General features: G+C 40.6%; 1 protein-coding gene across 2 annotated transcripts; it reads left to right on the top strand.

The window, feature by feature from the left end:
• Nucleotides 1-59,187: 59,187 nt before the first annotated feature.
• On the top strand, nt 59,188-140,629 carry pemt (phosphatidylethanolamine N-methyltransferase). Of its 2 annotated transcripts, XM_052020948.1 has the most exons (8): nt 59,188-59,388; nt 62,213-62,426; nt 66,343-66,450; nt 89,049-89,164; nt 112,418-112,563; nt 128,193-128,304; nt 137,221-137,295; nt 138,594-140,629. In XM_052020948.1, exons 3-8 carry the CDS (start codon nt 66,358-66,360, stop codon nt 138,646-138,648), a joined length of 597 nt encoding a protein of 198 aa, XP_051876908.1. In that variant the 5' UTR covers nt 59,188-59,388; nt 62,213-62,426; nt 66,343-66,357; the 3' UTR covers nt 138,649-140,629. The 2 variants fall into 2 exon arrangements, with proteins under 2 accessions (XP_051876908.1, XP_051876907.1); XM_052020947.1 differs by lacking the exon at nt 62,213-62,426 and having other exon boundaries at nt 59,198-59,388.
• Nucleotides 140,630-144,179: the final 3,550 nt, after the last annotated feature.

The raw sequence follows: 144,179 nt of genomic DNA, 5'->3' as shown, positions 1-144,179 counted from the left end.
GGAGTTAATGACAATACTCCAGCAGAATGCTGCTTATTAAATCTGTGTCCTTGGTGCCCTCTGGTAGTATTCTGTGACTAATATCCTCTTTATCTGAGGGTCAGAATGGTATTAACTGTACTGAAAATTTCATTGGGGGGAGAAATTTATCAGAAGGATTGTTTAGAAAAAACAGGTAGTTACCTGAAATGACAGGCTCTGTTGTGCTGGATTAAAACCAAGGTTTTAAGTGAACAGGCTTTTGAAAACAAGCTTCACCTTGGTTCCCTCTAAACAATCTCCTTAATGAAAATTCTGCATAGTTGAAACCTTACTGTAAGCAGGGTGACTTTGAAGAATCTAGGTACAGAAGATATCTTAACATTATATAAGTAGTGTGCATCAGAGAATGAAAGATTAACCAGTGGTAATTTTCCTTACTTTATATTCACTGGTTATGCATTCCATAAGTTTGGGTGAGCACTGAACACAATTTTCCATTTGTGTGTATCTTTACTATTTAGAAATTTATAAACATTGCATGACCAATACTACAAATGCAAAATACTGGAGAGGCTCAAATCTGAAGTAAAAACAGAAAATGCTGGAAAAACTTAAAAGGTCAGGCAGCACCTTAAGGAAAAGAAAAACAGAGGCTAACATATCTGATTGATGCTGCTTCATCAATACCAGGGAATAATGAAAGAAAACAAGTTTTAGAACATGGAAAATGGTGAACAGAATAAAAGGGGAGATCTGTGATTGTGTGAAAGGCAGGAGGGATTCAATAAACTAAGATAAAAGAAGGTTGTAGAGAAACTAAAATTCATTGTGAAGGAGGATTGAAGTAGTGTCTCAAACTGCAGGTTCCTCACCATATCACACACTACCTTGTCTTGAAAAATATGTCCCAATTCCTTCTCACCACTTGTTCTAAATTCTGGTACACCATATCGAACAACATTGCAGGAGTAATCTCCACCTGATGGAACATACCAATTCCGAAAGATGCTGTCCGCTACCTTCTCAAGAACAATTAAAGATGAACAATAAGAACTGGCCCTGCTGGTGGGGTTCACATCCTGTAAATGAATAATAACACTGTAGAGTAATTGTCTGAGGTTATCAGAAAGTAGTGAAGTGAAATCCGAAATAAAAATGCCATAAATGCTGATTTTCTGAAATTGTGGAAATTGTAGAACTCACAATGATCACATTATTGTCTTGTTGTTCCCAGACCTCTTTCTTAACTACACTTTAAAAATCAGTTTCTCTGACTTGCATCAGACTACATGCTGCTAAAGAATACCATGTATGTATTGTATGTATGTGTAAACGTACCTTTAAGATTTGGAGAGAGCATCAGGTATGGCCTTCAATACACTGTTATACCAGACACTGCTGTTGGTTGAGATTGACTGCCTCCACCGAAGGATGTTCCGATTTCAGCTCTACCTCTGTTTATTTGCTCATGCAAAGCAGCAACACAGAGGACCCCACAGATACTACTATGACATTGAACTTGGGAAGTTACTGTGTGAGGGAATAGCAGGACTGTGATCCAGTCTGAGGATTCTTTATGTAGAGAAATGACAGTGACAGGCAATGGATGTGTCGGATACATTGGTGAGTTCAAGAGTACAGTAGGTTCAGCCATTTCCTCTACATAGGGAACATGTGAAAAAGTTTCTCAAGGCAACTGACATTTTAAGATGCTGGGACAGGACACAGAACAGGGAAACATAGGCAGATATGAGAAAAGGAAGGCAATGTTGTTGCTGGTAATAGAGATAGAGATATGAGGTATTGATGGGTGTATTCGTTCTGTAGCCTCATATGAGGTTTCGTATGAGGACATGCTACAAATCTGAAAGGACAGTTTAATCCAGTACCATTGGAGATTTTGAGAGCTACAATTAAAATTGAAAATGCTGGAAACACTTAGCAGGACAGGTAACATCTGGAGAGAGAGAAAGAGTTGACATTTTAGATCAAAAAACCTTAAATAGAACTGAGAAAGAGAAAAAAAGACGAAGGGGAGAGACAGGTGGGACAAAGGGAATATCTCTGATAGGGTGAGGCCAAGCTTGGTTTACTGATAAGCTGTTGATGAAGCCAGCTGGTTGATAGATTAATACGACAAGTGAGAGAGAGAGAAATAAACAAAAGGGCATGTAAAAACTATATAGGTCCAAGCTGTAGGAAATGCCTAATAGGTCAGGCAGTGACAGTGGAGAGAGAAAAACTGAGTAAACATTACAGATGGCTGAGGTACAGCAGAACTGACCAGCTGAGCTGACAGGTTATCTGAAATTATTGAATTTGATATTGAAGCTCAAAGTCTGCAACATGCCCACGTTCTCGTACGTAAAGAGCAGAAGGATGGCTTGGGTAAAGGTAGGTCCGATTAAAGACAAAGGTGGGAGGATGTGCCTGGAAGCTGTGAAGTGGGTGAGGTTCTCAATGAATACTTCTCTTCAGTATTCACCAAGGAGAGGGGTCTTGATGATGCTGAGAACAGTGTAGGTAAGGGTAATGTTCTGGAGTATGTAGATATTAAGAGAGAGGATGTGATGGAGTTGTTAGAAAATATTAGGACAGATAAGTCCCCGGGGCCTGACAGAATATTCCCCAGGCTGCTTCGTGAGGCGAGGGAGGAGATTGCTGAACCGTTGGTTAGGATCTTTGAGTCCTCGTTGTCAAAGGGGATGGTACCGGAGGATTGGAGGGTGGTGAATGTTGACCCCTTATTCAAAAAAAGTAGTAAGGATAGTCCAGGGAATTACAGACTGGTGAGCCTTACGTCTATGGTGGGTAAGCTGTTGGAAAGAATTCTAAGAGATAGGGTCTATAAGCACTTGGAGAAACATGGACTGATTAGGGACAGCCAGCATGGTTTTGTGAAGGGAAGATCTTGCCTCACAAGCCTGATAGGGTTCTTTGAGGAGGTGACCAGGAAGATTGATGAGGGTAGTGCAGTGGATGTGCTCTGCATGGATTTTAGTAAGGCGTTTGACAAGGTTTCGCATGGTAGGCTTATACAGAAGGTCAGAGGCCAAGGGATCCGGGAGAGCTTGGCCATGTGGATTCAAAATTGGCTAACCTGTAGAAAGCAGAGGGTTGTGGTAGAGGGAATGCATTCAGATTGGAGGGCTGTGACTAGTGGTGTCCCGGAGGGATTGGTTCTGGGACCTCTGCTTTTTGTGATATTTATTAACGACTTAGATGAGGGGGTGGAAGGGTGGGTTAGCAAGTTTGCAGATGACACAAAGATCGGTGGTGTTGTGGATAGTGTGGAGGGCTGTAGAAGCTCGCAGAGGGATATTGATAGGATGCAGAGCTGGGCTGACAAGTGGCAGATGGAGTTCAATCCAGAGAAGTGTGATGTGGTACACGTTGGAAGGACAAACTCCAAGGCAGAGTACAAGGTTAATGGCAGGATTCTGGGTAGTGTAGAGGAGCAGGGGGATCTGGGGGTTCATATCCACAGATCACTGAAAGTTGCCTCACAGGTGGATAGGGTAGTTAAGAAAGCTTATGGGATGTTAGCTTTCATAAATCGTGGGATCGAGTTTAAGAGCCATGAAGTAATGATGCAACTTTACAAAACTCTGGTTAGACCACACTTGGAGTACTGTGTCCAATTCTGGTCGCCTCATTATAGGAAGGATGTGGAGGTGTTGGAAAGGGTGCAGAGGAGATTTACCAGGATGCTGTCTGGATTAGAGAGTATGGATTATGAGGAGAGACTAAAGGAGCTAGGGCTTTACTCATTAGAGAGAAGGAGGATGAGAGGAGACATGATAGAGGTATACAAAATATTATGAGGAATAGATAGAGTGGACAGCCAGCACCTCTTTCCCAGGGCACCAGTGCTCAATACAAGAGGCCATGGCTTTAAGGTAATGGGTGGGAAGTTCAAGGGAGATGTCAGAGGGGAGGTTTTTCACCCAGAGAGTGGTTGGTGCATGGAATGCGCTGCCTGGGGTGGTGGTGGAGGCTGATACATTGGACAAGTTTCAAGAGATTGTTAGATAAGCATATGGAGGAATTTAAGTTAGAGGGATATGTGGGAGGAAGGGGGTTAGATAGTCATAGGTGCGGTTTTGAAGGGCAGCACAACATGATGGGCCAAAGGGCCTGTATTGTGCCGTATTGTTCTATGGTTCTACATGGAGGATGAACTGTGGTCTCTTCAAGTTCATGTTGACCCATCACTGGAGTTGTTCAGGGGGCCACAAGCAGATAAATTCAAGTGATAGTGGAATAAAGAATTAATGTTTGAGAGCTGCAAATAAAAGAATTCAGACAAGTCTATTCATTACAGGGGCAGTCCTAATGTCTGCAGAATGAGATGATGCTTATAAACATGATGCTATTACACTTGGACTGCAATTCCAAAAAAATGAACATCAAGCTGGCAAAAAAGGAAGATAATGATGGCATCTCACTTTGTCTACAACATCGTCAAGTAATTAATGAAAGAAATTTAATCGGGAAAATATAGGGTCACAAGGACCCAAAAGAAGGTATAGATCAGTTTGGCCATAGTGGAAAGTGGCCACAGAAGGGCAATCCACATAATGGGGTGCTAGTAGTCCCAAGAATTAATCTCATAGTTTGTGGCTAATTTTGGATCAAAGTTGGTCAGTATAGTGAGTGAATGGGAGATGCTGAGAGTTGGGAAGTGGTCAGCAGAGTTTTGGTTCAGCTCAAGTTTACGGATGTTGCCAAGAGAACATTAGAACAGTGGAATTTTATACAAACAACACACAAGTGAAGTTTTCAGTTTCAAGAATGAAGACAGGCCTGAGTTTTACCAAGATGGAAGTGATGAATAGGATGTGGGCCAGAAGTTCAGCTCACGGTCAAGCAGGACACCAAAGTTATGAACAGTCTGATTCACCTTCAGCACAATCCCACCATGCTATACTTTGTCCTAGCTGTTGTGAGATTTAGCACAGAGTTGAGTCCAACCACAGTCTATAACCTTATGACCTGGTACATCCCTCACTCTTCCATTACTACCAAGTCAGGGGACTAACCATGATTTTATTGAATACAGGAGCAGGATCAAGGAACCATAGGGGCCTATTTTCTCACATTCTTTGTTTTCATAAGGGTATGCTGGTAGCAGGTGTCCCTAAAATTGAGGTTGTCAACCAGTAAGCTGTAGCATAGGATGTCATGTCTTATTTGGTCATGAATGGTGGTGGTCAATTAAACAGATATTAGGAGGAGGAAGAGGAAGTTCAACAATATTCCCTTAGTAACCATGGTGGAAACTAAAGGTTAGGTGCCAAAGATCAGATTGAAGTATTTTCAACCATTGTCAGGCTGAAGTGCAAGGTGGAGGATGCCAAGCTTCAGCCACTTTATTCACTCAACATGATAAACCAAAAAATGACAAAGGGCTGAGGACAATGATGGGTAAAGGCAGATCAGATAGCAACTGCTACACTTCTAACCAAGCTGTTCTAGTACTGTAACAATTCTAAAAATGTGTCTGACAATGTGGAAAATTGGCCAGGTGTGTCCTGCACACAAGGAGCAAGTCAAATCCAATCTGGTCCATCTACTCTCAATCACCAACAAAGTAATGGTTAGATGTTTTTGAGAATGATATTAAGTGACACTGCCTTACCAACAGCTTACTAATATCTGCTAGGTTTGAGTTCCACTAAGATCACCCAGCTCCAGATCTTCTATCAACCTTCATCCAGACGCTGACAAAAGACCTGATTTCAAAGGTGATGGAAGAGTGACTGCCATTGATATCAAGGTAGGATTTGACCAAGTGTGACATCAAGGGGTTCTGGTCAAACTGAAGTCAACGGGTATCAAGGCAAAAACTCTCCACTAGCTAAAGTCATACCTCATACGTAGAAAGGTGGTTGTGCTTGTTGGAGGTCAATCAGTCCTGCCCCAGGAGTAGCTAAGAGCTGAGTCCTACGTCCATCCATATTCAACTCCTCATTAATGATCTTTCTTCCTTTGTAATGTCAGAAATGTGGATTTTGATGATGATTCAATGTTCAATTCCATTTGCAAATCCTCAGAAAATGAGGCATGCAGCAAAGTCTAGACAACATTCAGACATGGACTGATAAGTGGCAAGTAATATTTGTGACTCACTAGTGCCAGACAAAGACCATCTAACAAAATAAAGCAAGAAAGAGTCCAACCATTTACACTTGGCATTCAATGACATTACCATTTGCCAAATGCCTCTCTATCAGCATTACATTATCCTCCTTCACATTGGCTGAATCGTGCTCACCTGCAGCTAGCAGTTCCATAAGGAACACCAGCTTTCAGTTGTTCCATGTCCAGTGTCACAGATCTCTGCATATGTCCATTGATAGCAGCCCAGTTTGCTATTCAAGCCTTCATTTTTTTTATTTCTGTCTTGTTTGTCCTTTTGCTTTAAAGGAATATGTTCCACAAATATCGGTTAGCCTCTGCTATTTCCAACTCTTACCTATAAATTATTTTTGTGGTATAATTTTCTCTTCTGTATTATTTGCACAGGACAGATCTCCTTGACCTTTTTATAATACAGATTACATGATGTTATTCTTGTATTTCAGGTAACAGCTCAAACAACATATTTAGCACTATCAAACAGTTTAATTCTACCTGGTAAATGGCAGTGACTAAAACCAGGAATGAAGCTTCACAGCTCATTTCACAGCTCATGTGCATTCATACTGGCGTAGGCGAGTTTAGCCAGTTCTGGAAACTGCAGCTTCATCATTCCAGCATCAGTATTGAACAACTAGTCAATTACAATTGTAAGTGATATTATATCACAAGACTATAAAAGTCAAGTTAATTAGCTCAAAGTAGATTGATGCAGATTTACAGCTAGCGGGCTACCAAATTTAGCACTTGATTGTCACATTGACACTTACATATCCTCTTTGATTGATTCTGAGGTGCTGAATTTCTGTGTGAGAAAATTAGTACAGCTCTTTTAGTTATTATTGAATATATTAGCTTAGGTTATCAGTTTGTTGTCTGTGCGGACTGTAACACCTTGTTCTATTTTAGTTGTTCTTTTTTCATTTCAAATTCACCAGATAACAATTTTGATTATATGAGTGGGATATACTCTAAGTTTCACTATTGTGCTTGAGTTAATTCCATCCATCAGTTGTGGCAATTGTTCACATCCTTTACTCAATGCCACTCTGAACTGTATATTAAATGTGTATGCAGTCAAATATTTACTGGGATTTACAAGGTTAATAAATGAATATAGGTCCATTAAGCAAAATGTCAAATGGACATCTGGTTCCATTTTTGTACAAGCATTGCATGTTTAATTACTTGACCATTCACTTCCATGGACAAAGCCCCAGCACATTTAAAGACATGATCAGACTCAAGACTATTCACATAAGGAGTTCAAAGCCTAACTTTTACCATGGGGAAATGGGGACTGGTGGGAGGAATAACTAGACAGGGAGAGAACACAAAGCAGCTCCACAATTCACTCCTCCATGTTTTAACAATTGCATCAAACAGAATGTTAACAGGGTGGATACCACCATAGAAATGAGATGTACAAGTAAGAAAAAATGTTGTTAAGAGATATTTTAAACATGGAACAAATAAACCTTGATTCATCTTTGTTAAGGGCTTTAAGGGAGAATTATGATGTATGATAACTGCATCTGAAAAATTGAATTAAATGATGAGATTTATATTCAGGCAGTATTTTATCTTTTGTTTTGAAATTTGAACACATTACAGTTTTTAAGAGAAATGGAGCATGTTACATTACAGATGTTACTTTGGACAAGACAAACATTAACTCCAAAATGCTGACTGCATAATATGTTCATCTGTTAGCATCAGCTCCTGGCAATTAACAGTTCACCAGTGCATCCCTGGAAATGAATTTTAATGATGCCAGAATGGTTGATGAACCCCACTCTGAGTTGATACATAACACTAGATTGTGGGTCCACACATTGAGGGATTCTTGTTTGAGATCGACATGTCAATGTCCTCAGTAACAAGGTAATCAGCCAGAAAAAAAGCAAGTAAATAAAATTACACTAGAAATTATTTTGAATGATAAAAAAAGGATCAAAGAACGGAATGGAAAGACTTTACAATGGGTGCTGCCAATTATTCTCCCATTTACTCATTGCAATGAATAGTGAGAATAATGCGCTTAAGAACAGGGTGGGTCTCGATATTTTGGTTTTCATTGACAATACTTCATCTAAAGGCCAAGCCAACAGTAGCCTAAATGAATTTTGAAATGCTACACTCTGCTTCCATCTGATAAGTGTTAAACAACATGTGACACACCGGCCTAGTGGGATGCCACAGTGCATAGTTTGATATTCATACATGAAAAATTCCACCTTATTAAGTACGGCCAATGGAATATTTAAGCAGAATCAATGACTGTGTTTGATATCATAAAGAACAATCCCAAGCTCAAGCAGCCTGTGGCTGTCCTCTGAGTTTCCTAAGATTGGATCTCAGCTGGAAAATCATTAATTTGCATCTGATTTTTGTCCATTGTTATACTTATTTGATTTGGATTTTGGTTGGATTTCTGCTACCTTTGGATATTAATACAGATGCCAAATCTCTGTGCAGTTCTTTTTCTTTCATGCAATTATTTTCACAAAAAAGAATAATTAACTACCCAGTTCCTTTTCTTTCATGCAATTACTTCCACAAAAAAAACCATAATTAACTGAAGTAAAAAGGAAAAAAATATGAAGGAAATGCACAGAATATCAAAGTGTATCTGAGTTGACTGCTCATCAACATGAAAAGTTAATTCCCATTATTCTTGTAAGGAGGCTGCCTACCAGGTCAGGCCGCTTCTGTGGAGACCCAAAACGTTGACTGTCTGCTTTTCTCCAGGGATTCTGCCTGGCCTGCTGAGTTCCTCCAGCATCATAGTGTTTTTCATCAAGAAAGAAATAGAATTACTATTTCAGGTCAATAATCTTTCTGATGATCGTCAATCTGAAGCATTAACTCTGTTTCTCTCTCCACAGACAGTGTGTGATCTGTTGAATATTGCCAGCATTTTCTGTTCTTATTCTTGTCTGTAATATTATAGTCATCTGGAAGTTAATCCATTCAGTTCTCTGAGCTGAGTAGGCCACCATTCATTGGATCTAGAACCCATGAGTGACGAGCAGAGGAGAGAGTGAAATATAGATATGTTGACAACTGCAACAACATTTTCAAACTTACAGAAACTCAGAAACTCAAAAAAATTACAGAAACTCAGAATAAAAATGGAGTTTGGCTTATTCAGACAAAAGCAAAATACATGCACTAAGAATTTTCCTGGCCACTCTCCCAATTAGCACTGAGACTTCAGTGCTTTTAAGACCTGTTCTGATTTTCTCATTAAACAAACAAAAACTAAAGATATATTTTGCAGCACACTGCAGTAGGTTGTCCCATTAGTGATAAATTTCACTGCACAGCAGAGGGAGATTTTCTTCATGTCCAGATTAAATAATTATATTCATAAGATATTCTGGCCCAGAACTTGTTGCTCTCTGCTAACCTACTTGGGGAGCATAAGTTACCATTTGCAGGTCCAATGTTGTCATTTGTGCTTGTAACCTGGCCTGATCCTTAATGGCAAAGCACTGCATAGTGGCAGAGTCTTGGTAAATTGGTTTATTATTGTCACATGTACCGAGGTACAGTGAAAAACATGTCTTGCATACTGCCCATACAGATCAATTCATTACAACACAGCATTGAGGTAGTACAAGGTAAAACAACAACAGAGTGCAGAATAAAATGTTATAGTACAGATAAAGTGCAGTGCAGGTAGACAGTAAGGTGCAAAGTCACAACGAGGTAGATTGTGAGGTCAAGAGTCCATCTAGTCGTACTGGGGAACCATTCAATAGTCTTATAACAGCAGGAGAGAAGCTGTCCTTGAGCCTAGTGTTATATGCTTTCAGGTTTTTGTATCTTCTGCCCGATGGGAGGGGGAGAAGAGAGAAGGTCTGGTATGGGTGGGATTCTTGATTATGTTGGCTGCTTTACTGAGGCAGCGAGAAGTGTAGACAGAGTTCATGGAGAGGAGGCCGATTTCTGTGATATGCTGAGCTGTGCCCACAACTTTCTGCAGTTTCTTGCAGTCACAGGCAGAGAAGTTGCCATACCAAGCCGTGATGCATTTGGATAGGATTTTTTTCTGTGGTGCATCAATAAAAGTTGGTGAGTATCAAAGGGGACATACCAAATTTCTTTAGCCTCCTGAGAAAGTAGAGGCACTGGTGAGTTTTCTTGGCAGTGGCATCAATGTGGTTGGACCAGGACAGGCTATTGGTGATGTTCACTCCTAGGAACTTAAAAATCTTAACTCTCTCGACCTCAGTACCATTGATGTAAACAGGAGCATATGTTCTGCCCCCCTTCCTGAAGGCAATGACCAGCTCTTTTGTTTTGCTGACATTGAGAGAAAGGTTGTTGTCATGACACCATGTCACTAGGCTCTTTACCTCCTTCCTCATTATTTGAGATATGGCCCACTACTGTGGTATCATCTACAAACTTGTAGGTGAAGTTAGAGCAGAATCTGGCCACGTAGTTGTGAGTGTATAGGGAGTAGGGTAGGGGGCTGAGGACACAGCCTTGTGGGGCACCAGTGTTGAGAATAATCATGGCAAAGGTATTGCTGCCTATCCTCACTGTTTATAGTCTGTTGGTCAGGAAGTCAAGGATCCAGTTGCAAAGGGAGCTGTAGAGTCCCAGGTTTAGGAGTATGGAGGTGAGTTTGCTTGGAATTATAGTATTGAAGGCAGAGCTGTAGTCAATAAACAATAGTCTATCATAGGTGCCTTTACTGTCCAGATGCTCCAGAGATGAGTGTAGGGCCAGAATGTAGGCAATAAACAATAGTCTATCATAGGTGCCTTTACTGTCCAGATGCTCCAGAGATGAGTGTAGGGCCAGGGAGATAGCGTCCGCCATAGACCTGTTTTGGCGGTAGGCAGATTGCAGTGGGTTGAGGTTGTCTGGGAGGCTGGAGTTAATGTGTGCCATGACCAGCCTCTCAAAGCATTTCATGATGGTGGATGTCAGAGCCACTGGGCAGTAGTCATTAAGGGGTGTTACCTTGCTTTTCTTAGATACCTGGATGATAGTGGTCTTCTTAAAACAGGTGGGCACACTATAAGTACGTCACATGGGATGGCTTGAACAACCCTGTCCACAAAAGAGCTGAAAATAATTTTGACCATTTGACCACCAACAAACTCGTTTCCCTCCCACCCCCCATGTAGGCTTAACCAGCGGTAAAAACCGTCATAAAAGGATATTTTAAAAATTGGAAACATCTATAAGAACAGTTTTAAACAATTAAAAGCATTGAACTTAGCTCAATAAATCAAAAAATGTGAAGTGTGCAACTTCTTTTCCGAGATGCTATTCCTGCTCCAGCATGTGTTGAACAACTGTAGCAAGCTTGCTCTCCACTGCTGAAGTCCAGAGGTGGAACGTAAATATGAAATTGTGAGAAAAGTTTGATCAGCAAGTTCAGACCTCCTGCAATTACATGGGAATCCCAAGCTTCTGGACACTTAAATGAGAAATATTGCACATTGCAAGCAGAATTGCAGGCATTTCCTGCAATATCCTCCAATATATTTGGTAAGATTGTTATGGGATGTACCTCAATTCAGGGAGGGAAGTAACATTAGAAATAAGAGTGGCCCCAACTACAATATGTCAATTCCTTTGATGACAGATGATTGTAGTATAGTAAATGCTACCTCCTGTTCAAAAAACATGAGAGGAATGAACCCTGCAACTATGGGACAATCAGCCAAGTATAAGTACTGGTGACACAACAAACAACTTTGATGTACCTCCACTCTGCTCTAGGCAACAATGAAGCACAACATGGTTAAAAAGCAGCACAAATTGGCTTCTTTCCTGATCCATCAATACATACTTGTCTGTGAAGAGTACTCTAGTAGAACAGTGTGACATTTCCACTTTCTATTTTTATGGCCTCTCTGACTAACATTGCCTTTTAGTATCACAATATAAAAATTTAATATTGTGAATTCGTGTCTGTTCAGACCTATGGAACAATAATATAAAACATTACTGAGAGGTGAAAAGAAAAGGCTCTGGAAAATGGTACCTTCTAAGTGCAAGATTTTTAATACTGCAGAGAATTAAGCAGAATAAAACTAATGCACGGGATAAGCTGAAAAAAGGGAAAATACAGTCTATGAAAATACGATAGCAGATGAGAGTAAAGGGAATACTGAAGTGTTTTAGAAAAATGCACACAGAAAAATAGCAACAAAGGAAGGGTTGGGAAAAAAATGTATCATTCTTGGAGCCAGACTCCATGCCTGAGGTCCTAAGTGAATATGTTGTGTCATCTTCATAAAAGAAAAAGTTGCTGCCGTGGTCACAGGAAGAGACGTAGAGAACTGGATGGAGTAAAAATAAAGAGGTACTTAAAGACTGGCAATGCTCAAGGTAGATCGGCTGCCCAGCCCATATGGGATGCATTCTAAACTTGCTGAGTGAAGCTTGGATGGAACAAGAGACTCAAACGTCCTTCCTCATGGAATCTGGAATAGTGTCAGAAGACTTAAGGGCTGTATATTATATCCCAATTTAAAAGTGTGGGAAATGGAAAAATCTGTTAATTGCAAAAGGTCAGCCTAGTGAAAAAACTTTAAATGATAGTAATCTGGGCAGAATGTGTAACAACTTGGAAAATTGCTTGAAGGACATGAGAGCCAGCATGGGTTTGTTGAAGGCAAATCCTGCATGACAAATGTAATTTTGTACGAAGCAATATGAACATACAAACATATGATCATAGAATTAAGAGCAGGAATCGGCCACACAGCCCCTCAAGCCTGTACCACCATTTAATAAGTTCAGGACTCGTCTGATTTAACCTCAATTCTACATTTTGATCTTTCAATCCCTTGCTAATCAAGTATCTACGGCTGCCTTAAAGATATTCAAAGGTCCTGTTTCAACCACCCATTCAAACACTTAGATCCTCTAAAAGAAAAAAAACTCGTAATTTAAATAGGCAATCCATACTTTTAAAATGTAACCTCTAGTTCTCGATTCTCCCACAAGAAAAAATGTCCTCTCCATATCCATCCTATCAAGACTCCTCATGATCTGATATGTTTCAGTCAAGTTCTTCATCATTCTAAATTACAGCAGATACAAGCCTAGTTTTTCCTACCTTCCTTTCAAAGACAACCCACCCATTCCAGGTATAAGTCTAGTACGTTAACTCTGAATTACTTCCAACCCATTTACATCCTTTCTTAAATAAGGAAACCAATCCTGAACACAGTACTCCAGATGTGGTCTCACCAATGCCCCACATAAATGAAGCACAACCACTGTGTAACTCAGAGTTATTACTTTTTAATCCTGCAATTGATGGCAGTTAAGTTTCTCTCACTGCTCGGCAGTCCTTGGTTTGAAATAAATATTGCAAGAAACAGTATTACAGGGCAGTTGGGAGAGAACTCGTGTTTAAACTACAGTGAACAATAAACTCTTGCCTCACTGGACAAGGACACCCCTTTCAATCTTCTGATCTTCAATGTCATAGTTCAGTGCTGGCTACTGAACTCTTGAATGAGGTAATGTAGGGTCAACAGCTCTAACAGAACTGTTCCCTGGTGAAAGGAGACAACAGTGTCACCTGCAAGTGGAAGTAAATTCGAGAAGACTTCTTTTTTTAGTAAGTTATATCCTTGAATGTTGCACATGGTTCACAGAACAAAACACTTTAATCATTTCATCCATCAATAATGGTAACTAGGAGTCAGATAAGTGTCCTCTACGGATAGTCTTTCCTATCTCCATTAATGTCTCTCTTTGCTGATCTCTTGTCTGATTCCATTTCCTCTCTTCCTTCTGCTGAATTCAGCATATATATAAAAAGCTGTCATTGACTAGGATAAGGCAGGTGCAACTGCAACATTTTTTTTACAATAATGGATTAGTCAGTGATCATATTGTAAATGAGACATCTGCTCTGGTTCAGTTCATTGGTGCCAGACAGACTACTGAAGATTGTTTTATAATCGGCTAACAATCACACAAGAATAATAGTGTTTGTGATGGAAGCTACTTTTAACACCTAAGAGACTTTAAAATTGAAATCGTCCAGCAATTTGCGATGAAGACAATAAATGCCATGAATTGCAAATTGTCACAAATTGCTGGACGGTTTGCAGCACTCCATCAATGTCCTTGCAAACGCAGACTTGAAGTTGTCAGATTTTGAATGAATCTTGTGGCAGGCACTGACGGCTTTTTTTTTGAGGCAGAAAGATTTTGCCAATAACGTGATTCTGACATGAAACTCAACCTAGGACACCCAGAAAGGGAACAAGAAATCATGACATGTCATGTCTTCAGGTGGTAAATTACTCTTTCTGATTTTTGAGGTTACTTTTAATGTGTTTCTCTTGTTTCTCCCTTTTGATCCAAACTTCTATTACTTCTATTTCTGATTGCATTTCCTTTTAGCATATCTCAGCACATCAATCCCTATCCTTAAATTCAGTTTCTCCTGGCAAAAGGCCATTGATCCACTATTTAGGTTGACATCACTGCACTTTCAGCAACGTGTAGTATAAAATTGGATCTCCTATTTCAGAAGGATACAGTATAAACCTGGAAGAAAAACTATAGATATAATCATGCCATTTCCTCAAGGATCTAGCCAGAATCCTCCTAGAATTATGGCAAGTGTTTGGACGATGGCCCACAGTTTCCTGCACTGAATGTTAATTTGATGTATATAAAATGATGTGTCACAGTGAAACATCTAAGACACAAAATATAAAACAATAAGGCAGGCAAAAATAATTCTCGAGACACAAGAGACTACAGATGCTGGAATCTAGAGCAAAAAATAAACTACTGGAGGAACTCAGTGGGTCAGGCAGCAACTGCGGAAGGAAATAGTTGAATTTTCAATTCTAGACCATTCATCTGGACTGAAGAATAATTCTTCTTTGAATCAGAATCAGGTTTATTATCACTGACATATGTCATGAAATTTGTTGTTTTGTGGCAGCAGTACAGTGTAAGACATAAAAATTACTGTAAGTTACAAAAGTAAATAAATATTGCAAAAAAGGAATAACGAAGTAGTGTTCATGCGTTCATGCACCATTTAGAAATCTAACAGTGGAGGAGAAGAAGCTGTTCCTGAAACATTGAGTGTGGGTCTTCAGGCTCCTGTACCTCCTTCCCGATGGTAGTAACATGAAGAGGGCGTGTCTCGGATGGTGAAGGCCCTTAATTATGGATGCCGCCTTCTTGAGGCACCGCCTCTTGAAAATGTCCTTGATGACGGGGAGGATCGTGCCCGTGATGGAGCTGGCTGAGCCTACAACCTTCTGCAGCTTCTTTCAATCCTGCGCATTGGAGTCTCCATACCAGGCTGTGATGGGACCAGTCAGAATGCCTTCCATCATACATCTGTAGAAATTCATAAGAGTCTTTGGTGACATACCAAATCTTCTCAAACTCCTAATGAAGTAGAGCCACTGGTGTGCCTCCTTCATGATTGCATCAATGTGTTGGACCCAAAATAGATCCTCTGAGGTGTTAACATCCAGGAACTTGAAGCTGCTCACCCTTTTCACTGCTGACCCCTCAATGAGGACTGGTGTGTGTTCTCCTAACTCTCCCTTCCTGAAGTCCATAATCAATTCCTTGCTGATGATGAGTGCGAGGTTGTTGTTGAGACACCACTCGACCAGATGATCCATCTCACTCCTCTACGTCTCCTCATTGCCATCAGAGATTCTGCCTACAACAGTGGTGTCATCAGTGAATTTATAGATGATGTTTGAGCTATGCCTAGTTACACCATGTGTAGAGACAGTAGAGCAGTGAGCTGAGCCCGCATCCCTGAGGTGTGCCTGTGTTGATTGTCAGCAAGGGGGAGATGTTACTACCGATCTACACTGACTGTGGTCTCCTGATAAGGAAGTCGAGGATCCAGTTGCAAAGGGAGGTACAGAGTCCCAAGTTTTGAAGCTTGTTGATTAGTATTGGGGGGATTATGGTGTTGAACATCAAACTGTAATCGATAAACAGCAGCCTGATGTATGTTTTGCTGTTGTCTAGGTGCTCCAAAGCTGAGTGGAGAGCCAGTGAGATTGCGTCTGTTGTAGACGTGTTGTAGCTGTAGGCAAATTACAGTGGGTCCAGGTCCTTGCTCAGGCAGGAGTTAATTCTAGCCATGACCAACCTCTCAAAGCATTTCATCACTGTAGATGTGAGTGCTACTGGGCGATAGTTGTTATGGCAGCTCACCCTGCTCTTCTTGAGCACCGATATGATTGATGCCATTTTGACGCAGGTGGGAACCTCCAAATGCAGCAGTAAAAGGTTGGTTGAAGATGTCCTTTGATTCATTTCCCCTACATAAATCTGAAAAATTTATGGAGGGGAATGCAAAATTGCAAAAGGGATAAGCTGTAACCTTAACAACAACTTCCATTTGCACTGTACCTTGAAGCAGCAAAATATTCTACTGCAAATGACAATAGCACTATCAAACAGAAGTCAATGCTGAGCCATGTAAGTAGTCAGGTGGATGACTAAAAGACTGAACAGGTTTTAAGGGGCATTGTAAAGAAGGAGATAGACAGGCTGAGAGATTTAGGGAGAGAATTCCAGAGTTGAGTGCCTTGTAAGCAATGATTGCCATTGGTGGAGTTACTGAATTCAGTGATTTTCAAAAGTGCAAATATTGTATATAAAAGGACAAGACTATCAAATTAAGGTGAGGATTTCCTAAACATTGACATTTTCACTTACTTTACTATTTTCAATAAAAAGTACCCATTTACACAGATCTATGGAAGGGTTTTCAGTACTGTTCAGTGTTGAAATTCCAAGATATTAGCAATTCAAGATTTTTTAAGGGATATTTCCTTCCGGTCAGGAATATATATTTACTGTACCTGGTTTGCAATGCAGGCCAGGTTTTCCAATAGTGGTCACAGTATATGGTTTAATAGTAAGATCCAGCTGTCAAAATTAACTGAATATCACTGCTCCATTCCCCAACAAATTCTGCCAGTTAGAATTAAGGTATCTTGGAAGCTAATACAGAAAAAATTAGGAAACTTATGAAGTAGTCTTGTGGTAAAATATTATGTTGCAAGGGAGTGAGTATTTATTGATGCAGAAAATTAATAATTACTGTTTGACAAACTACCTGATCTTATATCCCTATCTTATGTATATGGATTGTAATTCCCACACATAACTATTTTAAAATAATAAAAATTATGGTATTATTTGTTTTGTTTATGTTTATCTGTAAACTGGCAGTTTCCACTTTAATCTTGCGTGCATGTTCTTGTCTTTATTTTGCATTCTGTATATGGGTTGAAAATGAAAAAAAATTGCTTTATGTTACTTCTCTTCTGTCCAGAAACCCTTTAATCTGCTTGGCTGTTCAGTCAATTTGTTGACATCACAGCTGCTGGCTGCCTCAGGTCCTTTTGAACTGATACCAAATAGCAGGTGATATCATAAAAGGGATAGCCCATGCCACAGAAATCAATAGATCTTTGGAGGCAGCTTTCTACAGGACAACAGAAAAAATAATAATTTTGGGCCATAAATTTATATGTAGTTTCTCTGAAGCAGATGTATTATCTAAAGTCACAAGTTCTACAGTTTGGCAGCAGTATGAAGTACAACATTCCAGCCAGAAAAAGAAAATGTTAGGAATTAATTAGTTGATTTATTTTTTCGTTGTATTTATCAATACATTGTCTAATTAGTCTTCTGATGGAAGAGTAACAATTGATTAAGCAACATCCACCACCACCTTCTATGCATCAGCATAGGCTTTAGTTGCTTTGTTGAAGATCAAGACCTTAGGTCTGGCACAAATCTCATGGTTTACTCAGTAGCAGTGACTCTTGCCCTTCTGTATGTTTCTGAGATTTTGACTACCTACAGCAGGCATCTCAAGGCACTGCAAAAATATCACCAACTGCAAAATCCTCCAAGGAGAACCAAACAAATGTCAGTGTCCTCTCCCAGACCAACATCCCCAGTATTAGAGCCATGAAGTTTCTCCAACAAATACTGCATGGAAGCCAGCTAGTTGCAAATTAGAACTGAGTTTATTGGAAGGATACATTGGTGGAAATAAGCCCTTCAGCCCTCTGAGTCTTGTCAACATTCAAACACTAAGACCCACCTGGGTCATTCTCTCTTCTCTCCTCTCCAGAAGATACAGGAGCCTGAGGGCACATACCACCAGGCTCAGGGACAGCTTCTATCCCATGGTGATAAGATTATTGAATGGTTCCCTTATATGATGAGATGGACTCTTGACCTTGCAATCTACCTTGTTTGACCTTGCACCTTATTGTCTACCTGCAATGCACTTCCCTGTAGCTGTGACACTTTACTCTGTATTCTTTTATTGTTTTTACCCTGTACTACCTCAATGCACTGTGTAATGAATTGATCTGTACGAACGGTATGCAGGACAAGTTTTTCACTGTACCTTGGTACAAGTGACAATAATAAACCAATACCAATACCAAGTTCTCTCCAAGATTCCATCAACTCCCCCAGATTCCACCATTAACCTGCATGCTAGGGGTAACTTATAGAGGCCAATGAACCTGCATGTCTTTTGGATATGGGAGGAAACCCACTTGATCACAGGGAGAACATGCAAACTCCACACAGACAGCACCAGAGGTCAGGAATGAACTTGGGTTTCTGAAGTTGTGAAACACCAACTCTACTGGCTGTGCCACTGTGCTGCCCTACCCTAATTCAAATCATTTATTTTCCTTTTTTTTTTGTTAAAACCCGTCACAGATTATTTTTAGGATATACATTTTAAAATTTTGTTTTGAAACCTTCATATATATTAGTGATCAAGAATGCAAATGTTTCTGAATTAACAGTGGGGAAAATTCCATGTCAGATTTGAATGTTAATGTATGTATATTTTGTGGAGGATTCCAGACCAAATTATCAATGTCTGTGGGTTTACATTAATTATTGTGCACATTAGTATACAAAAAAGACTAAGAATCAATCATGTGGACATTTCAAGGCCATCATATCCACTATAATACGGTATCATTCATTCTCCCATCATGGGAGAAACAAAATGATGGGAAATAAGATGCTCTGATTCAAGAATAGAATTCCTCTCAAATCTTCTGAGTAAGAGCCAGAGGTTAGCCATGGCTCATCACAAATTACTCTCTAGGCTGGAAGTGATCTTGATAAAAATTTGGAGCATTGCCTTAGATATTCACAGCGCCAGCCAGCCACTGTCATAACCATCAAAAAACAGAGCACTAGAAGAACTCAACGGGTCTTGACCTGCTGTGTTCTTCCAGTGTTCTGTTTTTTGTTCCAGATTCCAGCATCTGCAGTCTCTTGTCTGCAAACTGTTATAAGCATTTTAAGTATCCTGTTTTTAAGGTTATAACTTAACTTAATGATAGCATTATCTGTGGAGGGTAACAGTTCCCTTTTTTAATTTGAGCCAGACATTATGCATCTTTTGTACATGCCCTAACATGGGCCTCTCTAATCACTTTGAAAGTGAACCAAGAAATCACTTGTCAAGATGGAAGCAGACACAAATCATTTATTCAATTTAATTTACAACAAATTAGTACACAGAGCAGAAATATAATGTTTAGTTCTCAATTAAATCAGTAAGTATGAATCATCTGTGTAATAATATAAAATATTATTCACATAAATGAAGTGTTCTCATGCAATTTTAACTTTCAGAGTCTAATGAGAGCTTGCCTCAACAGCTTTTAACTTAAAAATCTCACAACAGATGTTTCTCTGTTTTCATTTGATAGAGAGGAGGATCTTAACCAAGACAGACATCAGAGATACTCCCTTTGTCCTGAAGGTCCCTCTCCTACCCTCTCTATAACAACACTAACTTGTTTCTCAGATTTACAGTTCTGATAAAGGATCAAGGACATGAAATATTAAATCTGTTTCTCTTTCCACGAATGCTACCTGAACTGCAGAGTTTTCCTGACGTTTTCTATTTTTTTTAATAATACAAACTCAATACACTCCAGGAGTTCATTCTAGGTTTTATCAATCATTGTAATGAAAATGCAATTCATATTTGGTTTTCGGCCTATATCAGGTCATCCAGGCACAAGTTAATCATAAATCACAATCCCTGCACCAATTTAGTTATGAGAGCTTCTAAATGATTTGCCCTATATCACATGACTCTTTATTTATGTGATGTTAATATTGGAATAATCATAAACTTTGATTTTAATGACCCTGAATAGTCATTTCATATTATTTTGTCCATCAGATCTATGAATATAATCACATTTCCACACAGGTGAATGCAAGTGTCAGGCAGATTCATGAATTCCTATTTGGCAGAGGTAAACCTATATAATTATATAATGATAGAATTAAATTAAAATTAGGCAGTGAATGAACTTCACTGCTGAATACACAATATGTACCAAAGCACTTAAGAACATGAGGAATGATAGCACGAATAGGCCATTCAGCCCCATGTGTCTGCTCTGCCATTCAATGAGATTATAGCTGATCTTTATCCTGAGCTCTGCTTCCCTGCATCATCCAGATCCTTTAATTTTCTTTATAACTTAATAACTATCGACCTCTTTCCTGAAGCTACTCTTCCCTTGTAGCCAAGTTGGGTAGACAATTTCAAAGATTCACTACCCACTAGACAAAGACATTTGATCTCATATCAGTCCAGATCGGCTGATCCCTTATTTTGAGACTGACATAAGTAGTTCTAGGCAGTCCAGCTAGGAAGAAAACATTCCTGCATCCAATGAGTTAAAACCTGTCAGAAATGTGTATATTTCAATAAGACCCTCTCTCATTCTTCTCAACTTAAGAAAGTCAAGACCCAAGCTGCTTAATCTCTCTTCATGAATCAAACCCCATCTCATATAAGAGATCAGCATGAAAATTAAAGCACATTGGAATGAATGTACTGACGTAGACAGAGAAATGGTTGGCAGACAGGAAACAAATAATAGGAAGAAACAAATCCTTTTCTGAATGGGAGGCAATGACTACTGATGCACTGCAGGTATTCCCAACACAGGGGCTCCTCAGGTGATGTATGACCTGACGTGCAGAAATCCAACTTTAAACAAATCCTCCCACACATTTTTAAAGCATTTTTCAAGTTAGTAACAATGATAATAAAATATTTCATGATATCCTTTGATGACTAGATGCAGTATATATTCCATTAGTTTCATTATGGGTAGTGTTTGGGGGAATTATTCAATAAAATGAAATAATTATAGCAAAAGTATGTAGAGCAATATGATATGAGTAGCTATAGAAAATGGACGTTTCTGACTTACAGAAAATTTGGCTTGTGGACTCCCAGGAACTGAACTCCTTTGTAACCCAGGGACTGCCTGTACATAGTAATAATTTAGATGAGGGAACTAAACGTAATGTCTCCAAGTTTGTGGATGACACAAAGTTGGATGAGAGTGTGAGCTGTGAGGAGAATGTAGAGAGGCTTCAGAGTGATTTGGATAGTTTGAATGTGTGGTAAAATGCATGACAGATATAGTATAATGTAGATAAATATGTAGAGGTAAAAACAAGAAGGAAGATTATTATCTGTTTGGCAATTAGGAAAGGGGAAGCTGCAATGAGTCCTAGGTATCCTTGTACATCAGCCAATGAAACTCAGCATTCAGATGCAGCAGACAGTTCATTTGTTGGCCTTCAGGAGGATTTGAGTACGGGAGTAGGAATGTCTATTGCAATTGCACATGCCTTGTGATGCCACACCTTGGGTATTTTGTGAAGTTTTGGTCTCTATATCTGAACTGCACCAAAGGTTTTACTGAACCTATTCCTGGGATAGTAGGGCTGACTTGTGAAAAGTACATTGGAAGATAGTGTTTACATTCACTAGACTTTTGCAAAAATGTGAGGGGACTTCAGTGAAACCAAGAAAATCCTGATGGGACTGGACAAACTAGATGCAGGAGGTCCAGAGCTTTTTATCATCAGCAGATTTGCATACATTATGCATGGTTCCCTCATCCAAATTATCGATATAGATTTGAAAAGTTATGGCCTCAGTACTGATCCCAGTGGCAACCCACTAGTCACAACTTCTTAATCCAAAATTGATCTATTTATTCCACTCACTACTTTCTATTGACTAACCACAGGTATTCTAATTTTGTTTAATAATCTCTTGGGTGGCATCTTATGGAAGACCTTCTGAAAGTTGAAAGTAACCAAGTCCACGGATTCCCCTTACATATTCTGCAAGTAATGACTTCAAAAATCTCTAACAGTTTTGTCAATTATAATTTCCCTTTCATATTTCCATGATTTTGCCCAACCTTATTATTACTTATCGCCTCCCTAATACTGATGTCAGGATAACTAGTTTATATTTCTCCATTTTTTCTCTCCTTCTCCTCTTGCGCACTCCATTTAATGTCTTCTGGTCTGTGGGAATAGTTCAAGAACCAATAGACTTTATTAAGATGCCAACAAGTGTGCCCGCCATCTCCATAGTCTTCCCTTTCAAATCTTTAGGATGCAGGTGAACATGTCTGAGTGACTAATCAGCCTTAATCCCATTATTTTCTCCTATTAATTACTAACGCAAATTTCCTTCAATTCTTTATTCTCCCTAGACGTTTTATTCTTCATTACTTCAGAGATTTTATGTGACTTCTTCCACGAAGATAGACAGGTATATGTTTAATTTCCCTGCCATTTCCTATTCCATAATATAATTTCTCCTCTCTCAGTCACTGAAGAACCCACATTAGCTTCTGCTAATCATTTGCATTTTACTTATCTAAATAAGTTTTTGCAGTCTGTTTTTATGGTTTTGCCAGGTTATTCTCATATTTGTACTTTCTTTTTCCTTATCAATTTCTTTAATTCTGAAATGTTCCCAGTCTTGAGATTTACTGCTCTTTTTGCCAATGTTAAGAGCCTTTTCCTTTAATCTAATACTATATCTAATTTATTTTGTTCTCTAAAGGGGTATCTATTTGCTATGAACTATTTTTGAAATGTAAGCCATCATTTGCTTACAATCTACTGAAGACAGTGCATAGCTTGTATCTTCACTATTTGCATTATTCAGATTAATACTCTGGTTTCAGGTTGAACTGTAAATGTTATGTCTTTCTGTCTTTATACAAGGACCTATCATATTATATATACTCATCCCTTAGCTGCAAGATTATAAATTAACTTTTTGTTATTGCACAATATCAGAACTAATATAGCCTGTCCTGTTGAATGTTCCTCAATGTATTGATCTGGAAAACCACCTCTATGAACTTATCCTCTATATTTTATTGCTCCTTTGTTTTTCTCAAAGTTCCTCATGATTATTGTATTATCCTTGTTACACAAGCCTCCAATTTCCTGATTTATATTCCCTACATTTCCGGTACTTTTTAGGGACCCAGGAATAACTCCCACCAATGTTTTCTACTCTGAGCTCTTTTCAGATTGATTCTACTATTTGATTTTCTGAGCTGTGATCTTTTTGCTCTTTGGTCTTTATCCCTTATCTCACTATTAATTTGTTATTATTATTATTAATATTATTATTATTAGGGCTACTTCCATTTTGCCTATTTCTGCCAAAAGCTAAGTTTCCTGGAATAGTTAATTCTCAGCTTTGTCACTTGGCTTATAGACCAGACCCATTTATTTCTACTTGTGCCATTAATTCAACTATTTTGTAATAAATGCTTTGTGTATTCAGATGAAAGAACTCCAATTTTTTCTGTTCTAACTCTAACTGAAGACTTTTATGTCTGTATACTCCGCCCCTTCTGATAAACTATGGTTATCATTACTCATTTCACTAGTTCACACTATCTTCTTGTCCTTTCTCTTTAACTTTCAAAATGTTCACTCTCCAAAACCTTCATCCCAATTACTTAGTTTAAACCCTTATCTACAGCCTTGTTACTTGATTTGCTGGAACACTGGTCCTATTCCACTGGAGCAGCTCCCTCTTTCCCTCGTAGTCATGCCAGTGCAAACATATGTAAAACTAAACAGAAACAGACAACACTTACAAGCAAAAAAAGTGTGTAGCCAATAATTTATTTTATGTTTTGCACTAAGGAAAGTAATGTTCAGCTATTGTGCATGATTATAGATGGAATTAAATAAATGCCTGCACTGTAATGTAGTATTATGGAAGTAAATGATCAAGAAAGAATGATAGAGGGAGCCGGGGCTAGCCACAGTGGAAAACATTCATGCCCACTCCAGCTCCTATATTTACTGCAGTATGTCAATACAAGAGAAACAAGTGTTGACGCATGTGCTCTAATGTTTATTCTGGGCAAGCGAAGAACACATTGATTTTGGCTCTTTGCCTTACTGCGCAGTTTTATTTCTTTTTCATTAAATTATTTTCCATGTAGTTTTCAGACATATTTTATCATTACTTTTCATTCGAAACTGGGAAGAAATGTTTTAATTGATTAATAAACAAAATGTAACAGTAAATCATGCTGAAGAGCTCTTGACAATTCTTGTTCATTAGCAACTGGAGGTAATTGGATTGTTACAGAGAATGGCCGACTTTGACTTGAGAGTCATTGAAAAATTCACCCAGATGAAAACCAATGTGTTAACTCACTATGTAACTAATGGAGCCAGCCATTGGTAAGTGTTGAATTAATTACAGCAATTATTAGATAAGGTGCATTTACTCAATACACGCCAGCAGTTGTTTGCTGCTTAGTGTGCTACTGTACACATGCTGTAGTTTATTTGTTGATTCAAAATTCTATAAATCACCAAGATAATGTGTTCAGATGAAAGTATTGATCAACAACAATGACAGCAACTGGTTAAGAGTCAATGACCAGAAACATTAGGCTGGATTGTGTTGATCCAACCCACTGCCTGGGCTCATCCACCACTTAGGTCCTGTGGCTGTTACAATATTTTGTGGCCATGCAATCTCAGTGTCATGATCCCACAACAATTCTGTGAGCAGAGGGGGATGTGAGAAGTGATCAAGCCTCTGGACAATGCATCCTGAGACCCTGCCCCCAGCATAGCTTGTCCAGTCAAAGCCTGTTTCACTGATCATTAATCACTAGAAATACTTAAAAACAGATGAAAATTATTTAAATAATTTACAAAGTCTAAAAAAAAGAATGCATTTATTTAAAAATGCATTAAGCTTCTGTCAAAAAATTAAAACATGAAATGTACACAGAAATAAACAAATAAGTGAGAGGAGTGAGAGATATGATGAATTTGAATCTTGCCCTCAGCATGTTCCATATTTCTATGCTCCAGTGCACAGTCCGGAATGGGCTGAGCCATGCACTGCCTGCCCATTTTCTCTGTTTCTCTCTCCACAGATGCTGTCTGGAAAGTGAGTATTTCTAGTATTTTCTGCTTTATTTCAAATTTCCAGCTTCTGCAGTATGTTGCTTTCAAACAGCAATAGCATTACATTATAAAAGTCATGATCCACCAATAACTCTTCTACTTAAAAGGTTGCAGAAATCTGAATAGTTCTGTTAAATTTAATAGAGCCTTGGTTGAACCACATGGAGCACTGGGTGTAGTTCTGATCTCTGTCTTATAGAAGATGCAAAATTGATTTGCAAGTCTACCACTGGAAGAAGGAGGTGGTTTTGGCTGTCAGAGAATATTGAACATGCTGAGATTCTATTTCCTGGAAAAGATAAGACTGATAGATACTTTATCAAGGTCATTAAATTGTGGAGTAGACTTGTCGGGTTGTATGGCAATGCTAAAGAGTATCCCACTGTTTTTGAGGATGAACTCCAAGCTCTGGCAAAGCCCTGCATCAAGCTGATTCCATAGAAGAAGATTTCCAAGAATTTTGTCAGGACTCAAGGGCCTGAGTTATAGGGAAATGCTGGGCAGGCTAGCACTTTATTCCTTGGAGCATAGGAGACTGAGGGGTGACCTTATAGAGGTATATAAAATCATGAAGGGCATAGATAGGGTGAATGCATGCAGTTTTTCTCAGTGGAAAGGGAATCAAAAACTAGAGGGCACAGGTTTAGGGTGAAAGGGGAAAGACTTAAAAGAGACCTGAAGGACAATTTCTTCATGCAGAGGATGGTGTGTATATGGAATGACCTGCCAGAGGAAATGGTTGAGGCAGTTACAATAACAACACTTAAAAGACATTTGGACAGATACGTGAATAGGAAAGGTGTAGGGGGATATGGGCCAAACATGGGTAAATGGGACTAGCTTAGATGGGCATCGTGGTTGGCATGGACAAGTTGGGCTGAAGGGCCTGTTTCCATGTTGTATGATTCTGTGAATCCATGACGCATTCCTTCAGCCTTCCTTGTCTATTGCACACAGCCTACTATTACATCAAACTTTCCAGTACATGCACCCGAGGGGATTTTCTGCTGCCTGCTCTGATTTCACTGGATGGAATGTGAGTGCAGCCTCATACTTTGAGGGCCTGGCATCTTCATTACTCATGAGCGTTCCCTGTCATGCCTGGTGTATCACAGTATGCAAGTTTTGCTCATACTGCCATGTCAGTATCTCTTCCTGTGACTGAGTGTTAGTTTGAATCAGGGTGCTTCTTCATCTTCATCTTCCTCTTCCCTCACTGCCTGCCCAAGTACCTATTCTTGGCTTTCTAGAAAAAAAAGGGACATGGCTGTAGTGAGAGGAAGGGCTGGAGCGACAACTGCGGCTTGCACCATCTACAAGTTGGAAGCAAGTAGAAAACGTGGGATGAGGGGAAAATGGGCTTTAACAATAAGGATTAGGTATGACCATCAGGCTGTCTTTTTTTGCTTCAAACCCATCTCAGGAACAGTTTCTCCTTTTAAAGATGAAAAGTATATCCTCAATATCCTGCAGCCAGGCCTTAACTGTTGCCAGTTAGCTGCTGCTTCTTCTGCTTGTGCACCGTTGCCTTTCAAGAGATTGTGAACAGGATCATTGAGCCAATGTAAAATATGCTGGGTGATGTGTAAGTCAAACACTGAACAACATGTACTGTATGTAAGGTGAGAGGGGGAAAGTTTAAAGGAGATGTGTGGGGCAAGTGTTAACACAGAGAGTAGTGGGTGCTTGGAACGGGCTGCCAAGGGTGGTGATGGAAGCAGATATTACAGTTGCATTTAAGGGGTTTTTAGGTAGACACATGAATATACAGGGAATGGAGGGATGTGGATCACATGCAGGCAGAAGAGATTTAGTTTAATTTGGCATCATGTTCGGCAGAGACATTATGGACCAAGGGACCTGTTCCTGTGCAGCACTGCTTTATGTTCTATGTTCTATGTCATAGTTGAACAGCTGGTAGTGTGGGAAAGCTGTGAGATGTAACCGTGAGGCTTGCAGTAATGTTAAGTGTTCAGGAATAGGACCAACCTATGAAAGGTTGTGTGTCTTGATCTGTATCGATTGTTAGCTGCTGATGGGGGGGACGGGGGGAAGTAAGTGATGAATTGAGGAGATTCCATCTCTGGACCTTTTAAAGATGTAGCCACTGAACTTGACCATTTGAGTCAGGTCATTGCACTTCTGGCAACAATGAATCCAGATCCTCAGCTCTTCATTCCTGGTTTTGATCTCCTAGACTATCCACTCCTATTGGTATTACAGAATTTGTCTGGAAGGCCTTCTGGACCCCTGTGACTGGCACATGTCTCTCCTCTCCTCCTCATCTGCCAAGGCCCCAAAGCACTGTTGGAAAACCTAGGACCTCACTCATTCCCATTATACTCCAAAAAAAAATTCTATGCCTGCTACAATCATAATCACAATCACAGTCTTTTTCCCAGGGTAGGGGAGTCTAAAACTAGAGAGCATAGATTTTAGGCGAGAGGGAAAAGATTTAAAGGGGACCTGAGGGGCAGATTTTTCACATAGAGGGTGGTGTCTATGTGGAATGAGCTTTCAGAGGAGGTGGTAGAGGCAAATACAATTACAGTGTTTAAAAGACATTTTATAGGTACACGGAGAGAAAAGTTTAGAGGGGTATAAACCAAACACAAGCAAATAGTAGCTCAGGTAAGCAACTTAGTTGGCATGGATGAGTTGGGCTGTAGGGCCTGTTTTCCGTGCTGTATAACTCTTTGACTTTATGTCTCTGTGGAAAAGGGTAGGCTGTGTCAATGGGGGAAGTAAGTGATGAATTGAGGAGTATCCATCTCCGGAGCTTTTCAAGATGTAGCCACTGAACTTGACCTCATCAAAATGGAAGCCACTGCTTTTTGGACAGTTCAAAACTAGTGGTCATATTTACAAGGTATCCATTAATTAATCCAATAGAGAATACAGCAGGAACTTATTTACCAAAGGAATGAGTAAGTAACAGGCACAGACACAATGGGCCTCATGGCCTCCATCTGCGTTGTAAATCTTCTATGGTTCTAAGGTGTTGTATTGCAGTGGAACTTGCTGAACCATGGAGTTATTAAAGCATTTAAGGAGAAACTGGGTCAGTACAGTTGGGAGAAAGGAACAGAAAACCATGCTCATAGGATGAGATCCAATCCTGCTTCTATATCACATGTTCTTATAGGATGAGACTCAGTTCAGGCATTGACCAATACAACTTAATGGCCTGTTTAAGTGTTATGATTTCCATATATTTCTAAATAACCTGTATGAACTCTGGTAGGAGAAATCCTGTCAACCTTATTGTTGGTTAGTGACAATCTATGCTAACAGAACAGAATTTGGTATTCCAAAACCAGAGGATGCTGATAAAAGGTCAGGCACCATCTGTGGAAAGAGAAACAGTCAAACACAGAAGTTCCTCCTAATCACCAATTTGGGAGTGATATATAATGTCTGGATGGGTTTCTGGGCCAGGGAATACTTCACAGTTGAAGCTTGGCAGGAAGACTGAAAAGGAAGATTAATCCCTATTGTCAACTCGGATGCTTTATTACCAAATCTTTTGCTGTTTAGTTAATCACTAGGTCTGAATTGAGCCTAAGTTCAAGTTCACAATATTTCTCAGAAATAATATTTTTGAACTTTGCATGAAAGGTGTATTATCAAAAACATACAGCTCCATAAAACTTCTTAAAAAAATCTGGGCTATTTATGGGCCTGTGGGCAAGGTTCATTATTTCCAATGGTGAAATGTTCTTTCTCAAACTGTAGGTGCAACATGATGACACTTTCAAAGCTATTACTCTGACAATGAGTCATGCAAGGTTCAATTGGTTGCTACCATTCCCCAACAAGAACACAGTAAGAATATTATTGAAAATGTCAGATGCTACAGCATTATAATGTTACTAGTTATACTAGTCAGGGAAAGAACACTTACCATTTTTGTTTCATTCTATTCCAAATTTAGAAAATCATTAAATTATATTTATTTCAATTTATTTTGTTAAGTGTCTTGATCTTTCAAATGAGAGTTTGTTTTAAAAAAAGTCACAATCACAAAAACACTTGGTTTTGAATAAATGATGGGACTTCATTCAACATTTTGAAAACATCTACCAATTACTGACTGATTTGCAGAGTGTGAAGCACATTAAGTTATGAAGGACTCAGTCATGTCTCCAGTATGCATAGCTTTTAAGTGTTTCATGTTTTTAATATCTGGTTTGCTTTGGGCAATTTTACATAGTATCATCTTACATTTTAATTTATAATTTAGTACTACATTGTGCTTCTGGAACTCTTCAATCCCATTTCCTCTGCATTATTCCTTTATTCCGTGTGTTGAAGATACAGAATAAAATGAAAGTATAGCCGAACGCGATGCGTTGCTGAAAGGAAAACTCAGAGATGTGGAGGCTGAACCGGAGCACACTTTACTGTAATAAGCAAAACGCACACGTGCGCAAAAGTGCCCGAGAGCCTCTCCGGTGGACGTGACGTAAGATTCCTGCCAGAAGGCCCGCCCCACGGTTAGTCTACGACGCGCTCCCGTGCGTCCGCCTGCAGCCGCCGATGGCGGTTCGAGTCCCGTGAGTACGGGCCGCTACACCATCCCCCCAGAAACGTCCATTGGGGGCATGGGACCCCCAGTCTCTGTGTCCCTCTTGGGTGGCCTGCCCCGCCAGCACGGTAAGGGTACCTTCACCGGCTGTTCAATGTCCAAATGCGCCGGTTTGAGGCGGTCCACTGTGAAAGTCTCCTTACGGCCACCCACCTCCATGACGCACGGAGATCCGTTGTGCAGGATCACCTTGAAGGGTCCTTCATACGGCCTCTGTAGTGGTGACTTGTGCATGCCCCTGCGAATGAAAACGTAATTATAGTCCCTGAGGTCCTTAGGGATAAAGGACGGTGTAGTGCCACATCTGGAGGTCAGAACCGGTGCCAGGATCCCTACCTTGTCACGCAGCCTTGTCAGCACTGCTGCCGGCGTCCCTACTGGACCTTGGGCCTCTGGCACGAACTCGTCCGGGACCGTCAGGGGAGTGCCGTAGACCAACTGCGCCGAGGAGGTGCCCAATTCCTCCTTGGGGGCCGTCCGGATGCCCAGTAAAACCCAGGGGAGCTCATCTGTCCAGTTGGGCCCTCTGAGGTGCGCCATCAGGGCTGACTTGAGGTGACTGTGGAAACGCTCGACCAAACCGTTGGACTGTGGGTGGTACGCCATGGTGTGATGTAACCAGGTGCCCAGGAGCTGCGCCAGTGCTGTCCACAAACCTGACGTGAACTGTGCCCCTCTGTCAGAAGTGATGTCCGCTGGGAGTCCGAACCTGGCTCTCCAGTTTGCGATGAGCGTCCTGGCGCAGGATTCGGTGGATGTGCCTGCTAGCGGCATGGCCTCCGGCCATCTGGTGAACCTGTCAACCATGGTAAAGATATACCTGGCACCCCGGGAGACGGGCAGGGGGCCGACGATGTCCACGTGGATGTGCTGAAACCTCCCGAGCACCGGCTGGAACTGCTGGAGGGGGGCCTTCATATTCCGCTGGACTTTGGCGGTCTGGCAGTGTACACAGGTCCTGGCCCAGTGTCCGGACTGCTTGCGCAAACCGTGCCAAACGAATTTGTCCGCTACCAATTTGATAGAGGCCCGGATGGACGGGTGGGCCAGGCTGTGTAGCATGTCAAACACCCTTCGCCTCCATGCTGCTGGTACCACAGGCCGAGGTCTGCCGGTAGATGTGTCTCGCAGGACCCGAACCGCTGTCGGGCTGACGGGGACGTCCTCCAAATGGATTCCCGAAACAGCGGTGTGGTAGGCCGGGATCTCGGCGTCCGCTTTTTGCGCCTGCGCCAGCGCCGTGTAGTCGATCCCTGGGGATGAGGTGGTCACTGAGTGGATGTGGGGGTGGGACAGCGTGTCGGCGACCATGTTGTTCTTCCCTGCCATGTGGCGGACATCTGTGGTGAACTCCAAAATAAAGGAGAGGTGCCTCTGCTGCCGAGCCGACCATGGGACCGATACCTTTGCAAGGGCGAAGGTGAGGGGTTTGTGGTCTGTATACACGGTGAAATCCCTTCCTTCGAGGGAATACCGGAAGTGCCGGATAGCCAGGTAGAGTGCTAGCAACTCCCCGTCGAAAGCGCTGTACTTCACCTCTGGCGGTCGCAGGTGTCGGCTGAAAAAGGCAAGCGGTCGCTTCTGGCCCTCGGCAAGCTGCTCCAGGACTCCTCCGACCGCCATGTCGGAAGTGTCGACTGTGAACGGCGTGGGTACATCAACTCTCGGGTGTACTAGGAGGGCCGCCTTTGCCAACGCCTCTCTGGCCTGCTCGACAGCCTCCGTGGACTCTGTGTCCCATGCCACCTCTTTGGCCTTGTCGGCCATCAGATCAAACAAGGGTCTCATGATGCGCGCCGCTGCCAGCATGAAACGATGGTAGAAATTTACCATCCCCACAAACTCTTGCAGGCCCTTGACCGTGCTGGGTTTGGGAAACTGGCGGATGGCCTGGACCTTGTCCGGTAGTGGGGCGGCTCCATGCTGGTTGACCCTGTGGCCCAAGAAGTTGATCTCCGCCAGCCCGAACTGGCACTTCGCCAGGTTGATTGCCAGTCCATGGTCGCTCAGGCGCTGGCAGAGTTGGCAAAAATGTGCCACGTGCTCTTTGTGTGACTTGCTGGCCACCAGGATATCGTCTAGGTAGATGAAGACGAAATCCAGGCCTTGCCCCACCGAGTCCATAAGCCTCTGGAAAGTCTGGGCGGCATTCTTGAGGCCGAAAGGCATCCTTAGGAATTCGAACAACCCGAAGGGGGTGATGAGGGCTGTCTTGGGCACATCGTCGGGGTGCACGGGGATCTAAAGGTAGCCCCGGACCAGATCAATTTTTGAAAAGATGGTCACCCCGAGGAGGTTCGCCGTGAAATACTGGATGTGGGGCACTGGGTATCGGTCGGCAGTTGTGACATCATTGAGTCTCCTGTAGTCCCCGCAGGGCCTCGAACCTCCTGCAGACTTGGGCACCATGTGCAGCGGAGATGCCCAAGGGCTGTCTGAGTGGTGGATGGTCCCCATCTCCTCCATCTTCCAGAACTCCTCCTTGGCGAGGTGGAGCTTGTCGGGTGGGAGCCTACGGGCTCGGGCGTGCAGCGATGGTCCTTGTGTGAGGATGTGGTGCTGCACGCCGTGCTTGGGACCTGTAGTGGAGAACTGTGGGGTGATGATGGAGGGGAAATCCGCCAGCACCCTGGCGAAATCGTCACCCGAGAGTGTGACGGAGTCTAGGTGGAGGGCCGGGAACTGTGCTTCTCCGAGCTGGAACGTCTCGGCGTGGACCAGACACCGGCCCTTCAGGTCGACCAGAAGATGGTTGGCCCGTAGGAAATCTGCCCCTAGTAATGGCCATGACACCGCTGCTACCGTGAAGGTCCAGATAAAACAGCTGGACCCGAAATGCAGTGGGATGGTACACGAGCCGTATGTCCGGATGGTGGTGCCTTTCGCAGCGGTGAGGTCGGGGCCTGGGGCCACGTTACGGGTGTCCATGTTCGAGGGGGGAAGGACGCTGATTTCAGCCCCGGTGTCCACCAGGAAACGTCGCCCGGAGTGTCGGTCCCAAAGGAACAGGAGGCTGTCGCGATGGCCAGCCGTCGAAGCCACTAGCAATGGCCAGCCCCAGCGTTTCTCGGAAAGGCACACGGTAGATGGCAGCAGCGCACATTTGACCCCCATCTCTGATGGTGAAAGCACCATTGATCTGAACCCTCATCCTTGTCCCCTGTGGGTCTCAGTGGCTTCGGTTGTAGGGTCTTGGCCTTAGGCTGCGCGGTCGTGGTTAGGCAGATGGAAGCCGCTCCCCGCTGCTTACTCTGCCACAAAATGTCTGGCCTGGCTGCGAGGCTGCACTGGTCACTGAAATCTTCACCCGCGAGGAGAAGGCGAATGTCCTCTGGCAGTTGCTCGAGGATCAACTGCACAGCTTATGGCCATCCATGAGCGCCAGCATGTCGTCCATCAGCTCGAATGGCTTGCGGTCGCCTAGGCCGTCCATGCACAGAAGCCGCGCGGCTCGTTCACAGCGGGAGAGTCCAAAAGTGCGGATGAGGAGCGCCTTGATCTTAGTGTACCTGTCCTCCGTTGGTGGCTGGTGCAGGAAGTCGATGATCCGGCCTGTCGTGCCCTGGTCGAGCGCACTGACCACGTAGTAGTACCGCGTGGCGTCGGCTGTAATGCCTCTGATACTGAACTGGGCCTCAGCCTGCTCGAACCAAACGTGGGGCTGAGCGGCCCAGAAAGTTGGGAGCTTAAGCGAGACTGCGTTGTGCGAGTCGTTGGAATTCATGTGGTGGGTTCCAGATGCCATCTGGAAGCATCGGGGTCACCAAATGTAGCTGAACGCGACGCGTTGATGAAAGGAAAACTCAGAGACATGGAGGCTGGACCGGAGCACACTTTACCATAACGAGCAAAACACGCGCGTGCACAAAAGTACCCGAGAGCCTCTCCGGCGGACGTGACATAAGATTCCTGCCAGAAGACCCACCCCGCGGTTAGTCTACGACATGCTCCTGCACGTCCGCCCGCGGCCACCAATGGCAGTTCGAGTCCCGTGAGTACGGGCTGCTACAAAGGTAAACTAAAAAAACAGAGGATGGTGGATTATCTGGAAGTGGAACTTGGGAAAATGGGGTTTGAAACCAGGGCTATTTTCTCACTCATATTTTGCCAGTCAATTGTCTCCCAAAATGATGCCAGACAGCTTAAAATTGTAGGTCCCAAAGACCACTCATCAACACCACAGAAAATACTATTGGGGGTGGGCGGAGAGGGGATGATGAGGAATCAGGGACATATTTCAGTTGTGAATGGAGACCAATAGAGGCAAAGATTTTTTTGTGGCTTTTGGAGGAGATGTCTCATGAAAAATATCTCTATTCCTCCCACATCTTGCTTTTTCTCCCTCTCCTTGCTCTGTGTCAGCAATAGAAAACTATGCCCTCCAACTGTTTACTAGAATTAGAACCTCAGTAGAGTGACAGTGGTTCCAAAGAATGTAAACCTGCTGTACTTCCTCAGAGAAACATCATTCTTCTCCCTCTTTCTTTCACTTTGTTGGTGTTCTTGCCATTGCCAATCAGTCATTCAGTCTGATTATTCTCTCTCATAATTGGATGATGCCCGTTAAAACCAGACCTTCTTGATTCAGAACTATTTGGGGTGACCTGCAAAGCCATCAGCAGCCTCCTTCACTGAAAATCAGCAGCCTTTCACCAGCCAATCTGAAGGGAACAAAAAGCACAAGGGTGGGGTTAGACAACTGCCAATAATGGAAAGTGTAAGAGTGATTAGTTGATGTTTCTGAAGTTGATGATTGATCTTTGAGATGCATGGAAGTACAAATATATCTGTTGTAATTTTCTGTGATTTTAATCGAAGGCCATGCAGTGTATGTTGTTTCTGGAATAAATTTTAATGGCAATATTTAAAAATTAATAGCATTACCTTTTCATTTTCCCTAATTATTTAAATTGAAGACCTTACCAATACACAGACACTGGAATTCTGAAATAAAAACAGAAATTGCAGAGTATTTCCAGCATTTTCTATTTTATTTTTGATTTCCAGACATCTATAGCTTTTTGAAAATTGAAGACCTGCAGATGCAGAGAATCTGAAATAAAAACAGAAAATGCTGGAAACACTCAGGGGGTCAAGCAGCATCCATGGTAAGAGAGATAGAGTTAATGTTTCAGGTTGAAGTCCCTACAGCTGATATTCAAGACCATTATCATTAATAATTTCCACACTATCAATATCCTAGAGCCACTATTGAACACAATGATCTAGATCCACATTCTTTCTTCTCTCCCCTCCCATTGGCCAGAAGATACAAAAGCCTGGAAGTATGTATCACCAAGCTCAAGGACAGCTTCTACCCCGCTGTTATAAAACTATTGAACGGTCCCCTAGTACAATAAGATAGAATCTTGACCTCACAATCTAACTCGTTATGGCTTTGCACCTTATTGTCTACCTGCACTGCACTTTCTCTGTAACTGTAACACTTTATTCTGCAATCTGTTATTGTTTTCCCTTGTACTACCTCAATGCACTGATGTGATGAAATGATCTGTATGGATGGATGGCATGCAAAACAAAGTTTTTCACTGTACCTCAGTACATGTGACAATAATAAACCAATTTACTATTGACCAGATGTGTCTTCAACCTGAAATATTATCTCTGTTTCTTTCTCCGTGGATGCTGCTTGACTTGCTGCGTGTTTCCAGCACTTTTGTTTTAATCAAAGATTTTTATTTTTTTTTGATTTTTGCACTTCCTATCTGGTCAGAGAAGAGCTGCCAAAATTGCTTCTGGCATACCTTGTCCTGCCACTCCACCCCTTTCTTCCTGCTATTGACAAGATCTTACACTTTCCAGGTCATTCAGCATGCAGCAAGCCACTAGTTACCTTTACATCCCTATATTTGCATTGGATGGTGTTTCCAGGACAGTTCAGGCAGTGGAAACATGGCTTCACGACAGTCATTTCCTTCTCAATAATGTTTTGTGTTCAGCAAGCCTCTCGTTTTACGAGCACTCAATTCTGTTAAGGATGATACAGTGATTTCTGCACCCAAACTATGAAAAAGTCTGCCTTGGTAGATCAAAGTTCAAGGTCATAGTGGATTGCCTTAGAAAAAGTCTCAAAGATGCTCTTGGATATCTTGAATAAACCAGCAATATTTTTCTGGCAACGGTTACGGACCGGTTTCACATTAGTTATGTGGATCTTCTGCCAATTAGATCATTGTGTTCTGCTGCGATAGCCTCAGAATGATGTCAGTGAAGTTGATGGCTCTTTTCAAAACTGGAAAGCTCACAAATAACACAGGTTGTACCCACGTTACAAATGCCTGACATATGGACATCTCATACATACAAACAAGCTCCCATAAATTCAAAAGTCCAACTTATGTACACATATATGTTCCTACAAAAGACAGTTTCCTTTGCGCACTGGAGGAATGAGAACACTTGATGGCAATACAACTCAAGCCTCCCGTACCAATGCTTGTTATCCTGAGAGCAGTGTATTGAGAGCAGTGTTTATGATTCTATACAAAAACTGTACAATAACCTGAAAAGGGATTCACAACAAAAGGATCGGCAGCAGCATTGAAGAAATTTGAAAGAGGTTTGGCAATGCTAGAAGAGCAAATTCCTAACTGAGCAAGATACACCAAGGCTTGTAAGGATGTCAATGAGAGCATTCAATGCTACAAAGAAATTTTAGAAGAAAAGAGAAAACAGCAGTTCAACCTTCACTTGATTTTTTTTCAAAAAGTTTGAAGAAAAATCAGAACCAATCAACTTTACCTCAGCAGCATCTCTAGAGTCAGTTGCATCTACCTCAGCAACATCTCTAGAACCAGTTAAACCTACCTCAGTATTGTGGAGATAAGGTTACCATACTTAGTGATTTTGTGTACATACAGACATATTTTCCAACTTATGGACAAATTTGACTAAAGGAAGTGCATAAAGACGGAATGTGTTCATAACCTGGGGATGACCTGCACTAGCTCCATTCCAAAGAGAGGCAATGTCTATGTCCAACAACTGAAAATCTCACCACTTTCATCTGATATTCAATTGCATTATCATCACTGAATCCCCTAACATCAACATCCTGGGGCCGCCAGTGGCCAGAAGTCTAAGTGGACTCATTACATTAATACTATGGCTACAAGAGCAGGTCAAAAGGATAGGTACTTTTTGACCAGTGACTTTTCTTTCCTCAGAGACTTTCCACCATCTATATCAGCAATTGAACATTATACTTACATTATAATTTGCCAAGGCTCTTGTGACAGCACCTCTGAAATTCTCCATTTCTCCCATTGAGAAGGAGAAGAGCAATGGATGCATGGGAACCCCTGCTGAAAGTTCCCCTTTGAGCTCTGCACTGTCGCAGACTGGAAATATTTTGACAATCCTAAATCAACACTGGGTCAAAACCTTGGTGCTCCCTATCTAAAATACATTTTTAAGGTTAAGTAGGTGGCTCGCCATGAGATTTTCAAGAACATTCAGGGCTGGGCAATAAAGTTTGGCCCCACCATTGAGATCCACATCTGAGAGAAGAATGGAGAAAGGATCAATAGTGATCACTAACATTCAATGGATCACTGTAATTAGGATAGGTTCCAGTTTCACTGAAAGGGGATTATGATGTTCAAGTGAACCGTCCAGAAAATAATGATTGCCTACTTCTGTGTAGTGTTTCTTTTTCCTCTAATTTTGCCTTACTTTCACCCACCTGTTCATCGGCAGCTAATTTCTCTTCTTGCTGATTTGCCTTCTGTAGCTCCAATCCTTTAGACTGTGATGTGGTGTAGGATAGTGCAAGCCACTAATGTGTACAAAACCATCTATCATACTATTATTAAACTGTTAATGCACCTGGGCTACATTCCCATTACAAACTCTGAGCGTGGTACTCCTTTCTACATTCTCATCCGCCAATCCAATCCAATCCAATCCTCCTCTTGAAAATTAACCATGTCCTTTATTTTCTTTGCTATTAGACTTTATACTATCAAAAGACAGGGTGGAGACTGATGACAATAATTATAGAATCAAAAATAAGTAGAGGATGTCAATTCCCAATTGTGTAACTGAAACAATTACAATGTGTAGCGGCTGCTACAGTGATGTGAAAGCAAGACACTAGTCGGTGGGCTGCAGAACAAAAACTGATTTATTTTCCCGCCTTGCGCGGGCCTTTTAAGAGGAATGGTTCCCGCCCACCGAAAACGGAAATGACGTATGCGCTGCATCATCAAACTTTTCCCGCGTGTGGGTTCTCCCCGTCGCTTGGGGAAGAAGAAGGCCCAACTCCATCATGGGCCTCTCCGCTCCGACGACACGCGACCCGACCGCAGAGCCAGTTCGCTTGCTCGAACGGTGAGTCGCTACACAACCTCCCCCCCCCCCCCCCCAGAACCGACGATACAGTCCCCAAGGTTCGCGGGCTGTGCGAGCCGTAGCTTAGGAGGTCAGCCTCTGTGTCCCAGTATTGGGAGCTCGACCGGTTGTTGTAGATTTAAATGGGCCGGTTTGAGGCGGTCCATCATGAAGACCTCTTCCTTGCCCCCAATGTCCAAAACAAAGGCGGACCCATTATTCCTGATGACCCGGAACGGCATCTCGTATGGTCGTTGCAACGGTGCCCGGGGTGTGCCCCTGCGAATGAAAACAAACTTACAGTCTCGTAGTTCCTTGGGATCACAGGATGGGGCTTGACCATGCTGCAAAGTGGGAATCGGTGCCAAGCTGCCAAGCCTCTCGCGCAGTCTTTCCAGGACTGCCGTGGGTTGTTCCTCTTGGCCCCGAAGGGTGTGTATGAAATCCCCTGGGATGACCAGGGACACGAGTACACGAGTTCAGCTGATGAAGCATGGAGATCTTCCTTGGGGGCAGTGCGTATGTCGAGCAGGACCCAAGGCAGTTCGTCGACCCAGTTAGGACCTTTCAGGTGGGCCATCAGGGCTGATTTCAGATGGCGGTGGAAACGTTCCACCAACCCGTTTGATTGAGGGTGGTAGGCCATGGTGGTGTGCAGCTGCATCCCGAGCATGTTCGCTAATGCAGACCAGAGGTTGGAGGTAAACTCGGTGCCCCTGTCTGAAGTGACGTGGACCAGAACACCAAAACGCGAGATCCAAGTTGTGAGCAGCGCCCGGGCGCAGGAATCAGTCGTTATGTCAGATAGAGGGGTTGCCTCTGGCCACCTTGTGAACCGGTCCACGATGGTAAGGAGGTACCGGGCTCCTCTTGAAACTGGCAGAGGACCAACGAGGTCAACATGGATGTGGTCGAACCTTCTACGGGTAGGCTCAAACTGCTGTGGCAGGACCTTGGTGTGTCGTTGGATTTTTGATGTCTGGCAGTGCGGACAAGTCCTGGCCCACTCACTGACCTGTTTGTGCAGGCCATGCCAGACGAACTTGCTGGTGACCAGTCGAACAGTTGATCTGATGTACAGGTGCGCCAACCCGTGTTCCGAGTCGAAATCGCGTTTCCGCCAGGCTGCAGGAACTATAAGGCGGGGTTGACCTGTTGCGATGTCGCAAAGGAGGGTCTGCTGACCTGGACCAACTAAGAAATCTTGGAGCTGCAGGCCCGAGACTGCGGTTCTGTAGCTGGGCAGCTCGTTGTCAGCTTGCTGTGCGTCAGCCAGGGCCGTTTAGTCAACACCCAGGGACAGGCTGTGGATGGTCGGTCTGGAAAGCGTGTCAGCGACGACATTGTCCTTTCCGGAGACATGTTGGATATCCTTTGTGAATTCGGAAATGTAGGACAAATGTCGCTGCTGACGAGCTGACCAGGGATCGGAGACCTTGGAGAAGGCGAAGGACAAAGGCTTATGGTCAGTGAAAGCAGTGAAAGGCCTGCCTTCTAAAAAGTACTGGAAATGCCGGACCACCAGGTACAGCGCTAGAAGTTCCTGATCAAAAGCGCTGTATTTCAGTTCGGATGGTCTAAGGTGCCTGCTGAAAAATGCCAAGGGTTGCCAACAGACTTCGATTAGTTGTTCCAGTACTCCACCAACCGCGGTGTTGGATGCGTCCACCGTGAGGGCGGTTGGGACGTCTGTCCTAGGGTGTACCAGTATCACAGCATCTGCCAGGGCGTCCTCGGCCTTAACGAAGGAAGCCGCAGCCTCGTTGTTCCAGGCGATGTCATTGCCCTTGCCAGACATCAGCGAGAACAAAGGGCGCAGGATACGGGCTGCTGCAGGGATGAACCGATGGTAAAAGTTGACCATCCCCAGGAATTCCTGCAGGCCTTTGACCGTGTTGGGATGGGCAAAATGGCGGATAGCATCTACCTTGGCAGGTAGGGGTGTTGCTCCTTTGATGGTGATTCTGTGGCCGAGGAAATCAATAGAGTCAAGTCCGAATTGGCACTTGGCCGGGTTGATAGTGAGGCCGAAATCATGGAGACGGGAGTACAGTTGGTGGAGGTGGGAAAGATGTTCTTGGCGGTCACGGCTGGCGATTAACATGTCATCGAGTAGTTGTTTGAGGAAGGCCTGTTCGAACATTAGGCAGGGCTTGTGTCCCTCAGCCAAGGCCAGCATCTCGTTCATTAGGGCCGATGGGGATCTGTCCCCGAGGCCGTCGAGATGAAGCAGGCGGGCGGCGCGCTTGCAACGGAAGAGGCCGAAGGTCCGAATAAGAAGGTCTTTGAAAGCCGTGTACTTATCCTCCTCTGGAGGAGACTGGATGAAGTCTCCGACCTGGGCAGCTGTTTCCTGGTCCAGAGAGCTGACCACGTGGTAGTACTTTGTGGAGTTGGAGGTGATCTGCTGAAGTTGGTTTCCTCCCACATTCCAAAGATGTGCAGGTTAGGAAGTTGTGGGCATCCTATGTTGGTGCTGGAAGCATGGCGACACTTGCGGGCTGCCCCCCAGAACACTCTATGCAAAAGATGCATTTCACTGTGTGTTTTGATGTACATGTGACTAATAAAGATATCTCTCTCGATATCTCTCAACTAAGTTGTAAAGTTTTTGCTGCCAGATCTGCTGGGTAGTTCCAGCATTCTACTTTATTTAAGATTTCCAGCATCTATCAGGCTCTGCATCTAACAGTTCCAACGTGTTCTTCTCTTCCTTTTGTCTCTCTAAATGCTAGCATCAAAAGTAGTTGGCACTTGGACAATCTTAAACTTCACCCTATCACAGACATTCCCTATACTCTCTCTACCCCTCCAACAATCTGCAACTTAAAACACACTTTTTTTCTCATTTTCCAGTTATGATGAAGAGTCATTAATCAGAAAAGTTGATTCTGTTTCTCTCTCCACAGAAGCTTACCCAATCTTATGAACTTTTATGTTTCTTGTTCTACTTTCATAATTTCTGTAGCATAGCAAAATATCTCAAGAGATTTCACCGTTGTGGGTCCAGAATGGTGAGAATAAAATGAAAGATGAGGAAGGGAGTCTAATAGCATCTAGAAAGCCATTATATTGCTTAATAAAATGATCAAATTTATTCTGTTTTTTTCTTTTGTATTTACATACTTATTTTTGCACACCTTCATTTGTCTTTCAATTGAAGTAAGTGTAGCTGGTAACTTGTGTCAGCAATGTACATTAAACACTATCAGACTTACTCTGTAAATATATCTTCAGAATACATTCAACTTTGGCATTTGTAAGGAGCACAAGTTCTCATTGATGCTAATTTCCATTTTCAAATCAATACTTAATTCATGAACATTAACCAATCGAAGACTATTCTATGCACACTATTGAACCCACTTTAAAAAGACGAATAAGATTTTTTACTTTTGGATCATTCCGCCAGCTTTGAATTTAAGCATTATTCATCTCTCTAGCCCCTTCTTAAAATGTAATCAGAATAATTCCAGGAGTTGTTGAACTTCTATTGTGCTATCCGCCTGTATTTTTGAAGTTTTTTTTTGACTTATGGTTTCTAGCCTTTTTTTGACTATCCAGTCTACCACTGACGACCAATATTTTTGTTTGGATTATCATTTATGATTAGAAGTAGAATTCTTAGTCAAATTACAGTGCACTCCTATTCCTCATACACTCAGTTATAGTTTTAATGATATAAAAGTTGTATAAAATGTTAATATCTTGTTATCAACAGTAAGATACAACTAGTGGCACTATTGCTTTCCTTCTAACAAATTGCTTTGTTAAAACAGCAAAGAACACAATATGCAATGCTACATATCATGTACTTTATCAAGTTCTATAGACTGGAATCTGGACTTGGGCATTTGCTATTATTTGCTTGGGTTACTGACATGTATACTGTAAAAGACATTTTAGGAAACTGAAGACACTACTCCTTGAAAATGAATCTTCATCAAGAACTCATTAGGATATAAAAGTGCTTCCGATAGTAGCATTTAAAGAACACAGTAGATATGCAGCCTGTTCTGCACTGTGGCCAATTCTCATTTTGAGCAATTGCCCAAAGTAGACCTACACTCTAATGAGAATGACTGTTGGATCCTACAGGGCCTCATCTTATCCTTCCATCCAGTCCATCTTTATGGTGCATTGTATCAGGAAGGCTAACAAGGATGCCCTCCACCCTTTTCTCTCTTCTACCTTCTGGGAGAAGATACAGGAGCTTGAGAGCCCAGACGACCAGACTCAAGAATAGCTTCTTCCCCACTGCAAATAGACTTCTGAATCAATCACCTCATTTCCATCCCCTTGCTGATGGTGATGCCACATTCCCAAACCCTTAATTCTACCTCTTCTGTCATTGTCATGTTACCATTTCTTTTAGCACAACTATATTTTGCACCATTCCATTGTTTTGTGTTCATCGTATTTATCATTATATTTATTATTACCATGTTTATTGTTTACTCTGTGAGCTTCATGCGAGCAAGGAATTTCATTGCACTCTGGTGTATGTGACAATAAACTAATCTGAATCTGAATATGCAGCTAATTATTTCTGTTTCCCAGGGCTTCAGTCCACAAATGATGTCACGCAAGAGATTTTTTTTTCCCTGTTATTGCTTAATAAAAGAGGGGCAATCAACTCAATCTAGAATGTGGAAGGTGAGATTCCTAGAAGACTTAAATATATTTTGTAAAGGGGCAAATAATAAGATTACCTGGACCTTTGAGGTGATGCAGAACTGAGATAACTCTTCTTTTTGTTCTCCGTCACATGTACTCTGCCATTAGTCCTTGTGCCTGACATAGTAATTTGTTATCATAGTTTTCATAAGATTACTGTCACCATGGTAGTTTATCGCTAATTAGAAGTCACCTTAGTAACATAAGGTCATTTCCCTAAGTTTCATGTTACTGGTCAATAAACAGCATTTTGCTCAACATGATCTGATCAATCCCATTGTAGCAACAGCCGCTGTGATTCTGTGCCACCTGTATCTGTGGAAAACATATCAATAGATGTGCATTTCCATTAATTAATGTCTTGTTTACTTCTTTACCTTTTCCTTCTGTTATGCATGTTTATGTGTGTATATGGTTTGCCATTTATGGTTGTTTTCAATGCATTGATTTTTCACCCTTTCCTTCTACTTTTCAGTAGCTCTATTGACCTGTATACCTGTGGAGGGACTTTTAACTTCCTGATGTGCTTGATGCAAGGGATTGGGGGGGGGGGGGGGGGGGGGGGGGGGGGGGGGGGGGGGGGGGAGGGGGGGAAGGTGTGGTGGTGGGAGTAAAAGGGAAATGTAGGGAAAGAGTGGGACAACTCAACAGGAGAAAGATACAATTTTTTCAACAGGACATTTGCTGGAGGGAATTTAAGAGCTGCTCAATTAACCTAGTGGTTCCTTGTTTCATCAGCTAGGCAGAGTGGGCATACTGTTAGTGTGCACAAATCATTTTCAGCTTGGGTACTTAAAGGTACATTGAAGTATGCATTATGAACTCTGGAACAGACTACACTGCAAAAGAGGGGACAAAAATGGTAATGGATGTAATAAGTTTGCTCGGAGACTCACTCATATATTATTTGCTATCATGTTGGGGTCTGCAGGTGATCATATTTCTGCTGATGGGAGGAAAAAGCCTGTAGCTTGATTCTGCATGCTTTCCTGGAGTTCTGGGCTCACTCTCTTTCACTTTCTGAACACACTTAAGGGTGGAAAGTTCTTGACATTTCTCTTGATACCTCCTACCACTGCATCAAGAAATCAAAGAAGGATTTCATGTTTCTCATACCTATGTTATCCCATTTAAATTTATTGATGTGTTCTGGGTTACCAGTTTCAAGTTCAGTTTCCATTTCCCCCTTCCAGGCTTCCTATAGGTGATAGTCAGCTAGCAGGAGACAGTAGTCAGAGAACGCCAGTGTGACATCACTTTTTCTGACAATGAACATTTAGGACACAAACAGGCAATCTATCTGGGACCAGACTGACTTGTCAGTATTGCCACAGTGTTGTGGAAGATAGGGGACAGCTTGGCATCTTTTACTTTTTCAATCAGGAGTCGAGATGTGGTGTTTTGTTTGCTATTGGCTCTGCTGGATTGTCCAGCTACATTGAAGATGCACTTGAAGTCTCTGCCCACAATGACCTGCCAGACCATGAGTAGCAGCAGTGGCAGATGCTGGAAGGTGGCTTGCCAGTCAGGCTTCCGAGTCAGGTCATAGAGCCACAATACCCACACCAGAGAACTAGCAATCGTTGCCTCCTGATCACATGGATTGCCCTTGTGGCCTCAGTCACAACCATTGTCACTGACTGCTTAAGTGCAGTAAGCTGCAATATTATCAAAAACTAGGTCAGCCTTGACTTTAGTGAGGTATCCCAAGATTAGAGTCAAAGAGCATGGAGACAGGCTCTTTGGCCCACCTAGTCTGTGCCAACCATCAACCACCCATTTACACTAATCCCAATTTTTATTCTCTCCACATTCTCACCAACAACACATCACAATTAATGGATGAATCTTTAAACCAATTGCATTGTAAATCAGTGAGCAATACCTCCGGCATGATTATTCTCAACGCTGGTGCCCCACAAGGCTGCGTCCTCAGCCCTCTACTCCCTATACACTCATGACTGTGTGGCCAGATTCTGCTCTAACTCCATCTACAAGTTTGCAGATGATACCATCGTTGTAGGCCGTATCTCAAACAGCGATGAGTCGGAGGACAGGAAGGAGATAGAGAGCTTCGTGGGATGGTGTCATGGCAACAACCTTTCCCTCAATGTCAACAAAATGAAAGAGCTGGTCATTGACTCCAGGAAAGGGAGTGGTGTACATGCACCTGTCTACATCAACAGTGCTGAGGTCGAAAAGGTTCAGAGCTTCATGTTCCTGGGAGTGAACATCACCAACAGCCTGTCCTGGTCAAATCACGTAGATGTAACGGCCAAGAAAGCTCACCAGTGCTTCTACTACCCCAGGAGACTAAAGAAATTCAGCTTGTCCCCTTTGACTTTCACCAACTTTTACCGATGCACGATAGAAAGCATCCTATCTGGATGTATCACGGCTTGGTACGGCAACTGCTCTGCCCATTACCGCAAGAAACTGCAGAGAGTTGTGGACACAGCCCAACGCATCCCAGACACCAGCCTCCCCTCCTTGGACTCTGTGTCTTTACCTCTCGCTGCCTTGGTGAAGCAGCCAGCATAATCAAAGACCCCAGCCACCTGGGACATTCTCTCTTCTCTCCTCTTCCATCAGGTAGAAGATACAGGAGCCTGAGGGCACGTACCACCAGACTTAAGGACAGCTTCTACCCCAATGTGATAAGACCAAATGTCCACTGTCCACTAAGGCAGGATGATACTTCTTGCAATGTTACTCACATTCAGTGTGCAAGAACCAAATGGTATCAGCAATCATCTATTCACTGATTAGCATTGAAAAACAATTACACTCTAGACTTGAAATGTAAAAACATAGAAAGTAGGAGCAGGAGTAGGCCATTTAGCCTTTCAGGCCTGCTCTGCCATTCAACACGACCATACCTGATCGACTATCTCAATACAATTTCATTCATGTCTTTATGTCAGGTACTTGCCAAGTTTAAGTGTACTGTTGCCTTACCTTAGCTTGACAATTTTCTTTGCATTCATCCAAGCTCTTTGGGTTTGGGAGGCAGGATTTAAATTTTCAGCTTTTCCTTCTATTCTTACAAAATCAAGCAGTAAAAGAAGGATGTGGCAAACATTCCTTTCACCTTTTTTTCACTCCCTCAAGAAGTACTTCCTCTGCCTTGAAACCTCCATTCTGTGAGGAAATTACACAACAAATAGGATGCAGGGACCTGGCTGCTTTGCTCTTCTCTGTTACTAAGTGTTGGACATGACGATTGATGCTTTTTTCCCATTGGACAGCCAGCTCTGGGAGATTTATAGTGCATGTTTTATTACAGGTCCTGAAACCAATAAAATTGCAGAGCAGCTGGTCTGCAGTAAAAAAATTAAAGACCATTTGATAGCACACAAACTGTGAGTTCTGTGCTTATAGAACCATCAAATAATACAACACAGTGGACACTTGGTCCATCGTGCCTGTACCATTTCTGATGTAGAAATATTAAACTAGTTTTCCTCCCCACTCTTTACTCAGAGTGCTGTGCATTTTTTTTAACTTTAAAAATGTATCTCTCCAATTCCTTTTTGGAAGTTACTATTGAATTCTGTTCCATTTTAGCTTGCGACATAAAAGAGCTAGATCTCTGGTTTAACCTCTGGTTCTTTTGTCAGTTATTGGCACTTCTGCCACTGGAAATAATTTCTCCTTATTTAAGCTACCAAAACCTTTTACTTCTATCAAATCCTCTCCGAATCTTGGTTGCCCAGCCTCAGCTTCACCAATCTCTTCATAAACCAAAACTCTCACCACATTAATAAATTTCTTCTGCATTTTCATAAAATCTTGTCATTCCTCTGAGAGTGTGATACTCAGATCTTATTGCATAATGGTTCAGTACAATGCTCTTGCTTTTGTACTCTTTGTCTTTTTGGTAAATTTAAGGATCCCACCGGGCCTAAGGTAGTTGGTGCTGGAAAATGGACAGTAGGATTATGATGCATGAATAACTGATGCCTGTTCACCCAGTGTAGACAGTGCAAGAAATTTGTGTTAAATTTAAATTTTAAAAAAAATTTTATTTACAGCGTGGTAACAGGCCCTTCTGGCCCAACAAGTCCACGCCGCCCATTTTAAACCCAAATTAATCTACCCGTACATCTTTGCAATGTGGGAAGAAACGGGAGCACCCGGAGGAAACCCATGCAGACACGGGAGAACGTACAAACTCCTTACAGACAGTGACGGGACTCGAACCCCGATCGCTGGCACTGCACGTTTAATCAATGATTATAGCATGCAGCCAGCACCAAATGCAATGTCAATTGTCCTAGTGTATCAGCAGAAGCCATAATGATGGAAATAGTTAGCCCTACATCTTCCCATTGCCAGTCACTTCAACTCCCCCTCCTACACTATCACTGATATGACAGTCTTCGGCCTCCTCCACTGCCAGGAGAATTCCAAGCGCAAACTGGAGGAACAACACCTCATCTTCTGTCCTGGAACCTTGCAGCCTAATGGCATTAATTCTCCCACTTTAGGTAATCCCCATCCCCCTGCCCCCCCCCCCCCCACCATACTTCTTCTCTTCTTCCCTTTCCTAGCCTTTTTTCCTCATCCACTCCTCCAGGTGGATCTGCTCTCCCCTCATCCCCTGCACCTGCCTATCACTATCTCTTGTCTGCATCTACCTATCACCACTCCATGCCCACCCTGCCTCCCCTCTTTTGTCCACCTATCACTGCTCTGCATTTCCCTTTTCCTATCTTCAGTCCTGAAGAAGGGACCTGATCCATCTGGCAGAATGCCTGATCACCAGAACTCACCAACAATCACCAAGACCTCGCTTGGCTGGTGGTGAGAGGTGCCCTCCCAGTCAGATCCTTCCTGCATGGTCAAAACATCAGTCCAAGTGCGCTGGAGGACTGCGCTGGGGACGAGATGGTCACCCACCTCTTTGCGGGCTGTGGGTTTGTGAGGAGGGTGTTGCGAAAGATGCAAGGGTCCTTGTCACGTTTCATCCCCAGCAGCTGTGTAACAGAGGATTCTCTGATCTACGGGCTTGACTTTTTTTATACAAAATAAACTTTATTCATAATAAAAGACAAACTATATACAATTACAAAACAGTGCAAACTTTTACATTCTTGTACAGATCATTCATTAGTGTTACCTTTTTATATAGAAAACAGCACCGATGCCACACATGTGGCTCCCTGGAAGCTACCCAGTCCCGTATTTACAATATTTAGGGCCTTTCTTCCCCGTCCCTGCCCCTCCCTCTCCAGTGGCAGAAGAACCCTAAACTGTAGTCCTTCCCCACCGAGCCTTTGCATTGGCTGCGCCCAGCTTCAGTGCGTCCCTCAGCACGTACTCCTGCAGCCTGGAATGTGCCAGCCAGCAGCATTCCCCTACGGACATTTCACAGTGCTGGAAGACCAACAAGTTTCGGGCAGACCAAAGAGCATCTTTCACCGAGTTGATGACCTTTCAGCAGCAGTTGATGTCCGTCTGTGTGTGTGTCCCCAGGAACAGCCCGTAGATCAGTTATGCTGTTACGCTATTAGGCTGCTGCTGGGGATGAACCGTGACAAGGACCCTTGCATCTTTCACCACACCCTCCTCGCAAACCTACAGCCGGCAAAGAGGTGGGCAACCATCTCGTCCCCAGCGCAGTCCTCCCGGGGGCAGCACGCGCTGGGAGTGAGGTTCCAACCATACAGGAAGGATCTGACTGGGAGGCCTCCTCTCACCGCCAGCCAAGCGAGGTCTTGGTGCTTGTTGGTGAGTTCTGGTGCACTGAAGCTGGGTGCACCCAACACAAGCGCTCGGTGGGAAGGACCACAGTTTAGGGTTCTTCTGCCACTGGAGAGGGAGGGGCGGGGTCAGGTGAGAAAGCCCCTTAAATATTGTAAATACGGGATTGGGTCGCCCCCAGGGAGTCACAAGAGTGGCATTGGAGCTGTGTTTTTTATATAAAAAGGTAACACTAATGATGGATCTGTACATGAATATAAAGGTTTGTACTGTTTTATTGTTGTATATAGTTTGTTTTTTATGATGAATAAAGTTTATTTTGGAATAATAAAAAAAACCTGCTTTTCTCCATGGATGCTGCCTGGCCTGCTGAGTTCCTCCAGCATCATTGTGTTTTTCATCTAGATTCCAGCATCTGCAGTCCTTTATTTCTCTAGGGCTTTGTGCCCCATTTGGTCCCAGCATAACAAAGGATTCCACATGTTTGCTAAACCATTGTTTCCCATTGTTTTCAAGATGCTCATCAGTCATTAGTGCAGAAAAATTCCACTGTTAATGAACAGATGAAAATACTGATCTTCTAGAGGGTGGGTGGCTCCATGAGTGTGTAGCTGAGAAAGGTTTGTGACAAACTCAAACAAAGTCCTGGGATCTTGTCTGAAGGGACAAATTAACACTCCCCATTGTCTCGCTTGGCAGAAGCATACCCTGATTGTATTGCAAAGCTGCCCATTTAACTGCACCCAATTAATGCTCGGGGCTGCCTTCCACATTGATGTCTTGCCGTTTCACATGGTTTCAGTAACTCATGGGAAAAACAAATAGTCCTAACAGAGAAAGATGCGTCTTTTAACACTTCAGTTAGCTGTTGCAACAGGGAAATCATTGATTGTTTTTCATCTTACCACAACCACCTTCCACTGTTTAAAACTATCCTGAATCTCTGAAAGGGGAAGTGCATTTTAGCAGCTGCAGATGCTGGAATTCAGAGTCATATAACATGGACCTTCTGGAGTTTGCCACTTGCTGCAGGAGATGGCAAAGCACCGCAGAGGGCAGACTTTATGACTTTCCAGTGCAGCAATGGTGGGCTTGACTGAGGAAAAGGAGAAGAGGAAAGATAGCTTCTATCCACACGGATCAAGGAGCCTACACACTTACTCCTGGCACATGATGTAGAAGCAGTGTAAGAAGACACTTGTCTGTAAGTCTCACAAATAAAATGTTTACTTCTTTCACACCACTCCCTGTAAACTATTACAAAGTATGGAAATTGCAGACAAACGTTCATTCCAATCAAGATTCTCCAGAAACCAATCATCAAGTCACCAATAAGTAACTAATGCTTGTTTTAAAATTGGAGATAGGACAATTCTTTTTTCTGCCAATCACTGGGTTCTCTGAGTGGATTGACGTCCGCTGCGTCAGAGTCTAAATTTGGCAGTCAGCATTGGACACAGGTTCATCTTTTGTTTTTGTTTCCACTTGGTCACATGCTGAAAAATGTGGTATTAATGTTTCTTCCTTGCTTCTCAAGCAGCTAAATTATTGCATAAGCTGCAGGAAAGAGAAAAGGTTTTTCTCAGTAAGCTGCGTAGTGCACAATTTGATCACAAGATCACAAGACAAAGGAGCAGAAGTAGGCTATTCGGCCCATCGAGTCTGCTCCATGAGCTAAACTAAACTATTCCTATCTAGCCCCAATTTCCGGCCTTTTCCCCATATCCCTTGATACCTTGACTAATTAGATACCTATCAATCTCCTCCTCAAATGCTCCCAATGATCGGGCCTCCACGGCTGTATGTGGCAGAGAATTCCATAAATTCACCACCCTCTGGCTAAAGAAATTTCTCCTCATTTCTGTTCTAAACTTAGAACATAGAACAGTACAGCACAGAACAGGCCCTTCGGCCCACAATGTTGTGCTGACATAGCTATTTCCTCCTACCTACAGAATGCCCATATCCCTCTATTTTCCTCGCATTCAGGTGCCCATCCAAGCCCCTCTTAAATACCCCCAATAAATTTGTTTCCACCACCCTATCAGGCAACGCATTCCAGGCATCCACCATTCTCTCAGTAAAAAACGTACCCCTCACATCTGTTCTGAACCTACCCCCCTCACCTTAAATGCATGCCCTCTGGTATCGGATCGCTCAGTAATGGGAAAAAGATATTGCTTGTTCACCCTATCTATGCCCCTCATAATTTTATACACTTCCAACAGATCAACCCTCAGCCTCCGCCGCTCCAGAGCAAGAAGCCCAAGTTTGTCCAGCCTCTCCTGATAGCACATGCCCTCTAATCCAAGCAGCATCCTAGTAAACCTCCTCTGCACCCTCTCTAAAGCCTCGACATCCTTCCTATAGTGAGGTGACTGGAAATACACACAGTGGTGACCAGAAATGCACTTGTTGCCAAAGGTTCCATAAAAATTGAGAAAAGCATGATTAATCACCTAGTCTGCATTAGTTAAGAAACCCATTGATTCAACTAGAATATTTTGTAAGAATTATTATGACAGTTTTATCCAAAATGCAAACTCCACACGGACAGCACCAGAGGTTGGGATAGAACCTGGGTTTCTGGACTGTGACATTTGAGTTACATTAAGTTTGAAATACTTTTCCACAAAGTTTCTGGAAGTGGTAGGGAATTTATTTTTAATTACTTGTTCATGGGATAATTATGTAGTGAGCAAATGAAAATTTGGATGAATCAATGAGTGAGAAACAAACAGGGAGGACAAGAAAGAAAAGTACATTTGTGTAGATGAATTCAATGTCAAACCAGGTTCAGAAAGAGAAATAAAGACCGGGATCAAAAATATTGGATCAAGATAAATATAAAAAAGGTAAAGAAATTTAAAATTCAGCACACGTTAAAATATAAAGGAATAAGACACCACACATGCATAAGAGAGGTTATCATTTTGTACTTATTCTGATAATTACTAGTTTTAACTTTCCGAGGCAAATGTAATGGGTAATTAAAAGACGCTTTTGTGAAACTAACGGCAAGTGATGAAAAGCAGTCAGCAATGGATGGCAAATTGCCATTCACAACATTTCTCTTCTTTACTCCAACGTGTATTGTTCCAATTCTTTCCTTTTCTCAACAGAATCTGGAACATCCAGACTGCACTTGGGACTGTTTTCTGGGACAGAGTCAGTTATCCCTACGCCTGCAACAATCCTTGGGGAGATATGGCGGGAGCAAATTAAAGACCATGGTGCTTGGGTCAGCATGTGAGCGCAATGGGCTTCATGGACAAATATAGGCCTCTGGGCTACTCAGCAGCATCCTGTGGTTGCAGAGGAAGGAAGGACTACCTTAAAGAGTTATTTTATATTCATTCAAAGGGTGTGGGCTTCATAGGCTGAGCCAGCACTTAATTGCCCATCCCTAGTTATACAGCACAGAGTCATACAGCACAGAAACAGGCCCTTCGGCCCAACCAGTCCATGCCAACCAAGATGCCCATCTAAGCTAGTCCCACTTGTCTGCATTTGGCCCATATCCATCTAAACCCTTCCTATCTTTGTACCTGTTTGAGTGCCTTTTAAATGTTGTTAATGTACCTCACTCAATCACTTCCTCTGGCAGCTCATTCCATATTCAGACCACTTTCTGGGTGAAGACGTTGCCCCTCAGGTTCCTATGAAATCTCTCACCTCTCACCTTAAACATATGTCCTCTAGTTCTCTGTTCCCCATGACTGTGTACATTCACCCTATCGATGCCCATCATGATTTTCCACACATCTATAATCCCTCATTCTCCTATGCTCCAATGAATAAAGTCCTAGCCTGTTCAGGCCGCCTATAATTCAGGCCGTCGAGTTCTGGCAACATCCTCGTAAATCTTTTCTGCACCCTTTCCAGCTTAATAGCATCTTTCCTCTAGCAGGGTGACCAAAACTGAATACAATACTCCAAATGCGGCCTCACCAACATCTTGTACAAGTGCAACATAACATCCCAACGTCTATACTCATTGCCCTGACTGATGAAGGCCAGCATGCCAAAATCTTTCTTCACCATTCTGTCTACCTGTTACGTCACTTTCAGGGAGTCCTAGGACCCTCTGTTCTACAACACTCCCCAGGGCCCTAATGTTCACTGTGAAAGTCCTGCCCTGGTTTCTCTTACCATCTCGCATCTCGCAATTATCTGACTTTGCCATTCCTTGGCCCACTTACCCAACTGATGAATATCCTGCTGTAATTCTTCATAATCGTCTTCACTGTCTACAACACCACCTATTTTAGTGTCACCACAGACTTAATAATCATTCCTTGTTCATTCTCATCCAAATCATTGATATAGATGACAAATAACAATGGCTCTAGCACCGACCCCTGGGGAAGACCACTAGTCACAGGCCTCCAGTCCGAAAAACAACCTTTCACCATCACCCTCTGCTTCCTACCATCGAGCTTATTCTGTATTCAATTAGCTAGCTCTCCCTGGATCCCATGCGATCTGACTTTCGATAGCAGCCTACCATATCGAACCTTATTAAAGACCTTACTGAAGTCCATATAGACTATGTCTACTACCCTGCCCTCATCAACCTTCTTTGTTACTTCTTCAAAAAACTCAAATTCATGAGACATGATCTCCCATGCACAAAGCTGTGCTGACTATTCCTAATCAACCTGTCTTTCCATGTATATCTTGTCCCTCAGAATCCCCTCCAGTCACTTACCTACCATAGATGTTAGGCTTACTGGCTCCCCTTCTAAAATAAAGGCACAACATTAGCCACCCTCCAGTCCTCTGATACCTCACCCGTAGTTAACAATGATGCATATATCTCAGCCAGGACTCCTGCAATTTCTTCTCTAGCTTCCCACAGTGTCCTTGGATATACCTGACCAGGCCCTGGAGATTTGTCTACCTTCATACGTTTTAAGATGTCCAGCACCTCCTCTGCTGTAACATGGACTACGCCCAAGACAGCCCCATCAGCTGTCTCAAGTTCCAAAGTCTTCATGTCTTTCTCCATGGTAAAAAGAGGAAAAATGTACATTGAGGATCTCGCCCAGAATCTCCACACATAGATGTCCACTTTGGTCTTAGAAGGGCCCTATTCCCTCCTAAGTTACTTTTTCCCTTAGTATACTTATAAAATCTCTTCGGATTCTCATTAATCTTCCCCGCCAAAGTTGCCCATGAGAAGGTGGTGGTAAGCTGCCTTCTTGAACTGCTGCAGTCCTTGAGGTGTGGGTATACCCACAATGCTATTAGGGAGAGAGTTCCAGGCTTTTGACCCAGTGACGATAAAGGAAGGGAGATATATTTCTAAGTCAGGATGGTGTGTGGCTTGGAGAGCAACTTCCAGGTGATGGTATTCCCATGCTTTTGCTGTCCTTGTCCTTCTAGCTGGCAGAGGTCATGGGTTTTGAAGGTATTGTCTTAGGAGTCTTGATGAATTGTTGCAGTGCAACCTGTAGATGGTACAAACTGCTGCTACTGTGCATTGGTGGTGGAGTGAGTGAATGGTTGTGGATGTTTGATAGGGTTACCTATCAAACGAGCTGCTTTGTCCTGTATAGTGTCAAGCTTCTTGAGTATTGTTGAAGCTGCACTCATCCAGACAAGTGGAGGGTATTCCAGCAAACCCTGACTTGAGCCTTGCAGATAGTGGACAGACTTTGGGGAGTTAGGGGATGAGTTACTTACTGCAAGATTCTGAGCTTCTGACCTGTTCTTGTAGCCACATTGTTTATGTGGCTACTCCAGTTCAGTTTCTGGTCAATGGTAACCCCTAGGTATTGGTATTGGTTTATTATTGTCACTTGCACCGAGGTACAGTGAAAAACTCGTCTTGCATACCGATCGTACAGATCAATTCATTACACAGTGCAGTTACATTGGGTTAGTACAGAATGCATTTAGGTAGTACAGACTGCATTGATGTAGTACAGGTAAAAACAATAACAGTACAGAGTGAAGTGTCACAGCTACAGAGAAAGTGCAGTGCAATAAGGTGCAAGGTTACAACAAGGTAGATTGTGAGGTCAGAGTCCATCTTATCGTATAAGGGAACCATTCAATAGTCTTATTACAGTGGGGTAGAAGCTGTCCTTAAGTCTGGAGGTATGTGCCTTCAGTCTCCTGTATCTTCTACCTGATGGAAGAGGAGAGAAGAGAGAATGATCCTAGTGGGTGGGGTCTTTGATTATGCTGGCTGCTTCACCAAGACAGCGAGAGGTAAAGACAGAGTCCAAGGAGGGGAGACTGGTGTCTGGGATGCGCTGGGCTGTGTCCACAACTCTCTGCAGCTTCTTGAGGTCCTGGGCAGAGCAGTTGCCGTACCAAGCCATGATACATCCAGATAGGATGCTTTCTATCGTGCATCAATAAAAGTTGGTGAGAGTCAAAGGGGACAAACCGAATTTCTTTAGTTTCCTGAGGAAGTAGAGGCGCTGGTGAGCTTTCTTGGCCGTGGCATCTACGTAATTTGACCAGGACAGGCTGTTGGTGATGTTCACTCCCAGGAACATGAAGCTGTCAACCCTGTCGACCTCAGCACCGTTGATGTAGACAGGTGCATGTACACCACCCCCTTTCCTGAAGTCAATGACCAGCTCTTTTGTTGACATTGAGGGAAAGGTTGTTGTCATGTCACCATTCCACTAAGCCCTCTATCTCCTTCCTGTACTCTGACTCATCGCTGTTTGAGATACGGCCTACAACAGTGGTATCATCTGCAAACTTGTAGATGGAGTTAGAGCAGAACCTGGCCACACAGTCATAAGTGTATAGGGAGTAGAGTAGAGGGCTGAGGACGCAGCCTTGTGTAGGGCACTAGTGTTGAGAATAATCATGCTGGAGATATTGCTGCCTATCCTCACTGATTGTGGTCTGTTGGTTAGAAAGTCAAGGATCCAGTTACAGAGGGAGGTGTTGAGTCCTAGGTCTTGGAGTTTGGTGACAAGTTTGCTTGGGATTATTGTATTGAAGGCGGAGCTGTAGTCAATAAACAATAGTCTAACGTAGGTGTCTTTACTGTCCAGATGCTCCAGAGCTGAGTATAGGGCCAGGGAGATGGCGTCCACTGTGAACCTGTTTCGGCGATAGGCAAATTGCAGTGGGTCAAGATTGTCTGGGAGGCTGGAGTTGATGCGTGCCATGACCAGCCTCTTAAAGCACTTCATGATGGTGGATGTCAGAACCACTGGTCGGTAGTCACTGAGGCACGTTACCTTGCTTTTCTTTGGTACCGGGATGATAGTGGTCTTCTTAAAACAGGTGGGAACCTGAGATTGAAGTTGGATATTGATAGTGGGGGATTTAGGGATTCAATGATGATATTGAATGTCAGGGGATAGTAGCTGGATTTTCTCTTGTTGGATATCGTGTCACATGAATGTTATGTCACCTATCAACCCAGGTCTGGATATTGTCCAGGTTTTGCTGCATTTTGTTGTGGACTGCTTCATTATTTGAAGAGTCATGAATGGTGCTGAACATTGTGCAATCATTAGCAAACATCCCTACTTCTGACCTTACATTTGAAGTAAGATCATTGATGAAGGTAGTTGGGTCTAGGATACTACCCTGAGGAACTCCTCAAAGATGTCCTGTGGCTGAGGTGATTGACCTCCAACCACCACAACCATCTTCCTTTGTGCTAGGCTTGATTCCAACCAGCAGAGGGTTTTTTCCCTTGCTTCCCATTGACTCCGGATTAGCTAGGGCTCCTTGATGCCATACTTGATCAAATGCTGCCTTGACATCAAGGGCAGTTACTCTCATTTCACCTCTAGAGTTCAGCTCCTTGTCCATGTTTGGACCAAGGCTATAATGAGGTCAGAAGCTGAGTAAATTTGGCAGAACTCAAACTGAGCTTCTATGAGCAGGTTGCTGAGCAAGTGTCAGTTGATAGCACTATCGGTTTCCCCTCCATCAGTTTGCTAATGATAGAGAGTAGATAATGGGGCAGTAACTAGCCAGGTTGGATTTGTTTTGCTTCTTGTGGACAGGACATACTTGAGCAATTTTCCACATTGTTGGGTAGATGTCAGTGTTGTAACCATACTTCCTTCATACTCAAATCAGCAAATCAAGAGCTGACATGCCAAGAGAGGAATCTTGATCATGGATCATGGATCTGAGGATGGTCCCTGAACGTTGCAAGATCATGCTATAAAAACCTGCAAGTACATCTTCTCCTCCTCGCTAACAATCAACACAGGCGCACCTCAAGGATGCGTGCTTAGCCCACTGCTCTACTCTTTCTACACTCATGACTGTGCGGCTAAGCATAGCCCAAACGCCATCTATAAATTTGCCGATGACACAACTGTTGTTGGCAGAATCTCCGATGGCAACAACGAGGCATACAGGAGTGAGATAGATCGGCTGATTGAGTCGTGTCGCAACAACAACCTTGCAGTCAACGTCAGCAAGACCAAGGAAGTGATTGTGGACTTCAGGAAGGGGAAATTGGGAGAACACACACCAGTCCTCATTGAGGTGTCAGTGGTGGAAAGGGTGAGTAGATTCAAGTTCCTGGGCGTCAACATCTCAGAGGATATATCCTGGGCCCAACACATTGATGTAATCATGAAAAAGGTACACCAGAAGCTTCACTTCATTAGGAGTTTGAGGAAATTTGGTATGTCATCAAAAACTTTTACAAATTTCTATAGACGTACAGTGGATTTTCATTCCGACTGGTTCCATTACAGCCTGGTATGGAGGCTCCAATGTACAGGATTGCAAGAGGCTGCAGACAGTTGTAGACAGCTCCATCACGGGCACAATCCTCCCCACCATCAAGGACATCTTCATGAGGCGGTGCATCGATCACTAAGGACTCGCCATTTGGGACATGCGCTCTTCTGGTTATTACCATCAGGAAGGAGGTACAGAACCTGAAGTCTCAACAATTCAGAAACAGCTTCTTCCCCTCTGCCATCATATTTCTGAACAGTCCATGAACCCACAAACACAAACTTATTATTCATTTTTTTGCACGACTTATTTATTTTGTAATTTATAGTAATTTTAAGTTTTTGCACTGTACTGCTGCCACAAAATAACAAATTTCACGTCATCTAAGTCAATGATAATAAAACTGATTCTGATGTACTAAAATGTGTTCATCACTGCAAAGAAATAAAACTGTGGCAGATGGACTCGAAAGAAGTAAACCCCATCCACATGTCTCTCATCTTTAAGTGGATGTCATTTGCAGTCTGATTGCACAACTGTGACATTTTGCTACAATAGATGTTATATAACTGTACACTTTTTTTCTGAAAACATTATAGTATTTAAAAATAAGGAGTTCATACAAGCATACACAACTGAGGATTTTCAGGAGCCTTTTGAGTTGCTTCTGATAATTGGTTAAAAAATTAATAAAAATGTACTTATTGAAAGAAAGATCAAGAAAATTTAACGTGTTTTATAAATCCATGTCACAAATGTCTTCATCTAAACTGTTTGCCTGCTAAATTCACAAAGCAGCCTTTGGTCATTTTATTAATGTATATTTTGCTAGAGCTGGCAACACTTAGCACACAAATCTAGAGAAGAGAACCATGGCTCATTGACAAAGTGTATCTCTTGTATTGTGTAAAATGATTATTTAATGACACCAACTAATGAAGCAATCAATCCTGAATGCACTTTAGAATAACTGAAAGCAGAAAGCACAGAACTGAACACGAATGCAAAGCCACTTTGTACACAATGCTGGGTACAAAGTGCTGTTTTACTTACACAAGTACCAGCCATAACCATCCAAATTTGAGAATATTTAACTCTGAAGTTTTCCAGGAAAGTCTAGTAGATTTTGGGAAACATAAAAGTATGTCCAATTATGGATTAACTTCAATATCGATTGAATAAAGTCAAGAGAGATGTTGAATCCAGGTCCTGTGAGCCTACTCAGAAGCATGCAAAAGATCCCTCAGGATTTTGTTTTCTAGTAAAGCACAAGGAATTCATTTATTTTATGGCCAACAATCCTGCCATCAACACAATTTAGCATGAGTTACCTTGTATTTCATTGCAATGGGCAAATTGATCCCGGCACAACACTAACAATTGAACTTCAAAAGATATATATTCTGGGGTACTCTGAGGAAATCAAAGATTACAAAATCTTTTGTAACATGTTGAAGTTCTCAGGTTGTGAAAGATTCTGTGACGCCTTTATCTCACAGCAGTTTGAGGCATTTCGCCAACACAACTCATTGACTACACGGCCTCCCTGGGTTATAACTATATCTTTTCTTTAAAAAAAAGTACTCAGTTGTCTGAAAAACTCCTTAGAACATGCCGGAGAGGTCAATTGCAACTTATTTCAGTGATTTTCAAGGCTTTGATGCTGATTTGACCTAAAGAGAACTACAAATCCCAGCGTGCATCGCTCGACACGCATGCGCGAAGTGTGAGACCTCACGTTTACGTACCTTCGTCACGTTCGCTGGCCGGAGGGAGAAGGCGAAACTTGTGGTAACGGGGAGTTGGTGGCTTGTCCGACGTGTTGGAGCCGTCGAGATATTCTGGCGGGTGAGAGCCAGTTGGAGGCGAGGTGTTGTGGAGGCTTGGCGAATCTGGACTACAGCAAGGTATCTCCTGACAGTCTGAAGTGAACAGGCCGCGTGGTTGCCATGGTTGAGAGAGACAAAATCTCTTCTAGTCCTGGTTTACATTCATTGTGGTTACTGATTCCATAGAAAACTGAGACAATCAAATGATCTAAGTTGTTGGACGGTGCTTCCCACTGTTATGAAAGTGCACCTTTTTGATATTGTAACCTGATCCTTTTAAATCAAGGTGCCACCACCATATGCTGCTATAATATTTAACATGTTCTGAGGATTAACATGGTGTGATTTTTCTCTTTTATGCAGGGTGTGAAATTTTCTTTAAATAAAATAAGGAATTTGTCAGGGAATACCCAAGCAATTCCTTAAAAAAGGGATAAAACAGAAAATGCTGGGAAAACACAGCAGGTCAATCAGTGTCTTTGGAAGGTGAATCAATTAATCCTTTATCAGTTCTGAATTGAATTCAGGGCCTTGGACCAGATACATGAACTGCTTCCCTTACCACATGTGCTGCTTTGATCTGAATTTTTTCCAGCATTTTCTGTTCTTATTTCAGATTTTCAGCACCTGTAGTTTTTTTGTAATTTTCATTTATCCTTAAAATTAGGAATTTGTCAGTTTTAACTGTTTTAACCTTGTGGTTTCCTCAATTTACTTTTTCGGCAGCCCCTCATGGTTGAGGATGACTTATTTCTACTCCATTTCTGTGGATTATGAAGTGGCTGTAGAGTCCTTTGTGGGATTTGCAGATTTGAACATGTGAATTAGGTGTAGGAGTAGGCTGTTTGGCCCTTTGAACCTGTTCCACATTCAATAAAATCATGGTTAATCAGAGTATAACCTCAATTCTGTATTGCCGGCTACCCTGGTAAACTATACCCCCATGCAGGGATGAAAGTAATTTACATTTCTTTTTTGTGTGGTAAATTGGTTTATTATTATCACATGTACCAAGGTACAGTGGAAAAACTTGTCTTGCATACTGTTCACACAGATCAATTCATTACAACAGTGCATTGAGGTAGTATAAGGTAAAACAATAATAGAATGCAGAATAAAGTGTTATAGTTACAGAGAAAGTGCAGTGCAAGTTTGTTTGTATCACTAACATTGCTAATTTAACTGCTTGTACTGATTGCATTGGCCACTTCCTTACCAGGAAAGCATACTACCCTTCACTCTGCCCCTCTTGCTTTTCAAGCGTATTTACTTCTGTCATACAGCTCATAAACGGGCCCTTTAGCCAATTTGTCCATGCTGACTGAGATGTCTATCTACGTTAATCCCATTTTCCTGCATTTAGCCTATATCCCTCTATTCCTTTCCTATCCATGTACCTGTCTAAATGCTTTTTAAACACTGTGATTGTAACTGCCTCTACCGCCTTGTCTGGTAGCTTGTTCTATATACCCACCACTCTGTGTGGAAAAACTTGCCCCTCAGATCTCCTTGAAATATTTTCCCTCTCGCCTTAAAGCTATGTCCTCTAGTTTTAGATTCCCTTACCCTTGGAAAAAGATGTGACTATCTACTTTATCTATACCCCTCATAAATGTTGTAAACAGCCTCAGAGTGTGCACATATACAAATGTTGTTTGTGTTGCCCAGCCTCAGGGAGAACAATCCCAGCATATCCAATCTCTCCTTGTAACTAAAGCTCAAAATCTTGTGTTTTAAAGCTATTCAAAGACACTGGATCAGCTATCCTTACAAGAGTTCTAAAGACTCATGACCCTCAGATAAAAAATCAAGTTGCCTGAACTCTGTCTTTATTTTTAAATAGTGATCCCAACTTCTTGATTCTTCAACAAGAAAAAAACATTCTCTGCACATCCACTCTGTGATTCCCATAAGATCTTTTACCTTTCAATCAAGTTGCTCTTCATTCTTACAAACTCCTAAAATAAAAGCCTGCCCTGCCCAATCTTTCCTTGTGTCATTCTGTCAATTCCAGGTATCAGTAGAAAGCATTCTCTGAATTGCCTTATTAACTAAGGAGACCAATACCAGGTTTGTTGTTACAGATATGGCCTCACCAGTGCCCTCTACAACTGAAGCATAGCCTCCCTACTTTTATAGTTGATTCTGCTAGCAGTTACAGTACATTAGTTTTTCTAATCAACAGCTGCCCTGCAAATCGTCCTTTTACAAGTCGTCCACCAGGATGCCCAGAGTACTCTATCTCTCTGCATCTCAGAGCTCTGCAATCTTTGACTATTTAGATAATGCCAAAATGGACAATTTCATATTTTCCTTTATTATATTGCCATTTCCCAGATTTTTCCCCTTTTCCTTAACCTATCTATATCTCTTTGAAACCTCCTCTTCACAGCTTACTTTCCAACCTGGCTGATCTGGGGAGTGTTTCCAATGTTTTCTGTTGTTACTTTTCTACCTACCTCTGTGTTATCAAAAATTTAGCAACCAAACCTTTGATACTTTCATCCAAGACATTTATATAAATTGTAAAAAAAAAATGAGAATCCATCACTGAGCAGTATTGCACACCACTTATTGCATCTTTCCATCCCCTTGTGCCTACTCTGTTTCCTGTCAGTCAGCCATTGCTGTCCAGTAGACCATGAGCTTAATGCCAGATCTTAGACTCGATTTATGAACACTCTTCCTTTCTCAACCATAGGCTGTGTTAGCTTGCTTGAAGTGGTGTAGGATTTCTATCTTCTATGAGAGATGGCAAGGTAGAAAGTGATCCACATTTCCAGAGTCTTGTCATGGACCTTTATTCTCTTGGGGTGCGTTGTTGAGCTATGGGTGCAATTTTATAGACTTGCTTTAGTCTTCTGAATTAATGATTTATGGCTCTTTCCCTCTTTTGCTTCAGTGAAGGCATCAGTGATAACTTATGCATTGCATGCTGGGGTCAAGCAAAGATGTGTCATTGCTCCAATATTGATCCAAATCTTTCTTGCTGCAATATTGCACTTTGCTTCCAACTGGAGTGGAGCTAATCTGTAGGGTGAATGGGATGCACTCCATAACCAAGGTCACTCCAACCTCAATCATCTATCCGGACAACACTTGCATGCGTGTGCACCGTGAGTTGCAAATCGTTAACTTTACCCTAAGCCTTGCATCGCAGTACATTGTGACTATGTAATGAAGATTAAAAGAAACAAAAGATCCAAGAACGATTTTCTTATGCAACAGTAGTTGTCTAGTATACTTTTAATTAGAAGTAATTGATTAACCTAGATGAAATTAATGATAACAGAAAAACTCAAGTTCTACACCTTTGTAGGTGTGAGATCTATTTTTGCTTTGTGGGAACTGACTGTAATATTGTAAATCATTTATCCTATACGTGAAATACTTGCAATGTATTATATGTAAAACTGGTAACATTGAGATTCCTAGTTTCACTTTTAATCTTTTGAGTCGCCCCTGTAATTTGTTTCTTTGGTTTGAAAGTTGCATATGTTAGTCTGTTATTTAACAAAAGTGAGAGCTGGAAAACCAGCAATTATAACCGGGTAGCCCAACATCTTGGTCAGATAATTATCAGAATCTAGGATGAAATGAATGAACACAACTTAAATAATGAATTGGAGTGTCTTTGGGTGTTATAACATCCTTCTTGAGAATGTTATTAAAACTGCAATGGAAGCTTGCCCAATTGATGGCAAATTATTGACCTAGTTTTGTGATTGGCTGTGTGGCAGAGCAAATGGAACTAACTGGAGAGAGCAGATTTAATGAGCAGGTCCTCTAATTGGCAACATGTGACTACTGGTGTTCTAGTATTGGGGCCTCAAAAAAAATTTACTGTATATATTAACTTGGATGAAAACATAAAAAGCCACTTATTCAAGTTTGCTAATATCACAAAGATAGAAGACAAGAATTAGAAGCAGTAGGCTACTTGTCCCTTATACTCACTCTACTATTCAATAAGATTGTGGCTGAATTTTCACCTTAGTGTCACTTCCTGCACTAACTCCAGATTACTTGATTCCCTTAACATATATCTATTAATCTTATTCAGTAATAGATCCTTGCATGGAAATCTTTTTCCCTGGGGTTGGTTTCAATTTAGTGCCCTTTTTTTCTTCATTGCTGTTATTTTGCTTGTGTCAATTTGGCCATGTCTCTGTCCCTGATTCATTATTCCTTCATATACTTTAGTTCTGAAAGGTCATTGACCTGAAACAGTAATTCCATTTCTCTCAGATGCTGTTGGATTTGCTGAGAATTTCCAGCAAATCTGCTTTTACTGCAATGTTACTTGCCTTTGGGATGAATGCAATTCATGCATGTTAAAAATTAAGCATGTTTAACATTAGTACACTCAAGTCTTATCATTTTCCCAAAATATTTAAGTTCTCTTTTGTTTTTTTTAAAGTAGGCTAGATTACAATAGATGATATACAGTATCAAAGTACCATATTTTAGACCCATATCATGCTTTTGTATATTGTGGTATATTTATAGAGTACAGTTAGTTTGTGCTGGCCATGTATAGATTCACCGCCAAAAGTAGAATGTGCCTTCATGAACCCTGTACAAACTGTGCTGTAGTACAAATAGTATTCTGAGAACTCTGCAATCCTTGATCTGAGTAACTGCCTTGTCTCCCATGTATGGTGTAGATGACAACTGTCCTTCGGTTAGTTCCATTATCATGACTCTGCTCACAGCTTAATTGATCCAAGAGCAATCTACAATACTTTTTCACTTTTATGATTACTTTTTTCACACTTTGTGCAGTTTCTACAAATTATGTTCTATGTCAGTTGTCCTTTTCACAAACTGAACTCTGCAAATTCAGCATAGCCTATTAGGCAATTGGTAACTCACTGGCAAGAGCAATAGATCATATTAAATCCAAGAAAGAGCTTTATAAAGTTGACAGAGATAGCAGTAGGCCTGAGTATTGAATGCATTTTAGAACTCCCGCAAGGGAGGATCAGAAAGGCAGATCACAAGTGTATAAGGCTTTTGCATTTTCATTTGATGTATTGTCATCCAGGCAAGGAGAAAGGCAAGTTAGAGTATGAGAGTAAACTGTCAAGAAATAGAAAAAGAGTGTAAGAGCTTCTTTGGGTAAGTAAAAAGGAAAAGATTAGGGAGGACAAATGAGGGTCCCTTACAAACAGAGGCAGGTGAATTTATAATAGTGGTCCACATTGTATTAACAATATAGGTAAAAAGAGAGATGAGGTCTTGCGGAGAGTTAGATCATAGATTAAAGAGCAGGACCTCTAAGGGTGTAATCTTTGGATTACTTATGGTGCCATGTGCTGGTGAGCAGAGGAATAAAAGGATAGGTCAGATGAATGCATGGCTAAAGGATTGGTATAGGAGAAAGTGCTTTAGATTTTTGGATCATTGCAAATATTTCTGGGGCAGATGGGACTTGTGCAAGCAGAACAGGTTGTATTTGAACCCAGTACATGTTTGACATCCTTACAGGAAGGTTTGCTTGTGCTGTTGGGAAGGGTTTAAACTAATTTGGCAGGAGGGTGGGGCGTGGAGCAGGTGTAAAATTGGTAGTTGGAAGGGGGCAATGGTGAGGAGATGCAGTCAAATATAAAAGCAAAACTAAGGTAGTCAGGTAGACAGAGCAGACCTGTGAAGGTGCATGGGAGGATTGAAAGGCTAAATTGCATCTATTTTAATGCAAGGAGCATAACTGGTACGGCAGTTGAATTTAGAATGTTGATGAGCACATGAGAATGTGATATTGTGCAATCACAGAGATATGGTTGAAAGAAGGGCAAGGCTGGCGACATTCCAGGATATAGAAGCTTCAGGTTTGATGAGGGAATGGATAAAAGAGGAGGCAGTATTGGGGGAGGAGGCAATCATTGCAGTAATGTGGGAAAATGCGAAGTTATCCACTTCAGTGCACGAAACAGGAAAGAAGGGCATTTTTTTAAAATGGTGTAAGATTGGGTAATGTCTATGTTTAAATGAACCCAGGTGTCCTTGTATATAAAACCACTGAGTGCCAACATGCAAGTTCAAGTGATTAGGAAGGTAAATGGCATGTTAGCTTTTATTACTGGATTATTTGAGTACAAAAGTAAATGTGTCTTACTATAATTATATAGGGTCCCAGTGAGACCATACCTGGAGGAGGAAATGGAGTTTTGGTCTCCTTATTTAAAATATGATGTATATCGAAGATTAACTGGATTAGTTTCAGAGAAGGCAGGTTTTTTGCTGCATGAAGAGAGATTGAGTAGACCAGGCCTGCATTCTCTAGAAACTTTTAAAATTCTGACACGGCTCAACAGGGTAAGATGTAGAATGAAGAGTCAAGAACCAGGGATCACCTGAGTGTCATTGCGCACAATCATTGAAAATTATGTTGGGCTGAATTGGAAGAAGATTTAAATATGAAACTAAAAGCATCTTAACTGTAATTGTGGAAGGCTGCGGTTAGATTGTGCTAGAGTATTGTGTAGAGGTTTGCTGCCCCTACCAAAGGAAGGAAATACTTGTAATAGGAAAAGTGGAGCAAAGTTTCTCTGATTCCTGGGATGATGAGTTTGACCTATGAGGAAAGGTTAGAAGGGGAATCTACGTTGGGAGTATCTCTCCATTACTTTATGTCCACCATTTAAAAATAATTCCTCTTCTATTGTGAGCACAGTTACTATAGGGAGTATCAGTACCTTACCCACTTGGCATGATTGTGGGAAACATCCATAGCCAATCCTCGTCTTACTTGATATTTGCACCTCTGGTAAGAGTTGTCGGTTGCTACTTAAAAATAGGAACCATTATTTTTCTCTCTTTTTCAAACATGCTATCCTTGCCCTGGCAAAGATCAACTAATTTGACACAGCCAGGGAATCACTCCAGTGGTGTTTCCTGGCTCTGGCAGTGATGCCTATTGGTTTTGTGAACTATTACTAATGAAGTTTTTATGATCCTTTAAGAAAAATAAATAATTGAAATAATTGTCTCTTTTACCAGAAATAGGATTTTAAAAATTATTTCTTTCAGATCGATATTTCAGTGATGGCAGATATTTTCAGCTACTGTGATTGGACCGACTTGAAGTTTAAAATAGCTATCCTGGCTGTTGCTTTCAACCCATTGTTCTGGAATATTGTGAGTATTAATGTTCTACACCTTTGCATTTTCATTTGGAAGTAATGTTCTCCAGTTCATCAACACCAAAGTACCCATCCAGATATCATGAATAGTTAACGACACAAAACTAACCAATCAGTTCATTGAAAATACATTTGAAGTCATTCAAGAGACCATATGTGATGCTCATTTCCCAATGTATTTCCCTGCAGATGCGATTTATTGTTGTGATAATAACACAAAGAATAAAACAAGTTTGGAGAAATAAAATCACTTTTAATGTCTCAATCCTACTCACATATCCCATCAATAACTTGTGTTTTTTTTTGTCAGGTGCCCCTGATCTTTCCCAGATGTTGAAACCTTGGGTCCCAATATTTCTAGGACTTCGGCTCAAATGCCTTTCCTGCCTTGACTTGGAATCTGAGGTTTCTGCTTCATGTAACATCTTCTTTCAACCTCATTAAGTGGTTAAAATTATGAATACACTGCAATTCAGTTTCTGCAGAAACCTAAAGCACTTTTGCAATTGTAGCCTTAAGAAAGAGTTGAATAGATATTAAAGACATAATATGAAATAGAGTACAAACAGTGCAAAAAGGAAAAAAATACACGGTAAAATAAGAAGAAAAATTTCAATCAATATGAACAAAAAAACAATCTGAAAGTAAATATATTAAAGCTAAAGTGAGGGAGAGTATTAAAAGGCTAGAAAAAAATTGTCTTCTGTTGGAGTTTATTTTTCAATCCCTGTGAGCAATTTCATAGAAGCTTATTTAATAGTTTTAATATTGGTGTTGCTCGTACTGCAGATAATAATGTACTCTTTCCATCTAACTTGCTGTTGCAGGGCATTAGTAGAAAGAGTTGGAGAAAAGTTATCGTGTAACAGTATCAGTAAATTGCATATATGGATGATCTACTGGGGGGTAAAATAGGCAACTTGCATCACAGTAAACAATGCCATTTATTTTAGTAAAATTGGTAAATTGGTTTATTATTGTCAAATGTACCGAGGTACAGTGAAAAACTTGTCTTGCATTCTGTCCGTACAGATCATTTCATTGCAACAATGCATTGAGGTAGTACAAGGTAAAACAATACAGAAGAAAGTGTCACAGCTACAGAGAAAGTGCAGTGCAGGCAGACAATAAGGTGCAAGGTCATTACGAAGTAGATTGTAAGGTCAAGAGTCCACCTTGTACTAGGGGACTGTTGAACAGTCTTATAACAGCGGGATAGAAGCTGTCATTGAGCCTGGTGGTACGTGCTTTCAGGCTTCTGTATAGTGTGCCTGATGGGAGTGGGGAGAAGAGAGAATGTCTGGGAAAGGTAGGGTCTTTGATTATGTTGGCTGCTTTACCGAGGTAGTGAGAAGTGTAGACAGAGTCCATAGAGGGGAGGCTGGTTTCCGTGATGTGCTGAGCTGTGTCCACAATTCTCTGCAGTTTCTTGCGGTCCTGGGCAGAGCAGTTGCCATACTAAGCCGTGATGCATCTGGATAGGATGCTTTCTATGGTGCATCGATTTAAAAATCGGTGAGGGTCAAAGGGGATATGCCGAATTTCTTCAGCCTCCTGAGGAAGTAGTGATGGAAGTAAGTCGCCTTAGTTTCAAAGTCTCCTTACGTTATGAGATTAAGATTTTGCAGTATTCTGAAGCATGTGCAGAGATTACTGATCACAAATCTCACTCTACCAGTAGGCTTTATTGAGCAGAGCTGATTAGTTATTTTTGCATACTGAGGTATTATTAATAATTCAATGACTCATTAACATTTATTTTCATATAAAGTTTATATGAACATGTTTAATTGTGCAATTGCTTTACCATTGTGCAATTAAAATGCATTTTAGGCAAAGCACAACATTTCTGGTTCATTTCTCATTTCTCTGGACACTTGTCCAATTCAAAGAATATTCAAAGCAGTGTAAGGGTGTCTTAGCTGATGTCATGAAAAGTAGGTTAATCATCTGTTTATCTTGAAATCTTGTTTCAGATCAGTTGACTTTTTCAGGACTTCACTCCAGCTTCTTCTGGAACTTATTTAAAAATCTTCAGTAGGGTTTTCACAGGTGTCTATTCTGGAAGAGAATTCTTGGCCAAATCAGTATGTCTATGCATCATAATGAGAACACATAATATTGTTTATTAAGGTCCATGGGCAATTGATTAGAATCTGTAGAATTATTGATTGGAACTCAGATCTGTGGAGTTGTTAATTTAGACATGATTTATTGATTAGGATCTGTGGGGTTATTTATCAAAGTCTGCTGGTTTTCAGTTACAACCTGTGGGATTACTATATAGGTTTACTGACCAGAGGGTGACAATTATTGATTCAGGTCTGTTGGTTATGGATTAGAGATCTGTAGGTCTATGGGTTATTGATTCTGTATGCTGTTTATTAATTTAGACCTAATGGTTTATTGATTAGGTCTGTGGGGTAATTGATCCAAGTCTGCTGTTTATTGTATAGGGTCTGTGGGATTATTAGTACAGTTTGCTGGTTATAGATTAGGGTTTTTGGGTATTGATCCAGCCTGCTGGTTATGGATAAGGGTCTGCAGGATTATTAATCTAGTCTGCTGGTTACAGATGAGGGTGTGTGGGGTTATTGATCCAGTGTGCTGGTTACAGATGAGGGTGTGTGGGGTTATAAGGGCAGGTACGGTAGTGTAGCAGTTAGCGTAACGCTATTACAGCGCCAGCAACCGGGGTTCAATTCCAGACGCTGCCTGTAAGGAGTTTGTACGTTCTCCCCGTGACTGCGTGGGTTTCCTCTGGGTGCTCCAGTTTCCTCCCACATTCCAAAGACGTACGGGTTAGGAAGTTGTGGGCATGCTATGTTGGTGCCGGAAGTGTGGTGACACTTGCGGGCTGTCCCCTGAACACTCTGCGCAAAAAGATGCATTTCACTGTGTGTTTTGATGTACATGTGACTAATAAAGATGTCTTATCTTGTCTGAGCACTTTCAAGGTGAACTCAAGTGATGTCAGTCCTTGTACAATATTCTGTTTGAACTGCTGCCATTAAAATTAGTCCACTCCAGGGATGGCTACATTTTCATTGCACATTGTGGGACCGGGATCACAAGAAACTGCCTAGTAGAACAAAAAAGTTAACTGAGAATGAAAAGATATCTTGTTCTCAGTTGGTTTTGTATAGAGAGCTGAAAAAGAGCATAAGATCATCCATTCAGGACTTTAAACGACAATCTGAAGATCAGTCAACCAGGATCAATTCCAAGGAACTCCAACATATCATTCATGGCAACTCACTGGCAGTCTTTGACAGGAAAACCATGCAATAATTTCAAGCAGGATTGACAGAAACATCTCCATACTGCACATGAAAGCTGTCATACAGCTCAGTGTCTAACTTCTCAAATACAGACTTCCCATGCCCATAGTTTTGCCTGCTTAGTGCATCAGATTGAGACTTCATAGTCTCAGCCACAGATGGATTTGTGACAACACAGTTGTTGGGAATGATAAACCAACTGAGGACTTGGAAGGGGCTCCATTTGTTGGAACCTTCTGCCTCAGAGGCAAGGATGCACAGTTCAAAAAAAAACAAGCTGCTGGAGGAACTCAGTGGGTCCGGAGGAACCTGTGGAAGCAAAGAAATATTCAATGTTTTGGGTCGAGACCCTGCATCAGAACAGCTCCTAATTCAAGGATTAGATCAAAATGTTTTAGATAAACACATCAGTACTGAGGTGATGCTGCATGATTGGAAATGTTTGTCTTTTGGATGCAACATTAAATAGAGACCTTGTTTTTTTATCACAGCTGAATGTGAAAAAGCCCATGGCACTGTTTCAAAGAAGTACAGGGGAATGGGACAGTGTTCTGGCAAATATTTATGTCAATAAATATCACTAAAATAGGTAATTTTGTCATTATTATATAGTTCTTTGTGGGAGATTGCTATGAGCTAGTTGGCTGCATTTTCTATATTACAACAGTGATAATCTTTCAGAAGTACCTTTTTGGTTGTTTTGTGTTTCAGGATGTCCTGAAAGGGCAGTGAGAAGAGGTAAGTAAATGTAAGCCTTTCAGAAAATTTGCCTATGATTCATATATTGGCCATGTGGTTGATACTAGAGAAGAATGTTGGAACTATCAGTGGATTTATTTATTAGATGGCCAGGAAAGCAATAAATGGAATTCAATCCAGAGAAGTGTGAAATACTGTATTTTGAGATGGTAAATATGGCAAAGGAATACACAGTAAAGTTGAACACTGGGACGTGTAGAGGAACAGAGGAGTGTTCAAAGTTCCTTGAAGGTGCTCGGGCAGGTAGATATGATGCTTATTAGGATTTTTGAACACTTTTGTAGATAGTTGACGCATGGAATATTGAGAACCAGGGAATTTATGCTGAAATTGTATAAAGCACTAGTTAGACCACGGCATGTGTATTCCATGTAATCTAGCCACCCTGCGCAGGATGGAGTGATTATACTAGAAATGGTATAGTGGAAATATATGGTGACCTGGCCATGGCTGGAGAATTTTGGCAATAGATGTAGTATCATTTAATCACTTTTATGATCATTGGAGGAATGCTGTTGGAAACTGAGAAAACAAAAAGCGTACTGGGATCTTTATTTGCTGACGATGGTTCATTCAATAATGCAGCCAAATCTCAGTAAATGTTATGTTGTCTGAGATTTGAAAATATTTTTGACCCAGAGGTATAAATGCTGTCAACAATGATAGTGGTTTATTGTTTTTATGTTCACAGTCCTATGTTATTGGAAAGGAGGTGAAAAATAGAATTGACTTGTTCAGGTAATTTGTATATCAAATTATAAAGGGATAGCTGTCATGATTTCATTGTCATTTGAAACATTTTATTATTAAATTGAAAGGGACTAGGGTTTACTAGTGTAAGGATTTTCGTAATTTGTGAAGAAACAACTGTGCAAGTTCTAAAAGTGAATAGATAAAGTGAAAACACTACATTCAGGTTTATTTTTTACAATTTTTTTTGTCCTGTTTTGAAAAAATGTCACTGATGTAAATTTTGAAGTATGCTGTTCTGAAAACACATTAAACGTTGATAGAAATTTGTAATGCTTTGAATGAAAGTAGAATAATGCCCACAAACAGTTAGTAACCTGCAACTTCCTTAGACATAATGACTGAAAGAAACTAAAAGCCATAAGAATGAATCTTTGAAAGCACAAACATATAAGGCATGTTCATTTTATGGTCATCATTTAACAAAATTATATTTTAAAATTGCTTATGGTACTGCACGTTACCAAAGTTAAATGACTTTTTCAGGCAAATCATCAACAAACAAAATTTGAATTTTAATCAGTTTTACCTGTGGACAGGGAAATGTAGCAAAATGAGATGTACACAAGTGAGAATAGGTGCTTGGGGATTTACTTTAAATCATGTTTCTTATAGCCCTTTATAGGATTTTGGTAGCTTGTCCCAACAGTTGATCAGTTTAATTCAATTATTCTGGAAACAGCCTTCCTCTGGGTATCTAAAATTCATCCTATTTATTTCAAGCCAAAGCTACTTTTAGGGTTGATGTCTTCTCTGTCAATGTACACTACAGGAAGCTTTAGCAGTTAGTGGCGATAGTTAAGACTGATTACTGTGATACAACACTGAAAATTAACTAACTAGTTCTGAAATGCAGTCCCTACTGAATTGACTGCTTGTTCCTGTATAAGTGTGAACCTTATTTCAACAATCTGTGAAATAATCCTTGTGCTGTAAATTGATTTACTGCTTGACATCTGTGTATATTATAGCATTATCTTTGGTCTTCTAACATTGACTTTAAAACAATCATATGGTCAAACTTTTGTCTTAGATTATAGCTTCATGAGCCAACTTGCACTTCATTCGGAAGTTGAAAAAGTTTGCGCTCATTTAAACACTCTATAAACATTTCGAGCAACACACAAAGGAGCTGGAGGAACTCAATGGGTCAGGCAGCATCTATGGAGGGAAATGGACAGTTGATGTTTCAGGTTGAGACCCTTCATCTGGAATATTTTTTAATTATCTGAACATAAATGTTTATGGGAACACAGTCTCCTGTGTCTCCATAAAATTCACATGTTTTTCCTGACAGTCTTTTCAAGTTATGACATTTATTAAAATGTTGATGTTGTCTTATTTATTTTGAATAGGTTTAAATATTAGGAAGAAATCAGACTCTTTATTGCAAGCCAGTGAAACCTTCTATTTGTTCTTGATTAAATTTCCTTATGAAAAATCTGTTTACAGGCTGAACCCGGGTAACGAGCGGGTTCCGTTTTTACAGACTTCGGTAAGTCAATTTTGTCCATAGGTTGGAAAATACAGAAAATTCACTCGGTATGAAAGGAATGGCATTAAAAGCACATAAGACTGATACGAAAGAACGATTACTAAAAGTGGGGGGGGAGAGGGTGTGTGAGAGAGAGAAACTAGTTATGCCGCTTGTAGGAATGGATACATGTATATATGTTGGACCTTTGAATTTTAATAATGTTATGGGAGCTCATTCAAATGTAGTGGTATCCACAAGTTGGGTGTTTGTAACCTGGGGACAGTCTGTAATAGTTTAAAGTATGAAATACAGGGTCTGTTGGTATATTTTTCATCTAGAAAACCAGCAGTGATGCCATTGCACACCTTGAGGATAAATAAATTTATAGTTCACCTGAAAACATTTGCACAAACAAGCTTTGATATTTATAATGTAGTCTGGAGAGGGAATCCGAGGTGGAATGCCTTCATTTGAGTCAAATGTTGTCTACTCTTCACTCTTAGTGTGCATTTTCCCAGTATATCTCAATTTGTCAGGGTAATACTTTGAGAGACCAAGGCCAACAAGGAATGCAAAATAATACCTGTTGCCTTACATGTAAGGGTAGATAAAGTTAAGTCAGTTAGGTTGGAGGAAAGGAGCAGATACAATTTGGTACTATCAAAAATTAGAAAAAGGAATAAGAAGTGAAAGTAGTATCAGTCACTAATAGTAAAACAAAAGTGAAATATCACTTGTGACTGAGCATAGGCGAATGAGATTTATAAAATCAGTCATTTGGGTGAGGATGTTACTGTACTCAATTGCTTCTGATGAATGATTCTCATTTAGATGCTGCTTTAAGAGTGGTGTTTATTGTATTGTTTCTGGGCTATCCATTAACAAGCATTTAACATGGTTTACTGCTGTTACTCAAATGATCTGATTACTATTCAGTTTAGCAGCATGCATTTGGGGCGGAATTTCAGAATTAATGATCAAAACACTTGCCTGTTCAATCTTATTCACTGCTGCAGTATGCATTTGTTAACTGTATGGATGTCAAGACCTTTGATTACATTTGTTCCACATTATCATTAAAGCTAATGATACTTTGATATGGTTTGAATAACTTAATGAGTTTGTGCGTAAAGAATTTCTTTCATCCTGATCTACTGCTTCCCAATCAATGTGTTTCAGCCTCTCCAGCCTAAATATTCATAGATGAAAAGCAAGAGTCTAATGCTATTAGGAGTGACATTGTTGTTTATTTGGGTGATTTTTTTTTAATTGACGTTCTAGTATTTTTCTAGAGGATACATTTAGTTCTGCATTTAATACTATTCATTTCTATATCCTCATTTTTATAGTGGATTAATATGTACAAACCTCCTAAAATTCCTTGTTTTAATGAAGGTGTTGACTTTTTATGGTAAACAATATGGTCAGTCCTTTGAACTTGATATAAACATGAGGAACAAATCCTGCTGCAGATTATCACCTATCACTTCCTTAGCTGTTGAATAAATATTGTTGAACACCACTAGGCAGAGACACAGGTTCAATTCCCGCTACTGTCTGTAAGGAGTTTGTATGTTCTCCCCATGTGTCTGCGTGGGTTTCCTCTGGGTGCTCTGGTTTCCTCTCTCATTCCAAAAAGACGTATGGGTTATGAGCTGTGGTCATGCTATATTGACGCTAGAAGAGTGGCAACACTTGCGGGCTGCCCCCAGCACATTCTCAGTAACGCAAAAAGATGCATTTCACTGTGTTTCAAAGTACATGTGACTAATAAATTAGTATCTTCTCTTGTCTAAGACTAAGTTGGTCATACCACTGCTGCTTGAATTGATGTAGCTACCAGACTGAGCCTGCAGTCGGTAGAGTGAGAACCAACACATTGGAAAAATCAACATGACCTCATCTCACCAATTTACCAGTTGTGGTTGCATCAGTTCTGATAACATCTTTGTGGATAACATGCTCTGCACCCTTTCTAGTATTATTAAATTCTTCCTTCCAAAGAATGTTTTAGTTTTGGCCTTGTTAATAATTTAGACGCTGAACACGATGACTTCCTTGATCTTGTATTTTGACTGTTGGACAATAAAGGAAGGTGTTCTGTATACCTTATTAACTTCTATGAGAGTAGAGGAGGATAAGGACCCCAATTCTAGATCATTTTAAGGATGCATGCTGGGATGTAAAGCAGGAGGAGATTGCAGAAGTAGGTGGAGTTGAATGCAGTTGTTGGTATTGCAGAGAGCCTGTGAATTTGCAGAGACAAGGTGTTATCATTTTTACCCTACTCTCACTCTGATCGCTGTAATCCTCATGCATCATCTCCTCTAAGCAACTCGGCCACCACTACAAATTCTCACTGAAGTATCTTCGCTCACTCATTTTTCCCTTGTCACTAAACAACTCATTTCCTCAGTGATTTTAAACCTCCTCCTCAACCTGCCTTTCTTCTCTCACTTTTGTCTTTGGATTGCCCCTTTACCTCCATCCTATTTCAGTTTTTCCAATCCTATTCCCAGATAATGCTTCTCTCCTCCCAGTGCCTCAGCCTTGAGAAGCCATTTGAAGACTTCTTCTATGCCCCACCACTTGCATTCCTCTTCCTACCTTCTTTCTCCAGGGCTTCAATGATGATTTCAAGCAGCCAGTTATCTCTTTGAATGGATGCCAAAAAAAACATGAGGTCAAACAGTCACAACCAAAAGCTAGCTTCTTTGTAAGCTTTTATTCTCATCCTTTTTTCTTTCTACCCACCGTTTTTACTCTCTCTAGGTCCTTGTACTTGGACATAACTGTACAAAATTGATTTAGCCATTTAGGTTGGACCATATCATGCATTGTACTACCCTGGTCACCTTGAGCAAAATGGCCCACTTATTTTGCTGGCACATTCGTGCATACAGTTTGTAAAGCAGTGTCAATAATCTAAATCCCTACACAAAATGTATTTGGAGCCTCCCCACTGAAATCCTGTAATGTACATCAGATTTAGATGGTGTCCTTTGTTTTATTGTCCACTTTGTAGGGAAATTGTTTACTAATCAGCTGTGATCATTTTTGGGGCCCATATGCTGCAGAGATTGTTTTCATGTAGCTCAGTGAAATAAAGGCTAATATCTTTTAAATTTCACACTTTTCTGTGAATTACATTATGCTTATCTGTTAAGTAATTAATGCAGATTTCCTTAAGACTTGTGTTGTTCATAATAGTTATTTGTGAATTTGCATCCATGTAAAATTACTCTTTTTTTTAGTAGAGTAATTTTGTTCAAGACCTTTGTAGTTAGTCAGTCTTCCTGCATAGTTATGGAGGGAGGCAAAGCACTAGCCAGTTTAATCCACTTCAAGCTTGTGATTGTAATAGTCCATGGTTAACTAAATAAAGTTACTGAAAGTACAAATTAATTTTGGTGCATGTGGAAAATCTGTTTTATTTTAAATGTTGCAATATTTTCAACACTGAATTGAGGGAAAATAAACCTAGCATTCTGCAGGATGAATTTCAGATATCATAAATTTCATAACTTTCATGATTTTTTTAAAGGAAAAATATTGATCTAGAATATACCTGAAATTGGAGCTTTTTTAGGCTCAACATGTAGAAAGATTTCAGTAAGCTCTCAAGCCCAAAGGTTTTTACACCAAGTCAGAAATGACTAAAAATATATTTAAAGCCATTTAATTTGAAGTGTGAAGGTGAATAATAGTGTTGACAGTTAGTCTACCATTTGGATGACTAAGCATTTATTTCACACTTTTTATTTCAGAAAGACTTTTGTCATATTGCCACATCTGCCCAAGTCCTCTCCTCTCCATATCTCTGTTTGGGCTAACCTCTAAACGTGTTCCAATTTCAATTTCTTGCATGTGTTTTCAAATGAAGCATTATAATTCCTTTAAAAAATCCCTCCTGCATTGTATTACCTTGAACAAACCCCAATTAAATTTTGTATAAGCACTGTTAACACTGTTGATTTAAGAACAGGCTGTTTAGGGATTGACCATTAGTGTAGACAACATATATTTGCTTAATTCTGTGATGTTCTGCACTGTTTTGAAGATTGATTCTGTACAGTCATCCAAAATACCTCTAAATTTCAGCGTTTATTTGTATTTGAAACTGTTTTCATTATGAGCACATAAGGATTCTATGCCCTGAAATTTCAAATTAATTCAGTTTAAAATTTGTTTTGGGTACATTTTAATTAGTTACAATTAAGCTCAAACCTTGAATTAATATAGCCAACGTACATCACTCTTAGCATAGTACCTTTGTTCAGAGTACTTAGAAAACTGAGAAAATGTGCCATGTATATATACAAAATAGTGAAATCTGAAATGAAAAGCAAATAAGAATGTATGAGAATGTTGCAATTGGGATGCAGAAAGCAAAACCTGGATATGCAATTGGGATGCAGAAAGCAAAACCTGGATATGCAATTGGGATGCAGAAAGCAAAACCTGGATATGCAATTGGGATGCAGAAAGCAAAACCTGGATATGCTTCTGACTCTCAGTACAGAGCAGGGACTTCAAGAATCAATTGCTCAACAAAGTGTGGAGCTGCTTGTCTCATTGTGAGTCTGTATAGTCAATCACTAAATCATGTGAGATTGAACAAGTTTATTTTCTTCTGCAACATTTAATAAATTTAATTCAGCAGAGTAACATGAGGTTAAAAACAGAAAATCCTGGAAAAAGAACCCTTGACTGCACACCTCTGTTCTCAGCTAATCTCCTCCCAGACAGAGAAAAGGGTAGGCTTCCTTTGGTCCTTCCCTTCCCATGACCCAGACACCCAAACAATCCTTCCAGTTGAAGTTGTAATTCACTTGCATTTCTTCCAATGTAGTGAAGTACATTCAGTGTTCAAAATGTAGTCTCTACTGCAACAAAGAAACTAGGCACAGATTGGGTGATTGCTTTTCAGAGTACCTTCATTCACTCTGAGCTCCCTGTTGCTTATCAGCTTTTTAATTTTCTATCCTATTCCCGTTCTGATCTATGTGGCCCCCTCAATTGATATTACAGGGCTCAGAATAAGCTTGAGGAGCATCTAACATCTGGGTACATTGTAGCCTTCTGTATCCTATATTGAATTCTACAATGACAGGTAACTCACTTTCTTTATCAGAAGTGCCCATCTATCTGTGATATTTGACTCTTGTTTTTCTCTTTGTTAGTATAGTCTCAATCTGCCATGTCCTACAGCTCTGCATTTTGCAACTTTACATTCCTTTATTCAGATTCTCTTTTTAAAGACACCTATTAACGAGTTGACTGGTTAGCCTTGTGTACAGTTTATCCCCACAATAATCCTGGTTTCATTTTATCAGAGATTTGTTTTTGTTCTTTCTGTTCTTCTGCCAATGTCTCTACTATTTAAAAACAACTTGTTTTCTTTCTTTGTTAGTTCTAAGGAAGGGTTTTTGATCTGAAATGTTAACTCTGTCTCCCTTTCTGCAGATGCTGCCTGACCTACTGAGTGTTTCCAGCATTTTGTTTTTAGATTTCCAGCATCTGATGTGAAATATGTATTTTAATTATTTCCTTCTGTCTCTCATTTAAACTGTTCTCTAATGTAATCAAAATATTTTCTTTTAATCTGTTTTGAGAAAAGTTATATGCAGGTCCTCCCAAGGTTATGGCAGGGTTCCCTTCCTGTGAACTGTTCATAACCCAAACAGTTCACAAGTCAGAAATACAGTTGCAAACCAAGTTCCCACGTGGCAGAAGATGCCTGCAGCCCTGCGGTCTCTCGAATGCTCATTTGTATTTACGGGCTGTACATAAGTTGGGCGTACATAAATTGGGGAGGACCTGTACCTGAAATGTCATAACCCGGGCCAAAATTCTCCTTCCCTTAAATTGAAGAAGCAAAACCTGCACTGCACAGAGACCTCCTGCATCTTCACGCTGGTGTTGCAGGATTTTCAATTGACGGGATTACAACATCCTTTTGTAAAAGACTATCTGCATTTTTAGTGTGCAAAGTATTGTCTATTTGTTACTGCTTTGCAAGTGCCTTTCAAGGTTTGTATACCACAAACCTGCAGGCCAAATCCTTCACTAATTAAGGTCACAGCTTCAGCATATAAAGATCACCTGATACTACACATGACGCTGCTGGAAATGTCTGCTGTTTTATGGATAAAAATGTCTGCATGTGATGTTCATCTAAGCGGGGAAGTGGCCCACCCAGCTTCAGCTGCACTGAAGTCAATGTCTTGGTGGAGCAGATAAAAATGCAGAAGAAAATTTTGTTCAAAGGATTCCACGTCCGGTGTGGCAGAAGGGGGAAGGAACCAGCTCTGTCTTGAAGCTGAACAGGGGGGAAGTGGTCAGAAAAATTACGGTTGGGATTAACTCTCCAAGGACCTGTGAACTATGGTGCAAACAGTTTCAGAACCACTTGTATGATTCAGGTTGGTGTTCTGAACCTTTTAACTCCAGTGGATCAATGCAGCCTTGCACTCATCCAAAGCAGCAGCATCAGTGTTTAAAAGCTCACAAAACTAAAGAAACAGTAATTCAATTATAGCACATTGATTTTCCCTTTTGCTTTGCAGGGTAAGGTTGTGAGAAACCGTTGCCTCTCACAGCAAACAGGAGGAGGACTATTCCAGTCCTAAAAACTCAACAAGCTTGAGGAGTGGGTTTTCCTTATGGAATTATAGTCCACCCAGAACATAACCCCTCTTGGAGCTAAGGATGTCATAGAGGAAGGAAAGTATTTAAGTACATTGACAGGAAGAGGCACATGACATTGATGTTAATATGTATGTATATATTATGGGCAGTCATCATAATGTTTCTGCTGAATGCCAGTTGACATAAAACATCAACTCTGTTTCTCTCTCTAAAGATGCTGCCTGATCTGCTGAGTGTTTACTTCATAAAAGGAGATTATGGTAATGGTGTATCCAGCAGATCATATTAGTTTTATCATCATGGAGCCACTGAAGATAATGCAACCCATCCTAGCCTCCTGGACCAATATCCCAACCTAATGCATGAGGAATACTCCAGCCTGGCAGAAGAGGAGATTGTCACAGCACCTTTGTGCATGACAATGACAATTCTCAGATCAGGTTTTAGCATCTTGAGCAGGCTACAATAGAGTGCACATTATTTGTGAGGAGGCACCAAGAACTGCTGGGCCACATTACATTTAGGTGTGACAGCTGAAGAAGTTATTGTGCCAACTTCCCAGCAGGTGAGGACACGCATCACTTCTGCACCCAGGGAGATCTTGCGCAAGAAAGCTGCTGTGAATGCATGTTGATATGCTTTGCACATTGTCTGGCCCTTCTAAAGATTTTGGATACTAAAGGCAAGCATTTGGCAAAATCATTTATCATGCCTGTGCTTTAGAGAGGGATGATGCACCCTGATGCAGTTAGAAATATTCGGTGTTTGAGAGGCACCAGGTTGGATTGTCCATCAGTGTTAGGGAAACAAAGAATGGATGTCTGGAGGTTATGAATTAGGGCATAGTTCTCTTAGTGCAAAGCTTTCAGGAGCTTGCACCTATAGCAAAGCTATGGATCTTAAGGTATTCTTGACCAATGTGCAGGAGTGATACTTTTGAGTGATTGTAGCCATGTGACATGGTGGCAGTCCACTTCTGAGCAGCAATCTGCAAGATATTGATTAGTTAAAGTGCATGTTACAATTCTGCAAACAAGTGTAACTCTAGGCTGCTCTATAGGCTGCACTGTCTCTGGGTAGGTCACTTTGATTCCTGGCAAATTCTGTCAATTGTTTGCCTCTCATCTTTACAATTGAGGTTCAGAGTTTGTCTAGAGACTGTAGCCCATGTATATTGTTGTCTGTGACTAGTATGTTCTGACCATACCGTTTGTTGAGCACTAATGCTCCTAGGTGAACAATGTGCTTCTCATATTTCTGTGAGTGATTAACAGACTAGGAGGAATATAGTCAGTATAACACTCTGTGAGTGGGAGAGGGTACTGATGTAGCGTTTTCATGGTCATTTTTATCACAAGAAATTTGTAATAAGTTCTGTTTTTGTGTCAGTATGCATATCTAGTGTGACCACTAGACATACAGGCTGAATTACTACAAACAGAATATCTGATCAAATGATCAGATTGATGGAAAGGTGCATAATGACATGCATGTATCCTTTAACATAATTTTCTTGGTGAATGTTCCAATGTCCATTTCACCAGCTACAGTGAATTTATACTGCATTTGGGAGAAGCAATAATTTAAATAAAATAGGTAGGGTTTTTGACTGGCATTATCTTCAGGATTACTACCATGTCATAACATCATCTTGGGAATGTCTTTAAGGCTAACTTCTGAGCCTATTGGCTTGCAGTCTCTATAAGCTTCAGTCCTTACACTGTTAAGTGATGAAGCAAGGTCCCCAGCCATGTCCTTCGATCCTGAGCAGATTAGCTGGTGGGGATATTTACAGATGCTTTTAACCTCTCCCTACTTCAATCTGAGTCCTCACCTGCTTTAAGAAGATGACTATCGTCCTGGTACCTAAGAAAAATAAGATACATCCTTCATCATGAAGTGCTTTGAGAGGCTGGTCATTGCACATATCATCTACAGCCTCCCAGACAACCTCGACCCACTGCAAATTCACCTACTGCTGAAACAGATCCGCAGTGGATGCCATCTCCCTGGCCCTGCACTCGTCTCTGGGTCATCTGGACACCTACGTTAGACTATTGTTTATTGACTATAGCTCTGCCTTCGATACTATAATTCCAAGCAAGCTCCTCGACGTGGTACTCAAAACATCCCTTTGCAACTGGATCCTCGACTTACTGACCACCACACCACAATCAGTAAGGAGAGGCAGCAACAATTATCCATAACATTGATGCCTCACAAGGCTGCGTCCTCAGCCCCCTACTTTCCCTATACATTCCTGACTGCGTGGCCAGGTTTTGCTCTAACTCCATCTGCAAGTTTGCAGATGACACCGCCATAGTGGGCTGTATCTCAATGATGAGTCAGTATCAGAAGGAGATAGAGAGCCTAGTGACATGGTGTCATGATAACAATCTTTCCCTCAATGTCAGCAAAACAGAACAGCTGGTGATTAACTACATGAAGGGGGGTGGTTCACACTATTTACATTGGTGCTGAGGTCAAGAAGGTTGAAAGCTTCAAGTCCCTAGGAGTGAACATCAGCAATAGCCTGTCCTGGTACAACCACATAGACACTGTGACCAAGAAGACTCACCAGCGCCTCTACTTCCTCAGCAGGCAAAAGAAAGTTGTCATGTCCACTTTGATATTCACCAGCTTTTATAGATGATCCATAGAAAGCGTCCTATTCCGATGCATCACGGCTTGGTATGGCAACTGCTCTGCCCGAGACCCCAAGAAACTGCAGAGTTATGGACACACCACAGAAACCAGCCTCGCCTCCACGTACTCTGTCTATGCCTCTTGCTGCTTTGGTAAAGCAGCCAACGTAGTAAAAGACCCCACCCATTATGGACATTCTCTCTTCTCCCGCCCCTTCCCATCAGGCAGAAAATACAAAAGCCTGAAAGCACGTACCACCAGGCTCAAGGATGGCTTCTTTCCCGCTGTTATAAGACTATTGAACAGTCCCTGAGTACAATAAGGTGGACTCTTGACATCTCAATCTACCTCATTATGTCCTAGCACCTTATTGTCTACCTGCACTGCACTTTCTCAGTAACTGTAACATTTCAATCTGCATTCTGTTACTGTTTTCCCTTGTAACATCTCAATGCACTGCTGTGTTTGAAATGATCTATATGAATGGTATGCAAGACAAGGTTTTCACTGTACCTCAGTACCTGTGAGAATAATAAACCAATTTACCAATTTTCACCATCTGGTTTTGGCAGGAGTGCCCAAGTAATCCAATATGCAATGGATAACCAGCCAGCCTCATGCTTTGTTAAGAAGCAATTCCTTGGGACTTGCTGTTGAACCATTACAACAGGAAATAAATCTATCACTGGAGTACCCAACTGTGTCCTGATTGACGAAGTCTGAAATATACTGGGCATCATGGACTCTCAAGGAATAAATGAGTCATCTGAATTCCATGGATATATGAAATTGACCTTAAGAATTTTTTTTTCTCACGGTCACAGAACTAATTGCTCTTCTGATTCACATAAAGCTCTGAATTCTCAAAGGAAGTCCCAAGCACTATCACTTTCAGGAAGCTTTTGACCTCACAAATCTGTAAGCACTCTTTAAATAATTCTGTGCTGAAGGAAAAAAAGATTTCGATGAGTATAGAGCATTAACAATCTTCCAATCCTTATAGTGAAAGGAGTAGAAAATTAGAACAAAAGGCATAAATCAGCTGACACTCACCTGGAATGATCACAATTTTGGAAAGTTCAGATTGACAGTAATATTTATGTAGCTACACAGGCTGGAGCTCTGCTGCCAGAAGGTTGTAGATCTCTGCCACTGTTACATTTGAAACTTTCAGCCTCTGGTTTCATTCCTGCATGGAGAGTTGGAGGCAGAAGTGATTTGTATATTTTTGGAGGGGTAGCCATTCTACTGGAAACGGGGACTTGTCAATCCTATGTCTGATGATTGTCCTATAGTTACAGCTCATACAGCACACCCAGTTGGATCCCCACTGCAGCAAAGAGGTAATAGCTGGGACTCTTGACCTCGCAGTCTACCTCATTGTGACCTTGCACCTCATTGTCTACCTGCACTTTCTCTGTAACTGTGACACTTCACTCTGCATTCTGTATTGTTTTACCTTGTACTACTTCATTGCATTGTGTAATGAATTGATCTGTATGAACGGTATGCAAGACAAGTTTTCAATGTACCTCGGTACAAGTGACAATAATAAACCAATTCCAAAGACCAACTCATTCAGTGCGGCAGAGCCACTTTTTAGCTGCATCCTGTCTCCCCAAGCAGTGTCCACACTGTTGTGCAGCACACGGTAGAACATAGTAAAAAATGTCGATGTAGCCAACACTCATGTAGTTCTCCAACTGTGAACAGAATGTAATTGAAACCTTGTTCACTTTTGAGTATTTTGCAATGTTTCTAAGGCAAAAAAACCTCATCTAATTCTAGCTGCAAGTGACAATTGATGTAACCCATATGCAACCAACTTCTCCATTGCCTAAAGGGTCAGATGCAATTTTGCAGACTTTAAAAGTCACAGAGAATACCCATGTTTCTGCAGGTTATACATCAAAATTATAAGTGTTACTACGTACAGATGTGGCACTGTGCAAATTAACGTCTAACCCACTGTCAATATGTACGCTGACTGATTTTTTTTGTGCCTACACCTGTGCCCACCAATGTGTGAATATTAATGTATAACTAATGAGAAACTGTCCAACCTGTGGTGACTACACTCCAGAACCAATTTAGCCCAAACCTCAGTAATCAAGCTGCTGTGTGCAGGTGACATTTGCATTTTTATGTGCTTGAGGCTGAGGTCCAAGTCATGTTTTCTCCTTCAAGGAAGCATGTAAAGGTACAGCGCTTATCTCAACTTCTGCAAGACAAAGGTCCCTATCAACTGGCCCCTGCTACCAAACACTGTCCTCTAGCAATAAAGGTTCTTCATAGAGAGACCCTGGAAACGTGGACTACTTCCCATAGCTGGGCGCCATCTCTTGACGTTTACTGTCGTCTTCAATGCAGCAACATAGCATTTGGTTGATAGAGGAAAAGTGTATCAATATCTGGGAACTGGCTTCTCCCAAGCCAATATTCCACCATTGGGGCCCCAGTTATACTCAACCAGCTAGATTGGTCAGGGCACATCATGTGCATGCCTGATATCATTCTATGTGACAGGAAGAAATTAACAGGTGGGCAGAGGAAAAAAAATTCAAGGATGTGTTCAAAGCCTCTTTGGAAAAAATGCAGCATTTGAGATGATAGAACCTTAACTCTATGCATTGGGAGCACACAGAAGTCCTGCTTAAATGGCAGGAGGAGAATACTGTTGTGACTGACAAAACTAAGCCACATGGAAGCTGTAACGGGGATACAAAAGTCTTTATTCAACTCAGCAGATCTTCTGAAGAGAATCTAGTTCTCTCCCGACACAATATTTTATACCTTTTGAACACAAGGACAATAACCAATTAACTGTAGTTTCATTGGCTATAATTGGCTACTGTAACATTTTGAATGTAGATAGGTAACTGTTCAGAATTACATATTTACAATGGTAGCACATTCCATCTAGCAGAACCCCTTTGAATATTGAATACTGGTGGCTGGTTCAAAAGCTTCTGAGCAGAAACTCCAGACACCCAAAACATACCTTTTTAGTTACAGTGTTGAGAGATGGCTCCCTGAATATACAACTAGCCACAATATTAAGTGACAAAACAGACCTGTCCTGAACCGCCCATTAAGTGGCAGGGTTACGCCTTTAACAAAGTGTTAATACAGGAGATGGCCAGTTTAATGCCTTCCCTAATTTCATGCTGAAGTTTTCAATGACCACCGATTAACATGAACGTTCATCTATTGTCTTCCCCTGCATAGTTTCAATGGTACAGAATCAGAATGTCCCACACCCAGTGATTGGTTTCAATAGCCTTAAAGTATCAGCTGAAGTTAAATTATGAACATGTTTTACTTCCTGAAGACTGGTTCTCCTTTAAATTACTATCCACTATCCATAACTTCAGAATAATCCCTAACATATGCCACCACACAAACTCCCTACTTGCCCATCCCATCTGGTACCTCCTGCTCTCTGTGGATGAGTCTGTGTTTCTCATGTTCGCCTCATCATTCACCTCAACCAACAAAACTGGAGTGGAAGTGAGTCATTCTTGATCCCAAGGGTCTGCTCAAAGAGAAACATTATTCCAGGGTTTTCTGTTTACTTTTCTTGGTTTAGAAATTGAATATTGGCAAAAGCCCCAGAACTCCTTTTCTAATTAACAGCATGGGAATTTTCACATTCAGCCAAATAGAGAGATGGGACCTCAGTTAATATTTCATGAAATGCAGTCAGTACTCATAAAAATTTATATTGGTTATATACTCAATTCCAAATTAGGGACTTGAACAGAGAAACTCCAAACAGAATAGAGTAAATTCAGATGATAACATTATATATTCTAAGCACTAAACTTGCTAAATAATTTTATTAGTGGTGGCATTTCTAGTCCTTGAAATGTAGGGAAGTTGATGTGAATTTGATCCTAGTAAAAGTTTTTTCCTAAGACCTTAAATGTTAACAAAAAGTAAATTGAACACTGAGCTCTCATGTCAGGAATTTGGGCCCATACTCAGACCAGAAGTTATTGACGAAAATTTCTACTGTTTGCTTGCTAATAGATGAAAAAAAACTAGCATGAATCCAGCACTAAATCAGCAGATTCACTTGAAGGTAAATGTGGGAAATGACAAAATGTACTGGGTGCTCTTTTGAGATTGGTTTTGAGGCATGTGTTTGGGAGGAGGGAAGAGAGACCTTCGCTTTATCTGAATGCTCCATCTAATCTGGGAGACAGAATAATGCAAATGCAAAATATCTGGGGAAAAAAACAGATGAAAGCATAGATACATGCGATCCTCTGGATTATTGCCATTTGGGTTACGGAAATTCGCATTTACAGACGCAAATCACTCCCAGGATGTCAAAATAGAAGTTATTGTTTACCCCACTGTCAACATTTCCCAATGCAGGATGGTATGCAACAGGGTAAGTTTGGAAGAAGACCTTTATCTCACAGTTTTTTGTTAAAGTAACACTTCATTGGATTCTCAGTACACAATAATGTTTTAACAGGATGATTTATGAGTCATATTTTTATTCTTGCTGTAGGAAACAGTAAATTGCTTCAGTTATTCATAATGCATGCAGCACGCAGGCCCACCACAACAAGTGGTGTACTTGTATTTTGTTCAACTGTTTCAAATTACAACCATCATTTTATTAATAAACTAAGCCTAATGCAAATTAATATGTTATCTTAATCTGATTTACTAGGATGCAAGCGACCAATGTAATAAAAACTTTTGTTTTTTACATTTGGTGAAAATGCCCTTTTTGAAAACAAAAACTTCTACATGTTCAGTTGGTAATAGAGAATCAGTCATAATGTGGCAGAACTACTTCCTTTTTAGTGTTGTGTATTGGTCTATATTATGTTTTAATTCTGATGCAAACTGAGCCTGATTTTCAGAGACTTTAAAGAAACTGCAGGAATCATGTTGTAAATATTGTTTAAATTTCCATTCTTTACTAAGACTTTGAATGTCAACAGATTAAATTTCTACACAGATGGAGCCAGATGTACTCTACTGAGTACAGGCAAATCCTGTGGTGGTGGGGTTTTGCATTGGTCTGTCACACATCATTAGTGCATGGGTTCTAGAAACATAAGTTGAAAAAGACTTGTGGTGATTTATTTACCTTTTTCTTCCATATAAATTCTGTGAGAGCATATTATATTCTGCGTCTCAAATTTTTTTGGTGGTGATTTGTGAATTCTGTAAGGGTGAATTTCCGTAACCCGAATGGCTGCAAATATGGGGGTGGCCTGTATCTATGTTTTCATTTCTGTTTCTTTATTCTTATGCTTGGCATTTGTAGTATTTTGCATCTGAAGGTTATTTGAATAATTTTCAGCACTTGTATTGAACTACTATTAATTACGTTTGCTTGCTTTACTCATGACAGTTGCGATACTTTTACAGAAGTAAAATGTCGCAAGTTGCTTCAGGTGACCATTACCAAACAAATTTTACTATGAAACCACATGACATACGTGGGCAGTTTATAAAGAGTACCACAAAGTGGTAGAGAAGTGAAAAGATTTAGGGAGGGAATGAGCATATAAGATTTAGACATTTGTAGGCAAGGCTCCCCATGGAATGGAACAGAAAATCAGAAAGCAAACGGTGCAAGAATGGGAGGAAAGCAAAGTTCCTTGTAAGGTTGAAGGGGGTTTCCAAGGTGGGAATGAGGCCACAGTGAGGATGGATGGATGGGTGGGTGGGTGAGTGGTGGTAGATAAGGGACGGCAAGCATTTGAACACAAGGATGAGAATTTTAAATGTGAGGTGGACCTGAAGACAAACTAGATGAGTGGACATGGGGTGGTGGTGATGAGGGAATGGAAATTCGTATTAGTGATGGTAAACCTTTGGACTAAGCTTCATGAGAAATAGGTGCTGGATTTGAGGACAATAGAATAGTCAAGTCCAGAGGAGACAAAGTGTCATCAGGTAGTTGATAAACCTCAAGCTATAAAACAAGTTTACGTTCTGAAATAAACAAATACGTGTTTAGCCACAGTGAAATCTGGCTCAGTAACAGGAAGCTGAAGATGAATGGATGAACAATGGAACTAAGGAAAATCCTTAGCCTAGACTTTACCATGTTTCATTAACTGATTCGTAAAAGTGTACTTAGTAATGTACAAGGAAAGCTGGTCAGGAGAGTGTCATCACTTTGAAACTGGTTGTTTTCACGGTAAGGTTTATGAAGTTTGAATGAAGGCATTTTTATAGGCATCACATTCCAGATTAAGCAAGGGGTCGATACCCTATTAAAGGGACATTTAATTTCGATAATAAATGTTGATTGTTTATTGAGTAATATTTTGCATAGTAGCTGCCTTCACCTTTCATTCACACAAAGCTGCTCTTGGAAAGTTTATTGAATGGTACCCTGATTCAGGAGCTTTTTTTTTACAACTTTGCTGGGAGGCTCCAAGGCCAATGGCAATGTCTACATCATTCAAAAGTAAAGACTGAAATAAATGTTTGGAAAGAAAATAAATGTGAGTTTCATAAAATTATGGTCTCTGCTGATACTTGGGTCACATGTTAAAAAACAAGGTCTGAAAAAACTCTTTTAACAAATTACCTTTAAATACACAAAAAATACTGAGTTTGTAAGGTTTCACTGTAGGAAGCATTGAGTATCCTTACATCGGGAATAATCATTGATTTGTACCTGTAACCTTATATGCTGTAAATATTGTTTTTTTTAGCTCATGTTTTCTGTGATGTTAGTTAAGAACGTGTAAATTGAAATCTACTTTCTCCGAATCCTTGTGTAGCTGAACAAACAAACTGGCTATCACCTTTGAGTTGAGGAAATCATTTTGAGAGTCACTAAAGTTGAATTTCATCCTTTCAGATCAGTATTGAATGCCACAGGAAGTAAGCCAGCACTGTTTCTGTGTCCAAAATATATATTGATGAAAAACAATTTATTTTCTTACAAGTTACGATATATTGTGGATGTACAACAGCAGAGTTTTGGATCCTTGTTTCTTTATGCATTTCTGATGTTTTGTCCTTTCTGTTTTAAATTGGCAGGTAGGTCGTTGGGAACACAGAACGAGGTCTCTCACTAAATTGTTTGGTTCCCCTTTCACTGCATGTTATTCTGTAGCAGTTATCATTGTACTGCTGAGTATCTACAGGAGTTACAGGTGAGATAGTAATCCACAGTTAATTGTAAAAATGTGACTAGCATGATCTTCCAGAAAAAAAATTCAGTTGTTAATTAATACAAAGAATGTGGAAGATAAATGGTTGCGATAGTAACAAGCTATAGAAATTATAATAAAAGACATAGAGGTTTCATTAGTTGGTACCAATGTTTTTAATGCTAAAGAACCATTTTATTGTCACAAATAAGGCATCATTTATACTGACAAACACAATAGTTTTGTTTTTCATCATTATCACAATAGACCTTGTTTTGACTTCCCACCCCTCACATGACAGGATTTATCAGCAGAAGGCCTTGCCAGTATATTAGGTATCACTCCTGAGAATAGAGATGGCATTTTCGAGCAACTTAGCCTCTTTGGAACCACACGAGCTAAGTGCTGTTCTTTTCCATCTTTCCCTGCCTTACCCCTAATGTTTAGTAAGTCATTGACATGGGTGGCTTACCACTGATGGCAAATTCTAGGTATTATGTTCAATTCACAGTGAAATCCATGGATTGAGGCCATCAGTTTTCATACCCAATAACCTGTTTACTTCTGAGATTATTAACAATGTTCTACTTCATAGGCAGCTTGATATATTGTGTATTGAATACTTCAGTTCTTAGTGCCTTCACATCTTGAATCAGTCTACCCTTGGTGGCAAAGCAAATGAAATCACAAAGTTGAAATTGACCCAATTCTAATTTGTTCAAATATTAAAAATGACTCTGCAGCTCTTTTACTTAGATGTGTAGTAGCCACAGAATTGTTGTTAGTGACCAGTAAGGAAGATTGTCCTTTAGGAAACATTATTTAGTTAATATGTTGGGTTTTGCTCTACCCATCTGGAATACTGATATAATTTGTACAGTTTAAAAATCATTAAAAGGTCTTGGAAGAGAATTGTTATCCATCGATTAATTAATGTTCAAAAGTATGGTGGAGCAGATTGCTGTATTTTTTCCTTCAAGCTTTGTTTAAACCTAATCTTGGTCCACTGGAATAAAAGTCAACATCTTGTGCTCTCAGTTTTGTGTTTAATGGACCCATTTCCTTGATATGTGCAGAAAGATATTATAAAACCATCAACAACATAGCACTAATTAACAGTATTCACAGATGATTGTGGTTCGTGCTATTGCAGCATTGAGAATGCAACCAATCCATGTTAAGAGTGCAGATGTAATGTTACAAGTAATATACTTCACTGTCAGTTAATGTTTTTCGAGATTACAAATTAATCATTTTGGGCGCTGTCTTTCATTCACTTCCTTAATTCTTTTGATCAAGGACAGTTTATTTTAACATACAAATTCCACTCAGTAAGTTAAATAGAATCGATAAAATACTATCTGCGCGGTTGAAAAGAGCAAATTTGCTCAGCTGAATACCTTTTGTTTTCTTATAGAGACACCTAATATTTTGATTAGATTTTAATATTAAGAAGAACTTTCAAATTACCTTTAAATAAAAGATGATAAAAATCAGAACTTTTTGTAGCTATATTTTGCTTAAAAAATGAATATTGAATTACTTTGTTTCTATTCAAATTTTAGAGACTGATTTTCAAATTCAGTGCACATTACATGGAAGGTGGGGGGGGGGGGGGGTGATCTCATTGCCTTCAATTAACTAGAATTGGTTTTATGTTCAGACCACATTTATTCCAAAAAAAATTTAAAGGAAATATATTAGCAAAGTGTAGATGATCAATAAGAAATAATGCGAAGGTCAACAGTTGATTGTTAAGGCAGAGGAACAGGAAATCCAGTAGTTCCTCTGCAGTGCTGAGCTAGAAGTCTTTGCTTATAGTAAAGTACACCAGTCAGGTTTGTGTGTGTGTGGGGTGGGGGCGGGGGGTGGGGGGAGGGGGATTGATTGGCAAGGGTGTTGGAGGTCCTGAAATAAATATCCAGTCTACAGGGATTTTCTTTTGAAGTGACTTATATTCTTTTTTCAGGCAGTCCCTCAGAGGTGAGCATTACTTGATTCCACTCTATTTCTGTGGGTTTTGAATTGGTTGATTAGGCTAATGTGGAACCTGCAGACTGGAAGGGAAGGAGGTACTTGACAGGGATGTTGGTTGATAGTTTGCAAGGTGTTGTGCTCCTTATGCCTTTTCAGATGGGTTTATGTGTGCTCCTGATGAAAGAACTTAAGGTTCATGGTAATTCAACTCCATTTTGCACAGACATGTTCCAAAAATTCACAAGTTGGTGAGAATGTTACATTTCAAGAAGGTTTTGAGAATGTTGTTAAATCATTCCTTCTGTCCGCCTGGTAATCCCTTGCCATGACAGAGTTTGCACCAGAGTGCGTGTTAGGAATTCAGTGTCAAGCATGTTGTCAAGCAGTGTCAAGGCCTGCTCATCAGAGCCAAATGAGTGTAATTAGAGCCTCACTGTTGGGGATATTTTCTGGGGGACGATGCTGATACTGTTTTCTTATCCTGCCAGTGGATTTCTTATGCTTATAACACCGCAGAAGATGGCTATTCAGCCAATTGTCTGCATGCCTGCTCTCGGGAGCAAGCCCGATGGTCCCATTCTACCTCTTATTTTCCTCTGGAGACACAGACTGCAGATGCTGGTATCTGGAGCAACAAACAATCTGCTGGAGGAGCTCAGTGGGTCAAGCAGCATCTGTGGGAGGATGTTTCAGGTCGACACGCTGCATCAGGACTGAGAGTGGAGAGGCGAGGTGGCTAGTATAAAGAGGAGAAGGGGAGTGGCAAAAAAGGATTCCATGACAATTGGTGAATAGAGGAGGGTGTAAGATGACAGGCAGGTAGTGCCAGGTAGGGGATGTGAACGGAGGTGGACTTGGAAGACAGGCAGGTGAATCATAGATGGAAGCAGACAAAGAGAGGGAGGAAAAAGGGGGAGAAAACAGATGGAGCAAGGTGAGGGGAGGGGAGTGTGAAGATAGGACACAGCTGCTGGAGGGAGATAAGCAGGAACACAAAAGCACTACCAGTGCTAGATTCTGATAAGTAAAGGAGGTGCGAATGGGAACCATTAGGAACCAGATTGGGGAGGGGGGAGGTTAGTGGGGTGGGGAGGGGTGAAGACCTGTGGGTGAATGGAACCAGAAGGGGGAGGGGCATGAAGATGGGTGAAGTGGGGCTGGGGGGGGTGTGGGAAATGCGACAGAAGTGTGAGGACTGGAGGAGGATCAGAAGGGGGAGAAGGGGGGAGAAAGGGATTATCCAAAATTGGAAAACTCAGTATTCATACCATTTGGTTGTAGACTACCCAGGCGGAATATAAAGTGTTATTCCTCCAGTTTGCTTTATATTCCACTGTCTTCCAACACCATCCCTGCTCACACCCCCTACTTGGCATTACCTACCTGTCATCTTACCTCTCCTCAGTCCACCAATTATCTTGGAATCCTTTCTCACCACTCCCCTTCTCTTTTCATGGTGGCCATCTCGCCTCTCCACTCTTTGTCCTGATGCAGGGTTTCGACCCAAAGCGTTGACAATTCCTTTCCTCCCACAGGTGCTGCTCGACCTGCTGAGTTCCTCTAGCAGATTGTCTGTTGCTCCTTATTTTCCTATATCTCTGCAACTTATACTTTTCATACATGTCCATCAGCTACCCTTTGATTCTTTTTGCCACTGACCTACACTAGGGGATAGTATAGCCAGTAACCTACCAGAATGTCTTTGAGGAAACCAGATTCGTGAAGTTTACTGAGGCAATGTTGATGGTACCCCTTTAATGTTTTGAGGTACCTCCTGCTGTGATATGTTTGGATGAAATTCTTCTGTCCATTTTCTGAATAAAGCCATCGACCTGTTTATATGAACCCAGTTTGCTAATCTGCATGGCTTGGTGTAAAATGAGCTGTCAATTCTGAATAAAGTTATTTGCTCTCTAATGAAAGTTTGAATGTCACAGGCACACACAGGACAGAGAGGATCTCTGCTGCCAGGTAGGCCATGACCTTTCTGCTGGGTTTGATGTCTTGATTATCAAACACTCTTCTTCAAACTACCTCAAAGGTTGTGCCTCTACACGGAAGTCTGTTTTCATTCAGAGGTGGCTGCCAAGATATAGGAAATGGTCAGTGTTTCCCAGTGTACAATCTGAAATTTATTTTCAGGTGGTTGTTGTGCAGGGGATGCATTGTGCAGGAAATGAATCTGATTTGTTTTATTTAGTGGGTAAGCTGGTGTATGGAGCTGACAGCTGAATCTTTATATTCAGCATTGTTGCCAATAATGTCCTCTTGACCCATTCCACACTTAAAGCAGAGTTTTCTGTAAATTCACAATATGGGCCCATATTTTGTGTATGTTTAGTGCATGGCCTATTTGAGAACATAGAATATCACAGTACAGGAAAGGCCCACGACGTTGTGCTGAACTAATTAAGCTAGGGATGCTTAATTAAACTAAATTCCTTCTGCCTGCATATGGTCCATATCCTTCCATTCTCTGCATATTCATGTGCCTGCATTGGAGCCTCTTAAATACCTCTATCGTGTCTGCCTCCACCACCACTCCTGACGGCATATTCCAGGCATCCACCAGTCTGTGTGTGTAAAAAAAACTTGCCCTGCACATCTCCTTTGAACTTTCCCCATCTCACCTTAAATTCATGCCCTCTAGTATTAGACATTTTGACCCTGGGAAAAGGATACTGGCTGTCTACTCTATCTATGCCTCTCATAGTTTTATAAACTTCTATCAGGTATCTCCTCGGCATCCACCGCTCCAGAAAAAGCAACACGAGTTTGTCCAACCTCTCCTTATAGCACATGCCCTCTAATCCAGGCAGCATCTTGTAAACCTCTTCTGCACCCTCTTCAAAGCCTCAATGCCCTTCCTGTAATGGGTTGACCAGAATATTCTCTTTGAATATTTTATAAATGAGTTGACAATGGTTTAGAGTTCTCCCTCTGAACATTTGGTTATGCAAGTGCCATGTGTCTGCTCGGTGACTGAGATTGAAGTGACTGGTTCTGAAATGGAGGCAATGTAGGTTGAATAATCTTCCATTTTTTGCTGTAGAATAGTTGCACTCCATTGGGAAGCCTGTTAGAGGTGAAGTACAACACTGGTAAGAAAGATTGAAAAGCATGTTAGGGAAATAATGCAACCTTGTTGGACATCAGCCTGCAAGAGATTGGGTCCATTGTGAACTCGTTGTTTAAGGTGACAGTTTGCATGATGTGATCGTAGGTCAAAGACAGATTTCTGAGGGCAACCAGGTTTGAGAAGGATAGGCCATGGTGAACCATAATACACCTATTTAAGGCCATGCTTGCTCCACTTATTGGTTCTTACAGTAGGTGTAGGACCCTGATTTAAATAATGTTACTTTTTGTTCACCGTGGGAGCACCAAGACTCTATTTCAAAGCCGCCCCGAGCGCTGTAAGGATTGGGCACCCAGCAGTCAGTGAGCACCTTCTTAAAAAATAATTGCAACTACTTACTTTCCTGTTTCCAGTGTGAACGTGGCAGTAACCAAGACAAATGTTGTCTTTGACTTCTCCAATGAGGTTGGTAAACAAGTTTAATCAGTTCAGTTTATATAAAGGAAGACATACTCACATATGTGTAATTGAAAATCTTCAGGACTTGGGTATTGTGTCCAGACTACCAGTAGAACCATGCATATATATCTATTTAGAAAAAAACAGAAATAATACTTTTTTGGTCTTTTCTCCTTCCTTCTGCCCAAGGTTATCTGTAGGATATCCCTGTTCTCCAGCGATGTTGCAAACAGGTGATCTTGGTACCTTTCTTTCCTTCCCTGATCTGTTTGGAGACATTTGAATTTGAGAGTGTATCAATGAGACTAGCAGTGTGAACAGTCATGTTTAGAAGTTGCATACAGTTTCCCCAATAGTTAAAATTTCTCTGCGGAATAAAGAACATTAGTACCTATTTGGAATTGGCTGTTAGTCACAGTTCATCATACACCAAACCAAACAGATTAGCAAATTGGGTTACAATAGGATACTAGATAAATGAATTTTATCCAAATGCATCACTATTGGCGTCATGGTGATATAGAAGTACTAAGAACATGAAAACCCTACTTGTCAATAAACGTGATGCTATTTCTTTTTGTCCTTTTAATTACTAATTAATTACAACAGTTGTTGAGCTATGCTCATAGCTCCTGATGAATCATCAGGGTAAAGGTTAAGTCTGTTTTGTTCTAAGAGTGGGCTTTGATTAGGAAATGATTAAACTTCCATCATGATCATGGTAGCTGGGTCACCAGCCTAAGATATCTAGAATCAGGAGGTATAACTTAGAAGTTTTTATTTTCTTTTTAGTGCCATATTGGGAGATCAGCCAGTGCAGAAGTCAGCAGGAGTGATGATTCGAGAACATGAGGGTCTAAACTATGAAAAATGATTGCACAGTTAAACTGGAGGAAAGAACAGATGAAAAGAAAGGCAAGAAAAGTGTTTAGGAAAAATCTATGCTTATTCTATACCACAATCTTGTATAGCACCTTCACCAACACTTAGACATTCAATAAACAAAAAGCAAAAAAGCTTCTGCCCAATATGAAAAAGAAAATTCGCTTTTTTCAGCAAGAAGAGAATTGGAGGTGAGGTCATCAAGTAAGCAAGCAGAGTCCGGCAACAGCAGGAGTCATGGTTAACTTTATTCACATTTTTATGTTACTTAATGAAACTCAGTAAAGTATATGAGGTTCTGCAATGTACTTAAGTTTAACCGGGATACCACCTTTCTACAACTTTTTGTAAGATTTAAATCCATGGACAAGTGAATCTTTATGTGCCAAGATGTTGTTCACACCCTGGAGCAGCATAGAGAATGAGGTATTTTCAAAATGCTCTACTGAAAGTGGTCACTCAGGAGGCAGGTCTAAACAGTTCAGGATCCTTTCATATATAGAGTTATACAGCCCAACTCATCCATGCCAACCAAATTGCCTACCTTTCCTATCCCTGTACCTGTCTAAATGTCTTTTAAACGTTGTAATTGTACCTGCCTCTACCACTTCCTCTGCCAGCTCATTCCACATACCTACTACACTCTGCATGAAAAATTTGCCCCTCGGGTCTCCTTTAAAATTTTCTCCTCTCACCTTAAATGAGTTTGTCTTTGCCCTGGAGAAAAGACTGTAACTGTTCATTTTATTTATGCCCCTCATGATTTTATATAACACTATAAGGTCACCCCTCAGCTTCCTACGCTCCAGGGAGAAAAGCCACAGGCTATCCAGACTCTCCTTATAACTCAAGCCCTCCAGTCCAGGAAGCATACAAGAGACTGCAGATGCTGGAATCTGGAGCAACAAACAATCTGCTGGAGGAACTCAGTGGGAAGAAAAGGGGATGGGGGAGTATGGGGGCTGGGGGTTGAGTGGAGGATGGTTCATGCAACAGGGGATTTTCTGGAGTTTGGACAAGAACAGGTATTGGGGGGATTCTTTGATCTGAGCATAGTGATACTTCATCCTGGACAGATAAGCTAAATGGTATTTTGTCACCTTGATGGTGGGATGAGCAGCCGAAATACTGAACAAAAATGCTTGAATTATATTTAAAGTCCAGCAGAACAGGTTCAAGGGAATAGATGCTAGATTGAAAAATGCAATGAGTCCATGCCAACCAAAGTGCCCACCCAGCTAGTCTCACTTTCCTGTGTTCGGCCCATATCCCTCCAAGCCCGAACCTCCATGTACCTATTTGAATGCTTCTTAAATGATACTACTGTACCTGCCTCAACCACTTCCTCTGGCAGATCATTCCATAGAGTCACCACTCCCTGCGTGAAAAAGTTGCCCCTCAAGTCCCTTTTAAATCTTTCCCCTCTCACCCTAAACCTATGCTCCTAGTTTTAGTCTCTTTTACCCTGGGGAAAAGACTGTTACCATCCATCTTATCTATGCCTCTCATAATTTTAAACACTTCTATGAGGTCGCCTCTCATTCTAAGGAATAAAGACCTAGCCTAGCCAACTTCTCCCTATAACTCACTTCTTCTAGACCTGAGAACATCCCTGTAAATCTTCACTGCACTCCTTCCAGTTTAACCAGGTCTTGTCTATAACAGGGTGATCAAAACTGTACACAGTACTCCAAGTGTGGCCTCACCAACGACTTACACAACTGCAACATAATGTGCCAATTCTGTACTCAGTGCCCTAACTGATGAAGGCCAGCGTGCTAAATGCCCTCTTCACCACCCTGTACCTGTGACGCTGCTTTCAACAAACTATGCACGTACTCCTAGGTCCCTGATTTCTATTACACACCCTAATGCCCTACCATTTATAATATAAGTCCTCTGCTGGTTTGACTTTGCAAAATGCATCACCTAACACTTATCTGTATTCAAATCCATTTGCCACTCCTCGGCCCACTTCCCTAACCGATCAAGATCCCCCTGTAATGTACGATAATCTTCTTTACTATTAACAACAGCTCCTAATTTTGTGTCATCAGCAAACTTACTGATCAAGCCTTCTGCATTCGCATCCAAATCATTTATATAAATAACGAATAACAAGGGTCCCAACACTGACCCCTGTGGCACACCACTAATCACTGGCCTCCATTCCGAGAAACTACCTTCAACCACCACTCTCTGCTTCCACCTAACTAGCTCTCCCTGGATCCCATGCGACCCAACCTTCCAGACCAGCCTGCCATGTGGAACCTTGTCGAAGGCCTTGCTAAAGTCCCGACAGACAAAATCCACGGCCCTACCCTCATCTACCCTTTTGGTTACTTCTTCAAAAAACTCTTTAAAAAAAATTCATCAAACACGACTTTCCATGCACAAAGCCATGCTGGCTCTTCCTAATCAGACTTTGTCTCTCCAAATGCTGGTAGATCCTGTCCCTCAGAATTCCTTCCAGTAACTTCGCCACCATTGATGTCAGGCTGACTGGCCTGTCGTTCCCTGGCTTGTCCTTGCTACCCTTCGTAAACAAGGGAATGGCATTAGCCACCTTCCAGTCTTTGGGAACTTCACCAGTGCTAACAATGAACCAAATATTTCTGCAAGGGCTTCTGTAATTTCTTCTCTAGCCTCCCACTAGGTCAGAGGGATTTATCCACCTTAATGCATTGTAAGGCTGCAAGTACCTCCTCCCTGGTAATATGACTGTCCTCCAAAATATCTCAACTTGTTTCCCTTATCTCTTGAGCAACCATGATTTTCTCCTCAGTAAACACCAAGGAGAAGCATTCATTAAAAATCCCACCCATCTCCTGCGGCTTGAGATACAGGTGGCCCTGCTAAGGAGACCTACTCTCTCCCTGGCCACCCTTTCACTCTTAATATAGCAATAGAACCTCTTGGGATTTTCCTTAACCTTACCTGCCAGATCCACCTCATATTCTTTCTTTGTCCTCTTGATTTCCCTCTTAAGTGTATTCTTAATCTTTTTATAGTCATCCAGTGATTCACTCATCCCTGACCCCCGAAACCCAAATGTATGCTTTCTTCTTTTTCTTGACCAGAGCCTCAATATCTCTCATCAGCCAGGGTTTCCTAAACTTGCCAGGTTTCCCCTTCACCCTAACAGGAACATGCTGCCCCTGGACTCTTGATATCACACTCTTAAAAGCCTCCCACTTGCCATTCGTTCCATTCCCTTCAACCAGGCTTACCCAATTGACCTCTGCTAGATCCTGCCTAATTCCCCTAAAATTAGCCCTGCTCCAGTTTAGGATCCTAACCTGTGGACCTGTCCTATCATTTTCCGTCACTATCTTAAAACTAATAGAATTATGGTCACTAGAGCCAAGATGCTCCTTGACTGCAACTTCAGTTACTTGCCCTGCCTCGTTCCCTAAGAGGAAGTCCAGTATTGCACCCTCCTGAGTAGGGCCCTCTATACATCAGCTCAGGAAACTTTCCTGGACACATAGAGTTATGTTTGACCTAACTTCATTGAACTGTCAATCACTCCAGTGCTCAAAAAGACTGGAGAAATAGACATGACAGCACATGTGGTATTATACCATGCAGGTCATATCATGAATGGTTTCTTAGGCCTGGATTTTGCTGGGAGTAATTCTGCACAGACATTTTGATGTTTCTTATTAATGTGGAAGTCCCAAATGTACCTGCTGGGGAATCTTTTCAAGGATCTTGCACTAAAATGATCTTGGAGCAGGATCCACAAGCCCATTGATATCATTATGGTTTGTGGGGCTGTGGTGAAGAAAACTAAGAGTAAAGACAGTGGCAATGGGTCTTGCTGACTGTCGAAGACTTCTAGATCTGTTTTATGGCAGGAACTTGCTCTGGCCCCCTATACCGTACCATTCAGGCTTTATCACTTGAACTCCAGGGCCATCTGGGAAAGCAGTTTTTGCCTTCCAGAGTCAGCCAAGTTTAGGGTAGTGTAATTTGCAATGGTGAATACAGATAATGGGCCCGTGCAAGTAAAATCTGGCCAAGTGGAGCAGAAAATTTATCAATCACGTGCTATATAATCACCTGTTAAAATGTAAAGTAAATATGCATAAATCAATAATATAAATCTTATCTGGTTTAAGTCATTGTGTTCATGATGTTATTGCATGAGAAAAAGCATTGGAAAAATATAAGTTGGAGCTCCTCAAATTGCTGCATTTGACATTTTTATCCAGTGATTGTATTATTAATGAATTCCAGCTATTAATGATGGATTTTTTGTCGCTCTGTGTGTGGTGAAATCAACATTTATCAATTTATGCCAGTTCAAAAATTGGATCCTGCCAAACTTAGTTGCAGGATAGGGGAGGATATATTCACGAGAAACTCTGGATCTGTCTCTTACAACTGATCAGGTTAGGAGAAGCACTTAGAAATTATGAACATAATGTAGTTATGCACAGTTGTAAGTGTTGGACTGACACAAATTATTGAGGCATAACAGATGAAATCCCTGAAAGTAGATAAACATAGAGTTAGAAATGGGTATATTTTTAAGATAAGAAAATGGGTGCATCAAGGGATCAAGTTCCATGATAAGTAGATTAGACTCAAATGTAACATGTATTCATTTAATAAGACTACGGCTAGTAATAATAAATTAACTTATGGAGAAGCAGAATGTGTTGTGGAGAAATGCAAGGGAAGTCAGAATGTATATAAATTAAATGAAGTCGTAAGATTTTATTTATAAGCATATTGTGAATTTATTTAGGAATGGAAGGGAAATCTTGTTACGAAGAATGAATGGCTTATAGAAATGCTAAATAAACATTTTGTCAGATTGTACAAATGATAATGGAGGTCAAAATGTAGTTATGCCCTAATGTATAATGAAAGAAGTAACTGAACTCATCAGATTGGTCACTTGGACTTGCCATTTCTTACAGCTGTTACTAAAAGTTAGCAGAGTAATGTCCTCCCTTTGGAAACTCCTTCACTAATTTGTTCTACTGCTCTTTTTTGTAATCTATGTTCTCTTTTTGTAAATAGATTTTTGCTTTTATAACTATTGGTTACTTCTTTTAACTATCCCATAATGACCCAGTGATCATTCGGTTCTTCATTACTTTTTCCTCTGTAGATCGCCTCAGTACATTTAATATTAAAAAAAAGTCCCCTGTAAATGGAGACACAAGAGACAGCAGATGCTGGAATCTGGAGCAACAAACAGTCTGCTGGAGGAACTCAACAGGTCAAGCAGCATCATGTGGGGATAGAAATTGTCAATGTTTTGGGTTGAAACTCTGTACTCAGTCCTGATGCATTGACAGTTCTTCCCCCCACCCTTCCCCCACAGGTGCTGCTCAACCCATTGAATTCCTCCAGCATATTGTTTGTTGTCCCATGTAAATGGAAATTGTTTAATTTCTAACGTGGTCCTTTGGCTGTGCCACTGTTCGGACACTACATTTGGGGAAATAACTGAAATGGGTCCAGTGGTAAATCAGAAACTGTTTGCTGTTTAAAGACACTGCAGACTGATTTCTCAGCAACCTTTCCACAATGTAAACTCCCTCTTGATCTAATTTTCCTAGTTCCAATTGCAACAATCCATTTTCATTAAATAATCTTTGCTCCCTATGAAACAAAACATGACCTTACACACAGAGTCATCTGGAATATTAGAATGAAATTGAGACACTAAAGGTTGTATAACATTTCATAAACACTCATGCTCACTCTAAAGCAAACAGTAAAATTATACTAAACTGAAATATAAAAACAAAATGGATTGATTCGAGACAGAGTCAAGAAATTATCGATTTCTCAATAATACTTTAACCTCTTTGAAAACAATAAAAGCCTCAAAAGTAGTTAATTCACAAAGCCTTGGCTTATTCCTCTGTAAAGAAAAGCTTTCACTTGAAAAAGATAACACCAAAATTCTCCATTGGCCTCCAGCCTGTAATAATGAAAAAGATTAATGAACGTCGACTTGACCTCTGAAAGTTCAAGATTGCTTTGATAGGAATGCCACAGAGATAAAAAAAAGATTTCAAAATAATTCAGCTGACAGTAATTTCTAGGCTACACCTCCATTCAATATAAATTCATTTTGAAGAGCTTATGAGCTCTGTGATTTCCAGTACCATGAAGAAAGAAATAGAAAAGTAAAATACTCCTCCTACAAAAACAGTTTTATGAATCTATTAAGAGATTCTTTGATCCACATTCTGCAGCTCTAAACTCTTTTTCTGAACCTTCACATCTCCTCTATGACGAGAGCAATACATAATAAAGTAAGAATTGACACCACAGGGTCAGTCAGTGAGTTGGGCTCTGTCCACAAGTAAATTTGAGGCAGAGTACGTGTTCTGCCAGGATTTATAGCGGTATCTGTTCTCAGCAGACTGATGATTTACATAGACTGTTTAGTTGCTTCTCAACCAGCAGCAGGAGACCAAACACACAACCAAACCCACAACAGATCGTATCTAGCTTAATTATCTCACAAACTAAGGTGAATAGAGGGTAGCTACTTAGAATAAATTACATCCATGAGGTAAATCTCAGTCAATTAAATGTATTTTGGTCTTCAAGCAGTTTGATAAAGAAATTGTCCTGTCACCTCCATGTTGGCTGGTATTTGTGGTATCATAAGCAGCCAATAATTAAATATCCTTGCTTTTAAAATATTTCTTACCTCCAAAAAAATTAGCCCTGCCCTTTATCTATCTGGAAAGTATTATTTTCCCCTCCTTAGATTTTCTGTTGCTTTTTAGAATTAGAGAATAATACAGCACAGAAACAGTCCCTCGTGTCCACACTGACCATCAAGTCACTCTTTACTAATTCCATTTGGTCCGCAGCCTCCTCTGCCTTGGCAACTCAAATGTTCACCTAGATAGTTAAATGTTGTGACAGAACCTGCCTCCACTATATCTCTGGTAGTACATTCCAGATTCCAACCACCCTCCGGGTAAAAAAAAAAGGTCTTGCTCAGGTCCTCTAAACCTTTCACCCCTTACCCTGAACTTATACCCTCTAGTTTTAGATAACTCTGCTGTGGAGAAAAGTTTCCCTATTTATGCCCCTCATGATTTTGTATAACTCCATCAGGTTGGGCCCCCACCCAGAGCCTCCTGCACTCCAAGGGAAACAAAACCCAGCCTATTCAGTCTTTCCACATAACTGAAATACTCTATCGCAGGCAACATCCTGCTGAGTCTCCTCTGCATTGTCTCCAGTGCCTTCATGTCCTTCCTGTTTTGTGGTGATCAGAACTGTGTGCAGTACAGCAACTGCGTCCAACTAATGTTCTAGGAAGTTGTACCATAACCTCCCTAATCTTATGTTCTGCGCCCCAGCTAATAACGGTAAGTATCCTGTATGCCTTCTTCACCACCATACCTGCCACCTTCAGAGATCTTTGGATTTATGCACTGAAGTCCATCTGTTCCTCAATATTCACTGGTGCCCGACCATTCATTGTGCATGTCTTGCACTTTGGGTTTACTAATAAGGGTGTCTTCACCCACTTATAAAGATTATATTCAATCTGCTATTGCTCTGCCCATCTTTCACCTGATTAGTATTATCTTTTAGCCTACGAATACCTGCCTTGCTATCAACAAGAACACTAATTTCTGTGTCATCTGCAAACTTACTAGTTATATCTTCTACATTCATATCCAAATTGTTAATGTATATTACAAACAGTGAGAGACCTAACACCAGTTCCTGTAGTACACTACTGCTCACAAGCTCCCAATCACAAAAGCAACCCTCCACCATCACCCTCTGCCTTCTGTTACTTATTATCATGCTGATTTTGGATCCAGTTTACATGATGGTTGCATGATGTCATCCTAAATTGAGAAATAAATGCTTTTAATTGACCGGGATTTTGCTTATGAATGTAATTTTCACTAAGTATTAGGCCTCTACTTACTGCAGTTTGCTGGATAAGTAATGAAGATAAACTGTCTGTTATAGGTTTAGTTGTACATTGCTTTCCTGTAGCCAGTAGAGAATCTACACTCACAGATTCTTGATGTTTAGACAAAAACAAGATTATATTTGTACTTTTATCTCCAAATCAATCCAACAATTTATAAACTTGTTCCTGTTCCACCCACAGAATGATCTGTTATAGCTGGGTCAAGATTTTTAATCATCCAAACAGCTTGATCCTGAACCCAAAGAGAGGAGTTTCTAAGTAAGCTGTGAAAGGAGCTGGAATCTGCTTCCGTATCTACCAAATTTTCTTTGAAATAACTGTGGCAAAGGGGGGAGTGGATATTTTGGAGTTTCCTGACCAGTGAATTCTAATAATATACTGGACTTGCTGTTAAAACCCAGAAAACTGCTAAATTAACAAAACTGCTGAAAGATTTTTGCTTACCAGCTACATCTGACTAAAATTAAATGTGCAAAACTGTTTCTTAAGAGGGTCCTGTGTGGGGTATTAACATCTGAAGAGAGATTAATGACCCACACAGGAATATTTCTGCTACAAGTGGTCTGTTGATCTACTTTAACATTCCAGAAAACTGAGAAATGTTGCTTTGGACAAATTAAGATATTTTTCTGAAGTGGAAGGTTACATATAGATTAGTATTTACTTACCACATCCGCATGAAGTGGGTTATAATTATACTTGGTAAAATAATCAGAAGTTATAAACATATAACAATAATAGATGGAAAAGTCTCCCACTGTGAATAAAGCCATAAATTTACATTAGAATGTAGATATCATTCTTATAAACCTAGATGTATCTAGGCAGCCTCAAAAAATGTAGAGGCCAACTTGGAGTTCCTTCTATTTTATATTTTGTTTAGTTGAAATTCGTTGATACTATAGGGGTACATTGTTAGCAAATAGTCCATATCTTGATTTTCCTTAATTTAAAGCAGTATCACCTGTGTATGCAAGAAGAAACATGAGTTGAAAAAAAATCTAGACACGAGAGACTGCAGATGCTGGAATTCTGGAGCAACACACAAAATGCTGGAGGAACTCAGCGGGTCAGGCAGCATCTGTGGAGGGAAATGGATAGTCGATGTTTTGAGTTGAGATCCTTGTTCAGGGCTGGAAAAGATGTTTATTTATTTACTTTATTTCATATAGATTCCATGAGAGCAAATTTATTCCGTATCTCAAATTTTTGGGTAGTGATTTGTGAATTCTGTAAGGATGAATTTCTGTTACCTGTAATGCAGCGGTCTCCCGTATAGTTCAGGTTCTGTGCTGACATGATTTTGGAGTTAAAAAAAATTAACTCCTCCATGTGACTTGTCCAGAGTCCAGTTAGTACAGCGGAGTACCATGACCATGAAAGCACTAGAAGCCTGGTAGGGAACATCATTAGGTTCGTTAAGATCAGATTCCAGTTTATGCACAACATTCGGGGCAGCTTGCAGTATTCCCAGACATATTTCGTACATCGTCATTGACTGATCCCTCTTGCACAACATCAGAAGGCTCAGCCTCATCAGAAACCCTCCTGCAAGAGCAGGAAATGCAACAGGATTGTGCTTAGCATATCACATAGGACAAAGGTCCTGGCAGCTGGTAGTGAAGGGAGGCCCTCACTGGACATGCTGACATGACCAATTTATGATTTCCTGCAGGTTCTGTGCACAGAGAGGGAGGTTATAAGTGTGGAAGTGAGAGATACAGCCACATCATCAGCCTCTTGGATTCATTTGTCAATGACAGAAGGACTATGGTTACAAATCCAAGGGTCCCCAAAAGCAGCAGCTCAGGTCGATAAGACAGTGAAGAAGGCAGACGAGATACTAACCTTCATTAGGTGGGGCATAGAATTTAAGACCTGGGTTATTATGGTATGACTTAATAAAACATCGGTTTGGTCACAACTGTGTACAATTCGGTTGCCACCCATTAAGGAAGTGAATGAACTAATGAAGGTGCAGAGGAGATTCACCATGACGCTGCCTGGGATGGAGCATTTAGGTTATGAAGAGAAACTGGATAGTCTGGGTTTGCTTTCCTTGGAGCAGCTGAGGGGGAACCTAATTAGTGTAAACAAAATTATGGGAGGTATAGATGGGATATTCATCTGCACTCAGAGCCATAGATTTGGGAATAACTTTTAAGGCTCCACATAGAAGACAATTTTCTGTTAAGTGTAATTCCATTTAATACAGTACCATAACTAATGTCATTAAATCACCTGCAGTGACAGATCGTACATCTGCTCTCCAGATCTGTGCCCCCGCTGTTCACCAGCCCCTTTGACTCAGCAGTCAGCTCCTTAATACCAGCAGTCAGCTCACTTCACAGAAAACATCACTGTTCTTTCATGACAATCAGTGAGATAGCTGCATGATGTGCCAAAAAATTGTTATGCACCTGCATCAACCTTTTCACACATGATGCACCATCAAAGTCCTTGGAGCAGTATTAATGTGCAACCTCTCCCCTTGACATTGACTGCCTTGACTTCTCTACTTCTCTCACCATTCCAATCTCACCCCCTTGGAACATGTATCACTCCACTCACTTAAGACCAAACCTGATCTCATCATTTGACCTGCTGGCCGGGAGGGTGTCATTGTTGTCTAGTAGACTGACCTCTAACCTGCAGAGTCTCCCCACTAATGAACACCAGGCCACATCTCCCAGACTGTTCCATGTCAGGAGATCTCCCCTCCACAGCCTCCAACCTCATGATGCCCCAACCCTGTACAGCCCACTTCTATCTCTTACCCAAGAGCCAAAAATGGGACTGCCCTGGTAGACCCATTGTTTCTGCCTGCTCTTGCCCCAGTGAATTTGTTTCTTCATTTCTGGACTCCATCCTGTCTCCCCTTGTCCAGTCCCTTCCCACTTTCACCTCTCATGTCCTCCCCCATTTTGATAGCTTCTAATTCCCTAGTCCCAGCCAACTTATCTGTACAATAGATGTCCAGTCTCAAGATGAGGCATAAGCTCTCGGACTTTGGAAGTGTCCACCCTCTGCCACAGTTGATGGAGCCCTTGCACTCATTTTCTCCATTTCTCACCCCTCCCCGTACAGAACAAGATAGAATTCCCTCACCTTTTGCCCCACTAGTCTCCCCATCCAACGTGTCATCATCTGCCATTTCTGCCAGTTCCAACGTGATCCCACCACTAGTTACATCTTTCCCTCCTCCTCCCCCACCCCCCTTTCTGCTTTCTGCATGGACCACTGTCTGCTGTTCCACTCATCCCTCCCAACCCACCTCTCCCCATCCCCTGGCACTTTCCCCTGCAACCATTGGAGGTGCAACACCTGTCCCTTCACCTCCTCCCTCACTAACATCCAGGGACCTAAACAGCCCTTCCAAGGGAGGCAGAGATTCACCTGCACCACTTCCAACCTGGTCTACTGCATTTGTTGCACATGAGATGGCCTCCACCTCGTCTGAGAAACCAAGTGTAGACTAGCTGACCATTTTGCAGAGCACCTGCACTCTGCCTGCAACAGCCATCCCGAGCTTTCGGTTGCGTGTCATTTCAGCTCCCCCACTCCCACACCGATCTGTCTGTCGTTGGGCTTCTCCATTACTGTGGAGAGGCCAGATGCAAATTGGAAGAACAGCACCTGACGTTCCACTCGGGTAGCTTACACCCCAATGGTAGGAACATTACATTTTGCAATTTCAGCTAACTCACACACGTGTTATTCTCCTACACGTACTCACCTGTCCACTTAGTTATCCCTTTGTTAGTCTTTCCAATCCCCTCCTCCACCTGGTTCCATCCACCCATCATCCCCTCCCCATCTTTCCACCTATCACCTACCAGTCTATCCCAACCTCCCTCACCCGCCCCCCCCCCCCCCCCCCCCCGCCACTTCTCCCTTATAGTGCTATATACTGGTAATTTTTCCTCTTCCTTCTCAGTTTAGATGCAAGGTCTCAACCCAAAATATCTTGCTGCTTGACCTATTGAGTTCTTCCAGTGTTCTGTTTTTTTTTCTCTCCCCCTGAGGAGATGGCATCTCTTGTTTTTGGCCTGGCTGCTACCCACTAGTACCTGATGTCTCTCTCCATGTTCTCTGGGCACCTCCTGCCAGTTTCTCTTCATCATGATTCTGGCTGGTCTTCTGCCCTCCATGAAGCAAAGAATCTCCCTGCTTCTCCTTCAACTCATTCAGAAGGATAATGTTTCAGGTCAATAACCATCAGGATCATTAACCTGAAATCTTAACTCTTTCCTTCTTAACAGCTGCGACTTGACCAGTTAACTCTTTCCATCATTTTCTGTTCTATTTCAGATTTCCAGCATCTGCAGTATTTTGCTTTTTGATGACCATAAGGATATTGAAGTTCTGGTCCTCCCTTGCTGAGACCATCTTTGTTCATTTCTTTTATCACCTACTGGATCCTTAGTGGATCCTTAGCTTGAAAAGCCCTGTTGTGATTTTAGCCTGGGAAGTGATAGGTAGGCTAAATTCAATGTCTCAAACAAAGACGGATTGGACACAGTAAATGCACCTTTTTTTAATATCAGGACTGTGATCCAGATTGCTCGGTGAATAGGTGCGGGTCAGCTGTGCAGTGCTGAGTTAGTTCAGGAGTGACTGACTTCTTGGACATTTGTCTTTATCTGTAGAGAGCTTTAAAATGAGTGGAATTTGTGCCATTTACGTAATATTTGGGACAGGGACCTAAAGTCAATTTTCTACTCTCGGTAACAGACGTCAGACTTGATATTTCAAATCCACAAGAACTAGACACACACTGTCTGAAAATTGACCTAAAGCCCAAGAGACAAGCTATATTGTTGAAAGTTTCGGCTGAATCCACAGATAATGCTTTAGAAAACAAATCAAGCTTTTGTTTTCTTTTGTACTGTGTTTTTTTGCCAATTATCTCTCCTCTTTCTTGACGTTTTTTTTGATGCTTGTTAGTGCATCATATAGGCACTTAACCCCAGTACCTCATGTGGATTTAACAGTGAGCCTCAATAATAATGAGTATTTCTGGTCCCCTGATTATTTCCCTTGGCTCATTTTACAGTCGTCACAGCTAAAAGCTGGAGCAAGTGTTTGTGTCATTAATCCAGGAGCATTGAAGCTGAATATAGTGCACCTTCTCTTGCCTTACCTGAGTTATGTAAACTATTATGGTAGCTTGGTTTCCTTGTTGTTGTTTGTCTTCATTTTGTATTTGTCAAACCATGAGATATCAATGAAATGCAACAGAATTTTCAGAGACCTGTTGTGGCCAACAGAACTTGTATGATAAGAACAGTGAATTAAAGAGCAAAACTTTCCTGTGCAATACCAGAATGCATCTTAGACTTATGTCAGCAGGGTATCCACAATTTTCATGCATGGTATCTTTTAGTTTCTCTTACCATTGTGTCAACCCTCTTAAGTAAGTGCTAAATGATGAAGACATATTTTGTTGTAAGCACATGCCAAAGAAACTGGATGAAGATTATCCAGCCATTGATAGTTATGCATATTTTGCACTTTTATGAAGTTGGGAATAGTTGGTGCTTCAAACAAACTAGGTGAGGTAGAATTGTTCATGATTTAGTTTATATTCTAAAATACTGCATCTGGTACAAGGAAAAGAATTCTTCCCATTCAAACAGAACATACTGAAAGGTCTCAGCAAATAATGCAGCATTTGAGAAATATGCAAGCAATTTAATTGCAAATGACCGCGCACGACAGAATGAGGTGATAGTAAGATGTTATAGAAGCAAAAGATGAGTCCAGAGGGGGTTTAAATGATAACATAAAATAGTGAAGGAAGAAAGAACCGTAAAAATCAGGCAAAAAGGCTTTCGTGGCTCAGGAATCTGGTGGAGGAAAACTGGGTAGGTCACAGGAGTGTTAGCTTCTCTGCTGTCCTTGTTGTTAAACAATGGTAAGGCCAGAAATTTGTAAAGTGCCTTGGTTATGGGTACATCAGAGCGAATGGAAATGGAGGACTGGAGTTTCCCTGTTACAGAACTCTGCCCTTTGTAACATCTCAGCTGCCCACATTCTACCCTAACTTTTTACCCTGACACTACTTTAACTGACGTGGTCGCTAATGTATTCCAGTTCTGCTGAAAGATCATTGACCTGAACTGTTAGCTCTGTTTGCCCCTCCTAATTCTGGATAAATACAGAATTGCAGTATCTGCCATATTTTGGTTTTTACTTCATACTGTTTCTCAAGATTAATTGAATTTTTTTTATGCTTTCTGCCAATGGCCAGAATTAGCTCATCTAAGGTAAACATTCTCCCTGCATCCAGCCTTTTAAGCCCAGTAAGAACTTTGTAAGTTAAAATCAGATCTCCTCTCATTCTTCAAAACTCCAGACAGTATAGGTCTAATCTACTTAATCTCTCTTTATATTGCAAACCCGCCATCCCTCGGACAAATCTAGTGAATTTTTGCTGCATTTCCTCTATAGCATATATATCCTTTAAGTAAGGAGACCAGTACTGTACACAATATTCTAGGTGCGATCTCATCGAGGCCCTATATAATTGTGTAATAAAGATCAAGTTACCATTTGTCTTCCTAAGCCCTTGCTACAATTGTATGTTGGCTTTTAGTGAATTGTATGCAAGTTTATTTAGGTCCCTTTGAACAAAACATTACTCAAGCTCTCACTGTTTCAAAAACACTCTGCTTTGTGCCCTAAAGTGGATGCCTACACATTTTTTTTTACACATTATTGCATCTGCCATGCTCTTGGCCATTTACTCAGCTGGTTTCCATTCATTGAAGCCTCTTTACATTCTCCTCCTTGCTCATAATCCAGCCTAGCTTTATACGGTCAGCAAACTTGAAAATGTGACATTGGATTTCCTAAATCAACTTGCTGATATAGACCATGAACATCTAGGGCCCAAGCATTGATCCCTGCACTGATCACATTCTGCCAACCTCAAAAAGATCTATTCCCAAAAAGATCTTTCTGTCCAATAACTAATTCTCAAATGTTAATTATATTAGCCCTGACTCCATGTGCTCTAACCTTGTTGACCAAGCTCCTGTGTAGATCCTTACTGAAAGCCTTCTGAAAATCTAAATGTGTTCCCCTTATCAATGCTCTGAGTCAACTTTTCAAAGAACTCTAGTAGATTTGTCAACCATGAGTTTGTTTTCATAAATCCATACTGACTCTGCTCAATCTTATCAATTTTTTTTGAGGTGCTCCTCTTTACATCTTTTATTAGCTTTTTTTAGATAACAACACACTGCATTCACTAGTAGTTGCACACTGGTAGTTCCCTGTTTTCTCTCTCCAGTGGCATCACTTTTCCTATCTTCCAATCCACAGGATTTTGGAAAATGACATTCAGAGCATTTACTATTGCTATCCCTTTCAAAACTCCGGGATATAGACCATCAGATCCTTGAGAGTTATTGGCTTTTTGTGTTACCAACTCCTACAGCACTATATTCTTATACCAATTCCTATTTCCTTCAGTTCCTCATTCTCACTAGGTTTTCTGATATTTCAGGCAGGCTTTCGGTGTCTCCTGTGAGGACAGACATAAAGCAGTTGTTCAAATCCTTTGCCAATTCCCATCCCCCAATTATAAATTCTTCTCCTCTATCTATAAAGAACTCTCTTTTGCCCTTGCTAGCCTTTTCCTTTTTACAAACTGATAAAAGCTCTTACAGTTTGCTTTTATGTTTCTTGCCAGTTTAGTATCATAGTCTATCTTCCCCTTCTCCATCAGTGTCTTGGTCCTCATTTGCTGAGTTCTAAAATGCTGCCAATCCTTGGGCTGACTTCTTTCTTATAAGGTCTTTCTTGGACGTAATTATATCTTTAATTTCTTCTGTGAGCCATAGATAGACCACTTTCCCTGTTGGGTTTTTGTGCCTTAACAGAATATATTTCTGTAAATTATCCATTATCTATTTAAATACTTCACAATTCTCCAGCTCGACTACCAACACCAGCTCCAGTTACAATGTATCTCCCCTTGAAAGGAACTAGCTAACTTTAAACAGGTTTTCTTAAGCATTGCATTCAAGTGCTCTGAGCCTCTCAAGATATTGACCTCCTGCTAAAGGATTCCATTATCACTCATTGGAAAAGGGGAAAAAAAACTGCAGCTGGCATAAATCTGTAATAAAAACAGGGAAAAAAATGGAAATATTCAGCAGGTCAGGCAGCTTCTGTGGAGAGTTAATGCTTCAGGTCAAAGATCATTCATCAGCTGAATGAATCACCCTGACTAAAGCTCACTGACCAGAAACATTAACTCTGTTTCTCTTTCCACAGATGCTCCCTGACCTGCTGAGTATTTTTAGCATCTTCTGGTTTTATACCACTCACTGAGTTGGGCCAAAGGGCCTGTTTCCTACGCTGAACATTGAAATCACTGGGCCAGAACTCATTGATGTTCAATTGGTGTTCGCTGGTTATGTGAAGTACCTAAAAAAGGAAGCTGTATTCTACCTCTGACAGCTATTAAATGTTTCATTCACTTTTGAAGTTAAACTGAAATTTATCTTCACTATGACTTCCTAAATGTGCAATATGTGCAAAATATAATCATTTCCTTAAAGGCAAATATTCAGATTAGTATGATTCATTATGCTGATATTTTTAAAAATTGCACCTTTATATTAATATATAGAATGGCAACTTTGATTTATAATGAATTGATTAATTCAAGTTGAAATGGTACTGCTAATTTACTCTTACTGGCACTTCTGTTTCCCAGAATTCATGTGTAAAATAATGATTTTGTGTTATTATTTCAATTAATAACTGTCTGGCTTCTGATCTGATCTTGTAGTTGGTAAAAGAATTCAAACTAAAAAGAAAATAGTGGATTGTCCAAGCAACAAAGCTAACTCACATTTAATTTGTCATGTAACAAATGGTCTCTGTATCTTTCCTGTAGTTTCACGGAAGCAATGAGGATTCAGCCAAAGCTCCAACTCCTTGACAGTCCTGCAGCACTATACGTAGGCTTCGGCCTTTTACTGATAGGCACCGTCTTTGTCCTGAGCAGCTTCTTTGCACTAGGATTCATTGGGACATTTTTAGGTGAGACAATTACATTTTACTTTTGCTGTGATAATAGCGAAGCATATAGGGATTCAATATTAAGTTCAGCTTCTCTGATTTAAACTTGCCCTACTTTTACAGATTGGTTGGTGTACGATTGATATAATCTCTATTAAAAGCTGTGCTGAAAGAGTTAAGATTTTTCTAGGCATATCAGTGGAGTCTATTGTTTATTCAGTTACTTTATTTATTGATATATATTTGCCTCTGAGTCAGAGCACTGTGGTGGTTCAACTATTGGCCAGGAATTGGCGCATAACCTGGACCGCTGCTTTTGTAGTGAGGAACTGCTGCAGTTTTAAATACATCTTATCTTATGATATAGAGATAGATCTAGACTTTGTTGCAAAATCGCCTATAATCAGACATCCTGGTGACACTTGCTGCTGAGGCATAGATGAGTGATCATTAATGCGAGTGGTGTTGTTGGAAATATAACCTAACAAGGAATCAGTATTTTTTGGAATGGAGAAATTGCTGAGACTGCTTTGCTTTGTGTTTGCACTTAGTTGCCACTATGTCTGTCGAAAATATTTGAGGAAGTCAAATGAACTCTTTTTTAGCTTACTTGCCCAAAAGTGACAGTTCTCCAGATGTATATTCCCATTAATAGCATCTATCAAAAAATCAGCCTTTAAATGTCTGCTTCTAAACTGTCTCTGATCACTAACTTTAGTGCCAAATTTAAGATGATATATTTTTTTTGAGATTTTGTAACACTTAATGTGATTACTCTTCCTTTGTTTATTGTTTCATACTTAGTCAAACATGCTGTGAATAATCCTAATAATATTACAAGTAATTGGAAAAATGATATTGATCAACTATGTTTTAAAACTGTGTCTTACCAAACACTCCAATAAATTTCTTGTAGTATCTGGAAGAGTTATAGGGTATTTAGACAAACTGAATTGTTAAATTATTAATTGTTAAAGGGAAATATAACCAGCCTCACAAGCAGCTTGCATTTGGTTGGTTAGTTGCACACTGTGCCATAATCCGTTTCTTTTAAAGAAGATAATCATCAAAAGTTATAGACAAATCCAGTAATTGGGAAGTGGGGTTGTCATGAGGAACAAGCTAAACAAAAATTAAAGTGCTGGAAGAATGCAGTGGATTGGGCTGCATCTGTAAAGGCAAAGGGATGATTGTTGCTTTGGATCAGCGTCTCAAGCCGAAACATCCTTTGCCTCTACAGATGCTGCTTGACCCACTGAGTTCTTCCTGCAGTTTATTTTTTGCTTCATATTCCAGCATCTTCAGTCTTTTGTGTCACCAAACCAAACGAAGTTGCTGCAGAAACTTGATCTGTACAATATTGTGCTATTTTTTGCTCTGAAATTTGCTTTCCTCTGTTCCTCTCCTGAATGTCAGCATCGAGCACCCAGCAGTACCTTGTCCAAATGGCTAACAATGTTCATTTTTCAACTGAGGCAATGAGTTTTAGTAGATCACTCAATTATTTGAGACCTTGCAGCAGATTGTGACCTTGTCTTGTCCAATGTCGACTCATTCACTCTTCTATCCAAGGTATCTGAGACTTATAAGACGTGATTTTATATCAACCACCTAAAACTGGTGTGTAGCTGGGTGATTTACATAGAAATAGAACAGTACAGCACAGTACGTGCCTTTCGACCCATGATGTTTTACCAACCTATATAAACACTTACTCCTTGATCAATCTAACCCTTTCCTCCTATACAGCCCATAACCCTCCATTTTTCTTACATCCATGTGCCTATCTAAGAGTCTTTTAAATTTTCCGATTGTACCAACCTCTACCACCAACTCCAGCAGTGCATTCCAGGCACCCACCACTCTCTGTGTAAAAAACCTACCCCTGACATCTCCTCTAAACTTTCATCCTCTGACCCTCCTCCTCAAATTTACAGTTGATATCCTGTCATGACACCCATGTCTATAATCTTAATGCTCTCTGTGCAAGCCACAAAGACCACAGAAGTTGGTCGTCCCTCCTTAAATTGTATAAATTTTGACTTGATGTCATCAGACTCCAACTGCAATTTTAACGGGCACAATTTCAATCATGAAGCCAGATGGGAAAAGATCCAACTTCTGAAGAGATCCAAGTAATTGTTTTTACCCTTGTTTACTTCTGCTTCCCTGGATGCCTAGAAATGTGATGACTTCTCTTGCTCCAGGGTCTCCCATGACACTTTTCTGAAACACCCTTTCCCCAACTTCTCTCACCAAAAGTGTATTTTGGCCTTTGCCACCATTCACTACCACTTCTTGCCTATTTTGAGCAGGTAAACCAACCAGCAGCTTTGCAGTCAAGGTCTCAACATTAAACTTGCCTGATGATCACGTTGTAAGGATTGGAGAGGAAGAAACTGTGATACTTTTCCTACCTTTTGTCTTTGTGTTGCTCTTTTAACCTCGTCCTTCTTCAATTTTGCTTTTCCTTTTCATTTCTTTCCAAAGTATACCTCCGGGGCTCTTTTTGCAAACTAGTGTGCTTTAAAGCATACTTGCATTTAATTGTTTGGAGCAGGGCATCTGAAGGCATGCCCTTTTATTTAGACCTTCTTTAAGTTCACAAAGATGTTGCCCACAAAACTGTTGAAAGCATGATCTGCAACAATCAAATCGGCCAACAGCTTTGAGGCAGTTAGCAATTCCTGAGTTATCTCTTTCTCACTGTGTGTTGCCAGCCAATTAAATGTGACATTCAAATGCCATTGTCTTTTTTAATTCAGATCCAGCATTTGAAGCTTACATTCCCTCTTATTAGAAAACATTCCCTCTTAAAATGTGCATCCACGCAAAGCATAGGATACCTAATTGTAATTTGTATCGCATGTCATTTTGCATCACTCGAAGTCACCCTTGCAATTCCAACATGAATTCCACGTCAGTGGCACTGGATTATATTTTTCACTCTACAGTGGAGCATTGCAGGGAACTTATACAATGTTGTACCTGTGGTTGCATATCCCCATGGTCTTCCTACTACAGTGCTGAAATGAGAGGACTACAATGTGAGTAAAATATTTATCTATACCCTTGGGCACCTCCCCTGCATTGCAACAACATTACCACACCGGCCCCTCATTCACCAGCCTCTCCACATCCAATCAGAATCCTACCCAACCCTACAATTCTGCCCCTGATGTGCTGCCAATCTTGATTTTTGTTTCACTCCCCACCCCACCCTCACCCCACCCCACCCCACCCCACCACCTTGAGGTAGGTCCGCTTCCTCAAATAAAAAAACACTGGACATCACCCCCTCCCCCCCGCCCACCTCATTAATTCCTGATACATTGTTGGTCTCCTGGCTTTGACAACCCCCATTCCAAATGCTGGGCTCCAATGCCAACCCCACTCCTCCAACCCCAGCCACATGCACAAGCTGGCCTACGGTTGACCTCAGCTTCAGATCAGAGAGACTGGGCAGTGCAGAAAATATGCAACAAAGGGTCTGTTACCAGGCCGGGTTCTCAATCACAACTGAAGTTTTGTGCAATTGAGATTGTCATTGGTCCATTGCATCTGTGCGATTTTGTGCAACCTAATAAACATACTAGAATTTCTAGGCATTTGTGCTTGCAAGAGGTCAACATTAATGCAGCCCTGTTTCTCGGGGTGGCTGCTGGTTCTGTGGCTGTTGCAGTTTGGGTTTGAGGTAGCTTGCTTAATCATGGAGTCTGGAGGTTAATTAACCCCAGCTGAAAGACCTTAAATATTGCTGGTCATGTCAGTTTGGGTCATTATTTCTCACTTCCATTGAATGTGATGCTCCAATGAGAAAATTTTAAAAAAATCACTGTCTTAATGTTTCCTGAACACTGCAGAATGTTGAGGATAAAACAGAATATATCAAGGGTCATGTCCTTCTGGCCACAGGCTCTCGAGGATTTAGGCAAGTGTTTCACTTGCATCACAAATCAGAGCTGTGGGATTAAGACCATGTAGTCCCAGTAGTTCCCAATGATGGATGTCCTGACGAAAATATGGTCCAAGTTCTCCTATAATACAGCCCTGATGCAGAAATCATGTCAAGGTTGCTCATGACAGTAAGTTCTTGGTCAAATTTCACAATAGTGTCCAGGAAATGGAGACAAATGCAGTTTACTCCAGGTTAAGTTGATTTTCAGAACTGAAATGTGATCTCCAGTTGGCATGAAACATGCATTGATTTAAGTTGACTTTTTTTTTCATTTTATGGAACATGGCACCTCTAGTAACACCAGGCATTCATTGCTCATCCTTAGTTAGACTTGCAAAGGTGATAAAAATTAGCATCCTGAACTGCAGCAATTCTTCTGGTACAAAGCTATCACACAGTTTAGCTTTTTCTTCCTTTAAACTTGTTTTGGTATTTAGCTATGCCTGATGGTATTTATCCATTGCTACCTGCCATGTAGCTCCTGATTTCACAGCCTGCAGCTGATGCACAGCAAATGCTGAAGAGATGACATGAGGCATTGTTAGATTGAATGGTTCCCTGCAGTGCACAGCAGTACTTGGCTGAGAAAAAAGAAACCACAAGTGAGACCACAATCATATTATGTTGTATTAACAGCACAGATATAGGCCACTATTTCCATGCTGATAATTACAATCCACACGAGTTCTCTCTAACTCTACCTCATCTAACCCCTGTCACCATACCCTTCTATATCATCTCCTCTCTTCTACTTACTTGGCTGCCCTTTAAATAGACTGATGAAAAAAAGTGAATGGTCAATGATGGTTTTTTTTGTATCACATTTAAAATACACTTTAATCTGGATCCCTAAGATTTGTGGTGTGTGATGGAGTGAACTATATCTTCCAAATAAAAGTGCAATGATGCCCAATTCTCCACCTCTCTACCCCATGTCCGACCTATCTGCCTTCACTTCCTGACCGATCTGCTTGTATTTTTCCCCCCCGTTGAATACTGCAGATTTCGCACAGGCTTACACCTAATGAAGTATTTCTGAAGTAAAGTCACTGAGCAGGAAGCATAGTAGTCATTTGTATGTGACAAGGTTTCACAAACACCAATGAAATGAAGGATCAGGACAGGAACCAGAAGTTCTTCCAAGCTGAAAAATGCACGTTAAAATAGGGTCTATATCAATGATTTGGATAGGAAAATACAGGGCATGGTTAGTAAGTTTGCAGATGACACTAAAATAGGTGGTATGGTGGACAATGGAGAAGGTTATCAAAAATTACAGGGGGGTCTTGATCAGCTGAATAAGTGGGCAGAGGAATGGCAAATGGAGTTTAATTTGGATAAGTGTGAAGTGTTGCACTTTGGAAAGTCAAATTCAGGTAGGACTTTCACAGTGAATGGCAGGGCCCTGGGGAGTGTTGTAGAAATGAGGGACCTTGGAGTACAAGTATAAGGTTCACTGAAAGTGGAGTCACAGGTAGTCAGGGTGATGAAGGCTTTTGGTGCACTGGCCTCCATAAGTCAGGGCATTGAGTATAAAAGGAGGTCAGGGTGCTGGTGTACAGGACACTGGTGAAGCTGCACTTGGAGTATTGTGTTCAGTTTTGGTCACCCTACTTTAGGAAAGCTGTTATTAAACTGGGAAGAGTGCAGAAAAGATTTACAAGGATGTTGCAAGTACTTGAGGGACTGAGTTATAGGGAGAGGTTGGAAGGGCTAGGACTTTATTCCTTCGAGCATAGAAGACTGAGGGGTGATCTTACAGAGGTGTGTAAAGTCATGAGGGGCGTAGATAGTGTGAATGCCCTCAGTCTTTTTCCCAGAGTTGGAGAATCAAGAACTGGAGGGCATAGGTTTAAGGTGAGAGGGGAAGGATTTAATAGGAACTTAAGGGGAAACTTTTTTACACAAAGGGTGGTATCTACGTGGAATCAGCTGCCAGAGGAAGTGGTTGAGGCAGGTACAATAACAACTTTTGAAAGACAGTTGGCCGTACATGGATTGGAAAGGTTATGGGCCAAACGCTGGCAAATGGGACTAGTTTAGATGGGACATCTTGGTCGACATGGACCAGTTGGGCCAAAGGGCCTGTTTCCGTGCTGTATGACTCTATATGACACAGAAACAGGCTCTTCAGCCCACCCTATCCATACCAACCATCAAATACCCATCCATACTAATCCCATTTACCAGCACTTGGTAAATAGGCACATGCTAGTTTTGTGGTTTTTGAAAATGGCTCAGGCATCACACATAGCCCAAAGTAGGTAGGGTACTGCAGTTGAAACTGGGGTGGAGTGTTGATTAGGGATCAAAAGGATAAGGTTTGGACTCAGGAGCAAGGGTATAGAAGGGAGCACAGGGGGACAGAGTACCAAGGTTAGAAGGTATTGAATCTGTCATCCGAGGAGGAGGAGCAGGATATTCATTTGGGGTGGGGCAGGCTGCTAGTGAGATGGCGCAAGGATATTGGAAGTGGAAACAAACTCTAAGGAAATACTTTGGACAAGTCTGCTTGAAAGGGAAACAAACAGCTTAAACTCCATGCCAGAGATCAGGTAATTCTAGACCCCTTAAACTGAAGCAAAGAAAGAGCCCAGTTCTCCAGTCAAGGTTTGTTTTGCTGTGGGCAACAGGTCTTAATTATGCCAATAAATTTTCTGCAAGCGAGATCAAAACGCATCATTTAATGTTGCTATGTATGTATTCCAGCCCACATTCACATGCATCTCATAAACACAGAACACGGCAAATACACAGAAGTGTATTGGCACACATGAAGGACCCAAATGGACTTTGACGTTTGAACTTAAATAAAATTCACTCAGGTAACACCAAAATATTGCTCTATGCAGGTGTTCTATTGCCTTGCATTTTGATTAAGCATTTATGTCACCTTTGAGCCCAACTTATTTACAAGAGTTTTCCAACCCTTAAATTCAGTTGCAACTGGATACAAATATTTAAAAATGCGATAATCCAAAATCATAGTCTATAAAGTGAAACATTTCACATTATGATGTCCACTAATTGGTGGAAAGTGTTTAATTCCATTTGGGCCTCTCTCAAACCATTATTTTGCCCCTTTATTAAATAAGGTTACCTTATATAAATACTGAAATGGGTCTAATTTGGATCAGTGAACACCTCGTGTCTTGTGCCAGTGATGCTAAGCAAAGTGGTAAATGTGATCAATCTCTCCTAGAAAATCTTTTTTTCCCTGCAGGATACAAGAGATTTGAAGCACCTACTGAATGCAATTAGACTAAGTATTTTAGTGGAGGAAAAAAGTTAACTTTTCAGATCAGTGACTTGTCATCAGAATAGGAAAAGTTAGAAAATAAGCACATTTTTAGTTCCAGTGGAAGGTGGAGAGAACAAAAGGAGTATCTGTGACAGGATGGAGACCAGGAGAGACTCATTGACACAGTTAGTGCTGGCTGCAAAAATAAAAATCTGCAAAATATGATGCAAATGTGACTTTATGATTGAACATAAGTCAGTTACATCAGTATCCATCAAAACATGCAATAAGTCTGCATTACCTTTTTTTAAAGAAATCTGGTGTACTCATTCACTAATTCTTAGTAATGAAGTTAAGTGAGGTGAGGCTCTTTGTATTGATTGTCATTTTGTATTGTGAATGCAGAGCAGCACACATGACTTAAAGCTCCATACAATGCCTCACCCCAAGAATGAGGCAGCAGCCTACACACTGCCACTACCTTGATTGACATCATTTAAAAACTTCCATCTTCTGGTGCTGCTTTCAGCAAGGGCTAATTGGGTCCCACCTTTGAGCTGTCAATGAGTGGAGTGACAGGGATATCACATTCCCACAGAACACAATGTGAAGAGAAGCTTCAGGAGACTAGTCTTTCTAATAGGTTCATGAGAGGCTGGTATTTGGTGTAAGATATTAGCACACCAAAACAAAAGCATAAGAATTATAGGCAACCCATCAGAGTTGACCAATAATGCTTAGGTATAAGTGTTGGTCAGAACACCATTAAGATGCATTGTTTTAGATCACAATTTTAGATTGTCTTGAGTATTTAATCCCTACTTGACAGGACAGCCTTGTTTTAATTTCTTATCTATAAATGCCGTATCTAGCGATGCTGAACTCCTTTGAGGTTGCACAACAATGCCAGCCTAAATTCCAGTCTCTGGAATGGCTTTTAATGACTACAGAATGTCTTAATACACTTAGAGCTCATGACCTTCTGACAACTTCATTAGGTCTGCAGCCTATGAAGTCAGTGAGAGACAATTACATGAAGCCAGGCTTGCAGGTGAGCCAGCTAATTTGACCAAATTTTTGCTGACTTTAGACCTGTAGAGAAATGAATCATTGTTTTTTCTTGGTGTGGTTATGATTGATCAGACCGCTGAGAATCCCTCTTTGTTTGTTGTAATTATTACCAAAAATTTCCTTTCACTGAAAGTGATCTGCCGATCTTACAGGTGCTGCCTTGAATGTGAGGACAGACTCGCATCAATGTTATTAAGTCTTCATTGCTCTGTGAAGTGGACTTGTAAGCTTCTCAGTTCATGGACAATTAGTGTTGTACAATAAATGCTGGCCTTGCCATCAATGACCACATCTTTTGTAAAATATTTTATGAAAGGTTTCACTGCAGATATGGCTTCAGTTTATCATCTTGTACAAAGGTCATCAATACACAAGTGCAAGGTTTTCTTACACTGGATCTAAAATTTCAATATTAAGTTGGAGATTGTCCACAGTGGGTGACTCAGTCTACAACAAGTGTATGACTAATGGCACAGTAAAAGAAAAACATCTCTATTTCACATTATTACTAAAGGCTATAAATAATATTAACTACAGACTGAGTTATGGAGAGAGGTTGAGCACGCTGTGAGCGTAGGAGAATGAGGGGTGATCTTATAGAGGTGTACAAGATCATGAGGGCATAGAGAGCTCCAAGGTTATGGAGTTAAGATTAGTAAAGGGAGTTGAAGCACTGATCAGCTATGATCTGAGTAAAAGGTGGGGCAGACTCAGAGGTTGAAAGTCATTATCCTCTTCCTATGATGTGAGAAAATTGTGCAATATAAACATAGCAGCATTCGCAGAGTTCCTAAACGAGGGAATTCCAGACTTTTATTAGTCTTTGAATGGAAAAAAAAGTGCTTCTGGATTTTGCTAATAGGTGGCATATCTCTCTTTCGTGATTATGTTCCCTTGTTCTCAATTACCTCATCTGAGAATTTTTTTTCTCTCTGTGCATCCTGCCAAATGCTTTAAACCTTTCACCCCACGATCTTTTCTACATAATGGAATAAAATCCTAACCTGTACAAACTTGTCCTGGTGTAAAGGGTCAGATAAATGTTAACAAGTGCAATGTATTGAAAATGGTATAAAGCAATCTGTTACTAAAGATATTCAAGAACAAAACAACCAGGGTAATAAAGATAATAGGGAGGTATTTGAACATGCAGCAATTCTAATTTGCATGCAAACCTCAAACAATGAAAGTATCAATTCAGTGCCAAAATCTTCAAGTTTCTTAGTTGCTTAAAATGTAGGTGAAAGGTTGAAGTACTAAAAAGACAAGAAGTCAACACATAAATATTTTCAAATATAATAAAGTACTGTGTAACTGTAATGGGCAAGTAACTAAATCCAAATAGAACTGAGCCTTTCTTTAACATTCATTTAAAGTTGAACAAAAATGTATTGCTTGAAGCAAAGAGATAATTACTGAAAAAGTCCAAAACAAGAGTTGGATATAAATATGTATAACATTTTTATTGTTAAATAGAGAACTTTAAAAGAAGATTGAAATATACAAATTGAATTCAAACAATTAGATGTTTAATTAATTAAAGATGCCATAAAAATTGCCCAGTAACTGCTTCAAGTGCATGTAATTTATGAAAACATTGAGAGGCTAGTAATTTGTCTGTCTTTAAAAGTTAGCACTAACTTTGTAGTGTGGGTGAAGCTGCATTCCTTCATGCTGTGGGACATGGTTTTTACTTGTACAATTGTGTTCCTGTTGCAATAGCATATATGTGTTTGTTTTTAGGCTATTACTGCATTATAAGCACTTATTATTGGTGTTGGGCTCCATTTAAATCTGGCCACTATACTATACCATTGCTGGAAGTTGTTCTGGAGTTCTGTGTGGAAATGGCTCATAATGTTTCGTTCAGCAGGAAGCGAAGCTCCAGGTTCACTAACAGTTACCTCAATAACTCAGAGCAGGTGGGGAAATGGAGGGAAGAGTCAAGGTGAATCAGTTCAGGTAAATTAGAGTTGGGAGAAAGTCTCCAGGGTCCTGAGAGCAATGGAGCAAATAATTCAGTGGTCATGTGGTCAAGGCGAGTATCCTGACTAATGTTATCCAGCAACACCCATACTGTCACCACTGCTTCACCACCTGCACAACTCAGAGTCTGTACCCTGAAGAAAGGTCCTGACCTGAAGCATTGACCACCTGCTTGTCTCCACGGATGCTGCCTAACCTGCAGAGTTCCTCCAGCATCATAGTGCTTTTCATCTAGATTCCAGCATCTGCAGTCCTTTCTTTCTCCAGCTCAGAGTCTGTCCCTCTCCCTCATATGAACACCAGCACACACTCCATTTTGTTACAACACCTTGTTATTCACAATTTCCTTTTGTCTTGCAGAATAACATTGTGAGCAACCAATGCCAAAAACTGAGTAGAGAGGAGGTGCATGTACTGCAGATGGTAGAGATGGGGGATACCTAGTGAGTTATACCTTCAGGAGTAGAGCATCTCACGGGAAAAAGTTGTGCAGGTATCTAACCTGTTCTTTCAGATGTGTCCTGCACCATAGGGCTGAATGTTCTTTCTGTGTATCTGCTGGACAGTCCACTTATTCTTGACCTCATCAGTGTAGAGTTACAACATATTGCCAAGCTCAGATACTGGGACTGTAAGTGTTAAGCAGCCAAGGGTAGAAGCAGCTCACGTTGGGCAACACCTGACACGAGCAGGCTGTGTTTAGTTAAGACAACTAGAGAAACGAGTCCACCAGCTACCAGGAAGGTGTTCACATACTCTTTCTGTTCTGGAGGACTCAATTAAAGACCATACTAGGGGACTATATATGCTAAGACTAATCCAGATGCACATTGATGTGCTTTGTCTACCTACCTGAGAGCCTCATAGAGATGTCAAGAAAAATGGAGAACTTCTCTAACCTATAATTTCATTGGACACGAGAGCATGTCCTTGTCTACCAAGAAGTGGTGATCACCTCAGTGACAGTAGGCATTCCCATGGCCAGCTTATTTTGCAGCAGGTTTTTACTTCCATTGAGGCACAAGAAGAGGCCATTCAAACTCTGTCTGTTGCTAAGAAGGTGGTAGATGTTGAAAGGCTGCAGGTTCTTCTGTAGAGTATGGTCCCACAATGCTGGTGGGTTGGGGTTCCCATGCACCTGCTAACCTTGTCCCTGTTACCCTTGTCCTTCTTGGTGGTAGGGTAAAGAGCTGGGAACTGATGCTGAAGCAACTTAGGAATTAACTGCAGTGAATTTTGTAGATGCTGCAGGCATACTCTATTCACAGTGGTGGAAGTAGTGAATGTTTAATTTGGTGAAGTAGGAATAACTGAAATGGGTTGCTTTGCCCTAAGTGGCGTTAAGCTTCTTGACTGTTGTTCGTAACATATCTATCCAGTAGCGAGGATTCCATCCACTCTTGACTTGAATTTGTAGATGGTGGAAAGGCTTTGTACTGTACAGAGGTGAGTCATGTGCCAGAGGATAACAACACCTGAAGTGTTCTTGCTACCAAAACCTTATTTCACTGGCACATTTACATTTCAGGTCAATGGTTACCCCCAAGATATTGATGGAGGGGGGGACCTCAGTAATGACAAATGTTGCTAAACTTCAGGAGAGGGTCCTAGACATTCTCTTGTTGGAGGTGGTCACTGCTTGGGATTCTTGTCACGAACACTAGATTTTTAGGATCTGGGCTTTGCTGCCAAGGCCAGCTTTTATTGCCCATCCTTAATTGCAGAGAAGATGATTGTGTGCTGCCTTCCTGAACCTTGACAGTCCTCATGAAGGCACTCCCACAGTGCTTTTGGGTAGGGACTTCCAGGAGTTAGACCCAGTGACGGTGAAGCACCAATGATATATGACCAAGTCAGGACAGTGTAGATTTGCAGGAAAACCTGAAGGTGGTGGTGTCCCCAGTATGGTAGGAATATCGTTGATGAAGAAGCTGAAGATGATTGGGTCTAGGACACTAGCCTGAAAAACATCTATTGCCATGACCTGGGGCTGGTGATTGACCAACTATCATAAGCATCTTTCTTTGTGTGAGATATGATTTCAGCCATTGGAGAGGTTTGTTTCATAAATGAAAGTCAAAAAATGAAAATCAAAAAAATTCTGATGAGGGGTCTTTGACCTGAAATATAAACTGTTTCTTTTGATACTGCCAGACCTACTGAGTTTTACTGGCATTTTTTGTAGAGTTCCAGCATCTACAGGTTTTTTTTTATCATTTATTAGAGAGTTTATTTTCCCTAATTTCGAATAATGTTAGTTTTACCAGAATTTCTTGATTCCAGACTTGGTCAGTTGCTGCCCAAATATCAGGGCAGTCATTTCCACATTATTTCTGGAATTCAGCTCGTTAAAGCACGCTTGCATGAAGAATGTGAAAAGGTCTGGAGCCAAGTGGGTTGGCAAAACTCAAACTGAGCAGGCTTTTGATGAGTAAGCACCACTTCATAGCTCTGTGAATTACACTGTCTGTCACTTTACTGATAAATAGTATTACATTGATTGTTAATTAATGAGATTTTTTAAAACGTTTACACCTTGTTGGATAGTTTTCTCTATTGCTGCACAGATGCCCACTGTTGTTACTGTACTGGCACAGTTGGACTAGAGGCACAGCTGGATCTCGGGTGCATTTCTTCAGCACTGCAGGCAGATTGTTGTCTTAGCCCATAGCCCTTGCTGCGGTGCTCTTGGCCATTTTAAAGTATCATGTAGAGGAATTGAATTAGCTGAAGGTTGATTGCCTGCTGGTGGAGACCTGAGGAGAAAGCTGACATGCATCATTCATTTGGTACTTTTGATTGAAGACTTGTCTTTGGCATTTATGTTCAGGCTCTGCCATCATTGAGGATGGCGATGTCACCCTCTTGTTAGCTGCTTAATTGTCCACCTCCTTTTAAGACAGGATGTGGCAGGTCAGCAGTGTGAATGAATTACTGTAAAAACCTGGGCCCTGGCATGTCCCCATGACATTTCTACAGTTCAATAAGATGACTTGATTTTTGCTGCAAATAAATGTTATGTCCAAATAAATCCATGTGCATTTCATGTGCCATATGTCATGAATGCTATAACATGGCGTGAACTACGTACAAAAGCAACACTTTCAATTTTTCAGGCTTTGCAAATTGAAGGACCGTACATGTTATATTTCTACTGAAGCAATATTGGCTATGCTGTGTTTATGAATTGATACATTCTGAGTGTGATCACGCTAAACAATGACAAATTGGCAGCTGTGGTGTGGTGGAAATTTTCTACAGCTATATATTACAAAGCCTGAAGCCATTGACCTGGGTCTTGTAATAAACTTTGTTCTCTGCTCAATAATTCCATCCATTTTTTCCAGACATCTGTCCAAAACCAAGTCACACTCTGAGATGTACTTTCAGCCACGTGTCCATTCCATCGCCTGCTTCCAATTCTATACAATTGTCCAACTCCACCCCTGACTGCTGCTGCAAGTCTCATTCAGGCCTTTGTTACTTCGATTTTTCCAGTGGATACTTGGCTGGCCTCCATCATTCTGCCGTCTAAAAACAGGCACTCATCCAAACCTTTATTTTCCAGTCTCATTTTACATTCCATTTACTCATCCCTTTCTCTAACTGACCTACATTAGCTCAATTTTAAAACTTTCTTCCTTACTTTGAAATTCTTAATTTTTCACTCCTCCCTTTCTTATGGTCTTTTTTAACCCTACAACAGTCCCACTCCTCCAGTATGGTTGTTGTATAATCCCCACACTTTAGCATGTATGCTTCCAACTACAATGGCCCTAAACTCTGGTGTTCCTTCCATAAATCTCCCTGCATCCTTCCTTCTCTTTTCCTTCTCCAGGGCACTCATTAAAACCTTTGCTGAAGCTTTTGGTCAACCACTCTCATATCTTCTTAAAAGACCAAACGTTAAAACGTGTTTGCTTATGTTTCTCTATAGCACCTTGGGGCATTTTCCTACATTAAGCATGCTACAGAAGTGCAGATGGTGGTAATGGTTACTGAAAGCTTGATGGGATACAAAGCAAGTGGCCTATTTCTTTCAAAAATAAAAATCTGCAGATGTCGGAAATCTGAAATAAAACCAAAAAATGTGAAAACTCTGAGCAGGTCAGATAGCATCTGTGGAGAGAGATACATAGTTGACATTTTAGGCTAATGACTTTCAAATTCTGCTTGAGTATTTCTAACATTTTCAGTATTCATTGCCAATATCTTCCACCTCAATTGTTCTATCTACCAACATGAATTTTATCCACTTCTTGCCCACTTCTGTGAAAATCCTTTTGTAATATTGATATATTATTCTTTAATATGTAACTATTCTCAGTAATTGCATTTTTAATTGAAAACTTAGCATTGTAGGAGGCTATGATAATTATTGTTACCTCAGAAACAGAGCAGATTGGCAGACTATAGAGGTTACTTTCTGCAGGATATGGTATAGACAAATGTGATAAAGAGCAAGTTTTAAGGTGGTAATTTAGTCAGATAGTTTTTACAACAAATCTGTCCAATGTTACCTTTGGTTTTAAGGCAAAATATTATATTTCATTCATTTTCAGAGCTATGACTGGTGAGATTGAGCCTCTATGTCCCTGAGCCAATGAATCATATATGTGGATGTGTCAGTGAATGTTAAAGCAAATTTTTTTTAAAACTGTGTAAAATTAGTGAAGGAATCATGATGGTAGATGTGCGTAAAATGCAATGAACATGGTAGAAATAATTCGATGTAAATTAAGTTGTAGTAACAGTGGCTGGGAAATATTGTACCTTTTCCTTCACTAGCTCTAAAACAGGGTTTGTTTTAGCATATGGATAATATAGAGAATTGTGTACCACAACAATAACTCCTGCATGAATATTTGGCCAAATATCAAAATTTTAAATTGTATGTTTTATATCTATGGAATTTTCACATCATTTTTTTCAGGCCTTATCAGCTCCCTCGGATTTGTACAAGATCCTGCGACAATTGTTCACTAGTTAAGTGTTCCTGGTGTGTGGTCCTGTATACACATCACTGAATCAGATTTTTTGGTCACTTATCTTATTTCTTTTTGTGAGGACTTGTTGTACTCAAATTAGCTGTCACGTTTCCCTATATTGCAATCGTGACTAAACTCTAAAACTATTTATTTGATTGTAAAGCATTTTTGAACATTGAGTTCTGCCTTACATCTATAATTTCATTAATGTGAGTTCTTTCTTTTCTAACTATAATGAAACTCTTGTGTAGTGTAATAACTTTTTCACACTGGCAGAGAAAACCAACTAGATATGGCAGTTTTAAAACATACTGTTTTATAGAAACAGACTTAGACTGAACTGTGATGAAGAAGAGAATTGCACTGATTATACAGACCCTCTACAATTAGATTGTGTTTTTCACAGGAGACTACTTTGGAGTTTTGATGGAGGGCAAGGTGCTGACATTTCCTTTTAATGTTATGGAGAACCCCATGTATTGGGGGAGTACATTAAACCACTTGGGCTTGGCTATCATGTAAGTATATAAATGTAAAATCACTATGTATTCCCTTCTGTTTCTTGCTATCTGCTTCTCAGTTGATTTCACTTATTATATTTCCTCATATCACCCTTAACGTTACTTGAGATGAGTTATGAATGCTGATTAAGTTTCTCTATCTCTTCAATTAATGTATAAGTTAACATAAAATAGTTACCACATGTTTGTGAAGAGTGTTGATAAAAGTATTACAGGGAGTGTCTGCATACTGTAAATCTGTAAAGAAGTGTTTGTGGAGGCCCCACATGGAAGCATTAAGCCATGTTGGGTAAAGGGTGAAAGTGGATGTTCTTAAACTGAAAGATGAAAATCCAGCAACTAAAGGTAGGTGTGGTCCACTGCGTGGAAGAAGTGCCTCTCCAAATCTGCCTGGTGGAACAAGAATGCTTTCTTACAGCCATTCAAATCTGCTTTCTGTCCTCCAATTTATCAACACCCGCCACCCCACCCTTCCCCTGCATTTTGATGCCCACAGCTGCACAATCACTAGTGCCCCTTCCTGAACACAATCTGGATCCAACTGCCCTACCCTACATGATTAGACCAATGGTGACAGTCACTTACCTTTCTCCCATCCTAACCCATTCTGTTTCCAGTCACCTTATGACTTGGTGAATTTCATCATTGATATGAGCCTTTGCCAGGAAGTGGTTCCTGTGATGTTGGAAGCACTCTAGAAGCTGAAATATACTCACTAATCCCTCCCCTTCCCCATCTTTCTCTGACCTTTACCCCCAAAAACATAATCAAACAAGCTAGGAGACACAAGAGACAGTAGATGCTGGACCAATAAACAATCTGCTGAAGGAATTCAACAGGTCAAGCAGCATCTGTAGGGGGGTAAAGCTATTGTCAACGTTTCAGGTTGAAACCCTGCATCAGGACGGTCCTGATGCAGAGTTTTGACCCAAAGCATAGACAATTCACTTCCCCCTACAGATGCTGCTCGACCCACTGAGTTCCTCCAGCAGATTATTTATTAATCAAACAAGATCCTGTACTACTGCTGTTCCATTCTCTGCCCAACAGAGAACCAAGTTTCCCCATCTGGCTGGCTTCTGGATAAGTATTCTGTCAAAAGACTCCTGAACTTAAATGGGAAACCAGTTCATGAAGATCATGTCATTATGCAGAACTAGAGAGAGAATACAGAAGAGATTTAACCAGCTGATGTGAGGAATGAGATGTCTTAATTATATGGAGATTAAGAACCTAGGGCTGTTTTCTATATAATTTTGATAGCATTCAAAATTATTAAAGTATTTTATAAGGATAAGATCTATTTCCGCCAGCCATTGCAACACTAACTGGAGGGCACCACTTTACAATAATCACCAAATACTCTCAACAATTTTCTTAAAATGTAGAACACCTTTCCGATGAAGTGCTGGAGTCAGAGTCTATTAAAAGTTTTAACATAGAAATATAACCATGTTTTTGGAGTGGGAAAGTAAGATATGATGTCAAGAGGCTGCAAAGGTAAATAGAGCAGTTAAGTTATGAAGCATATTTCAGGGGTGTTGGGGGGGGCAGAGGTTAAGAGTGTAAAATTATCACAATGATCGGTGACCTCACAATGGAAAAGCAGATTTTCTTAAACAAAGGTCTGGCTATTAAATGCAAGGAGTCTGGATTTCCTTATGCACAACTCAACAATCAGGTAGGAAGGTATGCTTCCAGTTCTGTGGGTTCTCAGTGGCTGATGAGACCAATGTGGGACCTTCAGGCTCTGCCAGAGGTAGGGCAGGAGGTACATGATGGGATGGGAGGTAGGGTAGTTTGAGGGGTGGTGTGCTCCTTCTGCCATCTGAGCTGGGCTTCAGTGAGCTCCCAACAAGGAAATTCAATGTTTTCAATGCCATCAAATTTTGAGCAGTGATGGGTCGGAGATTCCCATGAGTCAGTGGAGATGAAATGGGTTATAACAGGATTAGTGTAAAGATGGATGTTTGATGATCGTCATGGGCTTGGGCTGAATGGCCTTTTTCCATGCTGTCACTCTCTATGACTTCATGAGATGTTACACTTTCCAGGGAGGCTTTGAGAAGCCTTGAATCTTTTCCTCTGTCCGGATGGTAATCTTTTGCTCTAACAAAGATCAGAATTGAGTTTCGGAAGTCTGGTGTCATGCGAATGATGTGGCCTGCCTATTCGTATAGTCATTTATCAACAACATTGTCCACTTGTAGTCCTGTTTTGAATGCCTCACCTATTGTATGTCAAAATTGCCAAAAAAAACTTACAAAGAAATACCATCAAAAGAACAGGATGCACCACTACACTTATCACACCAGCATCTGTCAGGCTCCAACTGTGTCTCCAACCAGCCAACATAGCCAATCTGATCTAAAGTTGTGCACATGTTCTTAATTTCAAAGTAATGGTTAGTGCCTACAATTGCTTGTTTCAATTGCTGAGGCTGTTGAATCCTTGTACTCCAATTCTATATATATATATATATATATATATATATATATATATATATATTCCTTCCAATAAGCAACACAATTAAGATTGAAGCAAGATCATTCAAGTCAGGAGATTAAGTGACCATTGCTCTGATAGATTTTATCACATATGTTGAGACACAAGAGACTGCAGATGCTGGAATATGGAGCAACAAACAAGATGCTGGAGGAGATTCCATTGATACTTGTCACATTTCAGACACGATCTCAAATAGGATTGAGAATCTTCATTATATAGAGCATACATTAAACACTCTAGGGCTCTCATTGTCATGACATTGTCACTCAAATAACCAAAATTTACAGTACTAAGCACAAGTTATTGGATGCTACAATATGACAGATTTGTTGCTATGTTTAAAACTGGAGTAATAGTTCAGCTACGTACAGATATCTTGCTGGCACTAACCACAGTTTCAAAGAGCTACTGCAGGCATAATGAGCTGTTAGATTCTTTGAATTGCCAGCTCTGCCAAAACCTACCTCTCAGATTTTACTCATATTAGAGACAGATATGTGTATGTGAACTTGGGAGCCTCCCAGATAAAGCTGATGGTGCAAAATACAGTGTTTATTAAGTACGGATAGGGATGAAATATTCCAACTTTCTGACTTAGGGGAGTGGGAAGTGTTTGTTCTTTGAGAAGGAGAAGGAAAATGTGAACAGTTTTTAAAAATATTTTTACTGAATGACCTAGATTATTCCTTTTGGAGTTTCTTAAAGTTACAGCCCATAATTAAGGAGGGCAGTTCTTTCAAATTTGGTCAAGTTTCAGGAACAGATAACTGGAAGTTTTTTTATTATATTTTCTTTTTCCTCTTATACTTATTTAATATAGTTTCATAGAATAGCCATGGTTACAGGAAAGAGTGTGCCCCATTGAGCTAGTGCTACTCCTAGGATCTTGTGTCATACACTGGAGCTTGCTGTGGTATCACCCACAACTGACCCCATCCATATAGGCTACAAAACGATCTTTATCTATGACTGAGAGGCTAAACGTAGAGATATTTCAGAGTTTTTGGACTGAAGGGAATTAAAGACACAGGAAGGTGATTTGACAATGTTTTAAAGCCAAATGTTGCATAACCAGGAGCTAATGTAGGGTGGCAAGTACATGGATGATGGGTGAACTTGTCATAGTGCAAGGTAGATCAGAATCTTGGGTGTCGCCAGGTTAATAAACAGAAGGGATGGTAACCAAGACTGTTTGAACAGTCGTATCTGAGGTAGCAGTGGTAGGGTTGAGGGTTTCAGCAGCCAATGAGATAAGGTAGGCAACATTAAGGTAGGCCTTGGTAAAAAAAAAGTCCCTGTTAAATTCCATAAAACTAGCTAGATTGAGAAGGTAATTAATTGAGGCATTAGTCAGGATCACCAACCCACATTCATCATCTCTTTGTTTCAATCTGAGTCACTGCCATTAATTTAACCTTATGGATCGCCACATCATTAAATTTATTATCTCTATATCATTAATCCCAACGAAATCAAAGTGTTGCAGAAGTTGGAAATCTGAAGTAGAAACAGAACATGTTGGAAACACTCAACAAATTTAGTATCATCTGTACCTGACCTGCTAAGTATTTTCAGCATATTCTGTTTTTACCTATGGATGCCTAGGTAGTGTCACAAATAATACTCTATTTTCCTGGTGGAAAAGATAAATAACACCTTCAAAAACGATGCAGAATTCTGTTATAATCAGTGTGTAACTGAGCCACCACAGTAGAATTAAGAGAATAGAAGAAATAGTTGTTCATAAATGAACAAATAGAATGGCATGAATCAAAGGTTAAGACGTACCTACAAAAGACTGGCTAGTTGCCACCTTGGCTGATCACTTGCCCTACTCACCACTTGCAGTATTCTTACAGTTTATGGCTGGAATATGCTCAATGTCAAGTGGCAAATACACATTCAAGGTTATGTCACATTGCCCCTTTTCTTAAAGTCAAGCTGAAGTAAGAATCAGACTACATGAATTACTATGCTAAGTTATATGAACAGTCCTGTTGTGACTTCTAACAGAACCAAGCTATCGTAGACCAGCTCCATGGAACTTTGGCAGATAGTCCAAGCATCTGGTTGCTGTCTGAAGTATTGCATGTAGTTGGGTAGGTATTGCAATTGCAGCTCAGAGATCCAGGCATCATTTAACATCAGCAGGCAACACTCTGTATGATAGCTCTTAATCCTGAAAAGGAAATGTGTACCAGGGTAACCCAATATAATGTGCCTCCTCACTTCAATTTTGACATTATTACCAAAAGCTCTGCTATTTTCCCAGGAAGTTTCAATTTCATTGCATGTTTGCAGACAAATGCAGTAACAATCTGGAGCAAGTGCATAGAAGAATCCAATTTGTTCATCACTCTATAAAGTTCATCCCAAACTCCCTTGTGGATTTGTTGTCTATCTTTAATCACCCTGAATTGATTTTGAATCTTCTGAATAAATTCCTTTTTCATGAAAGTTTCAGAACCAATGTGGTTCCAAGTCCTTGGCCAAGGTGATTCACTATTCCATCTCAAGAGTGGAGGTCAGGTTTTAGTTTTCTTAACTGCTGTCAAACATGAGGTGGTCTGTCATTAGCTACTACATTCTGTCAGAAAGCTAGTACTTTGCATCATTTAAACAAAAAAAATTGAGGTAGAATTTTAATGTAGTTAAGGATTTTAGCCCCTATCAATGGTATTTTCACTTGAGTCGATCATTTGTAAGTTAATTTGCTATGTTTTATTCAGCACTGTTAATGATACATGATTGTTCTAAATATGATTTAGTCCTGGGATGTGCTTTGATGTCTAGTATGTTTCTTATTCTTACTAGCTGCTTCATGTACAGTACTTCCAGTTCTCTTTAAAGATAATGAAATTGTAACTGAATGCACACATATTATTCCACTCTTCGGTGGGCTGATCAAATGGTGATAAATTAGTGTTTTAATTTTGCTCATTATCTATGTTAATTGTCAATTTCAACCTGGTGCTGATGTGAAATATGCCAGTCTGTTTCTGGAGTTTATAGTCTGTCCTATCATATTCATCATACTGTGCATTCGTATAATTAAAAATTTAGTACAATCACTTAATAAGAGCACAATGTATTTAAAATGGAATTAATTTTCTCAAACTGATATTGTAAATTAGTATCGTATGTTGAATCTTCACTGACTGTCCAAAAACTTCCTGAGGTTAATATTTGAAAAGCAAATGATTAAAGCAATTAGGCTAGTGGCTTGATTACCATGCTCAACATCAGGTAATAGATTTTAAATTTTCTGGTGCTCTAATTATTGTTTCTTAAGCCACTTAAAATATATATTTTATGGCATTTTTGATGAAGGACAATTTCATTTCACCTGCAAATTGCAGGTCTTTTATTTAACTAATTTTATTGCTTCAACAAATAGTTATCTTAAACTAGTAACATTAAAACGTAAAAAATCTCTTGGGTGGTATCACAGTATCCCATTTATATATCAACTAGGATAAAAAGAAACTAACCAGCTAGGAAATAATTACACTGTGAACAGCAATTAATTCAACAATGGGAGCGTTTCCATCATTGGTGTTGGTAGAAGGTGATTCAAAATTACTTGGAAAACGAGCCAATTTCCCCATTGACTGGCTCAGGATGAATTGGCAACACAATGACATGGCTGACCATGGAAGACCAATATGTGATATGGTAACAAAGACATTTATAATATATCCATTGAAATTTGCATGAATAATCAGCTATTCTTCAAGTACTTTCAATGGCAGCAAATATTATCCCTGACCTCAAACTTCATGGTGCAGCAAGCTTCCAAATACCCACAGAATACATAAGACAGTTGCCAAGCCATGTGTTGCTGCATTGTGGATGTGCAGGCAATAGTTTGGTCTCCTGTAATGTTCAGCTAATGGTGGATAAGTCAGTGAAATCCACAAACTACATCTTGAATACCACGAAGGAAGTATGACATGGCAAGAACAGTGAGTGTGGCATCCACGTGAGCTCTGCAACCTTGAGGTGGAAACAGAAGATCTATGGGCAACTCCTGCTTCTAAAATGTAAGCATTGACTGCTTCCATTGATGTCCTCATTGATGCCCAAGCTCTTAGGTTTTAGGATCTTATTGCAATTACTTCATTGCAAGTATTCCACATGCTGTCTTGTGGATCATTAATCCACTGATCTCATGCCCAATTTTATCATCAGGCTTTTCTTGTTTTTTTTAATGCAAGGCTGTCTTCTCTTATCTCTGTTTCTCACAGTTCCAAGATGTGTCATCTTAGCTGCACACTTGTTTTTCTTGAATTGTGATAACTATATGGCACACTCTCGGAGATCTTTCTCCAAGTATATCTGTCTTCCCTCTATCACCCGACTCACAAAAATACCATCTACTCACATAACCTGAGTCTCTCTGTCGCTCACTTGTTATATTAGATATATTTCAATTTCTCCTTTAAAATGCTGCATTTTTTCCTTCAGCTCTCTTGTGACAAAGCCTTTCATGATCCATAAGGACAGTTTAGTATGACACCATGTAATAAGCCAATAAAAAAAGATTAACTTAGGTGAGTTCCTGTGACTCTGTATTCTTTAAATTCAGGTAAGGAATCAATGATAGCCTGTATAGAGATTTCTATTTTGTCAATTTCTGATTATGGTTATTTTACTCTTAAATTTATAGTGCCAGTATATACTCACCATTCAAAATCAAAACTCAAGGGACCATTGGAATGCATTTATCCAGCAAGTAAATTTGTCACCAGTCGAGGTCCTCTCACGAGATAACTACTGAAGTTAGTGACTTCGTGACAATCTTGTTCCTTTTCCTTTACCTTAGCAGCATGTTTTTGGTAATGGAGCCTTAATATTGATAAAAAACCAAATAAGTTATAATTGCTTTGGAAACCAGCAATGTAACATCAATTCCTCAGTTCCTCCAGGCATATTGCTACCTGAGGATCATTGACATCATTCAGGCCGTCATAGTGGTGCAGCTAGTACAGCTGCTGCCTCACACCTCCAGTGACTGTGTTCGATCCTGACTTCCGGTGCTGTGTGTATGTGGAATGTGCAAGTTTTTTCTGTGACCACGTGGGTTTGCTCCAGGTGTCCCAGTTTTCTCCCTCATCCCATTAGTGTGCTGCTTGATAGGTTAATTGACCACTTCTGGTGTGAAGGTGAGTGGTAGAATCTGGACGGAGTAAATGGGAATGCGGGGAGAATAAAATGGGACTGATGTAGTATTATGGTTCAAGGAGCCAGATTCCATGCTGTATGAATCTATGACTATCACTTGTGTTTTCTTATTGAAGTCAAGTTGAACTATTTTATAATATATAGTATTAAAAAGCTAGAAAATATAGTGTGAAGCTCCAGACATTGAATTTTTAATTTCAGGTCAAGTAATTGAAGTGGGTTGGGTAAGCATAAACTATTCCTATCTGAGTAGAATGACTTAAATCTTATTGCCACTATATTTTTATGGGTCTATAGACTGGGCTGTTTTTTAAGTTATTAACTTTTTTTTAATAACATTATTGGCTGTGTTAGCAAGTTGAACCTTCTGAATGTCTACCTTTAGTTGCTGTGAAGGAGAATTAGAATCATATGGTTGGTTTGAGGATAGAAGAATAAGATCGTGGCTGAGGAAAGAAAGATCATGCTTGCAGGAAGAAAGATATTGACTCGTTGAATTTGGGTTGTGGGGAGTCAACATGGTTTTAGATTTACACAGTCTACTGGAATTAAACAGCCCAATTAGCAATTATTTTGCATTCTAGATTTTAATGATGGCAGTATTTTTAAAACAAAGCTTGATCAAGGCTTAAAACAAAGTGATAAAATAGCTTGCAAAAATGGATGAGCTGGTTCCTGAATACGACTATTTTAGTAATAACCAGTAATTTTATCCTACAGCTTGCCAAAATCAAAAAGGTGAAGCTGCTTCATGAACTAATCTATTTTAATGGTGGATGGCTAAACTATATGAGAAAACTGTTTTCATCATGTATCTAATTTCAGAGATCTAATGGTATTTTAATGTGATTAACTTGGCACTAATATGAATGTGGGCGGCACAGTAGTGTAGTGGTTAGCATAATGCTATTACATCGCCAGAGACCCCGGTTCAATTCCCGCCGCTGTCTGTAAGGAGTTTGTACATTCTCCCCATGTGTCTGTGTGGGTTTCCTCTGGGTTCTCTGGTTTCCCCCTACATTCCAAAGACGTACAGGTTAGGAGTTGTGGGCATGCTATGTTGGCGCTGGAAAAGTGGCGACAATTGCAGGCTGCCCCCCAGCACATTCTCAGTAACGCAAAAAGATGCATTTCACTGTGTTTCGATATACGTGTGACTAATAAACATATTTTATCTTCCTTTTTTTTAAACTTTTTCTCTTCCCCTCTACAAATCGACAGAAATGCCAGTCCAACAGGATTGGTCCTCACCGCTTGGGTCGCAGCAGTGTACAAAGTTGCAATTCTGTTTGAAAGGTATGTATTGTAATGCCTGCTTTGGATTAATCTTCATAGTCATGCATCCCAAAAGAGACTTCATAAGTGTGCAACTGAATAAAATATTGAATGTTATGTGTTAGTTAACACACTTTGTAGGGCATATTTTGCACAAGCCCAACATTTTAAGAGAGCATGACAACCCATGGCTTCCTGTGTGCCTGAAGAGTACAATGCACCTTAGCTCTATTCTAATGTAAATGCTGTTCAACTGTATGTCCGTTTCCTTTCACAGTGATTTACAGCCTTCATCTCTGCAGCAAAGCTAAAAAGAGGAAAACTCTACCTTAAATAGGTGAACCACTGCAGTTTTTGTATATTGAAAAGGAAATCCTTGTTCTCTATAGCTGATAACACATTGGAGGCTGGAGATCTGTTCCCACAATTAAAAAGGGATCACTTTATCTTAGTGGTGGCTCGTCACTGGGACTCTCATGGTCTAGCCCTTTGCATTGCAGGGTATGTTGACAGAAGAGTCAGGGTTATCAGCTGTGGTTGGATGTATTCCTGGAGGTTTCATCACTTGACCACCTATCATCAACTGCTTTGTCCAGTTAAACTGCATTTTTTAGGGATCTCCAAAATTTTATAATTAATAAATAAAACTGTTCAATGTAAAAGTATTTAAAAACACACAGTTCTTTCAATGGTTTCATTCCCTGAGTTGTTTGCCGTCATAGTCTGGAAATTAACTCCTATTCTCAGAATTCTCAGGTCAGTCCTGGAGAGCTGGCAATCCTACCTACCCTGGTTGACACTTTTAGTCTGAAGGCATCTTCACACAGTTAAAAGAGCAATTTCTTTAGTGTCTGAGGAAGGTCCACTTAAAGTGCATGAGGGGACTGATTCTGAAAGTAATTAATGCTTTCAGGAGAAGGAAAAGGAAAAGGAAAATTTGCAAGTTTAGAAAACATTACAAAGGAAAAAAATGTGTTGTTTTCTACTGCAACTTGTCGAGAAAGGGAAATTTTAAAAACTGATAATTCAAAATAATATTTTGGCAAAGGCGTAAAGTATCATATTATGTAAGTCTATCATTGAAACAGTGGAATTTTACCTTTTCACCATAATGAATTCCACCCATTATCTTAGCAATTAATATTTGCATTTATATCTTGTGACTGTTAATAGCATGTTCTCTTGCCTTCTGATCATGGCATGAGACTTAAGAGCTATAGAGCAATATTGTCAGTTCCATGTGCTTTATTCTAACAGCCCAAGATCGTTACTCCATTTAATCACAATTTGTGAAACCTGTCTCTTTCTTATAATGTCAGACCATTCACAGAGGAAGTATATCGTCAAAAAGAAAAGACCCTGAAGGACAACTAAACAGCTGGGACATTTTGTCAAGCAGATACTTTCTTATATAGCCATTGGACTGCTTGTTTTGATTCAGTTTGGAATTATGCAGTAACTTTTCTGAATGAATTCTTGATTTTAATAACTATTAATTATTTATGATGTGGTTTTCTACAAGTTGTGCCCCTTATAATTAATGAAAGTTCCGTAGCCAGTTATGAAAAATGATTTTTCAGCCTTTTCTTCTCATAACAGATCTAGAAGATTTCTTAAAAATTACGACGAAAAAATAATGATGGGATTTTCATGTTGACAATGATAAAACAGCACATTGTTCAGTATGACCTAGTTGTAAATGCAAATACAGAACAAACTACCCAGCATTGATCTATTAAGACACGAACAAGTTATTAAACCAAAATTATTAAATCGTGTCATTTGTATTCACTAACCCAATAACTTCAAAGTAAGTCATTTGTTATTGTTATGTCTGTGATAAATTTGTGTAAACAATTCTTCCTGCTATGCCAATCACGTCATATTCATTTCTTCTGAATGTGGTGCTGTATTCATACCTGCTAATATAATAAATTTGTAAGTCTGATTATGTTTTGTTAAGGTTTATTTGTCAGCTGGGTAATTGTAATCCTTCAATAAAATTGGACTTGTCATTTCCATTAATCCAAAACTAGTGTTACAGAGGATTGTAATGTGAATCCTGACTGGATGCAGTAAAATCCAGAAAGATTAATTCACATAAAAATGTTATTTTGTTCAACAGAACAGTAGAAGATATCAGACATCTATCATTGTTAATCTTTTATTGCAATCTCTTGCATTCTTAATGCTTAAATATTGTGCAAATATGCTAGGTGTATAAGTACTTTAAAAAGCAAAAGGATTTTGTCAGCAAATGCAAATTCTAAACAGTATTATGTTAAATCTATACCAAATTGTATTTCATGGATAAGTTATATTGCATTATTTGTAGTGTTCCAGTGTCATAGACAAGTCTCACAGACTGAAAAATTCTCAGTTCAAGTCCTACCTTTGAGTTGATCTCAGTTGGGTTGGGAATAGGAACCTGGCTCCCAAGTATCTAAGCAAAGGGGAGAAAAAAAATTGTCAAGAGTTCCTATTCCTGATTACTCTCAGGATGCATCTGATGGAAACAAGCTCGAGTGATGTGAGCAATGACTTCTGATTTCAATGCATCTCCTCCATTACGTGAAGGAGTTCAGTAATTCCAGTATTCTTAAAGGCCATAGCTGCTAGCCATAGTTTTTCTCGTCTTATTCTCTGATGTGTACCTGCAAGAACTTACAGCTAATAAAACATCTTCTCACTGGCAGTATGTAAAATCAGTCCATAATATCATCTGGCAAGTTTTTTTTAATGGATGAATAAAATTGTTTGAAAGTATAATTTATGTAAAAATAACTATTTGGTCCAGGTTATTAAAACCAGAACAATTTCTGTTGGTCTTGCTTGAGGTGTGATTGGTACAAATCTTTAACAAAGCTGTCATAAAGAAATATTTCACGAACCATAGATCCAAACCCTTAAGTTAACCCCTCCATAATTCTATGTGCAGGGCAGCAATGTTAATTGAATGCAGATGTTGCTAATGTTATCAATTACTTCCATTGCAAACTCAAGGCAAATGAAATATGAGGATTGAAAGAAGTTTTACAGATTTTCATCCATTGCTATCATTTTGTAAAGTACTAACAAACAAAACTTACCATGATGTGAATGAACAGAAATACTCTCCTTAACAGAATGTCTCCGAACTTAGGTGGAAAGCACACTTGATCCTGCCATTGGACTCTGAAGTAGAGTCTGCTCTCTATGTAATAGAATATACATTTTTCTAATTGTAAGTTTGAGACAAGGTACAGTAAAATGTTTTTAGTTGTCTTATAAATTTCAATGTTTGTGATTTGTTATCTTGAACAATATATGTTATTTTTAATTTCGGATGAATTGTACAATTAAACATTGGATTCCACTCCTTTGGCTTAATTTTCTGTGTTCCAGCCCCACTGGTTAAAAAAAGTTCTGAGAAGCAGCATCATCAGGCAAAATAATCCCAGCCATGGCTGTACCACTTGGCCTTCATGGAATCGATTCTACCACTGACCAAGGGTGGCTGTTCGATAAGCATCTTCAGATCCAGAGTGATAACATGCTGCAGTGATCAGGAAACCATTATGTGGATTGCTTCCTGTTCTCTTCCCTTTGCCATCAGAGCTCCTGGAACATATGAACATGAAATAGAAGGTGTAGGTAGCCTGATCAGCTCTTCTTGGCTGATCTTTTACCCCACGTCACTTACCCAGACTAACTCGATCACATCTCTTCATTCCCCCAATAGCCAGAAATCTATTGATCTTTAAGTGGACTTTACTCAGCAACTGAGCTTCCATTGCCCTCTTGGGCAGAGAAATCCAAATATTCATTACTTTGGATGAAGAAATTTCTTCACATCTGTCTTGAAAGGCTGAGCCCCTTACTTTGAAACTATGACCCCTGATTTTTGAAGCCCCTGGTAGGGGAAAACATCATCCCTGTGTCTACTATGTCAAGCCCCAAAACAACTTGCGTGTTTTAATAATATTACCTCTTATTCTTCTAAACACCGAGGAATATATATATATATCCCATCTGATTATTCTCTCATAAGACAATCCCACCTTCCCCATCTTAGAAACCAAGCTAGTGAAACTTCGCTGCTCTCTCTCTGTAATGCATATAAATCCTTTCTTAGGTAATGAGATCATTCCTGCACACAGTATTCCAAGTGTAGTATCACCAGAGCCCGATATAATTTCAGCAAGATTTTTTTCACTCTTGGATTCAAATCTTCATTCAATAAAGTCCAACATAACATAATTGTTTAACAGTTAACTTTGAGTGTTTGTTTTAAAATAATTTTTAAGATCTGGACGTCACTAGCCAAGGCAGCATTTATGGCCCATCTGGATTGCCCTTGAGAAGGTGGTGGTGAATATCCTTATAAACATTTCCTATCCGTGTTCCTGTCTAAATGTCTTTTAATCATTTTAATTCTACTCACTTCTACCATCTCCTCTGGCAGCTCGTTCCATGTACCCACCACCCTCTATGTGAAAAACCTTCCCCTCACATCCCCTTTAAATCTTTCCCCTATGCCCTCTAGTTTTCCCTACCTTGGGAAAAAGACAATGACCATTTACCTTATCTATGCCTCTTTATTTCTATATAAGGTCACCCCTCAACTTCCTAAACTCCAGGGAAATAATCTCAGCCTGTCTAGTCTTCCTTATAACTCAAGCCCTCCAGTCCTGGCAACATCTTTGCGAACACCTTCTGCACTTTTCCAGCTTAATGACAGCCTATCTATAGCTAGACAACCAGAACTGGACACTACTCCAAGTATGGTCTCACCAACATCTTGCACAGCTATAACATGATGTCCCAACTCTTGTACTCAGTGCCTTGTTTGATGAAAGCAAGTGTGCCAAACACCTGTCTACCTGTGTCGCCAATTTCAGGGAACTATGTACCTGTATCTCCTAGGTCTCTTTATTCTATAAAATCTCCATGGTCCTGCCATTTACTGTGCAAGTCCTGCCCTGTTTTAACTTCCCAACATGCAACACTTCACATTTGTCCAAAATAAGTGACATCTGCCATTCCTTGGCCCACTTTCCAAGTTGATCTGGGTCCTGTTGTAATCTTAGAAAACCTTCTTCACTGTCCACTCTAACACCAATTTCAATGTCATCTCAAAACTTAGGAATTATGCCACCTACATTCTCGTCCAAATCGTTCATATAGATGACCAACAACAGGTGAACCCAGCATAAATCCCTGCAGCATACTGCTGGTCACAGGCCTCCAATCCTGACTCCTACCACCAAGCCAATTTGTATCCAATTGGCTAGCTCACCCTGGATCCTATGTGATCTAACCTTGTGGACCAGCTTACCATGCGGAAGCTTGTAAAAGGTCTTGCTGAAGTCTATGTAGACAACATCTACTGCCCTCCCCTCATCAATCCTGAGTCAACTCTTCAAAAAAACTCAAATTCATCAGTCATAATTTCCCAAGCACAAAGCTATGCTGATTATCCCTAATCACTCCTTGCCTTTCCAAATGCAGGTAGATCCTGTCTCTCAGAACCCCCTCCAGTAACTTTCCCACCACTGATGTTAGGCTCAGTGGCCAATAGTCCCCTGGCTTCTTCTTGCAGTCCCTCTTCAAGAAAGACACAACATTTGCCATCCTCCAGTCTTCCTGTACCTCACCCATTGATGCAACCTTCTCTGCCAAGGCCCCAGCAATTTCTTTCCTACCTTCCCACAATGTCCTAGGATACACTTGGTCACACCCAGGGGACTTAACCACCTTCATGCACTTTAAGACTGCCAGAAACACTTTGGATATGTTTCAAGACATCACTAGTCTCTTCCCTGAATTAGTTAGCTTTCATGACTTTCTCAATGGTAACTGCAGATAGGAAATATTCAATTAAGATCTCGCTGATCTCCCATAGTCCTACACATAGACCACCACATTGATCCTTAAGGGGATTGATTCTGTCCCTTATTACTCATTTGCTCTTAATATACATATAGGATCTCTTAGAATTCTCCTTTACCTTGTGTGCCAAAGCTCTCTCGTGTCTTTTTGCCATCCTGATTTTCCTCTTGAGTGTACTGCTACATTCCTTATACTCCTCTAGGGACTCACTTGATCCCAGCTGCTTGTAACTGACATATGCTCCTTTCTCATGACCAGAGCTTCAATATCCCTCATAAATAAATATTTCATAATCCTGAGTGCCTTGCCCTTCACTCTAACACAAATATGTTGGCCCTAAAATCATCCTATCTCACTTATAGAAGTCTCCCACTTGTCAGACATCACTTTACCTGCTAATAGCTCCCACAATCAACCTTTGCAAGTTCCCGCCTAATGCCATCAAACTTAACCTTGCCCCAATTTAGAACTTTAATTTATGGACCAGTCCTATCTTTTTCCATAATTGTTTTAAAACTAATAAAATTATGGTCACTGGACCCAAAGTGCTCTCCACTGATACATCAGCTACTTCCCCAGCCTCATTTCCCAACGTGAGGTTGAATGTTACCATTCTTGATGGTGTATGTTGTGGGTTTGGGGGGTGCTATTGGAGTAGCTTGGGCGAATAGCTGCTGTGCATTTTGCAGATGGTGCACACTGCAGTCACTGTGCACTGGAGGTGGAGGGAATGAATATTTAGGATGGTTGATGGAGTGTGCGAATGTTACTTGCCAATCAGTAGCCCCTGCCTGAATGTTACATAGTGCTGAACTAGGCAGACAGAACTAAATAACAGTCAACACCTAGCGGCACAGTCTCAAGATGCAGGGGGATTATTTAGATGTATGCAGGGAAAGAATGGATATTGGAAGTGGAGGAACTTTGCAAGATCAATGTATACGGTAAGCTTAATCTGAGTGATAGAATCTGGAGAAAGTTGATGGGAATGTGGGTAGAAAAGGTTGCAGGGAAAATTAGTGAAGGCTTGGGAT

Source organism: Pristis pectinata, chromosome 8, assembly GCF_009764475.1.
Source record: "Pristis pectinata isolate sPriPec2 chromosome 8, sPriPec2.1.pri, whole genome shotgun sequence".
NCBI classification, from domain to species: domain Eukaryota; kingdom Metazoa; phylum Chordata; class Chondrichthyes; order Rhinopristiformes; family Pristidae; genus Pristis; species Pristis pectinata.
This window is presented reverse-complemented; position numbering and strand designations above follow the sequence as displayed.

What these genes read in the sequence shown, in the direction of transcription:
- pemt (XM_052020948.1), top strand. Translation starts at nt 66,358, where the DNA reads ATGGCAGATATTTTCAGCTACTGTGATTGGACCGACTTGAAGTTTAAA. An exon ending in AGTATCTACAGGAGTTACAG is followed by an intron (nt 89,165 to 112,417) that starts GTGAGATAGTAA and finishes TCTTTCCTGTAG; the next exon opens with TTTCACGGAAGCAATGAGGA. An exon ending in GTTGCAATTCTGTTTGAAAG is followed by an intron (nt 137,296 to 138,593) that starts GTATGTATTGTA and finishes TTATAATGTCAG; the next exon opens with ACCATTCACAGAGGAAGTAT.